Genomic DNA, 137707 nt, shown 5'->3' on the forward strand with positions numbered 1-137707 from the left:
CTTTGTTATGCTCACTTCCGTGAGTCTATAACAGTGTCTGGGAAATAGCAAGTGCTCAGTAACTAAGTCAATGACTGAATCTTTGCAGCAAGCCAGTTATGTAAGCATTGTTCCCATTTCCCAGTTGGGATCACTGAGGCCCAGAAGTGGGCTCTGCTCTTCCTGACCTAAAGCCTATACCCTTAAACCACTTGGAAAGGGGCTTCCCTGAGCCTCTCCCTGTGCTGTCACTTTAGGAACAGGAGGCAGCTCCTCCAGGCCCTTCTCTGTGCACCTCCCTCACGTGCAACTGCAACACCAGCTCCACTGTTCTCCAGGTATCCTGCTTTCCTTCTACCCAGGCAGCAGTGTGACCTTCTCCCAGCACCTAGGAAACCGAGCTCCCAAAGCCACAGACAAGTACAGGAGACAGCAGGAAGAAGGAGTGGGGTGGCAAGGTGAAGGAACCGGTGCTATGTGTAGGCAGGGAGGGTGGCTGAGACAAGCGCTCACTCCCACTGAGGAAGAGGCACGGATTTTTCCTAGGCTTTTATTTATGAAACGCTTATTGAACTGATACAAAGTTAGTGTCTGGCAGCAGGATGCTGGAGGGAGTCAGTGTGCAATTCCCACCCCGCCCCACTGTGGGGGCTGAAGCCAGGAGCGGCTTCATCCTTCTCTCCACATTGGCAGCAATGGGCTGGGAGAGGCCCTGGGGCAGAGGAAGGGAGAGATGGGAAGGCTTGCCCCAGGAATCTTGGCAGGAGTTTTGCTTCTCCTCTGTAGCAGTGGTTTGAATTGGGCCGGAGGGAAGGTGAACTTTTCTGGGACCCTCTCCTGCCTCCCAAGCCCAGGGCTGGGAATGCCCTCTTTGGCTCATTCTCAAGAAAGGGTCCTCTGTGCATTCTCTCATCCCCTTCAGAGATGCTGCCTCCCACAGGTCTCAAAGGGCATTGCCCTCAGTCCTCAGGGGCAGGGAGCCAGACTTGGAGGAGCTGGTGACCTCTTCTGGCTGGAGCCCCAGCTACGTCCACACTTCTAGGGGCATCACACCTTCCTTGCTACTCAGTGGGGGCAACAAAGACTCATCCTCCAGGAACTTGAGGGGAAAGTGGACCAGATGGCCCTGGACCTGGGTGAGCTCAGACCGGGCCAAGGGAGGGCTGACCATGGCTAGGGGCTCCACAGCCACGTACTCCCGGAGTGCCCGCAGTGAACGAGTGGCATTGGATGGCAGGCAGCGGAAGATCTGGGAGGGAGGGGGGACAGAGAAACCAATGAGGCTTGGGGAGACTTGGCCAAGAGCCCAAGCCCAACTAAGCTAGAAGCCCCCACCCCCATACCAACCCTGAGCCACTGAATCCCATGATATGCCCCCAGAGTCTCATGCACCTTCTGAGTATGGCTGGGTGGTGGGGCTTCTCTCCATCCCACTCTGAACAGGATAATCCATGAATCCCCCACCCCACCCCCACACACACCCCAGTTCACTCCCTAAAGCTCCCACCTGTTCATAGATATTGGCATTGTTCTCAGCTGTGTCTTGCCACAACTGGAAGAAGTCGTCACAGACAGGGTCTCGGAGATCCAAGTCTGGCCGGGCATTTGCCCCGAGAACCACGCTACATGAGAAAGGGGTCCCAGCAGGACCAGATTAAGATCCTCAGAGAGCCTGAATACCAGGGAAGTTATGCTGTGCCTACCCAGGTCATTCAAAGTGGATGCAATGCTAAACGGTAAAATAGTAACAACGAGCCTTTATGTGTCTCCACTTTGGTGACTACGATGTTTTGAAAAACATAACAAATTAGTTTTAAAGTATTTTTTCTCATTTTTTTGGTGCCCCTACTTTGCTGGTAACCCAAACATGATTACATTGCCTATTGGGAAACCCAGTAGTATGTCTAAGCAATCCTCCCACCTCCTCAAAAGGTAGATCCCCCTCCCCCTCCTGCCACACCCTGTAGAGCCCACCCAGGCTCTACCTGAAGCAGTGCTTCCGTAAGCTCAAGGCAAACCTGCCCGCCTGGTACTCCACACCATCCATGAGGGATGGCTCCATCTCCGTGTCCTCAATCAGCACGGCCAGCTCACTGTCCCGCTTCCCCATCAGGCTCCGGTCATTGATGTTCGCAGAGCCTGGGGTGGGTGCAGGACACATTGTGTCTGTCTGAACCCAGGGTGACCCCCTTCACCCCATCCCCTCTACCAGAGCACATGCCTGTGTGCAACACGTCTTCTTTGGCCTCCATTCCCAACTGGGCCTCAGCGGCAGTCACCTCCCTTCACCCCGTTGCCCTGGCTGGGTTCTGCTCCACCTCTCCCACCCCGCTCTTGCTGCCAGGGACTCAGATCCAGCACTGACCGATGATGACTGTACGATCATCAGCAATGAGCATCTTGCTGTGGATATAGATGAGCTCTGAGACTGGGTGCCCACCCAGCTCTCCGTGTGTGCGGAGCCCACAGATAGATATATAGTCCCGCCACGCTGTCCCCACTGAAAGTAAGAGAGATCGGGGAAGGGGAGTGAGATGCCAGGTGCCCTCCATGTGCATATGGAGCCTGGCCCATTCACCTCCTCACGTCAGAGCCCAGTCTATATACTTCTCCCTCCAGGGAAAGACCACCTGTGGTCTCAGGGCAGTAGCCCCGGAAGCACACAGGAATAATAGACTCCTTCCTCCACCTGGGTCTCCAGGTCCCCCATCTCCCCCTCCAAAGGGGTCCAGGGCTTGAACCTCCAGCCCCCAGAACTCACTGGCTGCTTTGAGGCGATGTAGGATTGAATATTCCCCACGACACAGGGTCCTGAGGGAAAAGAGTGGGTGAGAGAAATAAAGGCTGGAGGAGGGGATGGGGATATCTGGAGAGAGGAAGACCTCAAAAGTCTAGTGGAAAGGGATCAGGATAGAATCAGGATGGGGCAGGGTGAATGGGGCCATGGAGACCCCATAGAAGGTACCTGTAAGTGAAGTGCAGAATGGCTTGGATGGAGTTGCCACCACCTGTGGAGATGTCACCCTCAAAACCGGGAAGCAGGGGCAGCAGCACGTAGACTCGGAAGCATTGCCCTTGCCTAGGAAGGGGGGAGAATCAGAGATGTAATTTCTCCCCAAAGCCCCAAAGCCTCCTGTTGGGCTTAAACCATGCCCTCAATTCCCCCCACCTGCCAGTCCACCTTACTTGTGGGCCTTCAGGATTCTGTCCACAATCTCATCGCCCACCTTGTTCAGAACCGTCCGTCCATCTGAGCAGCTAATGAAGAACTGATTCTGGGGCAGGGACCAAAGAGACATCAGCAGCTGAGCCCCTGCCCTGCCCTCAGCTCCTGGCTGCCATCCCCACCTCCAGGCTCCAGGCCTCAGCCCTAGGCTCCCGTTTTCCTCCAGGCCCAGCTACACTGGCCGGCCCACATCCTATCTCTCTCCTGGGACATCCCCTCCACTCTCTCTCCTCCCACCCTCCACCCCCCCGCCAGTCAGACCTCAATGTAGAGGAAGTGCTGGCTTTCCCTGATGGTGTGCAGGTAGGCATTGAGGATGGAGTTCTCCAAAGTCCCCGCTGACCAGCGGTCCACTGACCTCAAGACCTGGGGGAATGGCAAATATGATGTGGCCTGATCCCAGGAGGGGCGGAGTCTGGAGGGCACTCAGGTCAAGGAGAGTGGGCTGAAGGGAGGGGGTTGGGGGCAGGTTGAAGTCAGTCCAGCCTCACCTGCACAGTGGCGCACTGCCCCCCTGACAGTGTGAAGGGGAGCTGGTGTGCAGTGCTGGTGGACTTGGGCAGCAGGTAGGGGTACATGGGTGTCTTGTACTTGGCCTTGGTAGTCTGAGGAAGAGGGATGGCAGAGTCAGTGGGAGGTGGCAAGCTGCCCCTGGCTCCCTCCCAACCTCCAACATCCACAGGAGGGAGTGAGCACCTTGGTGAAGTTCCAACGCTGGATGAAGTGCCGGGCCAGGTCTCGGGCAGGTGGGCCATGGACAACCACTCCAACATCCCGCCATGGCATCCGGGTTGTGGTTGCCCTGTCAATGAAATCTGGGGATCCCAGAAGAGTCAGAAGAGAGGTCAGGGATGGTTTCTTGGGGACACTTGAGGCAGGGAGGAGGAGCAGCTGACCAGAGGAAAGGCTGCATTATCCTTGACCCAGCTTGTCCCATTCTCAGTCACAGCCCAGACTTTTGCCCCTGCTCCCAGCTCTCGGGGACTTTGGGGGAGGGGACCCTCACCTTCAAAAGGCCGGTCCAGCTGTACCCAGTCCTTAATGATAAGGTTGCTGTAGTCCTTGCCCAGCCAGAAGAGTTGGTTGTGAGAGAAATCTGGGGTGGCTGTAGAGTCTGAGCACGGGGTGGGAGGCTGTGAGGGGAACACACCCAAGCCATGGGCAAGGAGAGGTCATGGGGCCATACAGAGCCAGGGCTAAAGAGAAGAGAGGAACACTGAAAGAGTCTGAGACAGAGACAGAGACACAGAGTAAGAATGAAACAGACAGTCTGACTTCCCAGCCCTCCCCTTCAGCTGCACTTCCTAGAGGAATGGGGTGGGGCGGGGGGGAGTGGTTAGTGGAAATGAGGGAAAAGATTGGAGCTGGGAAAGGGTATAGATTCAGGTTAGCTGAGTTTGGGGGTGTTCAGGAAGACCATGGAGGATTACCTGTGGGGCAGCTGATTCAGAGGGGTCTCCAAGGTCAGTCAGTCGGTAGTGCAGGTCATCCCAGCGGCCATAGGCGAGATCCAGCCCTCCCAAGAAGGCCACAACTTGGTCCACCACCAGTAGCTTCTCATGATGGGCCCACAGTGTCACATGGTCTGGGTGGCGCATCACCTGGAGCAGGTATGGAGGAGTTCATGAGGGTGGGCTTAGGTGAGAGAAAGACAAGAGGTAATGTTGGGAGGGAAGTGGAAAGAGAAGGATATGATGCTTAAGGAAAGGGAGGGTTGAGAGGATGGGAAGAATGGTGAGGAGGACTGTATGTGGGAAGGGTCTCTGAGGTGTGAGTCACCTTTATGTTGGGGTGCAGCAGCATCAGAGCCCTCTTGCTATAGCCACTGTTGATGCTCAAGGCCAGCTCCACTTCCTTAAACAGTAGTACGGACACACGGACACCCTCTTCCTGGTGGTGCAAAGGGTATCATATCCTAATGCCTCTCTCGAAATGGCCCCTTTCCACCTTCCCAAACCCTTCCCCTGGCTCAGGATTCCTGAATGTCCCCGACCCAGCCTGGAGATCCTCGATGCTCTGCTGCTTACCCTGCTTTGATGCTTGCAAAGCACTTAGCAATGGGTGAGCAATGCACTCACTCACTCATCCATCTATATATCTACCCACCTATCTATCACTATCCATCCATCCTCCCAACCATTTGTTCATCCCCTTATCTACTATCATTCATCCAACTACTCACCCACCTTCCTATTGATCCACCTTTCCAAACTCTTATCCTTCTATCTCCCTTTCCATCATTTACCTATCTGCCCACCCACTTTCCATCATCCATGTAGCTTTCCTCCTGTCCATCAACATCTATGGATGCCTCCAACATGGTAGACACTGTGCCTTGTACTGGAACTAGTGATATTAATCAGTCTAATGGGAGATAGACATGTACACCCCCAGGTAACACAATAAAGTGCAATGGGCACTGGGAGGGCAGTCTATACCAGGTAGAGGAGGAGCATGAAGAGGGAGGCATCAGTTCTTCTTAGGGAAGAGACGGTGATGTTTGCCGGACACTGAGCCAAGATGGGCATGTTTCCTCCCCTTGAAGCCTCGGATTCCTATGTTCCTTCATGCTTCTGTCCCTTCTAACCAACCCCACCACACCTCCCCTCCAGCCTGACCACTCTCCTCACCGCCTTCTTCTTGAGCATAACGTCCAGTCTCCAGTCATCTGAATGGGCTGGACGCTTCAGGTAAATCTCAGGACTCAACCTAGGATTCAGGGAAGGGGTTGAGGAGGGTAAGCTAAGCCCCAGACAACCAGCCACTCCTCCCTTTCCACTCCCTCCTGGGATCCATCGTTGATCTGACATAGGCCCTATCCCACCCCTTCTTGTTTGGGCTTTTCCCCCACGTACCACCAGTCTGTGATGAAAATCTCCTCTTGAGCTCGCAGGATGGCATCTGCCACAGCGGCAAAGTAACCTGCCCCATTCACAAACCTGGGGGGAGGCCAAGCCAAGGAGGTCAGGGGAGTCAGAAAGCTCTGGAGAGTGAAGACCAGAGGATAGTCATGGGTCAGAGGTGACAGCAGAGTCAAAGATCAATAGTGATCAGAAAGGTCAGATGTATCAGATATATGAAAGTGGGATAAATTTGCCAGTATGAGCTAAATAAAATTAAAAATTAGAAAAGACAATAAACTAAAGAAAATGACTAAAGATTGTGAAGATGAATACATCACACATAAAGACTTCCAACAAAGGATATCAGCCAACTGAAAAGTGAACAAAGAATAAGAACTGACAGTTCACAGAGGAAATTACAATAAGAAAAGATGTTCAACTTCACTAGGAAACAAAAAAACTGATATAAAGTAAAATAACATTTTTTAATTCACTAGACTGGCAAAAATTAAAATCACTGGTAACATTCAATGTTAGCATATGGGGAAGTGAGTATTCTCATAGACTATGGATACATTGGTTATAACCTTTTCAGATGACAACTTGGCAGTATCTACAGAATGTTAGATGTACATACCCATTAAAACCATTAAATTCACATAGTAATTCTATTTCTAGGAATATATCCTATTAAATGCTTGTGCAAAGATTATGTTCATTGCGGCATTACTTATAAGAATGAAAAATGGGGAAAATGTAAAAAATGGGGCCTAGCCAGTATGGCTCAGAGGTTGAGCATTGACCTATGAACCGGGAGGTCATGGTTTGATTCCCGGTCAGGGCACATGCCCAGGTTGTGGGCTCAATCCCTGATAAAGGGCATGATCAATGACTCTTTCTCATCATTGATGTTTCTATCTCTCTCTCTCCCTCTCCCTTCCACTCTCTGATATGAATAAAAACATATTTAAAAAAGAAAGTAAAAAATGGGAAAAAATCTAAACACCTAATCTCTGATACATGTATTAAGTGAAAAAATGTCACAGAAGAGAGTATATGATCTCATTTACATTAAAACAAAAAGTAACATATATGAATAAGAATATGAAAATATGCAGAAAAAAATCTGGGAGGATAAATTTCAAACTGTTGCCAGGGTTACTTCTGAGGTGAGAAAAGGGATTGTTGGGAGGGTGTATAGGGAAGAAGTAAGGGCTGAGGGGAAAAAGGGATAAAGGATTATGCGATGAGTGGGAACTTTAATTTTGTTAACGTGTTTGACTTTTATTATTATTTTTTTTAATTCTCACCCGAAGATTTTTTTTCCTTTTTTTTTTTCTTTTAAAAAATATATTTTATTGATTTCAGAGAGGAAGGGAGAGGGAGAGAGAGATAGAAACATCAGTGATGAGAGAGAATCATTAATGGGCTGTCTCCTGCATGCCCCACACTGGGGATCGAGCCCACAACCTGGGCATGTACCCTTGACTGGAATTGAGCCAGGGACTCTTCAGTCTGCAATCCGGCGCTCTCTCCACTGAGCCAAACTGGCTAGGGCTGCATTGATTTTTAGAGAGAGTGGAAGGGAGGGGGAGAGACAGAGTGAGAGAAACATTGATGTGAGAGAGAACCAAGGTACATGGCCTTGACCAGAATCGAACCTGGTACCCTTCAGTCCATGGCCAACGCTCTATCCTCTGAGCCAAACTGGCTAGGGCAACGTGTTTGATTTTTTAATAACATTCTAGTATGATGATTAAGAGGAGGGTCTTAACCCAGCCTGCCTGGATTTGAATCCTGGTTCCACTGCTTACAAGGTGTGTGACCCTGGGCCAGTTACCTAACTTCTCCTTGCCTCGCTTTTCTCATATGTAAAATGGAGATAACTATACCTGCCTTGTAGGGTTGTTGTGGAGATTCAGTAAACTAATGCATATAAAACACTTAAAACAGTTCCTGGCACATAGTAAGTGCTACATAAGTACTAGCTTTTATTATTCTCATGTTAAAAACAAATTTCAACACCCCTTCCATGACTGCCCCCCTGCCTATCATAAAAGTCAACCTCCTCAGCTTAGTATTTGGGGACAGGTCAGGGGCTGCCGACTCCCAGACTCTTCTCTGGCCACTGCTTCTCACTCTGCAACAACAGTCAGACCAGTGGTTCACAAACACACCAGGCTATTTCTAGCTTCTCTGCATGGACAGCCCTTCTTTATTTTCTTTATCTTGCTATGGCAAACCTCAGGGTTACTGCCTTCTACAAGCACAGTCCTGGCATTCCCACACTGGGGAGACACTGCTCTGTGCTCATATCCTGTATCTACCACTAGCATGGTGAGCTCCCATTGTTTCGTGATTGAATCACCTACTGAACTCTTATTCCTGGCACTGGACACAGCATATAGTAGTGCTTAGGAAATGTTTATAAATAAAATTAATGAATCAGAGAGATTTGAGGAGATCATAGAAAACAGAAAGTCTGGTCAGTGTGGTAAAAGGGGGTTTATAAGATCACAGGAGGTCAGATTGTTCAGGGATCAGAAGAGATGACCAAGTTTGAGGGTGAGAAATATCAGAGGAGTCCTAGCCGGTTTGGCTCAGTGGATAGAGCATTGGCCTGTGGACTGAAGGGTTCCGGGTTTGATTCCAGTCAAGGGCATGTACCTCTCGGTTGCAGGCTCCTCCCCAGTCCAGGCCCTGGTCGGGGTATGTGCAGGAGGCAACCAATTGATATGTTTCTCTCACATCAATATTTCTCTGTCTTTCCCTCTCTCTAAAAATCAATGGAAAAATATCCTCGGGTGAGGATTAAACAAAAAAAGGAAATATCAGAGGAGAATCAGAGAGATCAGTGTGTTTAAAGAGGTCAGGGGGTTGGAGAGATTCAAGAAGTCAAAGAAGGAGGTTATTGAGGTTAGAAGGGGTTAATGGAGATAAAAGAGAATCAAGGACTCGACACCAAGGGGGTCCAGAGGGCCACAGAAGGCACAGAGCTCAGCAGGCGCATGAGTGTCTTACCACCGTGCCAAAGTCCCAGGCCGGGGTGGAGCATAGCTTTCATGCCGGTGCAGCTGCAGGAAGTCTCTGCCCGGGCCCTGGGCCAGCTCAGTGATTTCCTGGCCCCACCACCGGGCCTGCCGGTAGCTGCTACACTTGAGAATCAGGGACCTGGACAGGAACAATGAGATGGGCCACAATCCTCACCCTCGGTACCTCTAGTCTGGCCACTTTAGCTATCATACTTGCCCTACTTTCTCCCTTAGTCCCTAAATCACTACTCCATACCAGGGGTGGGCAAACTTTTTGACTCGAGGGCCACAATGGGTTCTTAAACTGGACCGGAGGGCCGGAACAAAAGCATGGATGGAGTGTTTGTGTGAACTAATATAAATTCAAAGTAAAGGAGCGGAGGGGAGAGCAAGAGAACCGGATAGAACAGCTGGATCTGGCCCGCGGGCCGTAGTTTGCCCAAGGCTGGCCTAGATGCTAAGAGCAATCCCAAGCATCTGGCTAGAACAGTTCCCTGGTTCCAAATCCAGGCCAGCACCAGGGGCATGGCAATGCCTTCCCTTCTTCCATGGGCTCTTCCACAAAACTCCCCTCAGGGCCCTAGGCTGGCTATTTACCCACCAGGTGTCTGTCCACACCAGAGAGGTCTTACCTGTGGGAGGTGTCGATCCGGACTCCATACCGTGTCTCTGTGCTCCTTTTCCCCACCTGCACGCCGAAGCCAGGGTCGAAGAGCTGAACAAATGAGATGGTGCCTGTCTCGAGGCACATGTATAGCAGGAAGGAGTCCTTCACCACCAGCCACCTGGAGCAGAAGGGCTCTGTCTGTTCCTCCCTGCCCTTGGGATCTCCTTCCTCATCCCGACCCAAGGCCCAGCTGCTCCACCCCAGGCCTCACCTCTTGGACCAGCGATAGCAAACTTGGTCTCGGCCACAGCAGGTAAAGCCAGGAACACGGTGGCCACCAGAGCGCTTCCGGATCACCCCTTCTCTGTGGGAAAAATCAGGAAGAGATGCTGAATGTGGAGTCCAGACCCCCAGCCCATCCTTCACTTCATCCCCCATTCCCAGGCAGTGATTCTGACACAGACATTTTACAGGTGGCTGGGTGAGGGGTGTCAGACACTTACAGTCCTTTGGATCCAAGCTCTGGGATAAAGGACAGCTGACTGACTTCCAGGAACTCCGTCTGCAGAAGAAACAGGCTCAGAGGACAGACTCTAGTTTTCAGGCCCTACTGACCACAATCCTCTGCCCCTTGGGGCTCTGATTATCCTGCTCCTCCTAAGAAGACCCAGACAGCCAGCCCTTGAACCTTACCATGGCATGGTAGTTGCGGTAGAAAGACATGGTCAGGAGGCGGTTGAGGTAATTCTCCAAGTATTTCTGAAGTAGAAATGGGAGACAGAGACAGATGAGACCAGAGCCGTTTGCACACCAACGCCTTCCCCGAGGGCCTGGTGTGTGGTCGCACCTGCTTGCTGGATGCATGTCTGGCGGAGCCCTCAGGACCTGCTCGGGGTAGAGAGGGCATCTCTCTGTCGGCTGCCTCTCGGGCTGGAGGATAGGGAATAGCAAAGCTGTGGAAGGGATGGGGTAAGGGTCAAGTGAGAGCTGGGAGGCTGAGCACCCGGGTTCCTGGAGCGCTAGAAATGGGGCCTTGGAGAAAGGAAGGAGACCTAGAGTCTGGCAGAAGGAAGGCCCCCTATGCTGAGAATGGAGATAAGAAATGGAGGAGCCTCCAGCTGGTGTGGCTCAATGGTTGAGCATCGACCTATGAACCAGGAGGTCATGCTTCCATTCTGGGTCATGGCACATGCCCAGGTTGTGGGCTTGATCCCCAGTAGGGGGCGTACAGGAGGCAACCGATCAATGATTCTCTCTCATCATTGATGTTTCTATCTCCCTCTCCCTTTCTCTCTGAAATCAATAAAAATATATTTTTAATAAAAATATCAATAGGAATTGAACCTGGGACCCTTCAGTCCACAGGTTGACGCTCTATACACTGAGCCAAACTGGCTAGGGCAAAAATATTTTTTATTTTTTAAAAAGAAAGAAACGGAGGAGGCTGCCAAGGGCATTTTGGGCATCCAGCCCGGCTAAGATACTGGCACAGAACCATGAACAGAGAGAGCTGAGCAGGGAAGGTTTCCTGGGAGAAGGGGAGAAGGCTCAGTGGCCAGTTGGGGGAGGAAAGTTCTTGAGGGAGAAGTTGGGGTCTGGGGGTGAGACTAGGCAGAAGAACTGATAGGGGTTGGGGCAGTGACAGCAACCACAGGGTGAGGAGCGTCTGCCCTTCACAGGAAGCAGTCTGGTCCTCCCTCACCGAGCCAGAGGGAGCAGACTCATCAAGACTTTGTGTCTCAGGAGGTCCCGATGTAGCTCCTGGAAATGACGAAACTTCTTCTTGGTTGTCCAGGTAAAGTCTCCATGAGTCAAGCGGACAGAATACAGAGTGCAGGTTCCCACCTGGGGGTGTGAGGAACTGAATGGCTATTCCCTTGTTGGGTCGCAACCCCCAACTCCGGCCAGTGCCCCCTTAACCCTCCCTCCCCCACATCCTTTGGTCCCAGCCCAGCTACCTTGGATCCACTGGTATATCTTTCAGTGCCCACCACTTGGGCTGTGACAGGAACCCCAGGGGCAAACACCAAGGGGTGCATTTTCAGAGGCTGAAGGTCATAGATGGCCAGAAAGGGGTGCATCCGATCAGCTAGGAGGAAAAAAAGTGGAAGAGTGTAGACCCTGGGAGGTCTCAGCCCCCTCCCCCTCCTCTCCCTGAGCACCATACTCCCTGTGTACCTGGGTCCTCTCCCTCCCTCAGAGTGTCCACCTCATCGGGCTCCATCTGTAACTGGCTGGAGTCCAGGTCGCCCCCGGAAGGGAAGAGGCTCTCTGGGCTAGCCGCCATCCTAGGAATAGGGGGAAACCTCAGAGAAATGATCTGCCCTGCAGAACTACCCCCAAGGTTCTCCACTTCCCACAGGTCCCCCTCTTCTTACCCACCCGCCTAGCTTCCCATAACTCCAATCTCCCTGATTGTGGCCTCATCATCTGCAAAACCCCTCCAACCCGCCACTAACATCCATCCCCGACCCCAGTCGTTCATCCAGAACCCCTGGATCCCGCCTCCTGTTCTGGAAGCAGGGCGTGCAGCCAGGAACACCCATCAGGCCCCGATATCGCTGAACTGGGGCAGAGCAGAAGCCAGGGAGAGGGGCCCCGGGGGCGCCAGGGGCCGGGAGCCGCGGGGACTCAAGTTAGGCCAGCCCGGCTGGGAGAGGGGAATCCCTGCGGGAAAGAGGAAGTTACGCGCTCTCCGCCTGGCAGGGAAACCCCAAAATCTGAGAATGCGTCTGAGTCAGGAGGCTCCGCAGCCCGGGCTCATGCCGGACCCCGCCCGACTTCCTGGGCCCCGGTCCTCCGCGCTCCCCACCCCGGACCCCTTACCCAGGCAGCCCGAGCCAGCGCCGCCGCGGGGTCGCGAGCAGACGGAGCAGAGCTGAGCCGGAGCGGGAACCCACACCCCAGCGATCCCGGGCCGGGCGGCGCTCGGGGCCGGCCCTCGGGGGCAGGATGGCCCCCGCCTCACCTCCGCGCGATTCTAGTCGGGTCCGTCCCCCTCCCCGCCGTCCTGCGCCCCGCCCTGGGCCGGGGGCGGGGATCTTCCTCTGTTCTTCGGGGCTCCGCGCCGGCTTGTGCCACCAGCGGGCGCCGTCAGCCGGTCTGTCCGTCTGTCCCGCGCCGTCGGTCCGGGTGTGCCCTGCTGCCGCCCTGTGGGCGCTCGACGCGGCGCACCGCACCTCCCCTTGGCGCGGCCCCCGGGCGCTTTCCGGCCCCAACGGAGACTCGCCTCTCGGTGGGGACCTGCGGGTGTTCCTTCCCGGGCGGGCAGTGAGCCACACCGGATACCTCTCGGCCAGCGTTTGTAGATGGAAGGGATGATAAAAGGTCCGAGGGATGGTGGCCATAAAATCAATGTACGCAAGCTTGCATTCTTTCATTCATTCAACAGTATTTGCGCACTTGCTCCGTGCCAGACGTGAAGCTTACAGAAGTGAACAAGACAGTGGCGGGAGCTGCTGCCCTGGAACTTACAGCGTAGGAGGAAACAGGAACATGTTCAGGTTCTAAAGGACAATCTATTTCAAAACATTTTAAAGCAGATTTCTTTATCTCTTCTTTGGATGGAGATTTGGGTTGTTTCTAGTTTTTATCTATTGTGAATAAAGCTCCTATAACATTCCTGTGTAAGTCTGTGTAGATACATGTTTTCCTTTCTCTTGGGTAAATAGCTAGGAGTGGAGTTGCTGGGTCATATAATAACTGTGCTTTAACTTTGTAAGAAACTGCCAAACTGTTTTCCAAAACAGTTGTTTCATCTTACATTTTCAGTTGCTCCACACGTGGCCAACATTTGATACTGCCAATCTTCGCAGGGCTAGCCATTCTAATATGTAAAGTCATACATCGCTGTAGTTTTATTTGTATTTCTCTGCTTATTGATGATGTTGACCATATTTCATGTGCTTATTGGCCATTTGTAGATCTTTTGTAAAGTGTCTGTTAAGTCTTCACTAAATCTTTTTAAAATCACATTATTTGTCTTATTATTGAATTGTAGGAGTTCTAGATATATATTTGGATACAAATCCTCTATCAGATATATGTATTGCAAATATTTTTCCCCAGAATGTGGCTTGTCCTTTTAAAATAATGGTGCCTTTTAAGGTTGTGGGTTCCATTCCCCGGTCTGGGCACAGAATCAACCAATGAATGCATAAATAAGTGGGACAACAAATCAATGTTTTTCTCCCTTCCACTCTCTAAAAATAAAAAATAAATCAGTAAATTTAAAAAATTTTAAATAAAATAATGGTTCCTTTTAAAGAGCAGAAGTTTTTTTATTTTGATTAATTGGTGATATATAGGCTATATTATTTAGCAATAAAAGAGAATAAAATATAAAATAGTGCAGTCACCTTGGAAAAGTTCCTCAAACTGTTAAGCATAGAGTTATCATATGGCCCAGCAATGCCACTCCTAGATATATACCCAAGAGAACTGAAAACATGTCCACACAAAAACTTGTATATGAATATACATGGTAGTATTACTCAAATAACCCAAAACTAGAAACAACCCAAATGTCCATCAACTAATCAACAGATACACAAAATGTGGTTTCATCTCTACCGTAGGATATTATTCAGCCATAAAAAAGAATGGTGTCCTGATACGCTACAACATGGATGAACCTTTTTTTTATATATTTTATTGATATTTTACAGAGAGGAAGGGAGAGGGACAGAGAGTTAGAAACATCAATGAGAGAGAAACATCGATCAGCTGCCTCCTGCACAACCCCCACTGGGGATTTGCCTGCAACCAAGGTACATGCCCTTGACCGGAATCGAACCTGGGACCTTTCAGTCCGCAGGCTGACGCTCTATCCACTGAGCCAAACCGGTTTCAGCATGGATGAACTTTGAAAACATGCTAAGTGAAATAAAGGAGACACAAAAGAACCACATTTTGTATGATTCTTTTGTATGAAATGTCCAGAATAATAAACCCATAGAGATAGAAAGTAAATTAGTGGTTGCCAGTAGCTGGGGAGAAGGACAGGGGAATGACTGCTAATGGGTACAGACTTTCTTTTGAGGGTATGAAAATGTTATAAAATTGGTTGTGACTACACTAAAAACCACTGGATTGTACACTTTAAAAGGGTGATTTTTTTATTTAATAAAGTTTTATTTTTCAAAATGTACAGCTGGTGGGACCTGTTGTTCATGCACCTTCACCAGCAGCTGGGATGTCCCCACCCTTGGCGTTTCTGGTGTACATTACTTGAGCTTTGTGCTTCGAAACTAATTTAATAAGTCCTTTACTAAGGAGCTCCTAGGGCTGTCCTGACAACAGTCAAGGTTATAAGCTTATAGTTGGAAACTTCCTTACAGAGTTTGTCATATGTTGCTTTGTCAAATGAAGCTAGGCTATTGAGCTTGTCCCAAACTTTCTCTTTGGGTCACTTCTTTTTGGCCTTGCCCCCAGATTTGTTCACTGGGTCTTTGTCTTTCTTGGATGACTTTCTGGCATTTTTCTTCTTCTTGTCCTCTTTGGCAGCATAGGGAAGCTCAAAGAGCAGCTGCTACCACTGCAGCCTTGCTAAGATGTTGGACAAAAGGTTAAAAAGGGTGAATTTTATGATGTGTGAATTATCTTTTTTTTTTTTAATATATTTTATTGATTTTTTACAGAGAGGAAGGGAGAGGGATAGAGAGCTAGAAACATCGATGAGACAGAAACATCGATCAGCTGCCTCCTGCACACCTCCCACTGGGGATGTGCCCGCAACCAAGGTACATGCCCTTGACCGGAATCGAACCCGGGACCCTTCAGTCTGCAGGCCGACGCTCTATCCACTGAGCCAAACCAGCTAGGGTGAATTATCTCTTAATAAAGCCACTGATACAAAAAAAATAAACTTTTAATGCATGAAACATGAGTGAATTTCAAAACCATTATGCTGAAAGAAGTCAGACACAAAGGAGTAATACTATATGCTGCCATTTATATAAAGTTCTGAAACAGGCCAAACCAATATACAGTGGTGGAAATCAGATCAGTAGCTGCCTATGGCAGGGGATGGGGAAAAGACTGACTGTGAAGGGACATGTAAGGGAACTCTGGAATGCAAATGTCCTGGATCTTGATTGGGGTGGTGATTACATGGGTGTATATACTTGTCAAAACTCATAGAACTGTACAATAGGATGTGTGTATTAAATTATGTGTAAATTTTTGCTTCAATAAGTAAAGTTAATTTAAAAACAAAAAACAGATTTCTGTCTAAGTCAGGTAATATAATCAGCAGTGCCTCCCAACCTTTCTCACCCACATCCTTGCACCTTAGGGAATAATCTAGTGCAGCTTTACTGAAGGGCATTTAGAGTCCTTGTCTAGGGTGGACCTGAGGCTCCAAGCCCAGGCTCTGGTCACCTTCCCTGCCTGCCTGAGGGCATCAAAGCCTGCCAGGGACATGCTTGGGAAGCTCAGTGTGGTGGCAAGTAGAGTGGACTGTGGAGTCAGACTGATGGGAGTGGGGGTGAGTTCCTGCCCTGCTGGTAACTGCCTGTGTGCCTTGGGCAAGTTACCTAGTCTCTCAGTGCCTCTGATTCCTCACCTTTAAAATCAGATAGTAATAACACTTGCCTCAAAGGAACACTGACAGGATAAAAATGAGATAACATGTGCAAGTCCCTAGAATCTACCTGGCACAGCATGATTAATCAATTACAACTAATTATCTTCATAAAAGGGGACAAGAGCTACTGTATCATTTAATGAGAATATAATATTTCCCTGACTGGTAAAGTTTCCTGTTCTAAAAAATTTTTTAAAAATATATTTTATTGATTTTTTTACAGAGAGGAAGGGAGAGGGATAGAGAGTTAGAAACATCGATGAGAGAGAAACATCGATCAGCTGCCTCCTGCACACCCCCTACTGGGGATGTGCCTGCAACCAAGGTACATGCCCTTGACCAGAATCAAACCTGGGACCTTTCAGTCCGCAGGCTGACGCTCTATCCACTGAGCCAAACTGTTTAGGGCTCTAAAAAAAATTTTTTTTAAAAGGACTATTCTTTAAAATTTTACATCTTGGAAATTCTCACTTGAAAATACAAATGAGTCCTCAGCAGTGTACAGGCTGGCACCAAGAGGTCCAGCATTGCTGTAGTGACTTTTCACTGCACCTGTATGTCCCAGCCCCTCTGCGTGTCTCTGCCATGCCACCCGTCTTTCTTCTGCTGCTGGTTCCAGAGAGCCCCCAAATTAAGAGGGCACTAAAGGACAGGTGTTTGAGTGGGGTATCCCTCCATCCCTTCCCTCCACCCTTTTCTCCCCCTTCTATCTCCTGGCGCCTCTAATCACCAGGCGGTCTGAGGCTAAGTGGTAGTTTTGCCCACAGTGGGGCTTGGAAACCACACCCCTTCTCCTGGGGCCCTCATGGCCATTCCCAGCACCCTGGTCTCCTCCATTGTTGAGATGGGTCTCAAGGGGGCATGGTGTTTCCCATGGTGTGTGTGCCGGAGACAGCGAGGGACTGAAAGAGGAGCAGGTATGAGGAGACTGAGGGAAAAGGGTGGGGGCGGGCATCAGGAAGATATAAATTGCACTGGGAGAAAGGTAAATGCTTAACCCGGTGAAGGGAAAAGGATAGTCTGTTTCCCTGGATGAGAGGTGGGTCTATGACTTCACAGAGCTGGCTAAATACTTTGTAGGGCCCAATGCAAAATGCAGAAGTGGGACCCTATATTAAAAAATGATTAAGAATTTCAAGATGATGAGAGCAGAGCAGTACACCTAGCATGGGGGCCCTTCTGAGTGTGAGGTCCTTTGCAACTGCACAGGCCTGCTCTCTCAAGGACTCCTCTCCCTCTCCCTCTCCCTCTCCCTCTCCCTCTCCCTCTCCCTCTCCCTCTCCCTCTCCCTCTCCCTCTCACTCTCTCCCTCTCCCTCTCCCTGCTGATGCCACCAACATTCACCCAGGACCCTCAAGATGTCTTCCATGGCCTTTTTCCTCCTCACTGAGCGTGGTGGTGTGGGGGTAAAAGGGGATCCAGACTTACAATTCCCTTCTTCTTTCAACCTCCCTTTTAGGTCTGGATCCAGCTGCCCCTCCAGATCCAGATCCCAGCCCAGTGATAGCCCCCATCATGACTGAGGGAGGGATGCCCTCCCTAGGGTCTAGTGCCTACTTCAGCAGGAAAGCTCGACTCTCCTTCCGCCACCAGCTGCATGACATAGCATCAGCCAATGACTCTACCATTTGAAGGGGACAAGTAGGGGCTGAACTTCTAGGAAGCCTTGGCAATCTTCCTTCCTCCCACTTCTCAGTGATTCCAGTTTCTGGCTCCCCCAAGTCCCTCATGATCTTCTCATTAAATATATTCAGAGTTGCCAAGTGTTCTGTGTATGTGCATGTATGTTGGGGTGGAAGAGTAGATGGGGAGTAGACTTGGTTAGGGGGCTGAGGTGGGAAGTACAGAATTGGGTGGGAGTGGGGACATAGGAGTGGTGAACATGATGTAGCTGATCTAATGAAGAGCCCTGCTGTGGCTAGCTAGAAGTTTGCTGAAATCAAACTACAGAGTTGAGTGTGGTGAGAGCCTTTGGAGAGGTTGGGGGCTAGGCAGGACAGCAGACAGGGTTGTCATGTTCATTCAGTGACTATCAGGTGTCCACTCTCTACTAGGCACTGAGGATATACCAGCAAACAAGCAGAAACAATTCTCTCTTCTCACTGTCCTTACTTTCTACTAGAGGAGGTAGACAATAAGTAAACAAGGAAACATGATAATGAGATAGCAATAACTGCTGCTATGAAGAAAATTAAACAGGGTAATATGAAAGTGTGTGTGTGTGTGTGTGTGTGTGCGGGGGTGCTGTTTCTTAAATTTCAGGTGGTTAGGGAAGGGCTTTCTGATAAGGTGCCATTCAGAGCTGAGACCTGAATGATGTGTCAATGTAGGCTCATCAACTGTAAAAAGCATACCACTCAGTGCAGGATGCTGATAGTGGGAGATGCTATGCATATGTCGGGGGCAGGAAGGTGTATGGGAAGTCTCTGTATCTTCTGGTCAATTTTGTTGTGGACCTAAAACTGCTCTAAAAAATAATATATATTTTTAAATCAGCAGAGTAGTCCCAGGCAAAAAAATCCAGTAACTATTAAGTGTAAAACCTCTTAGGTTCTAGGGAAAAAAGCCAGTGACTGGAGTGGCAAGATTGAGGGGGACTGCTGAGTCTTCTAGGCCATGGTAAGGTGTTAAAATCGTATTCTAGATGGAATGGTAAGCCACTGAAGAATGGTAAGCAGGGAAACAACGTGATTTCACTTAAATTGAATGATTACTTTGGTTGCTGTATGTGGAAAAGATTGGAGAAGATCAAGTATGGAAGCAGTAAGGCCATGTAGGAGAGGGTGTTGCCATCCTCCAGGCAAGAAGGTGGCTTGGCTCAAGACAGCGCAGTGAGAGGTAGACAGATTCCAGACGTACTTTTGGAGAGTTTTAGGACTTACTGTTTGGCTGAATGTGGAATACAAGGGAAAGATTGGATCAAAGATGCCCTAAGGCAGGGAGGACCAGAACAGGTTTTGCAGGAAAATCAGAAGTGCTCTATTGGTTATTTTAAATTTGATGTACACAAGTTTGAGGACAGAGATCCTTTTCTGCTCTTTTTCACTTAATCAGATACTATCCCCTCTACAGAGCAGGATTATATTCTAGAGTAAAGTTTTCAAATGTAGCTTATACAGTTCCCTGACCCATAGTAGAGAGAAAAGAAGATTGGGGCAGGATTAAGAATGTTGGTCACTGTCAATGAACACCATTTTGCTCATTTAGGGCCCTGGCTTGAGTGAAGACAGCCATGGAAGGGCCAGAGTCCACTCTCTGCCTCCCATCTAAGGAGCTGAAGGCTGACTTATCACTACATTCCCCATGGGAATGGTGGCTTCTAGAACTGGCCCACCGCACTCTCTGTGGCTGCCCTCTCCCACCCAATATCCATCTGAAGCTCCAATTGCAAACACCTTTCTCCCAAAAGCCAAGGAAGTCACGCTGCTGCTCCTGACAAGATGAGGTGACAGAGGTGAGTTTGGAGAGAGGGGACCATGAGCCTGAGTCAGAGGAGATCTGGAGTCCTTCTGGCCTTAGAGCCAGTAGCCTCCCATGATGACAGGCAGGAGGCAAGCTAAGGGGAGGAGACCTCAGTCTCAGTCAGAATAACTGAGTTCTACCTCGGGCTTGAACAGGGGTGGGGAACAGGGGTGGGCAAACTTTTTGACTCGAGGGCCACAATGGGTTCTTAAACTGGACCGGAGGGCCAGAACAAAAGCATGGATGGAGTGTTTGTGTGAACTAATATAAATTCAAAGTAAAGGAGCGGAGGGGAGAGCAAGAGAACCGGATAGAACAGCCGGTTCCGGCCCGCGGGCTGTAGTTTGCCCACGGCTGGGATAGGATCATTTGTTGGTAGTTCCACATAAACTAGTCTGGTGTCACAAGGACCTGGATCTAGTAGAGGAAAGGAAATGTGGGGGAAGGTGGTCGGAAGAAAGAGTTTGAAAACCACCCCTGTGAAGGCTCCTCTTCAATGCCCCCAGAGCTCAGAGTGGTGGTCTGTACAAACTGTAGTGGACCAGACAAGTTTGGGCTTGAAGTAAAAAAAAGAACCCCAAAGCACACAGACTCTCTTTGACAAACTGTTTATTGAATTTTGGGTCAGTATGGGATGTCTCTTATTGTATCCTAGAATCCCAGGACTCAGGGAGGTGGTAAAGTGGCAATGGAGAATTTGGGGATCTGGTCTCCCAAGAGTACCTGCCGCTCTACCCCTGATTCTGATATGGATGCCAGACGGATCACCCCACCACTGGAGCCATCCCTCTCCATGGCCAAAGCAAGAGCTGTGGATAAAAAAAAGTTGGGGGTCAGAGTTGGATGCTGGGATCACTGCAAGGAATGATGAAAATTGGACTGGCTTGGGTATGGGGGTTGAAGCTCACAGGCCCAGAATCCCAAGTTCTCACCATTAGCAGTGAATTGTAGACATTCTTCCTTGGTCATACCTTCCCGGTATGTAGCATCGACATAGCCATAAATATAGGAGCTTCCAGAGCCTCCAATGGCAAAGGACTGTCTTACCATCATCCCCCCCATGGGCACTGAGTACACCTGCCAGGTGGAGGGAGGAAAAGAGTCATCGGTTGTACCCTCCTCACAACACATGTACATTCACCTGTCCATTGTGGGATTGATCTGGGAAGAGTTAATAGTGAGTTAATAGAGGCTAGAAACAGAAAATGGCTGGGGTGGGGAGAAGATCAAAGGCATAGATCAAAGGGGTGGGGAGTATCTGACCTGCCCTCCTTCTTGGGAGTCCCAGCCTGCAACGATGATTCCTGCCATCAGGTCTTCCCGGTATCGGTAACACATTTCCTTAAAGAGGCTGGCTGCAGTGTGTACCAGAGGAGGCTCATTCAGCTCAATGCTAGAAGACGAGAGGAGTCATAGGGAAGGCATCATCAGGACCTCGAAGTCAGACCATCCCAGCTCCCTTCATATACTTGTTTCTTCCCAGCCCACAAGCACCTGTGGAAACCAAGCTGATAGGTAACAGCATCAGCTACAGCCTGGGTATCCGCTGCAGAGCCTGAGCGGCAGCAGAAGATAAGCTCGTGAATAGGGGTTAGCTTGTCAGTCACTCGATTGGCGATGTAGGACCTGCAGAATGACAGGATAGTGAGGGAAAGGACCCCACTTGTCTCACAGCTCCATCCCATTATTATCTATTCATTCTGGCCTCAGGAATAGGACTTCCTCTATTTCCTATTCTCATCCAAACTGAAGCAGTCTGGATAACAGACTTTTGCAAGAATTTCACCTACGGGTGAGTTGTAGAAGCTGGAACAAATCTTTATCTCCAGGTTTCTCCCCTCCCTCCCACAGCTGTCTGTGGAGGGTAAGGATGGGCTGGCAGGCATGGAAGGAAGAGAAAGATAGGAAGACCTTTCACACGTCTGTCGTGAGCTCACCCAGTGGTTGTTCGGGAATCGGCCCCCAGAACCACGCCCCCGTCAAATTGAACGGCCATGATAGTGGTCTGGGAAAAAAGAGAAAGGGGTGAGTCTGGGCCTGTTCACATTCTCCAGCACAAACAAACAATGATCCCTCTATCCAGCCCTAGAGTACTAGGGACCCGTTGTCAAATCTCAGAAGGGACTCAACAACCCGCAAAATACCAAAATTCCAATCCTCAAATCCCCACAGGCTCATCCCAGCCTTAAGCCTGAGTCACGCAAAATTCCAGAATTCCACACTTCTGCCTGCCTTCCACATCCTACCACAACGCATCCTCGGGATACCTCTCCCTCGGCCTGCAGCACATCACAGACCACCTCCCACCCCCGCCCCCCAGTTCTCCCAGCGCTCTCAGGCCTATCCTTCCATCGCATTAAGACTTGCGCACATCTCCTGAACCCCGAGTCCCTCCTCACCCCTGTGGAGACTTCCCGGTTTTCCCAGTCGGGGGTAATGGCCTCCGGCCCCCAGGCGGGTGCTGGACCCACTCCTCTAGCTACTAAGGTGGCCGCCATCTTTCTCCTCTGGTGCTGCCACAAAGCAACTGTCGTAAAGCGCTCTGTCACTCTCTTTAGTCGTGCTCTGAGGCCTTCTGGGAGCGAAGCTGGGCCACGGTTGACGGCAGAAGGGAAAAGAAATGTATAAAGACGTTTCTTTTGCGACAGTGAATGCTTGATGGCAGCGTGGCAAAGTAAGCAAACAAAAATACCGCCCCCCCCCCCCAAAAAAAAACACCCCTGTCTGCAAGGCTATGCTTCCGATTGGATTGTGCAGTACTGATATATCTGATTGGAGTTGCAATTCAAAAAGTCTTCAAGACAGACTTGAGCCTCTGACTTACAGACAGCACACTATGTTTTCATTTATTTTATGTATGTATATACCTAGTAGTATATACAGTACCAGGCGTGGAATTGCTGGGTCATATACTAACTGTTTAACATTCTGAGGAACTGACAATTGTTTTTCACAATAGCTGTCCCATTTTATTTTTTTAAATATATTTTATTGATTTTTACAGAGAGGAAGGGAGAGGGATTGAGTTAGAAACATGGATGAGAGTGAAACATGGATCAGCTGCCTCCTGCACACTCCCTACTGGGGATGTGCCCACAACCAAGGTACATGCCCTTGACTGGAATCGAACCTGGGACCCTTCAGTCCACAGGCCGAGGCTTTATCCACTGAGCCAAACTGGTTATGGCAGCTGTCCCATTTTACATCCCCACTAGCCACTTAACAGGATTCCAATTTCTCTACATCCTCACTAATTGTTATTGTGTGTTTTTACTTTAGCCATCCTGGATGGTGTGAATTGGTATCTTGTGGGTTGTTGTTTTTGTATTTCCTTAATGATTAGTGATGTTGAGCCTATTTTCATATGCTAATTGTCCGTTTATTTATCTTCTTTGGAGGAATGTCTATTGAAGAAGTCCTTTGCCCATTTTAAAATTGGGTTATCTTTTTTTTTAAATAATATATTTTATTGATTTTTTTACAGAGAGGAAGGGAGAGGGAGATAGAGAGTTAGGAACATCGTTGAGAGAGAAACATCAATCAGCTGCCTCCTGCACACTCCCCACTGGGTATGTGCCCACAACCAAGGTACGTGCCCTTGACCAGAATCGAACCCGGGACCCTTGAGTCTGCAGGCCGATGCTCTATCCACTAAGCCAAACTGGTCAGGGCTAAAATTGAGTTATCTTTTGTTGAGTTTGTAAGAGTGTTTTTGACATTGTAGATGCTAGACCTGTATCAGATACATGATCTGCAAATATTTTCTCCCGTTCTATGGATTATCTTTTCACTTTCTTTTTTTTTTTTTTTTTTTACTATTTCTTTATTGATTTCAGAGAGGAAGGAAGAGGGAGAGATAGAAACATCAATGATAAGGGAGAATCATTGACCGGCTGCCTCCTGCACACCTCGCACTGGGGATTGAGCCCGCAACCCGGGCATGTGCCCTTGGCTGGAATCTAACAATCTGACCCTTCAGTCCACAGGCTGATGCTCTCTATCCACTGAGCAAAACTGGCTAAGGCTCTTTTCACTTTCTTCATTGGTATCATTTGAAGCACGAAATTTTAAATTTTGGTTAAGTCCAATTTGTCTGTTTTTCCTTTAGTTGCTTATGCTTTTGATATCTGAGAAACTGTTGCCTAACCCAAGGCTACAAAGATTTACAGCCATGTTTTCACCTAACAGTGTTATAATTTTAATTCTTATATTTTAGGTCTATGATTAATTTTGAGTTAATTTTGTATATAATGTGTAGGGGCTCAATATTCATTATACATATATAATTGATTTCAGAGAGGAAGGGAGAGGGAGAGAGAGATAGAAACATCAATGAGAGAGAATCATTGATCTGCTGCCTCCTACACGCCCCAAACTGGGGATGGAGCCCTCAGTGCAACCCGGGCATGTGCCCTTGACCAGAATTGAAACTAGGACCCTACAGTCCACAGGCCGACGTTCTATACATTGAGCCAAACCGGCTAAGATCCAATATTTATTCTTTTGTACATGGATATTCATTTGTTCCAGCACTATTTGTTGAAAAGACTATTCTGTTCCCTTTGAATGGTCTTGACACCTTTGTTGAAAATCAGTTGACCATGGGTGTAATACTTTTTTTGTTAATCCTCACCTGAGGATATTTTTTCCATTGATTTTTAGAGAGTGGAAGGGAGAGAGGGGAGGAGGGAGGGAGGTGGAGAGAGTAGGAGGAGGAGGAGAGAGAGAGAAACATTGATTTGAGAGAGACACATAGATTGCTTACCTCCCACAGCACCCCAACCAGGGCCGGGTATCGCACAAACTTGCAACCCAGGTACGTGCCCTTGACTGGGAATCAAACCTGTGACCCATTCGTGCGTGGGCCAATGCTCTAACCACTGAAAAACATTGGCCAGGGCTAATACTTTTAATATATGGTTTGCTAGTATTTTGTTGAAGATTTTTTACATCTCTACTCATACAATATATCAATATATTGGTCTGTAATTGCTTTTTTATATATATCTTTGGTATCAGGGCAATATAGGCCTCTTAGAATAAGTAGGAAGACTTCCCTCCTTTTCTATTTTTGTAATAGTTTGAGAAGGATTGCCATTAATTTTTTTAAAATATATTTTTATTGATTTCAGAGAGGAAGGGAGAGGGAGAGATAGAAGCATCAATGATAAGAGAGATCCACTGATCAGCTGCCTCCTGCATGGTCCCCACTGGGGATCAAGCCCACAACCCAGTCACCTGCCCCCGACCAGAATGGAACCCGGGACCCTTCAGTCCACAGGCTGATGCTCTACCCACTGAGCCAGAGCTAGGGCTAATTTTTTTTTTTTTAACATTCAGTAGAGTTTATCAGTGAAAATGTCTGGTGCTGGGCTTTTCTTTGTGGGAAGTTTTTATTACTAACTCAATCTCTTCGTTATAGGACTAGTCAGAGTTTCTATTTACTTTTTTATTAAAGCATTCTCACTCTTTTTAAAAAATATATATTTTATTGATTTTTACAGAGAGGAAGGGAGAGGGATAGAGAGTTAGAAACATCGATGAGAGAGAAACATCGATCAGCTGCCTCCTGCACACTCCCTACTGGGGATGTGCCCGCAACCAAGGTACATGCCCTTGACTGGAATCGAACCTGGGACCCTTTAGTCCGCAGGCCGATCCTCTATCCACTGAGCCAAACCGGTTAGGGCTATTCTCACTCTTTATTAAAATTTTTTTTTTATTGATTTCAGATAGGAAGGAAGAGGGAGAGAGAGAGAGAAATATCAATGATGAGAGAGAATCATTGATCAACTGCCTCCAGCACGCACCCCACTGGGGATCAAGTTCGCAACCCAGGCATGTGCCCTTGACCAGAATAGAACCTGGGACCCTTCAGTCCGCAGGCTGACACCCTACCCACTGAGTCAAACTGGCTAGGGCTATATTTACCTTTCAGTCCATTTTGGTACTTTATGTCTTTCTATGAATTTGTCCATTTCTGTTAGGTTATCTAATTTGTTAGTCTACAATGGTTTATAGTATTCCCTTATAATCCCTTTTATTTCTGTAAAATTTGTAGTAATGTCCCCTTTCATTAGTGATTTTAATAATTTGTCTTTCCTCTTTTTTTATTGGTCAGTCTAGCTAAAGTTTTGTTAATTTTCTTGATCTTTTCAAAGAACTTTTTTTCTTTTAATTTTTATTTATTGATTTGAGAGAGAGAGAGGAAGGGAAAGAGAGTGGGAGGCAGGAGGGAGAGAGAGATGGTCAATTTGTTCTACTTATCTATGCATTCATTGGTCAATTCTTTTTTATATACTTTTTAAAATATGTTTTTATTAATTTCAGAGAGAGGAAGGGAGAAGGAGAGATAGAAACATCAGTGATGAGAGAGAATCATTGATTGGCTGTCTCCTGCACACCCCACACTGAGGATCAAGCCTGAAACCCAGGCATGTGCCCCGACCAGAATTGAACCATGACCTCCTGGTTCATAGGTCAACACTCAACCACTGAGCCACACCAGCCAGGCTACTTTTAAATTTTTTATTGTAGTAAAATATAAATAACAACATAAAAGGTAGCATTTTAACCATTTTTGGTGTACAATCTAGTAATACCAAGTACATTCACATTGTTGTGCAACCCCCTTCTTTTTTTTTTTTTTGACTCTCTTGGCTCCAGCCATCTGAACTATTTTTAGTGCTCATACATTCATTCAACAAGAAACCATGGTGTTTACTAGGTACCAGGCACTGTGTGAAGCACTGAAGGTACATCAGGGAACAAAATAGACAGAAATTTCTAGCCCCATGGAGCTTATATACATTGGGGGGGACAACAAAAAATACTTACAATATACAGTATGTTAGAGAGTGAATTGAATAAGAAGAAAAATAAAGCAAGGAAGGAAGTTAGGAAGTGTGTATGTGTTGACATTTTAGAATAATCAGGAAGATCTCACTGAGGAGACATTTGAATAAAGACCAGAAGGAAGTAAGGAGGGAAGACATTTGTCTATTTGGGGGAAAAACAGTATGGACAGAGGGGAGAGCAAGTGCAAAGGTTCTGAGGCAGGATCAAATCTGACATGTCCAGTGAATATTGAGGAGGTCAAGTTGGCTAATGCAAAGTCAGATCAGGTAGGATCTTTACAAAGCTTTTCATCATTCTCAACTGAAAACATGATACAGAAAATTTCCTGATTAATTAAAAAAATTTTTTTAAATTAATTTCAGAGAGGAAGGGAGAGGGAAAGAAACATCAATGATGAGAATCATTGATCAGCTGCCTCTTGCACGCCCCCTACCGGAGGTTGAGCGGGCAACCTCGGCATGTGCTCTTGACCTAAATCAAATCTGAGACCCTTCAGGCCCCAGGCTGACACTCTATCCACTGAGCCAGACCAACTAGGACTAAATTAATTTTTTTCAGTCGGAGTGCAATAGGAAGCCATTGGAAGGTTTTGAGCAGAGAAGTGACATGATGTGAACTACATTTTAAATAATCATTTTGGTTGCTCTATTGAACATATATTATAGGGAGGTAAAGTATGGAACAGAGAGACAAGTAGGAGACAATTGCAACAATATAGGTAATAAAATTGGCTTGACAAGTGTGGTAGCAGTGGAGATAGTGGGAAGTAGTCAGGTTCTGACAAATTGAATGTGGGTACAATGAACGAGAAACAGAACAGTCAGGATGACTACAAGGTTTTTGGTTTAAGGACCTAGAAGAATGGAATTGAGATAGCAAAGGCTATAAAGAGGGTACTTTGGGAGGAGAGGGAATTAGAAGCATAGTTTTAGGCATTTAAGTTTGCTATGTGTAGTTGAAATCCAAATGGAGATGTCGAATAAGGAGGTGTATAGATAGGATTCTGGAATCCAGGGTAAACTGGATTGGAGTTGTAATTTGGGAGTTATCAGTGTATGAAATGCTAAGCTCTTTCATGTTCACTCTCGTTGTGGGAGCAGCCAAAGTCATTTAATAAAGATGTATGTTGCGCTGAGCTTCTGCCTGGTGTGAGGTTTTAGGCTTGGGTGGTTGACAGAAAAGGGTGCCATTTCTTCATAGAGACAAGGAACACAAGAGGTGAAGTTCTGGGAGGAGGCGATTGGATCCCAGTCGGACGTGTTGCATTTGCCGGTCTGTGGAGGTATCTAGGAAATATTTGGCTTTATGGGGGCTGGAGACTTGGCAATCAGTTGGCAAGGGCAGCCATAGGAGTGGCTGAGATAGCGACGGGGAGGAGATAAAAAATCCCACCCCACCCGGGGCGCGCCTGCAAGGGAGTGACGACACCGAAGAGGCAGGATATCAGGCGCCCCGCCTCTGTAGCCGGGCTCCAGAGGCCTGGACCCTGAGCCTAGTGCTGCGCGGGTCCCGCCCCGGGCCGCTCTCTTCCTAGTGGGTCCCTTAGGCCAAATGGAGCAGGCCGCGCTCGGCCAGCAAGCCCTGCGTCCGGTTGTAGACATCCTCCAGGGTGGCCGCCGCGCGAGTCAACGCGGCCCGCGCCTCCGCCTCGCTGGTTCCCGGACAGGCCAGCTCCAGCAAGCGGCCGCGACCCGGGAAGGAGAGGAATGCGAGGCGGGCGGCCTGCCGAATCAGCCAAGCGTGGTGCGGGCCCAGGACTGTGCTGTAGGCGTCGCTGCACTGCTCGCCGGCGCTCGGGCCTCTGTGCGTCCCGGTGGCCACCCGCTGGAGGCAGAGCTGGGACCAGCGTAGCGCACGGTGCAGCAAGAGAGTCGTTCGTGAGCCCGAGGACTTGGCCGAGTCCGGAGGGGCGATCCCAGGCCTCTCCAGCCGTCCCGCCCGCCGCTCCCACGCAGCCATGGTCGCCAGCGATTTGTAGTGCGCGGCATCTGGGCCGTGCACCCGAGCCTCGAGGGCTGTCACTTTGGTGAAGGCCTCGCTTGTGGCGAAGGTGAAGATGGAGCCGAAGGGAGTTAGGAATCTGTGTGTTTGGTGGTGGGAAGAGTGGGCTGGTTAGAGAGAGGGCGACGGAGCCACTGGAGGCGGGGACTGGATTAGGGGAGGGAGACCACTCACTTGATTAGCTCCCTCCATCCCGCCAGGTACTGCGACAACTCCACATCCCCTTCCAGGCTCAGACTAGCGCGGAACGGCCTCACCAAGCGGCCCAGCATCCCCTGGGGGCCCAGACACTGAGGCTCTTCCCGCTCCGGGGCCTCCAGGGATCCCAACTGTTGCCGGATCTGGGGGAGTAAATATGGGGAGGGGGGACGGGAGCAGAACCCCTAGCCTGTTAGGCCTACTTCGCCAAACAGCCCAGTCGGGCTCTGAAGAAGTTATTCCTACGGTCTAGCTGGTGTCCCCCCTGCTGTGCTCTCAGCTTCTGTCAGGGGAGGGGGTAAAGGAAGGAAGACCCGCCCTTCAGCAGGGAGTCAGTCAGCCTGGCTCCATCTTCCCCCTGTTCAGGGACCTACTTGGAGTTCCCGATTCCCAGCTCTGTCCCGAGCGTACCTGTGAAGGCCGAGGTCTCTCCGTAACGCAGGGCTGGGCCCCGGATTCGCAGCCTGAGAGGTCGCCTGGGGAGAGACAAGGCGGGGGCGGTGAGAACTCGAAGAGGGGCCTTAGGTCCCCAGGACCTGGATTCCTGGGTTCCTGCCAGAGAAGGTGGGGGAAGAGGCCACTCACGTAGGCTCCGAGTACAGAGATACAAAAGTAGCAGCGCGAAAATGGCAAGAGGAATTGTATGGCGGAGCCAGCGCCTGGAGACCTGTGGAAGCAGCACGACCCCCATGGATGCTGCTGGGACCACCACCCCTCACCAGCTCCTACCTAGTCCTTATCCCTCCGCCTCCCAGAAGGAAGAGAAGCCCGCGGTGCACTGAGGTGCAAGGGTTAATAATTAACCTAAGGCCCCTTACCCTGTGTCCTTTGCCCCAGAGGGCAGCACCTCAGGGGTGAGAAACCAGATTAAGAGGATTTGGGAAGTTCCATGGCCATGACAGGTCTCTGTATTTCCCTTCCTTATAGGATCAGGTTGTAGGAAGAGGCAGCCTGGGTATCCAGAAGGGAAGCTGGGGTCAGAACCAGCTCCCACGCTGAGCAATGACGTGGGTCCTAAGATAACTCTGGGATTGAGTTCCTTCCACTGTAAATTGAGGATAATAATAGGTACTTTGCCAGGATTAAATGATAATGTACATGTAAACACTGTAAATGGAAAAGCTTACCACAATTGCTCCATAAATCTTACCTATAAAGTTCAAGCACAGGGCACCCACTTCTAAATTATCTAGCCTATCCCCAGGGGACCTTGTCTTGATCTAGACGCTTGATCTCCTGATTGTTTACTTTAGGCTTTATCCACCATGCCCTCACCAGCTCCTACCCAGTCCATGTCCCAACTCCAGGTTAGTTCCTCTATTATTTATCAAACAAACCTTTATTAAGTACTTCCACATGCCAGACCCTGATTAGGCCTCAAGAAGACAAATAAACCGAGCCTTCATAGAGCTCAAGGTCCATTGGAGACTTTATAATCTGTTTCCCCCACTGGAATGTGAGCTCTGGTGAATCTTGTTTTACTTGGTTGCAGCTCTATTTACAGAATTTAGAATATTACCTGGGCCAAAGTACATTATTGCGACATACCTTTCCTATATAATAAAAGCATAGTATGCAAATTGTCCCCTCAACTGGGAGTTGGTAGGGAGTTCAGTCAGGTGATGGGGCCAGCGAGGGGAAGGGAGGGAGGACCCCCCCACATCAGCCGGCAGCCACTAGGGACCCTAACAGTGCACGAATTTTGTGCACTAGGCCTCTAGTATGTTAATAAACAAAGAAATGTGTATTAGGGGCAGGCAAATCAAGGGTAGTACCCCAGATGACAAATTTGTGTGTTTTTTTTTGCGGGGGGCAGGGGGGGAAGAGGGCCTTGGTTTTGATTTTTGCAAATTAGGAGTCCACCTAGTGGCCATGGAAGGGGTATATTCAGAGAAAGGATACAGGATGCAATCAAATAAACAATATCTCCTGTTCATAGCCCGCAGTCCATAAACTTCTTAGAATTGTCCCTGTCTCTCTGTATATTTTCTTCTTGGGATGAGGGAGAGTACCCCAGATTCTCAAGAAGTCAGGACCCCAATCTCTACGAAGACTCTTCCTAGCTCCCACAGTTCATGGATTCTTTCCCTATCTCTCACTCCGATGCTCCCTTGAATCTGAGAGGTCCCTGAGTTTGCTACTGACCAATCCTGTCTGGTGGGATTCAGGAGCCTTCACTTCCATCCCTAGCCTTGGGCTTCCCATTTCCCAGTGTTGAAGTGTTTCTCAGATTGGCTGACAGTGACCTTAGGCAAGTTGCTTGCCATTTCTAAGCCCCTGTTCCCTAATCTACATAATAGGAAGGCTTATTCCCACCTCCTAAAACTGTGAGGGTTAAATAGAACACGCCTGCAAGATGCTAACTACAGTTCGTGGCCTGTAGTAAAAGTTCAGTAGATGGTGGTGATTTCAACTTGTCTGCTCCTGATGCCCCTCCTCCTCTGGCGCTGGAAGCATGGGTCTGCAGGGTTCTGGGAGCGGATTACTTTTTGGTGTCACTTCCGCAATCGGATCCCTCATGGGGCAGAGGTGGTATAAACCTGTTTAAGGGGCCCTGGCTCACAGAGGCTGCAGAATGGAGCGGGGCGCGGGAGCCAAGCTGCTGCTGCTGTGGGCGATGTGCTGCGGGCACGCCCGAGGGGTTGGTTCCAGCGGCTACACCATCGAGGTGACCAACGGGGGCCCCTGGGGCGACTGGGCCTGGCCCGAGATGTGTCCTGACGGATTATTCACCATCGGGTTCTCCATCAAGGTGAGGGCTCAGATCTAGGTCTCAAAGGTTTGGCTCAGTGGATAGAACTTTAGCCTGCGGACTGACGGGTCCCGGTTAGATTCCTCGGATCAAGGGCACATGCTGGGGTTGCGGGCTCCATCCCCAGTAGGGGGCATGCAGGAGGCAGCCAATCAATGATTCTCTTTCATCATTGATGTTTCTGTCTCTCCCTTCCTCTCTGAAATCAATAAAAATGTGTTTTTTTTTTAAATAAAAGATACCAACCAATTCCAGTAATAAAAATGAAAAAGAATGCATTCAACGTTTATTTGTAAAAAAATAAAATAGTGAACGGTAGTCTGACTTATCTTTACCCCTCTTCTCCGCGCCAGGTGGAGCCCCCGCAAGGCATTCCTGGAGACGACACGGCAATGAACGGGATTCGGCTGCACTGCTCCCGTGGGCACATAGTGGAGTCCGAGTCTGGAAGGTGAGGGGCAGGGGCCAATGACGCCCTAGGGTGGGGTATGCCCCTTATCCGCTGTTACCCCCCACCTCCCAGCCGGCAGGTAACTCCACAGCTGCCACACTTTAGACCTGGGGAGTAGTTGTAGACCTCCCCTCTGCACCTCGGTGGATGTCAGGTAGTTAGACCTGACCCTCCGAGGACAGGTAGCCCCTGGCTTAGGAAGTCCCCGGGGCTGGGTCGGGCTGGAGGTGAGTGGGGGTTGCCCCCACAGCCAGTGAGTCTTCCCTTCCCTCGCAGGTGGGGCGCATGGAGCGAGCCGCAGTGGTGTCCCCATGGCGGCTTCCTCGTGGCTTTCTCACTCCGAGTGGAGGCACCCACGACCCTTGGGGACAACACGGGCGCGAACAACGTGCGCTTCCGCTGCTCCGACGGCACGGAGCTGGAGGGGCCTGGCCTGGCCTGGGGAGACTTTGGAAACTGGAGTGAGCCGTGTCCTAAAGGCATATGTGGTTTGCAGACCAAGATCCAGCGGCCTAGAGGCCTCCCCGATGACACCGCGATTAATGACGTGCGTTTTTCCTGCTGCAGCAGCTGATCCCTTTGCGGTCCTCTCTCGGCCCCACCTCCGGCTGTCCCACCTTCCGTATTCAAGCTTCCCTGTCTTGGCTTTGGTGTCATTTGTCTTAGGCATAGGAAACTGCATCTCCCTGTCTCCTAGCCTAGCATTGGGCCAGGCTGAAACTCAGGTTTGGCTCAGCAGTCCATGGCTGGCTACTCAAAGTTATGGACCTATAGTCCAGAAAAAGGCACTTAAATACAATTTTGCATACAAGTGAAGGAAGCTCCTGGCTTTCTGAGAGCGTCTGCATACACATCATGCCCATTAAACGCCCAGGTTATTTCTTTACTGAGCCACCAGTTATCTCAGATTAAGAAACTTCTACCAAACTAGGAGGTGACCTGTTCCCACACCTTCAGGCTTCATTTTCTAGAGCTTAATTGGTTAATGTGTCTTTTCCATAGTTGTCCCCTGCCCCCCTCCTGCCCCCCCAAACTCCAGCGGTGGCTTTTCTGTATACTGATTCCCATTTTGGATCTTTGCCCTTGATCTCTCTGCCTGGAATCCCTCAGCTATCCAGGTGGTTAGCCCGTAAGCGGATTTCAGCTCCAATTTCACTTTCTCAGAGTGTATATCTATCCCATTGTCAACATGTTATTTTTTAATCTTCACCTGAGGATATGTTTTACTGATTTTAGAGAAGGGGCGGGGAGGGGGGGAGAGAGAGAGATAGATTGGTTACCTGCCTCTAGTATGAGTCCCCACCTGGATCGAGCCCAAAACCTAGGTATGTGCCCTGACCCAGAATCAAATTAGCAGGCAACCTCTGGGTGTACAGGACTACAGTCCAACCAACTGAGCCACACTGGCCAGTTCTCAACGAGTTTTGTAAAAGTGCTTATCATCAGCTGATCTTTTGCTTCTTTTAAAAACTGCCAATTTTCCACCCTGGAATGTTAAATTAAGAGCGCAGAACTTGTCTTAACTACGGTATTTGCCGGGAACCAATTTAGCATGTAATAATTACAAGAGTTTCACCAAAAGGTTGGTGAAGCTTGGGTGGCTCAACAAGAGTGAGCCACATATGTAGTTTACCTGTTGGAAACGGCTAAATGGCACTTCCCCCAAACCTGAATAGGATTGTTAACTGCCAGACAGCTCAGGGCATTTTATTGCCTCCTGTTGGCCAAATACCTGAACAGCTGTAGGCTATTCCCCAAATTCACAATGCTTTTGTAAACCCTTTGAAACCTTACCCTTTGAATTGTATTATTTCCACCTTGCCTTAGGACAAATTGTGTTGAATAAAAGCACAGGTCATTGGTCAAGGTAGGAGTCTTTAGTTCCTTCAGCTGAAGCTCCTCTGACCCCCAATGCCTTTCAAAATTATCTTTCGTCTTTGGACTTTTTAATCATCTACATGCAGCCCCTTTCTCCAGAATGCTGAACCCTTTGTAAGGCTGGGAAAAGAACCCCGGCAGGTATTTCCGGTGCACACTAACAGCTCAATAACTATTTGCTGCCCTGGCCAGCCTGGCTCAGTTGGTTGGAGCCTGATAGGTACACTAAGAGATGGTTCATTCCCGGTTGGGGCACATACCCAGATTGCAGATGGATCTTGGTTGGGATGTGTGGGTGAGGCAACCAATTGATGTTTTCTCTGGCATCAATCTTTCTCTTTCTCTTCCCCTTCCTCTCTCTAAAATCAATTAAAAATGATAAATAAATAATAAATTTAAACTCATGCTTTAAAAAATAACTGTTTGCTAAGAAAATAAGCGGGGTGCACGTGCCCTACACAGGAGAGCCACAAGCCCGGCGTATCTGGAGGCTCACATAGGGCACAATCTGAGATGTGCAAGAGAGCTCAAAACGGTTTATTTCAGGGAGGGGTGGGTCGGGTGGGCGTCCAGCGGCGAGCAGAGTGGTCAGTGGAGCCTCATTGAGGGGTGCCCTGCGGAAAAGAGAACGTGAGAACGCAGCTGGGGAGCAAGTAGGTTCCCTCTAAAGCTCCTGGGCACGGGGTCCCACCTTCTTCCTGCAATCGCCACAGAGGACACCAATGGCCGCGTTCACCACCTGCACCCCACACAGCACAAGCTCCAGGCACGAGGCAGCCACCAGCAGCGAGAAGAGCGTCACATGCCAGGTGACCACGTTAGGTGGCTCCTCGCACACATCCCACTGGGTGCAGTTGAGCAAGTAAGAGCCTCTGTGGATCCGACAAGGTCACGTGAGAGACGGAGGTCACCGCGGAGAGCCCCTCTCCCGGTTCCCCGTCCTGAGCACGTGCCAAGGGGGCTTTGCAAAGGCCTCATTAGGCCCACGTGGAGGAAGCGCTCTCCAAGGCAGGTCCGGCCCTCGTGGGGAGAGACACAGAATGGGGTAGTGAGTGCGCAGAAACCGGCTAAGCCTTACTCGGTCTCTTTGAAATGGTAGCCCCAACTGCTGTCCTTCCTACATATGGGTCCATTTCGGAGCCCGGTTCCGGATACTGAGAGGCAATAGATGGCTCCAAGCACCCCTAACGCCGAGCAGAAGACCGATCGCAGCATCTGGACGTGGAGTGAGTGGAAGGAGAGGTGAGTCGGCCCCGCCTAGCTCCTCCCTCCTCCCCCTATACATTTTCCTTCAAACCCCATTGCTAGGAGTTAGGTTAACCCTAAGAGCCAGCGGCTGCGGAGGTTCATGGGGTTGTAGTCCCCTCTGATCAGGCCCATTGAGGTCTAAGATTTGGCGGGGGTGGGGGGGGGGTGGGAGGTGGAGTGTGGTGCGCGCTGGGGTAATGGGGTTGGGGTAGGGCGGGGAAGAGGTGGATCCTGGGTCTGCAGAGCAGGTGGTGCAGCTAGGAAGAGGGGGCGTGGCTTTAGGTTGGCTCTTTCTAGACCTGTTCAAAGACGATCCTGGATCCCCTCTGAATTTGGATCTTACCCTGCAGCGATTCCCACAGCAGCCTGCACCGCAACAGCCCTTGCCCCCTGCCCGGACGGCTGCAATTCCCGGACACAGTACCTATGGAACAAAAGTGCGTGTAACAGCCAGTCCCTCCAGATCCGCAAGGCTAGTGGCATCAGTGCTTTCCTCCTCCCGGAACCTGCCTGCGATGTCTTCGATGTCCTCAGCCCTTTGGATTGTAGGAAGAACTTATCTGATCTGTACTTCTCCTGATTGTAGCCTCCAGGAGGGTAGGGCCTAATAATATATTCCCAATAAATCTTGACACATGTTCGGTGCTCAATTGAATGGGAGCCAGGAGGCCTGGGTTTAATGCTAACCCCAATGCACTGCACACTCCACAAATAGATTCATCTCTCAGGGTCTCTGTTTTGTTCTCTGTAAAATGGGTCTGCTATACCTACCTCACAGGGCTGATCCCATGATTTTTTTAAATGAAGTAACAAGTTGACTGGATGTCAAGACTAGCTCAGAGTAAATGCTCAATAACTGTAACGTCCCTCAACAGCAGGAAGGAATGGTGGTGCTGGAGTGTCCGGGATCATGATGGTGGAGGGTGGAGGAGAATGTTAGTGGAGGCTCTGATGGGAAGTATAAGAATCCCCAAGAGCCCTGACCGGTTTGGCTCAGTGGATAGAGCGTGCGTCGGCCTGCGGACTGAAGGGTCCCGGGTTCGATTCCAGTCAAGGGCATGTACCTTGGTTGTGGGCACATCCCCAGTGGCGGGTGTGCAGGAGGCAGCTGATCGATGTTTCTCTCTCATCAATATTTCTAACTCTCTATCCCTCTCCCTTCCTCTCTGTAAAAAAATCAATAAAATATATTTTTAAAAAATCCCCAAGATACAGCCCTGGTCCTATTTGTCTTTCTTTCTCCCTGTGGCCTTCCTCATGGAGCCCATCTCCTCCAGGGCATCAGCTTCTTCCTCTGCCAATAGTCACCTCCTAAATCATGCCTCCAGATTCAAATCTAACTGCCTAAGGATATATGTTCACTTGAATGACTTGGTTTTAGCTCAAATTCAGCCAGCCTCATACTGACCTCACAATTTATTCCCCAAATTCATCTCCCATCAACTTCCTTTTTTTTAAAAAAACATAATTTTATCGATTACAGAGAGGAAGGGAGGGAAGAAAGACAGAAACATCAATGATGAGAGAGAATCATTGATCAGCTGCCTCCTGCACACTTCACACTGGGGATGGAGCCTGCAATCTGGGCATGTGCCCTGACAGGGAATCGAAACCATGACCCCCTGGTTCATAGGTCAATGCTCAACCACTGAGCTACGCTGGCTGGGCTCCCATTGACTTTCTTGTCTCCATCACTAGAGCTATCCTCCAGATTACCCAGGTTGGAAAACTTGAATCTTTTTTTTTTTTTTTTTAAGGCCAACCAAAAATTTTGGTTGCCTCCCCCACCAAAAAAATTGGGAGAGATGAAAAAACTTGAATCCTTTACACCCAGCCAGACTTCAAATCCTCTTGACTTTTCCTTCAACAGCTTTTGAATTTGTTAGTTCTTTCTTTTTCTTCAAAGAAAATCCCTAATCATCTCCCACGAAGATGATGTTTTTAGCCCGCCTACTAGATTGCCTATCTCTTTTTAAAATATATATATTTTATTGATTTTTTACAGAGAGGAAGTGAGAGGGATAGAGAGTTAGAAACATCGATCAGCTGCCTCCTGCACACTCCCTACTGGGGATGTGCCCGAAACCAAGGTACATGCCCTTGACCTGAGATCCTTCAGTCCGCAGGCCAATGCTCTATCCACTGAGCCAAACGGGTCAGGGCGAGATTCCCTATCTCTTGCTTCAGGCCACCCCACACTCCATCCTACATGCTACCATTAAGCTTAAGGTTTTTTTTAAATTATTTTTTAAGTTTTATTAGTCTTGTATGCTCACATCCTTTAGAGTCTCCTCAAAGAGTAGCTCATCAAAACGCAACTCTGGAAAGGCATTCCAGGCTCCTTGATTTGGCTCCAGCCTTATCTTTGTTGCACCATGCCAGGTTCTTTGCCTATCTCTCATTTCTGGAATCCCACAACTGTCTTGATCTCTGCCTCCCTGTGAACCTTGTCTGGCCCACATCACACAAAGCAGCATTTTGTTCTTCTCCAGGGGAGGGGCTGAGAGTTTTAGTTCTGTTATGTGACCTACTGCAACCTCACAGAAACACCTGCAGAGTTGAATAAACTTTTCACCAGACACTCTCCCCTCCTCTATGTTTATGGTAGGTCTAGGGCCAGGGCCAGTGTTTTTTTTTTTTTTTTTTAATCCTCACCTGATAGAGAGAGTGGAAGGGAGAGAAGGAGAAGGAGAGAGAGACATCAATGTGAGAGAGATGCATCAATTGGTTGCTTCCCACATACACCCTGACCAGAGCCAGGGATTGAACCTGCAACCCAGGTACATGCCCTTGACTGGGAATCGAGCCCTTGACCCTTTGGTGCATGGGCCGAAGCTCTAACCACTGAGAAACACTGGCCAGGGCTCTAGGGCCAGTTTTGGCCCTCTGGCTTAGCCTCTCTGGTTAGGTCACTTACTGGGAAGCTCCTGGATCCAGACACCTAGAATTGCCTTTGGGTTTATAAATTTTGAATGACCTATCTATTTGATATTCTTACTTTTTCAGTCAAAGTGTTTCTTTTTGTTATCTGAATTTCTCTGTCTCATTCTCTACTCATCTTAATAAAAAGAGATGAGTAATTGTAAACACGGGAGGAAACACTGAGTGTATTGCTCTAATCTGCTTACTTTTCTCCAACTCCATGGCCACTGGCCTCGTTCAAGCCACTATCATCTCTCCTGGGCAACTGCAGTGACCTTCATCCCTCCATCTGGTTTTTCAGCATCCACTATTGACTTCCCACTCTCCATTCTCCACATAGCTGCAAGAGGGATTTTCTTTAAAAGAATAGTTTATTTATAAATAAAAAAAGTATAGTTTACTGATTTAAAAAATTTTTTTTTTAGAGAGAGTGGAGTGTGCAGAAGGGAAGGGGGAGAAACATCGATTTGAAAGTGCAACATCGATTGGCTGCCTCCTGCATGCCCCCTAGTGGAGACTGAGCCCAAAACCCAGGCATATGCCCTTGATGGGGAAATTGAACCATCAACCTCCTGGTGCACTGGACAACACCCAACCAATTGAGCTACATCGCCAGGGCTAGAGGGATATTCTTAAGCCCAATAGGGTATGGAGCAACTAGAACTCTAATACTTTGCTAATGGAAATGGACTTAGTATAAGAGCTTCAGAAAACTCTTTGATAATATCTAGTTGCACTGAATACTAGTATTTGCACACTTAAGAACCAGCAGATTTACTCCTAGGTATACATCCAACAGTAATGCAAACATTTATTCACCTAAAGACATTTTCAGGTATCTTTATGGTAGCATTATTTGTAATAAACCCAAGTTGGAAACTATTCAAATGTCCATCAACAGTAGAATGCTTAAATAAATTGTGGTATATTCACACAATGGAATGCATAAGAAATAATAAACTACAAATACATGTAATAATGTGGATGACCCTCACACACATAATGTTGAGCTCAAGAAGCCAGACACCAGACACAGGTGTCCACACTGTATGAGTCCATTTATATAAAGTGCCAAATGGGCAAAACTAATCTATGGGATAGAAGCCAAGAGATTTGGGACTCTTGTCAGTGGAGGTAGTGTCTGGTGGGAGACACACCTGGGATTCTGGTAATGACCTGTATTTTGAGTGCTGAGTGTATTCACTTTGTAAAAATTCACTGAGCTGTATACTGAGGATCTGGGCAATTGTCTGTATAACTTAAAGAAAAGTTCAAAAAACAAGTTTAAAAAGTTCAAAAAAAAAATAACATGTCCTTCAATCATTTTCTGTTGTACTTAGAGAGCAAAATTCAAATTTCTCCTGTGGCTTTCAAGAGTATATATATTTTCTCTGGCCTCTGCCTACCCAAGATCTCATCTCATTTAACCTCAGCTGCACTGGCTACCTATCCGGTCCTCAGATATGTGAGCCTGTTCCTGCCTGGGGCTTTGTACTGTCAGTCACGCTGTCTGCCATGCTGATTCTTTTTTTGGGGGGAAGGTGTGTGTCTCAGTTCAGACATCACCTCTTTGAGGCCTTCCTTGAAAACACTATAAGAAGTGGCCCTCGATCTTGCTCTACGAGTTCTCTATTGACAGCACTGGATGACACCCAACCAATTGTTTTCTTTTTTTAATATATTTTATTGATTTTTTTACGGAGAGGAAGGGAGAGGGATAGAGAGTTAGAAACATTGATGAGAGAGAAACATCAATTAGCTGCCTCCTGCACACTCCCCACCGGGTATGTGCCCGCAACCAAGGTACATGCCCTTGGCCAGAATCGAACCTGGGACCCTTGAGTCCGCAGGCCGACGCTCTATCCACTGAGCCAAACCGGTTAGGGCTGCTTTGTTTTCTTGGTAATACCTACTCCTATCTGAAATCATCTTGCTCATTTATTTACTTTTTTTCAAGTGCCTCTTAAGTGCATGGCTCTGGTCTAGGCACCTGGCACACAGCAGCCGGGGTAATGTAATGTACCTGATGTAATGAGGCTTACGTTCTTGCTTCTGTGATACCGTGTGTCTCCCCGGTGGGAATGCCAGCTTCAGGGAGAGCAGGGACCTCGCCTGTGTCCTCATGGCAGAGCACGGACCAGGTGAATAGATTTGAAAAAGCCTTCTCAAGAGTGGCTCCAGGCATGAAGGGGGGAGGAAGACAGCTGGGAATGAGCACGTTGAGAGGGCATCCTCAGGGATCTCCCCTGACGCAGGCTGGTTAGATTGTGTGGTTTAAGCTGGAGAAGAGCATGATGTGTTGGCAATCTGAGGTGACATCTCAGAGAGAGTTGAGGTCAGAGGGATGGAGTAGAGTCCAACAGCCATGAATCCATGTGGGATAGGGAGTAGGAGCAAAGACCCCAGAGGGTAAGAGGAGATTGGTGGATAAAGAAGAAGAGGTGGACCTATGAAAGAGATAAAGAGGAGACGTCTCCCAGAAAATTTTATCTGTCAGCTATCCTGAGAAGTGGAACTGTGCTGGGTGGGTCTTTCGTCTTCATCCCATGAAGATATTAAACTAGCTTGATCTTCCAAAGTTCCTCTAAATGGGGAGGGAGTTGCAGGGTGGGAAGTAGGAAGTCCAGGGAATCTGTGTCTCCCACTTTTCCTGAGAGATTCTAGTCTCCAGGAAGATGTGGGGGCACCTTCTTCATCACCCTGACCTAGGTTTGAGTTTATCCTTAGCTCTGAGCACAGAGGGGGCATTCAGAAATGTGGGGTGAGGCCTAACTTGTTTGGCTCAGTGGATAAAGCATCGGCCTGTGGACTGAAGGGTCCCAGGTTCGATTCTGGTCAAGGGTATGTACCTTGGTTGCGGGCACATCCCCAATAGGGGGTGTGCAGGAGGCAGCTGATCGATGTTTCTAACTCTATCCATATATATATATATATATATATATATATTTTTTTTTTTTTTTCAAATTTCCGTTTAAAAAAAAAAGTGGGGTAAGAGTGAAGAGACATGGAGACTGGGGAGGATGACACCAAGATGAGAAATAGAATGACTAATCCGTGACACTGCTTCCTGGCTCCAGACTTTATCAAAGCACCCCCCCCCCCCACACACACACCCATTATTATCTTGCCCTGATAACCTCCCACACAACCAGCTGCTCCTTCTGCCTCAACCTTTGTGGCCTCCAGCATCAGCTCAGTGGTGGGATGAGGAGGGGCAGGTAGGACATACTCCCTTCCCAGAAGGGAAGCTGCTTAGAGCAGTGAGGCTCCTTTCCTTCTTGTTCCCCTCAGACATTCAGCTCAGGACCCTGGGGCTCCTCCAGCACCTCTCCCCAGTGCTCAGTGTTTGGGACCAGATCCAGGTCTCACCGTACCACTGCCATCCCTTCCCAGGCAGCTGCCCGTTTCCCTCTCTCCCTCTCCCTCCTGTTCAGAACCCCTTAGAGGGGCACCCAGGCCCCTGCCTCTCTAGCCTTCTCACCAGCAGGCCCCCGCCGAAGAAGCCAGCCATTAACCAGACTTGCAAGCTGAGGTTCTCGGTGTTGGTCCAAGTGGTCTTCCCATTAGGCACCAGCAGGAGGGCGTTGGCCACGATGCAGACAAGGGAGAGGGTGATGAGGGAGAGCCCCACGAAGCGGGCACACTTTCCCGTGCACATGGTGCGGTGGTTGGACAGGCAGTGAGTGAAAGTGAGCCCGGAGGCCGGAGGGGAGGAAAACAAGCCTGGAGCAGGGAGCAAAGGTCAGGAAAGAGGTGTGGCAGAAACTAGACAGGCAAGATAAGGGAGAGAAGCAGGAGATACAGGCAAAGAGGAGGTAGAGGTGGTGGTAATGGGGGTGGGGGAGATGTTGGGGGAGGGGACTGCTGTCTGTGAGGTGAAGGGGAGGATGTGGTGGAGACGGTGGGGGAGCTTGATACAGAGGAAGTTGCCTGGGGTCAGTGTGTTCTTCCTCTTTTCCCTGCACGCACCTCTCCTCAGCCCCTCTGTTGGCTACTTACCTGCTTTGTGATTTAGTCAAGCCCCTTAATTTATCTAAGCCTTAGTTGCCTTATCTGTGTAGTGGCACTTGGCTCACAGGCTGGCTGTAAGGATTAAATGAGACAATGTAAGCAGTACTTTGTAAACTAGGATACACCAAGCAGCTGTATGGTGGCCTCATCATTCCCATCAGTCCTGCAGGGAGGTTTCCGTCTGGAAAGAAACTAAGAAGATAGTAGTGGATATTCGTTGTTCTTTCATTTCTTCTTCTCCATATTTGTTTATCAAACCCTCTTCCTGTTGGGCTCTCAATGGAAGCCTGAGTGGTTAGAGCATTCCATTCCTGGCCTCAGCGTTTGACTCAGCGATGGCCACGTGATCCAAGCCAGTCCCCTGAGAATTATTTTCTGTTTTTGTTGTTGTTGGCAATCTGAGGTCCAAGAAGTTCTGTTTTTGTTGGGGAGCTGAAATTGCTGATGGCACATTGGGTGTTAGAAAGTGAAGTCAATCCAGAGGAAAGAACATTCAAAGGATGGAAAGACACTAGGTCTGTTGATTATATCTTTGAACATGCAGATTCAGCTATGCCAGAAGCCCCATCATCCCTTGGAAAGTTTTGATTATGTGCAGCAGTTTGAATTGTATTTCTGCCGACTACTACAAAGAGTCTTTATATATATATATATATATATATATATATATATATATATATATATATATATATATATATATATATATATAAATAATTTTTATTGATTTCAGAGAGGTAGGGAGAGGGAGAGATAGAAACATCAATGATGAGAGAGAATCATTTATTGGCTACCTCCTACACGCCCCCTACTGGAGATAGAGCCTGCAACCCGGACAGATGCCTTTGACTGGAATCAATCTGGGACCCCTTAGTCTGCAAGCCGATGCTCTCTCTATCCACTGAGCCAAACTGGCCAGGGCTACATAGAGTCTTTTTTATAGAGAGCCCATGCTGTGGACAGGGCCTTGTTCTGGAGACTGCGGGGATTCAAAATTGCATGCATGAGACTCAGATATGGGCCTTGCGAGCGAAAAAAGAAGAGTGAAGGCCCAAGTAGGATGTGGTAGTGCCATGGAAGAGACCAGGGCGGCAGGAAGTGCTGCAGGACTTCAGAAGGCAAGTGATGAGAATGTCACACAGAAAGTGGTATCCAGCCAGTGGCCTCTGCTGTCGCTTGTCCTGGCCATCCACTCAAACTACAGAGACATGAAAAATGGAGAAAACTTACCCCTCAAAATGAATGCCAGAATGTTAGAGAAATTTTTACTATTTCTGAGACAGAGGAGCTACTATTTATGAATCAGAGGATACCTGAAAAAAGAAAGTGCTTTGAAGCTCTCCCCACTATCTGCCTCTGATTCATAGACAGCTATTGTAATACTGATATTTTGTTTGGCTTTTGTTGTATTGTTTAATGCTTAAAAATTTCTATGTTGTTTTTGGATGTTCTTTTCATTAACTTTTCTGTGTCTTATCATGAGTTGTTATTTTATTTATTCATTTATTTATTTACTATTCTCTTGTGTTTTAGAAGGCATCTCTAAAATCCTGATAGTGGTTACCTGTAAGTGTTGCAAAGCGTCCTTTAACTTGTTACCCTGCCTCTCTCTGAGAAGACCCAGACTGTCATTATCCCAGCAACTTCCTTTGAGGGGGTCTGTACAGATGATTTTCCATGCTTATTAGCTTTATAGCTTATGGCTATATAACCAGGTGATCCTGTGGTAAAAATGGAATTCTTTGCTCCAGTTCCTCAATCCTCCATGCTTTTTGCTATGACAGTTGTTGTCCCACCCACCAGAGATAGCCTGTACCTCCCGCCATATGGGCACAGTGGAATGTGGGCAGAAGTGACGATATCCCAGTTCTGAGCCTAGGCCTTGTGCCCCGTCACTGCCATGGGAATAACATGCCCAAGTTAACCCACTGGTAAAAGGAAGGTGTAAGATACAAGGAAAAGACCCAGATCAGATCCCAGCCTATATCAGCTGACCTCCAACCAACCCATGCATGTATGAGTGAAATAAATGCTCATATTTGTATGCCACTAAGACTTTGTGGGTGTTTTTTTTTTTTTTTGTTCCACAGCAATAGCTGACGGATACAGACCCCATTGTCTAGGCCACAGCTGACTGATCCAGGTATGAGTAGCTGACCCATAGCCAGAGACCTATGAGGTAGCTTGAGGCAAGAGCTCTGCCCAGCAGAGGTACCTCACTTAATGATGATTTATCAACAAATGGGATCTTTATTCTTGGGAAACTTGAATGTGAGACAACCTGAGAGAGTCATCAGAGGGAAGGGTGGCCCCAAGTTAAAATAAATATGAAAGCAGGGAGGGAGCAAAAGTCACGAGGAAGTTAAAACCATAAATAAACAGAAGCCATAAGGAAGAGAACTGTGAATTAAAGGTACATCTCAGCAGAACTGAAAAGCTACCTGGAAAGGAACCCGAGCTGGTCTGGCCTGAGATTTCTCTGCAATGGCAGAAGACAAAGGAGCAACACACATAGTAACGACAGTAAAAGAAGAAACAACAACAACAAAACCCAAAAGCTATCATTCAGTTGTTGTATATATATTTAAGTTGCTTTTTGTGTGTGAAGGGCAACAGAATTGCATTTCTGAGAATGCTTGGGTTTGGAAATATCACTGTTTTCTCTTCCTCCCCCTCCTCCACTTTCTCCTCCTTCTTCTCCTTTTAAAAGTATTTTAACTTACCAAACAATGAAGTAAAATAGAAAACTCCAAAATGTGAAAGTCTTGGCATAATTGTAAATAAGTTTCATAAATCTAGTTATGAACTGAATGTGCCATGTCCAGGGGCCATTTTAAAGAACTATATCAGGAAAAACCAAGTTTACCAGAACAAAAAGGATATTTCTTGGTTTAGGTCATCAAAACTTCCAAAGGTAGAACTAACTTTCAGGTATGATTCATGAAAGAAATAACTGATAAGTTGGACTTCATTAAAATTAAAAACTTCTGCTCTGAGGGGACTCTTTCCCCCTCCCCACATGGGAGTCTGTGTTTGTTCTTCAATAAATTTCCACCTTTGTTAATAAATAAATAAGTAAATAAATAAATAAATAAAAAACTTCTGTTCTGAGAAAGGCACTGTCAAGAGAATGAGAAGATAAGTCACAGAATGGGAGAACATATTTGCAAAAGACACACCTGATAAAGAATTGTTATCTAAAATATACAAAGAGAGCTGCAGGCGGAGCTGGAACCCCCTGCTTTAGCTAGATCGCGTTTCTCCAGTATCACCTCAATGAACAGGGAGACCGGTCTATACCCTGAAGAAGTTTGATCCTATGGGACAACAGACCTGCTCGGCCCATCCTGCTCGGTTCTCCCCAGATGACACATACTCTTGACAATCACCATCAAGAAATGTTTCAAGGTTCTGATGACCCAGCAACCTCGCCCTGTAATCCGAGGGTTCCTTAAATGTCATGTCTCTCCTGCCACTTGCCACCCCTCGGAGACTTTCCGAAACCAAGCTGTCCACTCTGTGGGCCTTGAAGCCTTCTTACCCCCCTTGCTCTTTGGAATCCAGTGTCATCATGACCTTTGATCATGCTTGTGCGAAGCAATCGTGGCAGCACCCCCCTTAAAGGGAACAAGTTTGAGTCTTCTTTTCCTATTTTGAGTCACTGCCAGGTTATTAAAATGATTTGAAAGAAAAAAAACATACAAAGAACTCTTAAAACTCAACAACAATAATAAAAAAACCCCCTGATTAAAACATTGGGCAAAAGACCTGAATATATACCTCACCAAAGAAGATATAAAGATGCTGGGGGTTGGGGGCGGCCAGGGAGAGGTCAATGGGGGAAAAAGGAGACATGTGTAATACATGAAACAATAAAGAATTTAAATTAAAAAAGAAAAGAAGATATAAAGATGACAAATAAGCATCTCAAAAGATGCTTACAATCATGTCACTAGAGAAATGCAGATTTCCCTGCACACCTATTAGAAAGGCCAAAATCCAAAACACGGACAACATTGAATGCTGCATCACCAGCGCCTTTGATGGCACAGAGGACAGTATGGTGTGGAAAAACACAGACACTGATAACATTCAGAAAGTGATTCAGAAGAGTCAGACCCTAAGAAATTTTTGGAATATTTTAACCAATTTATTTTACTTACAGTTTTTTTTCATGTATGTATCAGGATAATTTTTTAAAGGTTCTAAAAGAGCTTTAATTAACAAAAAATAAAAAATTTGAGTGTTAAGCCCTAGCTAGTTTAGCTCAGTGGCTAGAGTGTTGGCCTGTGGACTGGAGGGTGCCGGGTTCGATTCCGGTTAAGGGCACATGCCCAGGTTGTGCGCTCGATCCCCAGTGGGGGGTGTGCAGGAGGCAGCCGATCATTGCTGTTTCTATCTCTCTCTCCTCTTCCTTCCTCTCTGAAATCAATAAAAATATATTTTAAAAATTTTGAGTGTTAAGAAAGCATTGTGTTGGCTCTGGCCGGGTAGTTGAGTTGGTTAGAGTGTTGTCCCGATACACCAAGGTTGTGTGTCAGGGTTGGGGGTAGGGGGTGTCATCAACCACATGGGAATCTGCGCAGCATCTGCTCACCCTGCCCCAGCTGTTCTGGGCCAACCTTTAGGTTTGCAGGTGGCAGCTCTGGTCCAGGGAAGACTTCGGGTCCCGTAGCCTCTGGATTGTAAGGAGGTAAACAGGTTAAGGGTACAAATGTGGGCCAGGCCTTGTGTATAGCTTGATTTATACATTAAAACACTTAGACGTAAGATATGTGGGTCTTCATTTGTACTACTGTCCTGGGCCTTACAAATGTTAGCAGTGGGCCTGTAGGATATACTACTAATAATAACTAACATGATAATAATGGCTATCCTGTATGCCAGGCTCTGTTCTAAGTATTTAATATATATTAACTCCCATAATTCTCATAACAAACCTACAATTGGAATGATAATCATTAGCCTTGGTTTGCAGATGAGGAAACTGAAAGTGTCTGGATGGGAATCCAGGCAGTTTGGCTCCAGAGTCTGTGCTGTTGACCGTAATGGTTTGTTGTCTCCACTCAGAGAGGGGAGCCTCTTGGAAGAGGCCTGAAGGACAGGACAAGACAGCCTCGTATTGAACTGGAGGCAGAGCATGTTCTGGGTTGAGGGACAGAGCATGTTCTGGGTTGAGGCTCTGGCAGAGAAGAATTGCATTAAGGGACCAAAAGGCCCTAGCCGGTGGCTCAGTGGTTAGAGCATCGGCCCACACACCACAGGGTTGCGGGTTTGATTCCTAGTCAAGGGCACATACCTGGGTTGCAGATTTTTTTTTTAAATTTTTTTATTAATTCCAGAGACGAAGGGAGAGGGAGAGAGAGATAGAAACTTCAATGATGGGAGAGAATAATTGACCAGCTGCCTCCCGCACACCACCCCCATTGGGGATTGAGCCTGCAACCCAGGCATGTGCCCTGACTGGGAATTGAACTGTGACCTCCTGGTTCATGGGTGGTTGACATTCAACCACTGAGCCACACTGGTCAGGCTGGGTTGCAGGTTTCATCCCCAGCCTTGGTCCAGGTATGTGCGGGAGGCAACCAATCAATGTTTCTCCCTCACATCGATGTTCCCTCTCTCTCTCTCTCTCTCTCTCTCTCCCTCCCCCCCCCCACCTCCTTCCCTCCCATCCACTGTCTCTAAAAATAATGGGGGAGAGGGATCCAAGATGAGGGCAGAGGGGTAGGCAGGGGTTAGATCATGTAGGGCCTTGTGAGGCCTTTAGAAGCCTTGGGGCGGGGTGGGGGGCGTTTAAGCAAGGGAGTGATATGATTTTATTTTAGTTTTTAGAAGACTGTTTTGGTCGTGTCCAGGGAATGGACTGTAGAGGGGAAGGGTGGAAGCAGGGGTTGGGAACTATCACAGTGGTGCAGGTGAGAAATGATATAGATGTGGAGCGTGGGGATGTGTATGGGGGGCAGTGGGCTACTGATGGATTCAATGTGGAGGTAATGGAAAAAAAGAAGGAAACCAAAGATGAAACAAAACTAAATTTCAGGCTTGGGCAAACAAATGAATAGTGGCTTTGTTTCCTGAAGTGGGGACATAAAACCATGGAGGTGAAAGGTATGAAGGAATAGCTGAGAATAAGAGCGATGCTTTTCAGAGGACTCCACTGAGGATGTCTCATAATGTAATCTGGGGAGGGGGTGGGGGTTGAATGATCTCTTAGCATGGTAAGGCCAGAGTTATCAGGTCCTGAGAATTAAGGTCCAAATGAGGACCACATGGAGTCTTTAGGAGAGAAATAGTCCCCAGATGGTGGCGAGTGTTTGAATTCAGATTTTTCTGTAGAAAGGTTGTGAATATAGCCCCTCTCCTCTCCCCTCTCACTGCTGAGACACCTGGAGACCAGGGTACCAGAGCTCACTGTCTATTCTCACCCTCCACTGCATGTTTGTGGTGAATAGACACTGAGGCCCACTGGGAGAAATGCATTTGACTGCAATATTTGCAAGACCCAAGAAGGTATTGGATAGATTCTTTCCATAGGCAAGAAGGGGTTGGTTTCCTGAGAAAAGGGCACCAACTCAGCAGAAATTAGGAGAGAATTGTAGAAAGAGGCAGAGTATTAAGAATGAGGAGCCATCTGTGAGTATGGGGCAAAGAACCAAGTTGCTAGAGTAGTAGCTCCATGCCCAGTGTCTCTCTCCTCATTATCCCCAGGATGAGATATCAAAACATTGCAGTCAAGACTGCTTAATTTCTGCCCTGGCCAGCGTGACTCAGTTGGTTGGGCGTTGTCCCATGCACTGAATGGTTGCCGGTTTGATTCCTGGTCAAGGGCACATGCTGGAGTTTTGGGCTAGATACCTGGTAGGGGTCATGCAGGAGGCAGCCCATGATGTTTTGCTCTCACATCAACGTTTTTCTCTTTCTCTCCCTTTCTCTTCCTTTCTCTCTAAAAAACACAATAAAATGTTTTCTTAAAAAAAAGAAGACTGCTTAACTCCTTATTAATGTAGTGTATACTCACTTCAGGGGTGCTAGCAAGGAGGACTCCTGAGCAGGGGAAGACAAATGTCATCTAAGAGGTGTCAGTCACCATATCCTCATTAGGGACAGTGAATGGCAGGAAAGAACTGCCAGCAGATGGCAGCCCAGCACGGAACACAGGATGCTCTGTCTTCTATTGGTTCCTCTTGGGAGGGTCATTAGAGACACTGTGGGAAGATGAGAGGGGGCTTGCCACATGGTCCCCTTTTCTTTGAGTTATTTTGGGTAATGTATTAGTTTGCTAGGGCTGCTGTAACAAAGTACCACAGACTGGGTGACTTAAACAACAGAAATTGATTCTCAAAGTTCTGGGGGCCAGAAGGCGGAGATCAGTCAGGATGTCAGCAGGGTTGGTTAATTTAGCTTGTAGATAGCATTCTCCTTCCTGTATCCTCATGTGATCTTCCCTCTGACATGTCAGTGTCCAAATTTCCTTTTTTTATAAGGATACCAGTCATTTTGGATGAGGGCCCATTGTAATGACCTCACTTTAACTTATTTAAAGAACCTACCTCTAAATAGTCACATTGGGGGTTAGGACCTCAAATTATAAATTTTGGGGAGCCACATGAACGATAATGGGCAAATTTTTCTTACAACCACAGGGCCAGATTAGAACTATCTATATAGTATATAAAAGCCTAAGCGACTGTCCAACTGTCCAACCATCTGACCATCCAACCAGTAGCTATGACTCATACTGACCACCAGGGGACAGATGCTCAACACAAGAGCTGCCGAGCGTCTTGGCAGCTGCGGTTCTTGAGTGATGCAACCAGAACCAGAGAGGAGGGAGCCCGATTCTGGGGTGCATACCCGAGAACTGCCCTCTCATAATCCGGGACCCCTAGGGAAATGTCGGAGAGCCTGTTTCGGCCTGATCCCACAGGCCAGGCCGAGGGACTCCACTGGTGCACGAATCTGTGCACTGGGCCTCTAGTGATAATATATATTTGTAACCTTGATTTAATCAACATTATCTGAGGAGAGAAGGAAAGAGATATGCTTAACTTCTTAGAGTAATTGGGGAGTATTAGCATGTTATTTCACTCTTGACCCCCAAGTCAAGAAATACAAGTTAAGGATACTTTTGAAAATCTTAAAGGGAACATTAGAGCAATAAAAAATAGGTTATATGCCTTCCAAAGCACCAGAAAAGATAAAATAGAAGAAAACTTAACCCACATAACAGAAGATAAAGCATCAAGGAATCATAAAATAAGATGACTATACCAAATATATAGGTCAAAACAATTCATGTGAATATTTTAAACTCTTCTATGAGAAAATTATTGTTTTCAAATTGAGCTAATAAGTAAAATTCTTTCAACAGTGGTTGCTTCAGAGGAGGGAAATAGGGTAATGGGAGACAAGAGAGGAAGGGAAATTACTTTTCACTTTTGTGAAAAAGTATTTTTGTACCTTTTGAGTTTTATTATTAATGTGTTGCTTATCCAAAAAAAGCATAATAAAATTAAACTGTATTGTATAGATAGTGTTTTGTTCAATGGTCACTTTATATTGATATGGGTATTTTTATAATGGTTATAGACTAGCCATAAAACCTTCAGGCACTAACTCATAGTGTATTGAAATATATAAAGCCAAAATAGTTAGAAACACATTGGGTAACTTTCAGAAATATAATAATAGTGGGAAATTGCAACATAACTCACCAGACTCTGGCAGATGAAGTAAGAAAAAATATACAAAAGTATTAAGAATCCAAAATAAGCCCTAGCCTCAGTGGATAGAGCATCGGCTTATGACCAAAGGGACCTGGGTTCGATTTCAATCAAGGGCACGTACCTTGGTTGCAGGCTCCTCTTCGGCCTGGGCCCTGGTCAGGGCTCATGCAGGAGGCAACCAATCGATGTGTTTCTCTCACATTGATGTTTCTCTCTGTCTTTCCCTCTCTCTTCCATTCCTCCTAAAAATCAATGGAAAAATATCCTCTGGTGAGAATTAATCAAAAACAAACAAATAAAAAAATCAAAATAATAATAATTATAAGGTTTATTGGTTAATTAGCCACTCATTCAACAAATATTATTGAACGTCTGCAATACCAGGCCCCTTGCCGGATACCAGGAATACAACAGTGAACATAGATATTCTCCATCCTAAAGCTTGCATTCAAATTATATGTACTGAAGTTTGTATCTCATAGATGGAGAACACACCTTTTTAAATGCCAATAAAAATTTACAAATATTGACCCATTAAGCTCTGAAAGAAATACCAAATTCCCCAAACCTGAAATTATCTTGGCCACATTCTCTCACCACAATACAATAAACTAGCAACCTCTTAAAAACCCCAAAACTGTCCTAAATAATTCTTTGATAAATGCGAACATCCAAATTACAAAGATTATTATAAACAATGAGAATGTATCTTGGCAAAACTTGAAGAATGGGCATAAATAACACCAGATGATTATTATTTTTTTTAAAGGCCCTTCTTTTTAAAAAATATATGTTTTTATTGATTTCAGAAAGGAAGGGAGAGGGAGAGAGAGATAGAAACATCAATGATGAGAGAGTCATTGATTGGCTGCCTCCTGCACACCTGGCACTGGGGCTTGAGCCTGCAACCTGGGCATGTGCCCTGACCGGGAATTGAACCCTGACCTCCTGGTTTTTATGTCAATGCTCAACCACTGAGACAGGCCGGCCGGGCAACACCAGATTATTAAGTATATATGATTAGCCAGCCTTGTTGCTAGAGAGTTATCATATATTGCCTTATATAATTTTCACAACAGCCCAGCATAGTGCCCCTGTTGTATCTGCTGAATGTGTGTATGAGGCCCAGAAAGATTAAGTAACGTGCCTAAGACCACCCAGCTGAAACTAGTCAAGCTGGGACTTGGACTCCAGCCTGTCAGACTCTAATTCTTGTGGTTGTAACTGCTGTGCTGTGTGATCAACACAATTGATGAAAATATGAAGCGGGGAAAAGCTAATGATTTAAGCCAGCTTTAGACAAAACCAGTTTCCCAAGATTTTTTGCATATCTGCTTGTTATATCTCTCTTTCTTCCCACTCTCCTTTTCTTTCTTTCATGCAGCAGAGATTTATTGAGTTATACTGGGCATTGTTCAACATGCTGGGGAGTCAGTCGGAGAGGGAGACAATAAATAAACAAATAAATATATAATTTTAGGTAGTGAACAGTGTTATGAGGAAAAACATAACAAGTTAAGGAGACAGACTAACAGGTAATGAGGACTATTTTAGTTAGGGAGGTTAGGAAAGGTTTCTCTGAGGCAGTGATATTTAGGAAAAAGGAAAATTTGGGAGATGTCTGTGAGGAAATGAACTGGGCCTGCTGTAGACACATCAAGAATTGCTGACTGGCCCTAGCTGGTTTGGCTCAGTGGATAGAGCGTCGGCCTGCGGACTGAAGGGTCCCAGGTTCGATTCCGGTCAAGGGCATGTACCTTGGTTGCGGGCACATCCCCAGTGGGGAGTGTGCAGGAGGCAGCTGATCGATGTTTCTCTCTCATGGATGTTTCTAACTCTCGATCTCTCTCCCTTCCTCTCTGTAAAAAATCAATAAAATATATTAAATAAATAAATAAAAAGAACAGTCAGTACTTTACTTTAAAAAAAAAAAATGCTGAGTGGGAGCTTGGTGAGTGACAGAAGAGCTGGAGAGGTAATGCAGGGCTCTAACCCTTGCTGGTCATGTTCATAATAGTAATGAACAATCAGATCTAAACAGAGAGAGGCAGAATATGAAGTGCTATCATAGATGACATGGGGAAGTCACTGGAGTCTGGAACAGTGGCAGACATGATCTGCTTTAGGTTGTACTGTTACCCTTTGTTATGAGGAGAATGGACTGTGGACCGGTAAGACTGGGGTTGGGCAATCATTAAGGAGGTTCTTATAGCAGCCCAGGTGAGGAATAGAGGTAGCCTGGACCCATGTGATAATGGCAGAGATGGTGAAAAGTGACAAGATTTGGGAAATGGTTTGAAGATACAGCCATTGGGACCTGCTGAGGGTTTGCATGCATGGATAAACCCTAAGATTTGGACCCAATTATGGGATGGTTGGTGCTATTAATAAACATGAGGAAGTATGGGAAAGATAGGTGTGTGGGGCAGTGGTAGGGAAGTGAGTGTAGTAAGAGAACAGAGGGTAGAGGAAGAGAAACTTGTAAGAGGAGGCGGCACTAGCAAAAGGATCCCCTGGCATGGTGGGAGGAAAACAAGGAAGTGAGATGTCCTGGAGGCCAAGATAGAGTTTCAAGGAGGGAGTGACAACTCCATTAAATGCTGCCAAGAGGGTGAGTACTGTCCATGGATTTGGCATTACCTCAACAGGGGTGCTTTCGTTGGAGTGGTGGGGATAGGAATGGGGAAGAAAAAATGTCTAGACATTTGAGGAACACATTCAACATGAAAGACCCACAAAAAAATAGAAAAAAGGGAATTTGCAGGGACTAGACATCATAAGAAGCACTGGTGGGAAAATGAGTAAGTTCTAGTTGCTTCCCTTTTCTCTATAAAATAAAAATTAAGCTCTAGCTGGTTTGGCTCAGTGGATAGAGTGTCGGCCTGCGGACTGAAGGGTCCCAGGTTCGATTCCAGTTAAGGGCATGTACCTTGGTTGCGGGCACATCCCCAGTAGGGGGTGTGCAGGAGGCAGCTGATCAATGTTTCTCTCTCATCGATGTTTCTAACTTTCTATCCCTCTCCCTTCCTGTCTGTAAAAATCAATAAAATGTATTAAAAAAATAAATAAAAATTAAGATCACAGCTTGGACTAGTAGCTCAGTTGGTTAGAGCATTGTCCTGATATGTCAAGGTTGTGGATTTGATCCCTGATCAGGGCACATAAAAAAAGTATCAACCAATAAATGCATAAATAAGTGGAACAACAAATCAATGTTTCTCTCTCTCCTTTCTCCTCCCTCTCCCTCTCTAAAAATCAACTAAAAAATTTTAAGATCACTAGCTGAGGATGGTGTTGGGGGGGGGGTGCCATTTGAGGAGAGAAGGAATATGTAGTCATCATTTCAGAGAATAGGAGAGAGAATAGGAAACAATAAGATTGTTGGGCAGTACTAAGAGCCTACTTGTGACTTGCCATTATAAATTCAAAGTGAGATCTGTTAGCACAGTTGTTTATCTCCATCTACGCTTAGTAGCTCAGGGAAAGTCTCATTGCTGATGAGTGTGGTTTAATCACACTTACAGTCTTGCAAGTAAGATGGAGGGAGAAGGACAAGAGAATTAGAAGTGTATGCAAAAGAATGATAATAGTAATGGCCAGTCAGATCTAAACTGAGTGAGGTGGAATGTAAAGACATGAAGAGGGTGGTGGACAGTGAAAATGTGGACTGGTCAACAGACTAAAGAGCCCCAAGCACGTAAGGATTGTTGAACTGAGGGTGCCAGATGGGGACTGAAAAGATGGAGGCTTGAAATCAGCAGATTGGTGGTGGTGCAGTTACTGATAATGACAGAATTCTAGGGTTTGGCCATTGGAGTGTGTTGTTGAGGTGGGATGAAGGAGAAGATTGTATTAGGTTGCAGAGGACAAGGAACTGAGAGGTTGGGGTGTTGGATGGGTTGTCTAGGTGGTTGCCTTAGTCTACATTAATAAAATCATGATTAATGGTAAGTAACATAAGCCAAATGCTTAAGCCTTCAATGAAGGTAGATAGAAAGTGATTGCAACAAGAATGGATAATGAGCCCTGGCTGGGTAGCTCAGTTGGTTAGAGCATTGTCCTGCTACACCAAGGTTGTGGGTTCAATCCTGGGAAATGAGTGATATAGTCTGTTGGCATATGCTTCAAAGAGTCAGGGTTAGAGGCCATGCGAAAACAAGTGTTGGGTTGAATTTGGCCAGAGGCCTAGTTACTGTCCCCTGCCAAAAGCTGAAGTTTTTGGAAGGGGAGTAAGAAAGACACCTGCCTCACCTTGGGGCATGTGGCGAAAAAAACAAATACCTCCTCCAAGGGTTGCTAGAGAACAGTGGCTTTGGAGTAAAGGCATAGTCTGTGAGAGCAAGACGGGTTGATAATTAGAGGACTTGTTTGAGCTTAAGTTCTAGAGCAGTGGTTCTCAACCTTTCTAATGCCGCAACCCTTTAATACAGTTCCTCATGTTGTGGTGACCACCAACCATAAAATTATTTTCGTTGCTATTTCATAACTGTAATTTTGCTACTGTTATGAATCGTAATGTAAATATCTGTGTTTTCCGATGGTCTTAGTCTCTACAGCAGCGATTCTTAACCTGTGGGTTGAGAACCGCTAGCAGGGTCACCTAAGACCATCAGAAAACACAGATATTTACATTACGATTCATAACAGTAGCAAAATTACAGTTATGAAGTAGCAACGAAAATAATTTTATGGTTGAGGGTCACCACAACATGAGGAACTGTATTAAAGGGGTGTGGCATTAGAAAGGTTGAGAACCACTGTTCTAGAGGGTCCAGTGAAAGGTTTTGGGGCTGGTAGGAGGAGGGAGGAGATTGAACCCAAGAGTGGGTAAACAGAGTCGTTAAGGGCTAAGTCAAGGTGACAATGAATACCCTGGCAAGTGTAGGCATGTGGCATACCTGCAATCAACGGGGATGTAAGGCATGATCTTTTCTTTGTGAAAGGCAGGAAGTTAGTGTCAGTTGTAGTCTCTGTTTTGAGATTGTTCTCTTAAGCAGTTTGCAATAATAATAATAACAACATACAACATCTATTGAACTCTGCTGAGAACTATTCTACACATTTACATTGGTTCATTTCCTTCATCCTCATGACAACCCTGTTACTATCTGACACCATTTATAGGTGGGGAACAGACACAGAGGTTGGATAACTTTCCCCAGGTCATAAAGCTAGTTCGTAGGCATCCTGGATTTAAGCCCAGGCTGTCTGACCCCGAAGCCTTATCTTTTAAAAAAATTTTTAAGAGTATATTTCTTTAACCTAATATATAAAAATGTAATCATTTCAACACATAATCAATAAAAAAGTTATTAGTGATACATTTTACATTCTTTTCTCCATACTGAGTCTTCGAAATCCAGTTTGCATTTTACACTTAAGGCACAGCTCAAATGAGACTTGCCACATTTCTTTTTTTTTTTTAATATATTTTATTGATTTTTTACAGAGAGGAAAGGAGAGGGGTAGAGAGTTAGAAACATCGATGAGAGAGAAACATCGATCAGCTGCCTCCTGCACACCTCCCACTGGGGATGTGCCCGCAACCAAGGTACATGCCCTTGACCGGAATCGAACCCGGGACCCTTCAGTCCGCAGGCTGACGCTCTATCCACTGAGCCAAACCGGCCAGGGCATGAGACTTGCCACATTTCTTGTGTCTAGTCGCCACAAGTGGTGAGTGACACCGTATTCATTCATAAGCCTTGATTTTCATTCTATTTTATTCCACCTCACATTGTAGTGGTGAGGTGAACAATGTTGGAATGGGGAAATAGTGATCATACCAGAAGCTCATGAATCTATCTTTGTGGGCCTCCCTTAAATCCTTCCATGTATTTCAAAGAAAACTTAATGGAAGTGTTTTTGATTCTTTGCCTGGCTAATCATCAAGGAATAAAGGGCTTTCACAGAAAGCCTTTCTTATCTGTCCTGGGAAATCGTGTCATTTTTTAAGGAGCAGTATAGTGTAGAGGTCAAAAGCTCATATTCAGGAGCCAGATTGCCTGGGTTTGTTTCCAGGCTACTCTACTTGACCTTGGTTAGGTTACTCAACCTCCCTGTGCCTCAGTTTCCCATCTGTAAAGTAATAATGATGATGATGACGATACTTGTAAGTTTGTTGTGAGCATTAGAGGGACATATATACATATCTTAGGACAATGTGTGCATATTTGCTCTTTGTACTTTCCATGCTAGGCCAATAGAGTGAATCTCAGAAGAGCTTCTCCAGGGTTCTGGATCTGAATTGGCCTGCACTCAAACCAGCCCTAGTTGGTTTGGCTCAGTGGGGAGAGCATTGGCCTGCAGACCAAAGGGTCCTGGGTTTGATTCCGGACAAGGGCACATACCTTGGTTGCAGGCTTCTCCCTGGCCTGGGCCCTGGTTAGGGCATGTGTAGGAGGCAACCAAAAGATGTATTTCTCTCACATCGATATTTCTTTCTGTTTTTCCCTCTCTCTTCCACTCTCTCTAAAAATCAATGGAAAAATATCCTTGGGTGAGGATTAAAAAATATCCAATAACCCATGGCCTACCTCTTAGCAACCAATTAAACAATTAGACAGGAAATTGCAAGCATACCGAAGAACTCAACACCACCACCAACCAACAGGATGTACGCCATACTTTAGATCACTCCACCCAACAACACCAGAATATCAGTTCTTTTTAAGCACTCATGGGACATGTACCAAAATAGACCATATTCTGGGCTATAAAACAAACCTCGATACATTTAAAAGAACTGAAATCATACAGAGTGTGTTTCTGACCACAATGGACCCAAACTAGAAATCAGTAGCAGAAAGTTAACAGGAAAATCTCCAAACACTTGGAAACCAAACAAAACCCATGGCCTCACTAGCATGTGGGTACTGGGGCCATTAAAGGTAACCACCTGCAGCTTTCTGGCTCTTTTTTTAAAATTTAATAAATCTTTATTGTTCAGATTATTACAATTGTTCCTCTTTTTCCCCCCATAGCTCCCCTCCACCTGGTTCCCACCCCACCCTCTGCCCCCCCGCACTGTCCTCATCCATAGGTGTACGCTTTTTGTCCATTCTCTTCCGCACCCCCCACACCCCTTTCCCCCCGAGAATTGTCAGTCCACTCCCTTTCTATGCCCCTGGTTCTATTATATTCACCAGTTTATTCTGTTTATCAGATTTTTTATTCACTTGATTTTTAGATTCACTTGTTGATAGATATGTATTTGTAGTTCATAATTTTTATCTTTACCTTTTTCTTCTTCTTCCTCTTCTTAAAGAATACCTTTCAGCATTTCGTACAATACTGGTTTGGTGTTGATGAACTCCTTTAGCTTTTTCTTATCTGTGAAGCTCTTTATCTGACCTTCAATTCTGAATGATAGCTTTGCTGGGTAGAGTAATCTTGGTTGTAGGTTTTTGCTATTCATCACTTTGAATATTTCTTGCCACTCCCTTCTGGCCTGCATAATTTCTCTTGAGAAATCAGCTGACAGTCGTATGGGTACTCCCTTGTAGGTAACTAACTGTTTTTCTCTTGCTGCTTTCAAGATTCTCTCTTTGTCTTTTGCCCTTGGCATTTTAATTATGATGTGTCTTGGTGTGGTCCTCTTTGGATTCCATTTGTTTGGGGTTCTGTGCGCTTCCTGAACTTGTAAGTCTATTTCTTTCACCAGGTGAGGGAAGTTTTCTGTCATTATTTCTTCTAATAGGTTTTCAGTATCTTGCTCTCTCTCTTCTTCTGGCACCCCCATAATTCGGATGTTGGTAAGCTAGAGGTTGTCCCAGAGGCTCCTTACACTATCTTCAACTTTTTGGATTCTTTTTTCTTTTTGCTTTTCCGGTTGAGTGTTCTTTGCTTCTTTGTATTTCAAATATTTGACTGGATTCTTGCGGTCCTCTAGTCTGCTGTTAGGTCTCTGTATAATATTTTTTATTTCAGTCAGTGTATGTTTAATTTCTAGTTGGTCCTTTTTCATATCCTCAAGGGTCTCGCTAAATTTATCGGCCTTTTCTAGGAAATTCTTGAAAAACCTTATAACTGTGGTTTTTAACTCTATATCCAGTTGTTTGCTTTCCTCCATTTCTTTAATTTGTGATCTGTTTCTTTGTCTCTGCATTTTCGCTGCTTCCCTGAGTTGGTAGAGTAGCTTTGTGTGCTAGGTGTCCTATAGGGCCCAGTGGCTCAGCCTCCCCAGTTACCTGAGGTGGACACTCTTGGTGCACCCCTTTGTGGACTGTGTGCTCAGCCTTGTTGTAGTTAAGTCTTGATTGTTGTTGGTATCACTGGGAGGAATTGACCTCCAGGCCAATTGGCTGTGAGGATCAGCTGTGTCTATGCAGGGAGAACTTCTGTGCTGGAGACACTCTTGTGAGACAAGACTTGCAAAATTGCAAAAGCCTCTGTGCTCAGCTTGGATGGGGTGGAGTTTCAGGGCGGAGCATACAACCTTGGTTTCCTGTCAGCCCTGCCCTATGAGGCCCCTGGGTCTCAGTGTCCCTCGGTAATCACTGCCAGTACCTCTGAGAGAGAGCCACCCTCGAGTTTCGCCCACTGCCAGACAGTCCAGTTTCTCCCCAAATGAGTCTGGGTCCCCAGAGTCTCACCCAGCACTGGAGTTCAGTGCAGTTGGGAGCTTCCATCTCCCTCCTGCTTTAGAAAGCCAGCCGCGCACTCAGCCGCCCGTGCATTCAGCAGTCAGTCCTCTCTGTGCGCACGCGCCTCTGGACCTCTGCCTTTCGCAGCTCCCAAGTCTCAGTGTGCTTTCTCTTTTCCTGATTGTCCAGATTCCCCCCGAATGAGTCTGGTTTCCCAGCGTTTCGCCCGGGACTGGAGTTCAGTGCAGTCAGGAGCTTCCGTCTCCCTCCTGCTTTAGAAAGCCAGCAGCACACTCAGCAGCCCGTGCACATAGCCGCCCATCCTCTCCATGTGCAAGTCTCCATACCTCAGCCTTTTGCAGCTCCTCTGAGTCTCAATGTGCTTTCCTCTTTTCTTCTAGTTGTAGAATTTCCACTCAGCCAGCTTTCCTGTGGTTCTGGATGGTGTCCATTTTGTCTTTTAGTTGTAGTTTTGATATTGTTGTGCAAGGTAGCAGTTTAGGTGTTTACCTTTGCCGCCATCTTGGTTTCTCCCCAGCTTGCTGGCTCTTGTCTCACCTGTGTAATGCTTCCATAGAAAAGTGACAGCTTCCAAACCTGCCAGTCATCCATGTGCCAGAGTCATGTTTTGGGTTCTTTGAAGTTCTCAGGGCTCCCCAAGTTCCCGATTATTGCCTCCAATTTACTTTCCTCTCACTTTTTACCCTCCCAGGAAGTAGAAGAAGCCGCTTCTGTGTGTGATTTTGTTTCCTGGGATCCAGGTGTTGTGCTCATTATGTCCTGTGGCTTTACAGTTGTCTCCTTTGGTCTCTGCCTGTGTCCATAAAGCTGGGTTGGGACTAGCCCGCCACACAGACCAATGTTGTCCTTCTCATTCCATGCTTCAACCCAGATACCTACAAATTGCCTTTCTCCTTCCCGGAACTTCATGCAAAGCATCTGAGGCAAATCAATTCCCACCTACTAGGCAGGCCCAGACTATCTTGGGGTCCCAGTTTGGTTCCAAGTGCGATAACTTCTACTTCCTCCTTCATTTATAATTGAGAAAAATTGGGTACTGTCTAAATGTCCCACTAGGTTATGTTACATTCATAACATAAACTAATATACAGTCATCCATGAAAAGAGACTGCCTAACCCTGACTGGTTTGGCTCAATAGATAGAGCATTGGCCTGAGGACTGAAGGGTCCCAGGTTTGATTCCAGTCAAGGGTGCATCCCCATTGGGGGGTGTGCAGGAGGCAGCCGATCGATGTTTCTCTCTCATCAATGTTTCTGACTCTCTGTCCCTCTCCCTTCCTCTCTGTAGAGAATCAATGGAATATATTTTAGAGAGAGAGAGAGAGAGAGAGAGAGAGAGAGAGAGAGACTGCCTAATGACATGAAAAGCTGTTCATAACATAGCTTTATTTTAAAAATGAACTAGTTACCATTATGTACAGTATGATTAAAGTTCTATAAAAATATGTATAGTCTTACAAAAGGGACTGTAAACACACCAAAGTGGTGGTTATGGTTATCTCTGTGTATTGGGATTAAGAGTCATTTGAATTTTTAATTAGTGTTCTCTGTATTTTCTACATTGCCTCATGACTGCCTCCTTCTCACTGATGCACTCTGTCAAGTCTGCTACAACTACTCTATTGAATACTCTTGTGTCCTTATTGCGAAGTACAGGGGACCACCCTTTCTTTGTTTCTCAACTCTCCTGCGTTTTCCTGCTGTACTCAGGACTTCTCCTTCTCTTTGCTGACTCCTCTTCCTCCGACCCTCCTGACATTTTGATTTTCACCAGAATTCTTTCTCTTTTTTTAAAAAAAAATATTTTTATTGATTTCAGAGAGGAAGGGAGAGACAGTTAGAAACATCAATGATGAGAGAGAATCATTGATCAGCTGCCTCCTGCATACCCACCACTGGGGATGGAGCCCACAACCCAGGCATGTGCCCTTGACCAGAATCAAGGAAGCCCTCGTTGACATTGTGAGGCTGTCTTAAGTGCCTCCTCTATGTGTGCGAGAGCATGTAACTCTTTCATCATTACACCAATCACATTGTACTGTCATTTTTCTGTTATTTTGCTGTTGTTTTTTTTTTTCCAGGCTTCCCTCCAAGCTAGTGACTTTTAGATGTTTGGAACACATTCTACAGTAAGAAATATGTGCTGCGCCAGCACAGCCAAGGGTTCGGCGAGCCTGAGGGAGGGCCGGAGAAGGATGAAGAAAAGACAGACCAAGAGAATAAGCTGGGTCTAGGTCAGCCATGGGCAAACTACAGCCCGCGGGCCGGATCCGGCCCATTCGGCTGTTCTATCCGGCCCGCGGAGCCGAAAGAGCGGAGGGTTCTCTTGCTCTCCCCTCCGCTCCTTTACTTTGAATTTATATTAGTTCACACAAACACTCCATCCATGCTTTTGTCCCGGCCCTCCGGTCCAGTTTAAGAACCCATTGTGGCCCTCGAGTCAAAAAGTTTGCCCACCCCTGGTCTAGGTGGATCTTCTGTGCGTGACTGAGACCACAGAACAGATCCAGACTGCAGGCTGATGCTTTATTTTATAGTCAGAGGTAAACAAGGTATTTACAATGTTCTTGTAAGTTTCACTTGTTTTGGCAGCACTTGCTGCACCTCCCACAGCCCATTAGCTACCCAGGAAAGATCTAGGGAGCAGTCACAAGATCAAGATTAATTATGCTAAGAGGGCTGTGTCCTCTAAGCTGGGACTTGTTTGCGGCTTTGCCAGCAGGTCAGTCCGAGGCTTAACCCTATAACCGCTCCCTACAGAAATATATTTTATATCATGATGCAGCACAGACACATACACATAAGCATATGTTGTATATGTAAGTGACAAATATGTCACAAAACAATATTCACTCTTACTACATGTGCTACAACTAATATTTTATTCTATGCTATTTCATTTTTTAAAAAAGGAATGCTGCCCTAGCTGGTTTGGCTCAGTGGATAGAGCATTGACTTGTGGACTGAAGGATCCTGGGTTCGATTCCGGTCAAGGGCACATGCCCGGGTTGCAGGCTTCATCCCCAGTGTGGGGCATGCAGGAGGCAGCTGATCAATGATTCTCTCTCATCATTGATGTTTCTATCTCTCTCTCCCTCTCCCTTCCTCTCTGAAATCAATTATATATATATACTAGAGGCCAGGTGCACGAAATTTGTGCACGGGGGTGTGTGTCCCTCAGCCCAGCCTGCACCCTCTCCAATCTGGGATCCCTCTCACAATCCAGGACTGCTGGTTCCCAACTGCTCGCCTGACTGCCTTCCTGATTGCCCCTAACCACTTCTGCCTGCCAGCCTGATCACCCCCTAACCACTCCTCTGCCAGCCTGATTGATGCATAACTGCTCCCCTGCCAGCCTGGTCACCACTAACTGCCCTCCCCTGCAGGCTTGGTCACCTCTAACTGCCCTCCCTTGCAGGCCTGGTCACCCCTAACTGCCCTCCCCTGCAGGCCTGGTCCCCCCCAACTTCCCTCCTCTGCCAGCCTGGTCACTCCTAACTGCTCTCCCCTGCAGGCTTGATCGCTCCCAACTGCCCTCCCCTGCTGGCCATCTTATGGTGGCCATCTTGTGTCCACCTGGGGGCAGCCATCTTGTGTGTTGGGAGTGATGGTCAATTTGCATATTATTCTTTTATTATATAGGATAGAGGCCTGGTGCATAGGTGGGGGCCAGCTGGTTTGCCTTGAAGGGTGTTCTGGATCAGGGTGGGGGTTCCCTTGGGGTATGAGGTGGCTTGGGCAAGGGGCCTGTGGTGGTTTGCAGGCTGGCCACACCCCCCGGTGACCCAAGCGGAGGCCCTGGGATCTGGGATTTATTTATCTTCTATAATTGAAACTTTGTAGCCTTCAGCAGAGGCCTGGGCTGGCCAGGGCAGGCAGAAAGCTTGGCTTCCTCCATTGCTGGGGCAACTCAAGCCTCCTGCTCTCCAGCTCCATGGCTGCAGCCATTTTTGTTGGGATTTATTTATCTTCTATAATTGAAACTTTGTAGCCTTGAGTGAAGGGAGGCCTGGGCCGGCCAGGGTGTGCTTCCTCCATTGCCAGGGAAACCCAAACCTCCTGCTCACTCTGTGGCCGCAGCCATCTTGGTTGGGTTAATTTGCATACTAGCTCCTGATTGGCTGGTGGGCATGGCTTGTGGGTATAGCGGAGGTACAGTCAATTTGCATATTACTCTTTTATTAGATAGGATATATATGAATGCTATTTCAGGCCCACTACATTGACTTTATGATCCACACTAAATCTCATAAAGCTGCATTTTGAAAGTCTTGCCCTAAACCTGTTAGAAAATATGTTTTTTCTTTCATCATTGAATAAGGTATTACATATGTGTCCTTATTCCCCCATTGCCCCTCCCCCCACCTTTAGAAAATATTTTAGGCTTTGAAGGCCATACAGTTTCTGTCACAGGCACAGTACTCATGCCCTGTTGCTTGTGTCATGAAAGTAGCTACAGGTAATACTTAAAGAAATGCTTGTGGGTCTATTTCAATATACATTAGAAGTATGGTAGCAACCATACTTGGGTAAAAATTGCTGTTTAATATTTTAACCTTGCTGTTTTGGGTTCTGTACTCATTTAAAAGTTATTTTGATTTTCTGAACTTATGTATGATTGAAAACTCCATTGATGGTGGTCTGACTATCCCATTGATTGTGATCTCACTGGTCATCGAAGCACCTTCCTCTGGGACCCAGGACAGACAGTGATCCTAAATTGTCTCAGTAGCTACAGATAACTGAGTTTTGGTTGATTCAGTGGTCCCAGAATCTGGACAGCACAATTATTCTAAATCGTCCAGGTGGTCCCAGATAATGCGTTTCTGTTGATTCAGTGGTTCGTAGATACTTTAGATAACTAAGTTGCTCAAATTCTGCTTCTGTAAAAATGCTTTTCCTCATTCCAGACCCAAAGATGTAATCAATACTTTTGTGATATTCTGCATATAAGCCAGAAGTGGCAAGCTGTTTGGGGCTGCGAGGTCTAGAGTGCTTTTGCTCCCTCGTATGCCGCCGGCTTTTAATAAATGACTCTATAATTCAACCTTTTTTTGAAGTGTCCTTTGTAATATGGGGGTTACACTACAACATTTGGAGGCTTCAGTGAGATCTGCCACTTGGGGCCGCTGGTCCAGACGCCAAGGGAGGCCAATCTCCCCTGGGCCAGACGTGGAGACTGAGGGGTCTCTAGGGAGTGCGCAACCTGAGACGTCCCAGGGCCCCGGAGAACTTCCCTTCGGATCCAGCGAGCTGACAGGGAACGTTGGCACATCCCTAAAAAATTTGTCTCGGAGTCCTGGAAACCCTCCTGGAGGTGAGTCCTGGTTTACTGGGGGACCGGTCATCTGGGGATGGCAGAAAGGGCTGGACGCAGCCGGGACTTCCCCATCCTAGAAGTGCCCTGAGACGTCAGAGGCCACTCCTGGTTTCTGGATTGTTGTTTTGTCTTTTTGTCTCCTGTTTGTCTCGTACTTGGGCCCTATGTGTATTACTTGTTGAGTTTTGATTTGTCAAAGTTTTGTCAGTTTGTTGAAATCCTCTTGGGGGACATTGAGTGGTTCTTCCCCTCCTGTTTAACCTTTGACTGTGTGACTGGATAACTGATCTTTTTATCAAGGTTCCTTGCAGGATTTTACCTCTCCTGAAATAACCCTCTGTGTAACCTGCTCCTCCCAACTAAGCATTCTTTTTCCCAGGTCAACACCGGAGTGCAGGATGACTTTCCCCTCACAGTCCCTGGCAGACTCCAGGAGTGGTTTTAACCTCTTTTTTCCTTCACACACACCGGTCCGCCCAATGGCCTGTGGCGGTGGCAGTGGAGCCAGAAAAAGCGGTGGCGTGGCGTTTGCATGCCCTCCCCTCCCTCAGGGTGTTCGCTTCCTGAGCCCTCAGTCTCCCAGAGCCGCCCCTCCCTCCTGGTCCCACCCTCATTATGGGAGGCAGACTGAGCTCCTGAGAAACACCCTAGGTTGTAGGATGGGGCTTTTATCTGTTTGTTGGGTCTATTAGTCTTGTTTCCTTTGTCCAACATGAGTGCCATTTCTGTTTTGCTGAAACATGGGTCGAGAATCCTGTCCTGGGATGTGGGAAAGGGAGGCCCCCACGTCTGTTCTTGTTAGGCCCCCATCAGGGGACTTGGGCAGTGTTCCTGTTATCTGCTCAGATCCCAAGACTGTAAGAGTACTTGTTCACTGAAAGAGTGTAAGTACAGATGTTTGTTTGATATATTTTTTTTAAATATATTTTATTGATATTTTACAGAGAGGAAGAGAGAGGGATAGACAGTTAGAAACATCGATGAGAGAGAACATCGACCAGCTGCCTCCTGCACACCTCCCACTGGGGATGTGCCCACAACCAAGATACATGCCCTTGACCGGAATTGAACCCGGGACCTTTCAGTCCACAGGCCGATGCTCTATCCACTGAGCCAAACCGGTTTTGGCTGTTTGATATTTTGTTTGTCTGTCTGGGTATAATTATTTGTTCATGTAAGTGTGGAAGTCTGTGAGAAAAAAAGAAAGAAACATTTAATTTATTTAAGGCTGAGTGCTCTGACACATAGCAAACTGCCCCGAGTGGCTGCTGGGATTCCTTTTTTCCCAGGGGTGCTTGCTCTCTGTCAGAGGGGGAATCGGCCCACCCAACTAATAATATTTCTGTCTATGTTTATTAATTTGAAGGTATGAAGTTGTAACGGTTGTGGTCCGAAGAGGTTTAAAGCAGGGACCAAATTCTAAAGTTAACTATTTATAAGAAGAAAGCCAGAACTGGCAAAGTCACCAAGTCTGCCCAGAAAGCTCAAAAACTAAATGAATCTTATTTCTGAGACCTGCCGCCACCCATTCTTAATCAGTGGTAGAGGAATGGTCTCAGAACTGTTTGTCTCAATTGGCCATTTGAGTTTAATATGGTTAATGATTACAATACATTGTAAAACCTTCAGAAGGAAAGGAAAATATTTTGTGGGCCACTTGGTCCTTTTTTGTGTGTGTGTGTGGCAGCTCTTAAGTTATTAGTTTTTAAAATCAGTACTTTTTAATGGAAATACACTCAAGCAGAGGGGCTTTTCAGAGAGGTCAGGGAGTCTGATTGCAATGTAAGGGTCACTGGTTCCCCCCATGCCACCTTCGTTGGCAGGAGGCAAGCGCTTTTCCCAGTGGGAACAGAGAGAGGACTGCCAGATGAAAATGCCTTCTCCCTCGGTGGGAGCACCTCCATTCGCCACCTGGGACCCGTGCCGCGCTCCCTGCCTCTGCCCACCCGGCACCCATCCCCTCCAGCTGGAGGCAGCTGCAAGGAGGGAAATTCCCTTGTGACTCCCTGCGCCCCAATGAGACCCAAGAACCCTCGGCGACTCCTTGGTCCCTTTTCACCGTGTTCTGTTAGGGGGCTTAAAGGCGGCAGCTAGAAATTCCCTCATTCCCCTTTTCAGGCTTATCAGAAACTGAGATCTTTATCTCTAGGAAAAATTCTAGTGGCTAGAGGCCTGGGAACATGCTGCTGGGCCTGCTCCCTCCTCCCTCCTGCCTTTTCTTTGCTAGACATGTTTAGAAATACTTAATGGAAGGTTTGAGGCATGGTTATGCATTTTTGAAGGACATAGAAAGAAGGTTTGAAGGCTAATTTGAAATTGTGAGAGTTGTGTATGTGAGGAGAAGAAAAAGATAAATATTGCAAATAGGAAGGAATTAGTATGTCTATTGCAGGAAGCTGGGGCACTGAAAGAGAGAATGTCCTGGCAGGTTAGCTAGGGAAGCAAAAGGGGAGACTCAGACTCCAAGGATCTTTAACTTAGAGGAAGAGGACTGTCGGGGCTGGGGCTCCTTTCCATTAAAACCCCAGGAGCCCAGGGTAACCTTACAAGTTGGGGGCAAACCTGTTAGTTTCCTGGTGGACACTGGGGCAGTCTATTCAGTCTTGACAGAGCCAATGGGACCCGTAACCTCTAAGAAGACATCAGTTCAGGGATCCACCGGACAAATTGCCTGTTTTCCTTGGATATCAAAGAGGACTGTGGACCTCGGAAGGAACACAGTAATGCATTCATTTCTGGTCATGCCAGAATGCCCATACCCCCTGCTTGGACATGACCTCCTACAGAAGCTACAAGCCACCATATCCTTTGAGGGGGATGGAGCACACCTCACCGTGGATCCAAGGAACCCAGCTCTGGTTGCATCCTCTCCTGCCCTTTATTCTTTTTTTTTTTTTTTTTAATATATTTTATTGATATTTCACAGAGAGGAAGGGAGAGGGATAAAGAGCTAGAAACATCCATGAGAGAGAAACATCGATCAGCTGCCTCCTGCACACCTTCCACTGAGGATGTGCCTGCAACCAAGGTACATGCCCTTGACCGGAATCGAACCCGGGACCTTTCAGTCCGCAGGCCAACGCTCTATCCACTGAGCCAAACCGGTTTCGGCTGCCCTTTATTCTTTTAACCTGTCCTCTCTCAGAGGAATATCTCTTGCAGGAAATGGAAAAAGCGGTGCCAGGGGAAGAGCATAAGCCCTCCACCTACTTGGAGGAGTTACAGCGTCTCTATCCCATGGTCTGGGCAGAAAACAACCCCCCGGAGTTGGCAAGTCATCAAGTTCCTGTGGTAGTCCAATTGCAAGCCACCGCCACTCCAGCTCGGCCGCTGAACTAGACCGAAGTGGAACAACGGGCTTTGAGGAGTTAAAGAAGGCTCTTGTCTCAGCACCTGCCCTAGCCTTGCCAGACATCATGAAGCCCTTCCACCCCTACGTGAGTGAGGTAAGGGGCATTGCCAAAGGGGTTCTCATTCAGACTCTAGGTCCCTGGAAGAGACCTGTAGCCTATCTAAGAGACTAGACCCCGTGGCAGCAGGGTGGCCAGCATGCCTCCAGGCAGTGGCCGCCACAGCATTGCTGGTAAAGGAGGCAGATAAGCTGACTCTGAGCCAGGAACTAGCCCTGACGACACCCCATGCTGTGGAGGCCCTCCTTCGAGCTGCTCCGGAGAGATGGATGTCAAACACCAGGTTCACCCAGTGCCAAGCTCTTCTCCTGGACCAGCCCTGCATCCGGTTCCGTAAGACACTGGTCATCAACCCTGCCAGCCTGCTTCCAGATGATGATCCGGAGGAACCCATTCATGACTGCATAGAGGTAACAGACACAGTACAAACAGCTCTCCCAGACCTGACAGATGTCCCGCTATCATCACCAGACAAGGTACTGTTCACGGATGGGAGCAGTTATGTTCAGGATGGGATCCGATATGCAGGGGCAGCGGTAGTCACCCTGGACCACACCATTTGGGCACAGTCCCTGAACAAGGGGACATCAGTACAAAGAGCTGAACTTTTGGCCTTAATCCAGGCCCTCCGATGGGGACACAGTGCCATCCCCCCGGGAAAGAGGGTTACCAACTTCATCCAGAAGGACATTAAAAATAAGGAAGAGATTTTAGCCTTATTAGAGGCCATCTGGCTCCCAAGGGCAGTTGCAATAGTGCACTGCAAAGGACATCAGAAAGGGGAGACAATTGAAGCCAGAGGAAATAGAGCCGCAGACCAAACTGCCAAGGAAGCCGCCCTAAAACCAGTGGGGCCTTTACAAGTCTTAGTAACCCTGCCAGACCCCGACCTACGGCAGACCCCTCCTACACCAAACAAGAGGAGGAATTGGCAGAACAGAAGCAAGCTATCAGAGGACCCAATGGTTGGTGGACCCTACCAGATGACAGACTGTTGGTCCCAGAGGCTCTAGGTCAGACGTTAGTTGCCCAGTTACACCAGGCTACCCACCTAGGCGTTGCCAAGACTTCTGAACTTCTGTGAGGCAGGTACTATATACCAAGCTTAGATAAGATAATTAAAAGCATAGTCACTAGAAGTACTGTCTGTGCACTGCTAAGCAAGGTAAGAGGGTCCCCCTGGGAATTCGGGCCCTGGGGAAATTCCCCAGGAGAGCATTGGGAGGTGAATTTCACAGAGATTAAGCCACCAGTGTCAGGGTACAAGTACCTGCTAGTTCTTATAGACACCTTCTCAGGTTGGGTTGAAGCATACCCCACTAAGACAGAAACTGCCTCTATAGTAGTATAGCTCAAGCCTTAGGCATACAGGCATGAGCAGGACTCTAAAAAAGGAGTTTAACTAAATTTGTCTTAGAAACCGGTGAAAACTGGACCAATCTCCTGCCCTTCGCCCTCTTATGGGCCAGGTGTACCCCCTACCGGGAGGGGTTCCCCCCCACTTTTTTGAGATCATGTATGGTAGACCTTCCCCCATCCTTCCCAGGGTCAGGGAGAAACTGAAAGCTGGAATTCATAACCATTGCTTGCTCAAGTCCTTACAGGCTCTGCAGTATACCCAGAGAGCCACCCATAAGCTTGTTCGAAATGCTCTGCCAGTGCCCACCACGGGCCCTGTACATCCCTTCCAGCCCGGGGACTCGGTGTGGGTAAAGAAGTTCACTGCCCAAGGACTCACCCCAACCTGAAAGGGACGCTACACTGTTATCCTGAGCAGGCCCATGGCTGTTAAAGTAGATGGCATCCAGACCTGGCTACACCTCTTCCATCTCCTGCACCAGGAAACGGCCTGGATCTTGGCAACCAGCAGCCTCACCCGTGAGATCCCTAGCCTGGGCTCCACACAGGCCAGGAGGAGACTCAACGGCTGCAGGAGGGGAACTGGGCTTCAGTGAGGACAGTACTGACAGGGACCATGGAACTAGGGGCCTTGGTAACTGTAAGAACATTTTTGCTAGCCAGTGAGAAAGTCCAGGGCCAAGTAGGGCTAGATGTGCTAGGGGACAGGAGAGCAGGAACAGAACAGAGAATGCCCTTAAAGGAGGTGGGGTGAGTAAATAGAAAACTAATTGTGCCAAGAAGGCAGTTTAGAAAAATTAATGCAGTCAAACTACTTGAAGTTAGGGGGCAGTACAATCCCCTAACTAATAAGGATGAGTCCATGATTTGACTCATGTACATAAAACCAGTGGGGAATGAAGTATGGTAGCAACCATACTTGGGTAAAAATTGCTGTTTAATATTTTAACCTTGCTGTTTTGGGTTCTGTACTCATTTAAAAGTTATTTTGATTTTCTGAACTTATGTATGATTGAAAACTCCATTGATGATGGTTTGAATATCCCATTGATTGTTATCTCACTGGTCATCGAAGCACATTCCTCTGGGACCCAGGACAGACAGTGATCCTAAGTCTCAGTAGCTACAGATAACTGAGTTTTGGTTGACTCAGTGGTCCCAGAATCTGGACAGCACAATTATTCTAAATCGTCCAGGTGGTCCCAGATAATGCGTTTCTGTTGATTCAGTGGTTCATAGATACTTTAGATAACTAAGTTGCTCAAATTCTGCTTCTGTAAAAATGCTTTTTCGCGAAACAGGTTCCTCATTCCAGACCCAAAGATGTAATCAATACTTTTGTGATATTCTGCATATAAGCCAGAAGTGGCAAGCTGTTAGGGGCTGCGATGTCTGAAGCGCTTTTGCTCCCTCGTATGCCGCCGGCTTTTAATAAATGACTCCATAATTCGACCTTTTTTTGAGGTGTCCTTTGTAAGATGGGGGTTACACTACAACACATTTATGGACACTGCAACCTGAATCTCATGTTATTTTCACTTCATGAAATAGTTTTCTTCTTTTGATTTCTTAGCTTGCAGGCCATGGGAAAACAAGTGTGGGTTGAATTTGGCCAGAGGCCGTAGTTACTGTCCCCTGCCATAGACTGGAAGTTTCACGGAGGCAGGGACCATTATCTGTCTTTTCCCCCCATTGCATCTCTAAGGTCCAACACAAAGCCTTGTGTGCATTTGATCAATGTTTAGTAAGTGAATTATTAAAGAGGACAAGTTGTAAGTTAAACATTTTTACAAACATACTGTGTGTTCATAGAGGAAAAATGAGCAGCACAGTTAAGCAAAATGAATAAACAAATCCTTAGTAATTCCACCGCTCGGAGAGAACCAGATCCTTTCATACTTTTATTTAGTAGATGGCAGGAATTTAGAGGAAGGTTATTTTCTTGCCAAGGGAGTGGTGAAAAGCTCTGTTTCCCCTTAGTCCACCAGGGACCTAAGCTTCCCTTTTATGTCTTTAGGGGACATACAAGGCTATGCGAGGTCTTGGCAGGGGACTCTACCCTCATCTGGAGGTCAAGAAGGTCATCCCTCCCTAAGGAAGCGACATTTAAGCTGAGACCGAATTAGTTGAGCAAGAAAATGGGAAGTTCCACCATGAGGCATCTGGCTGGAGGGCAGAGAGGGGGCGGAAGGGAAGTGGCATGAGCTCATCCTGGCGAGGTTGGCAGGGACTACATTAAAAGGGCCTTGTCATCTAGATCTCACTACCAGTTTACGGGAACTAAAGAAGATAAATGAACAAATGATAAAAACACCCGGAAGAATTAACCAGCCAGATCCAGAATGAGGAACATTCTACAAGACGAATGATTCCGTTTCTTCCAGATCAGTGGCATGAAAATTAAAAAGAAAGAAAAAGGAGGTTGGTTAGGACAGAATGGCAACTCTCAAGCTCCTTACATGCGGAACCAGAAACTGTATGTCCCCCATTTCAATGTTTAATACATTTTTGCCATTGCAAAAAAAAAAAAAAAAAAAAAATCACCACAACAACAAAACCACAAAAAGGAAAAGGGAGGTTGGTCTGTTACAGAATAAAAGAGACTTAAGAGACATAACAAAAAGTCATATGTGGATCTTTATTTATTTGATTGGAACAAACCAACTGTAAAAGGCATCTTTGAGATAATTGAAGAAACTTGAATATGAACTGGGTATTAATTATACTAAATACTTATTAATTTTATTGGGTATGATAATGGCATGGTGGTTACATTTTTAAAGAGCCCTTATTAGTTTTAGATGCATATAAGTGAGATGACTGATGTCTTGGATGTGCTTTGAAAAAATAGAGGGTGTGTGATATTGTGATTAAATAATAAATACACATTTATTTATATTTATCTTTGTACCAAGATCTTGGCCCTAGTACTTGTAAAACCCTTGGAATTTCCTGAGTGATAGAGGTGAGAGGAGCATCTTTTTTTTTTTTTTAAACATGTTTTTATTGATTTCAGAGAGGAAGGGAGAGGGAGAGAGAGATGGAAACATCAATAATGAGAAAGAATCATTGATTGGCTGCCTCCTGCCCCCTACTGGAGCCTGAAACCCAAAACCCGGGCATTTGCTCTGACCCTCTGACCGGAATGGAACCTTGACCTCCAGATTCATGGGTCAACCACTGGTTCACAACTCCTGGTTCACTATAATCAACCATTGAGCCACTCGGCTGGGCAAGGAGCATCTTTTGTTATTCATAATAAGCCCCTTTCAACCTTATCTGCCTTTATGCTAATGAGGTGACTCTCTGTGGACCCCTAGATAGCTTCAGGATTACTTCTCAGGAATCACCTCCTGTGTGTCTGAATTGTGTACAGCCATCTGTGATTGTTTAACAGGGAGCTAGGGGTCCTGTATCAACCCAAACATGCTCTTCTACCCTGTAGCATTTAATCCCAAAGATATTGCTCCTAAATTAGTCACTCTCATGATCCATTTTAGTAAAGGTTCTTCAGGAAGCTGATGATACCGAGCTACAAAATGAAACAACTCCTTCACACACTATATCCCCTGGTTTCAACATATTCTTGGTTTTGCCCTCCCGCAATATTGACTACCTTCTTGGTGACTAGAGGCCTTAGAGGTACTTTCTGTTGTCCCAACATAATTTTTCACTTTGTGGACAGCCATGAGGCTAGGGGGCTAAAGCTTACTTAGACTGACCAAAATTTGAACTTAATCTAGCATCAAAGTCCAAACCAGAACTCTTTTTTAAAATTTCATGTTAGCCATTATAGATAGCCACGGGATTGTATTTTCATTTTTTTCCTTCTTAGTTTGCATTTCCTTATGCATCCAGTGAGCCAAATCCTGGGAGTTGGACCCAATTCTAAATTCCATTTGTAACTTTTTCCTTCAGTAAATGATTGCTGCACAGCTGCTGCTCCATAGCAGTGGTGACCATGTGACCACCCAGGATTCAAAGGTTCCTCATTCCCTACCCTTTCATTCTTTCTTTTCCTAAACTAATATAGGGGAGGGGCATGAGAACTACATACATTTAAATCAGGGGCCTGCTCCATGCTGCCTGACATGGAACTCAGCTGACCACAAATTCCTGCAAAGATTGATTAACAGCTATTCACCCATACCTTACCAGTTATCTATACTAATAAAAAGGTAATATGCTAATTAGACCATGTTGACTGGCCATCTTCCGGATGTCAGACTTTCTTCTGGACAAAGCCATGGTGGTGGGGGCCGAGGCAGAGGTAGTTAGGGGTGATCAGGCCAGCAGGGGAGAGCAGTTGGGGGTGACCAGGCTGGCAGGGGAGGGCAGTTGGGGGCATTAGGCAGGCAGGCAGGTGAGTGGTTAGGAGCCAGTGGTCCTGGATTGCGAGAGGGATGTCTGACTGCTGGTTTAGGCCCGATCCTGTAGGATTGGGCCTAAACCAGCAGTCAGACATCCCCTGAGGGGTCCCAGATTGGAGAGGGTGCAGGCCGGGTTGAGGGACACCCCCACAAATTTCGTGCACTGGGCCTCTAGTACATACCATAAAGGGAAAACAGAATATTACAAAATATACCTTGTAAAGGTTAAAGTTAATCCTAAAGATTTTCCACTCTGTATTTCCTCATACCAGCAATTTTCCATAGAAACTATTATCATCATAATTAGCTAGTTATTAATATTAATAATAGGAAGAGAGCAAAGGGGAGGCCAGGTATGTCCTCATAAGCATGGTCATCTGTGCAGCTTCACCAGGAAACTACAATTTCTTTTTTTTTTTTTAATATATTTTATTGATATTTTACAGAGAGGAAGGGAGAGGGATAGAGAGCTAGAAACATCGATGAGAGAGAAACATCGATCAGCTGCCTCCTGCACACCTCCCACTGGGGATGTGCCCGCAACCAAGGTACATGCCCTTGACCGGAATCGAACCCGGGACCCCTCAGTCCGCAGGCCGACGCTCTATCCACCGAGCCAAACCGGTTTCGGCAGGAAACTACAATTTCACTCTCCCCTGGGAAACACTGGTCCGTTCCCTGCAAGTCACTGAGGGAAGGGATTGAACAAACAGGGAGATGGACACGTGCAATGAAGTTGGGGTGACACAGGGAAGGTGCTTCTCTGTCAGTCTAACCTGGGAAAAAGATATTTGGCTAAGGTGGCAAAGCCACTGCAAGTGCGAGAAATCCTGAAGGGTTAATTGGTTAAGTTCTAGTTATCATCCTTAGACATCGAGTTCTCTCTCTGTGTCTCTCGCTCTCGCTCCTGCTTCCTGTTCGCTGTTGCACTCTCTTGCTCTCTGAGCCACATTTGCCCCCTGCACTCACCCGCCATGTGGTCTTAAGCAGTCTGCATGGGCCATGTAGACTCCACACTCAGGATGCTGGACTGGGCTGGGCTTTTAAATGGAGCAGAAACTCTGGACACCGGTTTTTATTTTTGCCCTGCTGCAGACAAGATTGGACTTCTTCCATGGCAGGATGGAGGGAAATGGGACATTGAAAACCCAGGGGGTTAATTCCATGGAAATAAAGATCACTCATCCTCTCATAAGAGTCTCAGGGAATTCCTTTCCTTGAGAAATCGTAAAACCTCCACTTCCACCAGTAATAAGGGGGATGCAGAGGGCACCCCACCAATAACAAAACTGTAAACAGATGTAAGTTCAACTTCTAGAGATGGTTGAGATCTCTCTTCTTTCTCTCATGAGGAGAGTCCGCTACTCTGTTTATGGAGTGGCTTTTTTTGCTTGTCCTCTCTGCCCAATTAAACCTATTTTTCCACTTATCCTTTTATCTGGCTCACATCTTGAATTCTTTCCTTCGAGAAGCCAAGAACCAACCCTCTTGGCTTGGAGCTTGAGTCTCGCCTGGGGACTGGCCGCTCAGGCATCAAAACTATATATTTCTGGCCCTGGTCAATGTGGCTCAGTTGGTTGGAGCATCGTCCCATGCACTGGAGGATCTTGGGTTTGATTCCCAGTTAGGGCACATACCTAGGTTGGGGTTTGATCCCTCACTGGGGTGTAAACAGGAGGCACCAATCGATGTATCTCTCTCACATTGATGTTTCTCTCTCTCTCTCTCTCTCCCTTTCTAAAATCAATTAAAAAACAAACAAACAAACAAACAAACAAACAACCCCAGCACATATTTCTGTGAGCCAGGGCCAATCTAGAAAATCTCACTCTGAAACCAACTACTAGCTGTTTTTACTACCAGCACTTCTTACAACAAATTTGTGTGTTATTTCCCCCCTCACTAACCAATTCTCCAACTACCCAGACACCAACTGGGTGTCCTACAATTCAATCAGTTCTGACACTACAAACCCAGAGAAAGCTTAATCCCACAAGACTAATCCCCACTTCAGATGCCAATCGTAAGTTCTGATCTCCTGTACTTCTTCTGACTGACTATAAATCGGGGGTTCCCATGACCACTCCCCTCAGGTTCACTAATTACGAAAATGGCTCACAGAACTCAGGAAAACAGTTTACTTATTACTGGTTGATTATAAAGGGAGAGCCAAATGAAAGATGCATAGGACAAGTTATAGGAGTGTGGTGTGAGCTTCCATGCCCTCTCTAGAGTTGCCGTTCTCAGCACCTCAGTGTGTGTTCACCAACCCTGAAGCTCTTTGAACCCCAGCAGGAAGGGGTGTTTATGAAGATTCTATTATGGAGGCATGATTGATTAACTGTTGGTGATTAACTCAATCTCCAATTCCCCTCACATGTCCTTGGGGGTTTAGGGGTGGGGCTGTAAGTTCCAGACCTCTAATCACATGGTTAGTTCCTCTAGCAACTGGCCCCATCCTGAAGTTAAATAGGGGCTCACCTAGGGTCACCTAATTAGCATAAACACAAGTACGGTTAAAAGGAGTTTATTAATAATAAAAGACACCCCTATAATACTGGAAATTCCAAGATTTTTAAGCCAGAAACCCCTGGAAAGACCCAATATATATTTTTTACTACATCATAGTATCACAGGAGTAATAATAAAATGGGAGAAATGCTGATAATTGTTGAAGTTGGGTGATGGCTATATAGAGACTGGTTATACTAAATTTCTGGGCTTTTGTTAATGTTTAAAAACTTAGGTAATAAAATACTTATAATAAAAGAGAATGACAGAAAGAGAAAGAGGCACCTTATAAGCCATATAGTGAGGAGTCAGAACTTGATTTTTAACTTTTTTATTTTGAAACTAGAGGCCCGGTGCATGAAAATTTGTGCACTGGGGGGAGGTGTTCCTCAGCCTGGCCTGCGCCCTCTCACAGTCTGGGACCCCACAGGGGATGTCTGACTGATGGCTTAGGCCCACTCCCTGGGGATCAGGCCTAAGTTGGCAGTCAGATATCCCTCTGGCAGCCTGAGAGCACTGCTGCGGAGGTGGGAGAGGCTCCCACCACTGCCGCTGCGCTGCCCCCCCTGCTGGCCTGCTCGCCCCCAACTGCCCCCCTGCTGGCCTACTTGCCCCCATCTTCCCTCCCCTGCTGTCCTGATCACCTCCAACTGACCCCCACTGATGGCCTGCTCACTCCCAACTGGCCCCCTTGCTGGTCTGCTCACCCCCAATGGCCCCTGCCGTCCCATCCTGGCCTGATCACCCCCTGGCGACCCAAGATCCCAGCCCCTCCTTTTTTCTTTTTCTTTTTTTTCCCCAGTGCCTCCTTGAGTGGAGGCCAGGGCCGGCTGATAGCAAGTATCTAGGATTTATTTATCTTCTATAATTGAAACTTTGTAGCCTTGAGTGGAGGCCAGGGCTGGCCAGGGCGGGTGGGAAGCTTGGCTTCCTCCATCGCCAGGGGCAACCCAAGCCTCCTGCTGGCTCCAGCTCTGTGGCCGGCTGCCATTTTGGTTGGATTTATTTGCATACTCACTCCTGATTGGCTGGTGGGCGTGGCTTGTCGTAGCAGAGTGATGGTTAATTTGCATGTTTCTCTTTTATTAGTATACATAATTTTAGATTTATAGATGAGTTGCAAAATAGTAGAGCATTCCCATACACCCTCCACCCATCTTTCTTTAATGTTACATCTTATATAACCATGGCATATTTATGAAAACTAAGAAATTAACATTGATACAATACCATTAGTGAAACTACAGACTTTATTCAGATTTCTCCAGTATTTCCACACTAATGTTCTTTTTTTTTTGTTTTAGGATCCAATTCAGGATACTGCATATTTTGTAGTCATGACTCCTTAGTCTCTTCCAATCTGTCAGTTACTTGGTCTTTCCTTGCCTCTGATGACTTTGACATTTTTGAAGAATAGTGGCCAGGTATTTTGGAGACTGTTTTACAATGTGGATTTGTCTGATGTTTTCTCATTATTAGACTGAGGTTATGGAGTTTTTACAAATATATTTTTATTGATTTTTAGAAAGAGAGGAAGGGAGAGGAGAGAGAGAGAAACATCAATGTGAGAGCAAAACATTGATTGACTGCCTCCTGCATGCCCTCTACCAGAGACCGGACCTGAAACCCAGGCATGTCCAACTGGGAATCGAACTGGCAACCTTTTGGTGCATGAGATGATGACCAACCAACTGAGCCACATGGGCCAGGGCTGAGGTTATAGATTTTTGCAAAGAATACTACAGTTGTGATGTGGCCTTCTCTTTGCATCATGTCAGGAAACATATGATGTTAACATGACATTTCTTTAACTTTAATCACTTGGTTAAGGTGGTACCTGCCAGTTACTCCACTATTTTTCCTTTCCTATATTCATAAGAGTCAGTAAGTCCAGCCAACACTCAAAAAAAGCAGAGTGAAGCCTGGCCGGTGTGGCTCAGTGGTTGAGAGTTGACCTATGAACCAGGAGGTCACCATTTCATTCCCAGTCCAGGAGGCAGGTGTTCAATGACTCTCATCACTGATGCTTCCATCTCCCTTTCTCTCTGAAATCAATAAAAATATATATATTTTAAAAAGGCAGAGTGAAGTCACTGAAGGGATTTGTGAATGGGGGTAATGTGTTTTAATGTCTGTTTTAGAAGAAGCACACTGGCTAAAATGTGGAGCTGACTTTGTGGTGGGATTGGACATAAACTGGTGGATTTGACTGACTAGCAGTCTGACTCAGCAGGTGTTGGCTCTTGATTGGTTACATGTGATGAGAGAAGATGAAGTCGAGGATGGCCTCCAGGTTTCTAATTTGGACAGTTGAGTGGCTGGGACCTTTCACTGAATATAAACCAAAGGGTGTGTGTTCCCATGGGAGGTTGTGAGCTCCCCCTGACCCCCAGTGAGAAGCCACTTTCTGCTTCTTGGTTTTGCCCTGAGGCAGGGGGAATGACTTACCCACATATACACTAGAAGTCTGGGATTAACAAGGAGGGTCAGAGTCTCAAGTAAGAGAGGGACAGCCACGGAGGGACTGAAAGAAGCTGGAGGAAATTAAGTCATCCCTAAATCCTTTCCTCCCCTCCCCGTTTGGTGACCCAATTATGAGCGTTTGACTCCGTGGTTTCAAACAAGCAATTTTATTTACCTTTTCCGTGTTCGGCCAAGCGGCCTGCCCCTCGGCCTCATGTGTTTTATGTCCCTTTCCAAGGCCTGGTCGGGGAGGCGCGGACTGCTACCTCTCAGCCCTCACCTCCGCCGGCGGGGCCCCCGCCCAGGTTTCTTCTCTCCGCGGCGCCTTCGGGCGGGGGCTGCGGGAGCGGCAGGGGTTGGGGCTGGGGGCCCGGGCCCAGGCGCCGCGCGGGCCCCGCTGCCTTGCGAAGGCTTGTAGACCAGGTGGAAGATGAAGGCGTTGCAATACCTGCGAGGGGCGTGGCTCCATCAGGGCGGGTTCCCGCCAGCCAGAGGGTACAGGGTCTTGGAGGTGGGCGCGGAGTTGGAGGGATTTTGTGAGTTGGATCTGAAGTGGGGTGTGTGGGGTTGTGGGGACCCGCCCAGAGGGTTGTGAGTAGTCGGGGCAGAAAAGGCAGGTTGTAGGGCTGGGCAAGGAGGGTCGCAGGAGAGCAGAGACGATGGTAGGGCTGGGCTTTGGGATGCGCAGCCAGAGAGGAAGAAGCTAAGGAGCGGGGAGGAAGGGGAGGAAGGGGAGGAAGGGGAGGAAGGGGAGGAAGGGGAGGAAGGGGAGGAAGGGAAGGAAAGGGAGGAAGGGGAGGGGGAGGGTCCTTACCAGGGCATGCAGTTGTCGGCCGCTCTGAGACGAAAAGGGGAGCGGAAGGGGTTGGGCTGTGGGGGGCTGGTGCCCCCTCCGGCGGCCACTGCCATGGTCTGTTCGTCCATCACACAGCTGTACTCGCTGCTCTCGGTGAAGAAGGCGGGCACTCGGAGGGACTGGGGTGGGGCCGGGTCTCAGACACTCAGAGAGGCTCCTGCCCCCAGGGACCTCCCCAGCAGCAAGGGTAGTAGACTGGGTTGCACACTGAGGCCCCAGAAAGGCCGGAATGGAGAGAGGTGCGGGGCCAGACACAGGGAGGGGCAAGAGGCAGCCCCCAGGTCAGTGGAACAGATGCTGGAGAAGCAGAGACTTTCAGGGAAGGAGCAGGGACTGGGCAGGAGGTGAGAGAAGTTCCCTTTTGCCCCTTTGCCCACCTGTAACCGGGGCAGCGAGCTCAGCCAAGTATCTTTGAGACCAAAGCCAGAGTTAAATCCTGTGGACCAAGGGAGAGCAGGGAGAAGCAGGCTGCCATGTCTCCCCCTTCCCTCCTACGCACACTCCTATGCCAGGTTCTTACCAATAACCAAGTCGGGCTTGGGCCCCTGGAGCAGGTGGTAGGGCCGAGCAGACACTTTGATCTGCAGATCCCTCCGGCCCCCCTTCTCCTTAGTTCCAGAGCTGAGCCGAGCTGACACCCCCGAACCAGGACGGACAGAGACTTCAGGGCCATCCTGGGGAGCCAGGAGTGGGGTGCAGAAACCACTGGAAGTTAGGGTGCTGGAGGGTGCATCAGGCAAGACCAAGGAGAGGGGAGGAGGGAGCAGAAGGGGGAGGCCGAATGAGGAGGACAGTAGGAGGACCAGGGATGAAGATCAGGGGACCCTCAGCTCTCACCCTCTGCAGGGTAAAATGCTGCTGGTCACTCTCGGGGGGCAGGCCATCACCCACAAACTGTAGTTCCAGGGCCACGTGGGGGAGCAAGACCAAGAGCTCCTAAGGACAGAGAGGCAGATCTGGGTCCCACCCTGAATCCACTTTGCCACCCAAATGCCCAACCTTCAGGCCTGGAGGGACTTACCCAAAACACCATGACAAGGTCAAACTCCTTCCCAGCCTCCACCACGTGGATTTTCAGAGATTGTTTGTTCTGGATGTTGAGCTCGGGGACTGTGTGAGAAGCTGGCCATTTAAGGGTCTGGTCTCCCTCCTCTTCCCTCCTGCCCCCTACCAGCTCCCTGCTGCCCCTCTTGAAGCACTCCTCCCCCTGCATCCACTCTCCTTACAGGACTGGGGCACCAGGTGGGTGATGACGTAGTACACAGTCAGCGGGTAGGTGAGAAGCACAGCCATGGGGGAGTCCAAGCTGAGGCCCCGCCATGTGTAGTAATCCTGCCACGAGCCTGGGGAGAGTGGGTTATTGGGGGACCTGGCCCTAGGTCTGGACCCCAATGCCTCCAATCTAACAGTCTCCCTTATCTCAGCCACCCAGACTGCTGCTCTCCAGTCACTACCCCTATCCCTAGTTCCTATACGGTTCCTCCAGCTCACCAAAGAGGCCCCTGGGTGGATCTGGGGGCACAGGAGGCATCAGGACAGGCCCATCCCCCTGAAGAAGCTGGTAGGGATCTCCTGAGAGGAGGAAAGAAAGAGGAGGAGCCCAGTGTCAGGGAGACCCCCACCTGGCATGCCTACCTCTCTCTTCCAAAGGAGCTGTATTACCTGAGAGAAGACCTGGAGAAATGGGGGGAGAGGGTTGCCTAGGGATAGTTTTTGGATGGGGAGGGCAGCAGTGACTTAGAGGGTTGAGGAAGGGACTGAAATGGCTCTGGTAGTAGTGGTAGGGTTTGGTGTGTATATGGAGGGGTTATCTGGGACCCAGACAACTTTCTTCTCTCCCACCCTTTCCCCTTGAGAGGCCCATGCCTGAGGAGAGGTCCCACGCACCATTGAGAGGAAGGCTGAGGGATGGTGTGCTGCCCCGGGGGTGCCTGGGGGTGCCTGGGCCTGGGATCAGCATGCTGATCTGGGTCCAGTAGCCACGAGTGAGGCCTCGTGAGGCCAGGAAGGCCTCCTTGTTGAAGGTTTCACTGGTCACCTCTGGAGAAGGGGGAGGAGACGGTTGAGGGGCTGGTGGCTAGGATCCTCCAGACTTTAGCTCTCCTCAGCCTCTCCCAAGGACTCTGGGTCTGAGTCTGGTGCTAGTCAGGGAGAGAACTGACATTTCTGAGTGCCTACAGTGTAGTAGGCATCCAGCCGACAGAATTCTTATAACAATTCCTGGGAGCATTTGTTAGTATCCCTATTTTACAGATGAGGAAACTAAGGCACCAAGACATAGAATGATTTGCTTAAGGTCACCAGTTAGTGGTGGAGCTGGGAAGCAAGTGTTTGAATCGCCAGTTCTAAGTCCCCTAAACTATCTCAGGGCCCTGAGTCCTTAGCTCCAGAAACTGTCTCCAGCCTCAAGGTCTAGTCCTCTGCCCCAAATGCCCAGCATCCGGCCCTCATTCCAGGGATCCAGACTTAACCTCCAGGACCCTGTTCCCAGACATCCAGGCCCCAGACACAAAGGCCCGGTCCCAGTTCCCTCTCCCCATCCTGACCTCCCTATGGTACCTGCAGTGTAGGTGAAAGGCAGAGTTGCCAGTTCCCCTGTCCGCTCCATGAAGGCTGCAAGCCTCGGGCACCAAAATCTGTGGCTCACATCATCTGGGCATCGCCGCCAGTCGGCCCGGAGACAGGCCTCTCCACAGTACAAGACAGCACTACACTGGGGGCTGGGGTCACAGGGAGTGGTGAGCACCCAGTGTTAATCTCTGTAAGTCCTTTGTCTGTCATCTGTCTGCCCTGCAGCTGTCCAAACCCAATCTGTTTGTCTGTATTCTCTCTGCCAGTAACAGCTTGTTTATTTTTTCCTGTTTTTTTAATCCTCATCTGAGGATATTTTTCCATTGATTTTTAGAGAGTGAAAGGGAGGGGGAGAGATAGAGAGAGAGAGAAACAATGATGTGAGAGACACACCACCAGGGCCAGGGATCGAGCCTGCAACTGAGGTACATGCCCTTGACCGGGAATCAAACCCGGGACCCTTCAGTCTATCAGCCGACGCTCTATCCACTGAGCCAAAGCAGGGGTGGGCAAACTTTTTGACTCGAGGGCCACAATGGGTTCTTAAACTGGACCGGAGGGCCAGAACAAAAGCATGGATGGAGTGTTTGTGTGAACTAATATAAATTCAAAGTAAAGGAGCGGAGGGGAGAGCAAGAGTACTGGATAGAACAGCCGATCCGGCCCGCGGGCCGTAGTTTGCCCACGTCTGGTAGGGCAACAACTCATTTTCTTCATCTAATTTCCTTGTTCCTCACTCTGTCTGTAGGGTCCCCCACCGGCCTCTCTACCTGACTGTTGGGGTCTTCCTTCCTCTCATTCCATCTTTGCAGGCTGCTCACCAGGGTGTCAGCTTCACTTCAAAGCTGTGCTTGTGACAAACGTGGCAGGTTCGAGCCCGAAGGGAGGCAAAGGTGAAGCCTGGCTGGGGACCCCATGTCCGCATTGGGGTCTTGGCTAACTTCACTCCCAGCCTTGGGACCAGACTCTCCAGCTCTCTGAATGGGGGTGAATAGGGCATCAGGCTGCATGGTCCAGAAGTCTGGGCCCCTTAGGCCTCCCCACCCTCAGACACCAGATTTCTGTACCGGTGCAGCTGGGCATCTCCCACAGTAAGCTGTCGGGGCTTTCGGGGGTCTCCAGAGCCCATGGGGCAGGCCATGCTGTGGCAAAGGAGAGCATAGGCCCGAGGAGCCAGGTTCTCTGTCCATGAGTCCTTGCCTGCATTCTTCTGGGCTCCATCCATTAGCAGGTCAATGCCCAAGATGGTGCCATGTTCATCCGTCACCAGTAAGAGGCAGGCAAGGTGCAGGGGGGCAGCCTCTGGAGAAGAAAAGTCGGAGGTGGGGGGTAGCAGAGATGATCAGGATCAGGGATATTAAACTCAAATGCCTACAGGGGGTAGGCAAGTAAACTAAGTGAGTAAAGGAAACTAGGTAGAGAGGATATGCCTTATCTTAAAGGGGCAGCAGATACACGGTACCAGCATTTGCTGTGGTTCTTTACTTTTTCTTAAGAAAGTGTAACTCCACACTTCAGGAGGTTTTTGTTTTTTTTTAAACAATATTTAATTATTGGCTCAAATTAAAAAACAATGTGGGACGATAAAAACACCTTTTCAGGCCAGATTGGCTTGAAGCCATCCTTTTGTTTGTGACTCCTAGCTAGCTGGGTTCCGAGTGCTAAGAGGGCTTCAGAGGGGGAGTATGTCTGAGCAGGGGGTAGGGCAGGGCCAGCCCTGGCTTCTTACCACTTCTTCGCCCCTTCCTCCTCTTAGGCCCAGTTTTGTCTTCTGCCCTCTCGTCTTGACAGCCATTCTCACCACCTCCTTCCTTCTGCTCAGCCTCCTCTGGCTGCCCTGGAAGATTTGCTTCCTGGGGGGACTCCCTGCTCAAATGGACTGGCTCCCCATCCTCCTCTGGTTCTACCTTCTCAGTGCCTGTACCCTCTTCCTCTCCATTTTCTTCCTCTTCCTCCTCTTCTTCTTCCTCCTCGCCTTCCTGGCCTTCCTCCAAACTGACAAAGCTGACATAGGGGCTTAGTTCTTGAAGGTGGAGTGGGGGCTGATCTCCCAGCAGCCAGCTGGCCCCCAGGCCTGGTCCAGGGCCTGGCTCTGCCCCTTGCCCCACGCTGATGCCCACACTACGGTTGGGCAAGACATGGAGCACCCAAAGGGCAGGGTCCTGGGGCAGCCTTCTGATCTGTGCCTCCAACTGTCGCCAGCGGCCCTCGAGGCTGGTCTCCACAGCCCCACGCTCTGCCACGAATTTTCGGAACCAGCCAAAGAGGAGGGCAGTGAGATCAAGGAACTCATCTCGATATCCAGACACAAACTCCATGTCTTCAGTCAGGGGCACAGGGCCTGGGCTCAGATTAAGCCGAGGAAGGGGTTATATGGTGAGGGAGAGGACGATGCTGGGAATTGGGGGTTGGGTCACACAATGGGAGGGTGGGTTTAAGAGTCAGGTAGGGTGAGATCTATAGGTGAGTGTTAGGATCTGAGAATAAGGCTTTCAAGGTTGAAGATGGGAATCCCCGGATGAGAATGGGAGCTAGACTAGAAAGTAGACCCTTAGGGTTAAAGATGTATTCGGGAGTGAGATGGTATTTGGGGCTGATAATTTGAGGCTCCACTCAAAGGCAGGGTTTGAGTTAGGACAGAGGTGAGGGAGGGCTTATCCTATGGGGAAGGGTTTGGCAAGGAGGGAAGAATTTTGGATCCGTCTGTGGGGTGTGGGAGGAGGGAGCAGGAGCAGCAGCATCCCTTCAGTTTGGATCGGTTTGCGGTGAGCCCCCGTAGACCTAGCCTCTCCTGGCCGTTCCACTCCTCCGGTACCTGCAGCCGCCACCACTTTTCGAAGGTAAATACCTCGGGGTGGGGGTGGGGTGACGTCAGGGTTGCGGAGCCCGTGGCCCCCTCCTCGCGTCTTGGCGCTGTGTGTTCCGGGAGGCCCGCGGACTTTCCTGTCCTCATCACCCCGGACATGTGACTAGATCCAGCGGAGCCAAGGAAGTGAAAGCATCTTGGAGGAGGTGGCCGGTGAATCTCTCACTAATGTCACAGGTCCCGAGGGCCGGCCTGGGTAGGTGAGCGGCGGGCGCGGCTGGCATCCCTACACCGCATCGAAGTCTGCCCGTTGACACGCAGCCTCCTGCCCGCCTCGCTCCGCAGCCCAAGTTTTCTGTCTCTTTTTTTCAGACATTCCCTGCCAACCCGTCCACGAAGGCTCTCGCCTAGTGCGTGGGCACGGGTGAAGGAGCTCCGCCTCCGGGAATTTCCCACCCGCGGGAGTCCGGGTCGCACGGGGTGGACGGTACCGACCGCGCTGTCGGTTCGAGACGCCACGGGCTGCGAGCGCGGGAGGGAGGGTGGGCGCTGCCACCTCGCGCCGCCCCGCCGTCTAGGCCGTGGTCGCGCGCCCACGGCCTCTGTCTCCCCTAGAACCTCAGGTGCAGCCGGTGAAGGAAGTGAAAGCCTCCGCGAAACCAGCCGAACGAGCGTCACTCTCCGAAGCCTGTCGGGGAGCCAGACTGGGCCCGGCGGCCCCGAGATGAGGTGGGGCTGGGGACCCCGGTCCCTCGCGCTCCTCCTCCTGCTAGCGCAGCTGCCTGTGCCAGGTTCGTCGGGGCCGGGCTGGGACCCAGATCCCCGAATCCGGGGAAGGGGATGGCTGTGTGTGAGTATGTATGTGTGTGTTGTGTGTGTAGGGGGAGACACTAGGGCCTCGGGATTGAGTTGAATAAGTAGGGAACCAGGCGCGTCCGGAGATCCCCAGGGCAGCCAGGGCAGGGGGAGGGCCAGCTGCCTGAAGTTGGGGTCAGGCTGCGGGACACCTGGATACAGGTGATATTATGTACATCTTTTAAAAAATATATTTTTGATTTCAAAGAGGGAGAGGAAGAGAGATAGAAACACCAATGATGAGAGAGAATGGATTGGCTGCCTCCTGCACACCCCCTACTGGGGATCGAGGAGCAACCGGGGTGTGTGCCCTTGACCGGAATGGAACCCGGGACTCATCAGTCCAAGGCCGAGGAAACCGGCTAGGGCACGAACAGTCTTTAGGGGTGTGATGTGTGGGTTGAGCATGGCGATCAGGCCCGGGCCTAGGGGAGAGGCTGCAATGGGGCAGTGGGTTGGAGGATGAGTGACAAGCTGGTGGCGCACCTTGCCTGGGAACCTGTGCTTGACCTCCTCTGTCCCACTCAGGCGATGGCAACGAGGGCAGCAGAGCTGGAAGTTGTTATTGTGATAGAAACTTTCTTCCTGAGTCTCCTCCAACGATTAAAGCCATGGAACGTTTCCGAGAACACCTGACAGCCTACAATTCCTGTATTAGCTTTGTCAGGTAATCTCACCCACCCCTGAGAAGGCAGCGCCTGCGCAATCCCTCCTTGCCAGGTGCCTCCAGGACTCTCTCTGGTCAAACTTGAACTCCTGGGAACACCTAACCCTTCTCCGGGTTGTTTGCCTTAATTCTTCACGCCTTCACTTTCTTGTTCCACCTTCCTGGGAAATTCCCAGTTCAGCAGAAACAGGTTGCTCTTGGAGGTGACCTCATGTCTTTGGAATGAGGGAAGAGGTGGGAAAGGGGGGAGGGGGACCCTCTTGAAGCTAAAACCAGGTTGTTCCTCCGAAGGTTCCAAGTAAAGTTCCCACTACGTTTCTGGAGTGTATGTGGGGGCAGCAAAGACCCGTGGGTGACTGAATTGAAGAACTGCTTTGATCAGAGAGGTGAGTGCTTTCCCCCTCCTCTCCAGGCTCTGTCTCCAGGGTTCAATGCCTCCACCTTATAATTTTCTTAGCTTCAGACTTTTCCCTGTGAGTCCTCACATTGCTATTCTGATACTGGCCAAAGTACTTTCACTTAAGTCCCTGTTCACCAAACATTATTCACTACCACTTTCATGATTTTTTTGCTAGTTCACCCTGTGCTATTATTTACTTAATATTTTCCTTGAAATCAGGACACTATTCTTGTTTTCCATTCTTTTATGTAAATTTAAAGACATACAGTATACAAAAGTTGAAATAATTGTAAACATCCATATACCCACCACCTAGATTCTACAATACTTAGTTTTTATGTTTATATTTTACATATTTTATATATGTACATAATAAAGCAAATATATTTTATAATATTGAGTTTACAGCATTTTAACTGTATTTGCTTTATTGCACATCCATCTGTCTATCCATCCTCTATCATCAATCCACCTTATTTTTTTGATGCATTTCCAGGTAAGTTGCAGGCATGACTATACTTCACCCACAAACATTTCAGCATGCATATAGAATTCAGTATTTTATTGTTCCTTTTTCTTTTGAGGTAGAATTTACACACAATGAAATGCATCTTTTTTTTTGAAATGAATAAATCTTAAGTGTACACAAGGCACTTTAAAAATGTTTTTTTTTTTTTAAATTTTAGAGTGAGGGAGATAGAAACATCCTCGATTGGCTGCCTCCTGAACACCCACTAGTGGGGACTGAGCCCACAAGCTGGGCATGTGCCCTGATCAGGGATAGAACCAGCAACCTCCTGGTTCATGGGATGAAGCTCAACCAACTGAGCCACAATGGCTGGGCCACAAGCTACTTTTGAAAACTTAAGTAGCAACTTGCCCTAGGCAATAATATCTGTGAAGTCATAAATTTAATGCACTGGTTGTATTTTCTCCTAAAAGAAACACACAACCATTAAAATACAAAGTGTTTTTCATATCCTGCCTAAAGTCGTCTTGGTAGCATACGTGGTAAGCTTCCTGCCCTTTGAGCTCTATAGGCCTACATTATTTCATGTAATGCTCCCAACTATTATGGCCCTTGGTACTGAAATTATCCCCACTTTACAGCTGAAACAAATGAGTCCCTGAGAGGTTAAGAGACAAGGGCAAGGTCACACAGCTACTTCATAGCAGAATGCAACCCAAGCCTCTCTCTCTCTCTCTCGTTTAAAAAATATTTTTTATTGATTTTTAGAGAGAGGAAGGGAGAGAGAGATAGAAACATCAATCGGCTGCCTCCAGGGATTGAGCCCATAACCTGGGCATGTGCTCTGACCGGGAATTGAACCAGCAACCTCCTGATGCATGCGTCGACACCTAACCACTGAGCAACACTGGCCGGGCCCAACCCAGGTCAGAACACATCTCTGTCCCAGTGGTTTCATGTTGCAGTTGGTTCACTTCCTTCTCCCCCACCTTTCTCTCCTGGTCTTCAGCTGTTCCCCTGATATTCCCTTAACCCACTACCCTTGCCTCTGCTTCTTCACCTGGTCTCCTCATAACCATGATTCCTCACTTCTTGCCTTTCCAGAATGTGGACATGCTTATTCTGGGAGAGTGGTCCAGCAGGAGCATTCACCTCCCCCCAGCATCCAGATTCCCGAGTCCACTGAAGGGGCACCTGCAGTCACCGACATCCCTGCTCAGACGTACCTGCCACTCACCCTGCAGTCTACCCAGCAGCCTACCCTTCCTGTAGGAACACTGTCCTTGGATAAAAAGCTCATCCACTCCCATGAAACCACTACTTCCTCTGTGGGCCACAGTCTAGAGACTGGGCCTGAAGCTGGGGCGAACCAGAAACAGTTGGAAGAAAATGTGGGTCCTACAGCTGGGATACGTATCATGGTGTCAGTGCCGGTTCTCTTGGGCATCATCTTCATCCTCATTGGAGTCCTTCTCTATGTGCTGTGTAAGAGGAGAAGTAAGCAGTCACCGCAGTACTCTCCAGGTAAAATGGATCTCTGAAGCCCTCCATGGGGGATCAGTCTCCCTGGCAGGGATCCTGATCCCAGTAGCTTCCAGATAGCTGGAAATACACCCCAGGCAGACAAATATGAAGGCTATCTGCACCGTGGACCATAAGTCACGAGAGAAGAGTCAACCAGAATACAGAATGGGGAGGGAGGGAGGGAAGCCACCATGGGCCCTGGGACCAGTGCTTGGCCTTCAAAGCCAGGCAGTGCTTGAAGAAACATCAAGAAGATGGCAGCCAGAGCAGACTAGTGGGAGATGAAGGGGTAGGAAGTAGGAGCCATCCATTTAATTCACAAGTCTTTATTGAGTACCTACTGTGTACCAGATTTTCTGATTAAATGTTTTGGAGTCTGATTCTCTAATTCAAGCTATCACTTCCTCACCCCAACTTCCCTTGATCTCAGAGCTCATCTCTCAATTTCTTTTCCAAATTTGCAGCTTCAATATATTCCTGTGGGACCATATTCCAACACTTGGGCTAAGAATGGGAGCTTGTGAGGGTAGAAAATGTGATTTATTCACTACCATAAATATTTAATAAACTGGAACATTCCCTCCGGCACATAGTAGGCATTCTGTATATATCTGTTACTGTTTAACCAGCCACTGCCCTGTTAGAACTTTTTGTCTTTACATTGTGTAAAATTCTGAATGTATATTGTTTTTACTAAAAATTATTTTTCTAATTATTGACTCTTCTTTCTGTATACATTGGCCTCATGCCCTTGCCCCTTTACCATGATTCCTGGCTTCAGCTTCTCTGCTGATGGTGCTCCCCTCCCCAAAGTCTCTCTCTATACTACACCAACTTAACCTTCACTTGCTTCCTCCCCTGACTCCACTCTTAAGGCCTGGGTTTTCCCACCCTCCCTCAGCAGCCACCAGCTGCCATCCAGGCTGGATTTACTTCCTCAATCCCTTGTGTCACTCATATATGCCCCAGTGATAGTCTCTATTGTTGTTGTTTTTTATTATTAAAACCCTTAGTTCCTGTTTTATCTCTTCCAATGAAGAAAAATGTGTCTTCATTGGTTCAAGGACATGAAGTATCTGAGGAAGTGGGTTGGGTGACTGACTCTTCATCTCCTGTCTGAGCTTGTCAGCACTTTGGTGAAGTCAGAGCAGGAGCACTGCTGGAGGAGCCAGCACAGAGTCGTGGGCAGGCATGGGCTTTAAGTTTCTCCATTCCCACCTTTTGCCTCTTTGTCCTCATATATGACCAGTAGGGCATGCATGGCAGCCTGTGCTCCTCATCCTACAGGTCTCCAGGTTCTGTCCCGGGTGGAGGTGGTGATCTCCCTCCACGATGTCTCTCTGCCTACTTGGCTTAGTTTTCCAGCATCTGCTCACAGGTTCGGGCCACATCACTGAGCTTGAGGCGAGCATAGTCCACTCGCTTTAGTGCCATCTGACAGTCCTTCCTTGAAGAGTAGCTGGAGCCCTCATGGGGCTGCCCTGTGGCCACCTAGAGGACATTTCAACGGGTCAACGAAGCACCCCCTCCCTTATCCATCTCCCCAACAAGGCATCAGGTCTCTTGTCTCATTTCTTCCCAGAGTTTGAATCCATACCACATGGTAGCTGGATGACTTAGGGCAGTGGTCGGCAAACCGCGGCTCGCGAGCCACATGCGGCTCTTTGGCCCCTTGAGTGTGGCTCTTCCACAAAATACCATGGCCTGGGCGAGTCTATTTTGAAGAAGTGGCATTAGAAGAAGTTTAAGTTTTAAAAATTTGACTCTCAAAAGAAATTTCAATCGTTGTACTGTTGATATTTGGCTCTGTTGACTAATGAGTTTGCCGACCACTGACTTAGGGCAAACCACTTAACTTCTGATCACCTCACCTGGAAAATGGGGGTGACAACAACTAATTCCTAGAGTTGTACTATTAAATAAGATCACGCAGAGTGTCTGGTACATTGTAAAAGTTTGGTAAATAGTGGTTGCTATTGTAATGACTTCAGAACCCTCTCAATCCCGTCTCTTTTCTCAGGAAGTAGCTATCTGGGGTTTCAGGCTCCTGAAGTCAGTTTCTAGGGACAAAGTCCTGTGGTTCTAGGGTTGTTTACAAGCCCTCTCCCAGAACTTCCTTATCTAGTTGTTCATGTGATGAAACCCGTGAATAGGCAGGGCCGCCTTTCCTTTTAGAGGAAGAAACCAGCCCTGGAACGGAGGAGTCCTGCCAGGGTCATTCATCCGGCTTGGTGCCGGCTTGGGCGTCCCGGTCCTGCCTGGCTCCCGAGGTCAAGGCTCCGCCTGGGCCCTCTGAAGGCTAAGGCTAAGGCTAAGGCTAAGGTTAAGGCTAAGGCTAAGGCAGAGAGCTGGGTTGGGCACGCTGCACCTCCCACCACCCACCCACCTGGGTTAGGTAACGGATCTGAGCCGACAGCTCCGCTTCTACGTGTTGCACCGACGCCGTGAAAGCCGCCGCTTGTCGGTCTAGCAGCCGCTCATTGGTTTTTTCCTTGGAAAGTTCCAGGATTACGGTACCTGCAGGGGCAGAGAGAGGGCAGGGCTACTCAGAGACCCGCAGTCCAGCCCCGCCTAAGGGCCAGCCCCTCTACCCCTCACCCCCCACCCTCCCTCGCAGCGCAAGCACTTAGGATCCTTCCCCGTCCCCGCTCCTAATCTCGGGTTGGCGCACGTGCACGGGGCTCGGGCTCGCTCTCTGCCTTCCGGTCCTCGTTTCCCGAACCTGCATTCTGAAGGATGGCGCCGATTTCCCGTTCGATGTCTTCCAAGGCGCGTAGTCGCTCGTCTGCCAGACTGTAGGTAGCCATTGTCCCACTCCGGGAATCCACAGGATTTTCCCCTTTTGCGAAGCGCGACGTTTGAGCCCGGAAGGGAATGTCGGTTTGCGCCGGCGCCGAGAGCGATCTCTAGCCGACACTACAATTCCCAGGATGCTCAGCGAAGCCTCTCCTTTCTCGGCTCACCTGGTGAACTACAACTCCCAGGGAGTTCTGCGCATGCCCAGACCTGCGCCACCGCCACAGGACTACCAGCGCAAGAGACAGTAGCGGAACGTTCTGTAACCAGGGGCGGTTCTGACCAGTCAAACCTTCACGACATTATCTTGTGGTCTATAGTTAATGTATTCTGTAAGAATTAATTGAGCGTCTGCTGGTGGTAGGTGATGATGGTGGGAGTTCTGGGGCATTCTTCCAGATTACACAGCCGTGGAACCTCTCTGTGTGCCCACCCGGCTCCGCCATCTGTTGGGGCCTGGGGAAAGCTTGACTTGGTGAGTGTTACATTCTTCGACCTAACGCTTCCTCCGGGACGGGAGTCCAACTGAAACACCGACTATCAGTATATTCTTAGAAGCTGGCTTATTTCAGCTTTTTCACCTTTCCCTTTCTGGTTTTCCATTATGTGGTGGTCTCTGGTTTACAAAGATGAATGAGATGGACTCTCCCGCGATAGTGGCACAGGCGTTTTGTTAGAGATATGCCCCGGGTGTATCACCAGGAGCACAGAGAGAGGATTCTGGGAGGAGGTGCTGCTTGAACGGAATCTCCAGGTATCTACCTGTTTGAAGAGCAAAAAGGAACTGGCACAGGCAAGCGCATGGTGCTTGAAGGGGTCCAGCACATTTGAAGGTACAGCAAGGGATTCAGTTTGAGTGAAGGGAATGTGGTGGTGGTTAGGTGTGGCTGGTGAGACTGGAGTGAGGAGACAGATCTGGAAAAGGTTTGCAAGCTAAGTAATTTGGACTTTGTTCTGAAGGCATTTGGGACCTTTGAATGATTTTAAAGAGGTGTGTTATGACAGATTTACCCATTTGGAAAGATCAATGTTGACAGATTATGGAAGATTGAGAATGAAACCAGTTTGCACAGGGTTAGCGAGTGAATGGAGACTTTCAGTTAAACTTGAGGGAATCTAGCCCTAGCTGGTTTGGCTCAGTGGATAGAGTGTTGTAAGAAAGGTCCTGGGTTAGGTTTCGATCAAGGGCATGTACCTCCGTTGCCGGCTAAATCCCTGGCCTTGGTTGGCAACCAATCGATGTGTCTCTTTCACATGGATGTTTCTCTTTCTCTGTTTCTCCCCCTCCCTTCCACTCTCTCTAAAAAGCAATAGAAAAATATCAAAATTAACAACAGGGGACTCTCTTTCCCCCGTCTCTCTCCCTTCCACTATGTCTAGAAGTCAATGGAAAAAAATATCCTCGAGTGAGGATTAAGAATAATAATAATAAAATAACAATAGGAGATTTCATAAAGGGCCCAAAAAGAAAGAGGAGTTAATAGCTACGTTTTAGATAGAAACTGAAACAACAGAAGGATAAGTGGCAACTGATGTTATTAAAAACTTTTCTAAAACTTTTTTTTTTTATTGATTTCAGAGAGAGAAAGGGAGAGAGAGATATAGAAACATCAACGATGAGAGAGAATCACTGATCGGCTGCCTCCTGCACGCCCTCTGCTGGGGATAGAGCCCAAAAGCCAAGCTTGTGCCCTCATCAGGAATCAAACCAGGAATCAAAATTGGTTCACGGGTCCATCCTCAACCACTGAGCCACACCGGGTGGGCAGTGGCAACTAATTTAGCAGTGAAGTGGTAACTAAACCAGCAGTGAAGAAAGTTTAGAAGCAACTTGATATATCCTTGAATTACTAGCATCATGTACAACTGGGGTGTAGGTGGTACTAACATTAGGTGGATTCTTTGAAGTATTTAGACCCCTCCCATCTCCTTCTTTACTCCATATATCTGGGCAATTACTCCCTCCAACCCATAATATTACTGGAGACTTTTTTGTTGGAGATGGAAAACAGGGTCTTCAGCATGAAGGATATTTGGGAACAGTTGCATTGAAAATAGAAAAGTGAAAATTTATTTACTGAGAGGTGGTTTCTTGAACTCTGCCATCCAGATCAGAGACTGGAAGGCTCTTATCTGGGGAATCTGACTAGTGAGAGAAAACACTTTACAGTATTAACACCGGGAGTCCCCCAACAAAGCAGTTAGCCAGATTACCCCATGGTGAAACCCACAGTTGGCAGGTCCCAACTTTGTCCATAGACAATGTAAAGTAAAACTTAAGGAAAAAGAAAACTATTGATACTTTTACATAAGAGATACTATAATAAAGAATTGCATCTAAGAAAACACACTTGAAAAGTAAAACCCCAAGGGAAGGAATGAAAAATCTAACAAAAGGGTTTAAAGAGAAATCGAGGAACTCTCCCAGCAAGTAAAACAAAAGAAAGGAGATGGCATATAGGAAAAAAAAAGGGGGGGAGGTGGATTAGAGAATCAGACCCGGGGGCTTAGAGATCAGAGAAAATGAAGAGTAAGAAAGGAAGGGCTGCCCAGCCTGTGTGGCTCAGTGGTTGAGTGTCGACCTATGAACCAAGAGGTTGCTGGTTTGATTCCTGGTCTGGGCGCATGCCCAGGTTGCGGGCTAGATCCCTGGTAGGGTGCGTGCAGGAGGCAGCCAATCAGTGATGTTTCTCTTTCATCAATGTTTCTATCACTCTTTCCCTCTCCCTTCCTCTCTCTAAAAATCAATAAAAACATATTTAAAAAAAATTAAAGAAAGGAAGGGCTTGTGCTTCCAGATGAAAAGGTCCCATCCATTGCCCAGCATCAAGGCACATCATGAAATATCAGATGCAAAACAGACCACATGTGAAGGGTCAGCGATTAGAATGGCACTGAGCCTCTTAATAGTAACACTCCAGACTAGAAGACAGTGGATCATGCCTTCAGCATTTGGGGGGAAAGTGATTTCTAATCTGGAATTCTGTACTCCAGCTCTGCTAGGGTGAAGGCTAAAAATGCAATGACTCAACAAAATAGAACTTATTTTTTTCTTAAAAAAAAAAAGTGGGTAGTTCAGTGTGCTCCACAAATCATATAGAGACCAAGGCCTGCAATACACTCTGTCATCCTTTAGGGTCTTATACTGAAAAGTGTGGTCTGTGGGCCAGCAGCATTAGCAATACCTAGAAGCTTGTTAGAAATGGAGTATCTCAGGCCCCACCACAGACCTACTGAATCAGCATCTGTGCTTGAAGATCCCCAGGTGATGGGTATGCGTAGTAAAATCTGAGAAACACTTTAGGGCAGTGGTTCTCAACCTTTCTAATGCCGCGACCCTTTAATACAGTTCCTCATGTTGTGGTGACCCCCAACCATAAAATTTTTTTCGTTGCTACTTCATAACTGTAATTTTGCTACTGTTATGAATCTTAATGTAAATATCTGTGTTTTCTGATGGTCTTAGGCTCTACAGGTTGTATTGAAAACAGTTTGTATTGGGAACAGTTGTATTGAAAATAGAGAAGTGAGAACCTTGCGACCCACAGGTTGAGAACCGCTGCTGTAGAGCCTAAGACCACAGATATTTATATTACGATTCATTAACAGTAGCAAAATTACAGTTATGAAGTAGCAACGAAAATAATTTTATGGTTGGGGGTCACCACAACATGAGGAACTGTATTAAAGGGTCGCGGCATTAGAAAGGTTGAGAACCACTGCTTTAGGGCATTGCTGTCCCCAATGTCAAAACTGGGTGGCTGCCATCCATGGGTAGAAGCTGGCAGGGAGGGGGAAGAAAAATGTAGAGTTATACCAATCTCAGGTCTGGCTAGGAAGTGGCCCATATAATTTCTACTCATATTCCATTGAAAAAAACTTAGTCATATGGTCTCAACTAACTCTAGGATTAGGGAAATCCAGTCTTTACCTAGGTGGCCAGCTATTGTTCTAGCACCGTGTAAGAATAGATTTTAAGTGATATCTAGACTCACAGCAGTCAAACTATCAATAATGAAGACAGAATAAAGACATTTTGATATAGGGTTTCAAATTTTTCTCCCACGTACCCTTTCTCAGGAGGTTATTAGAGTTAGACCCAGATTGGAAGGCTCCTAGAGAATTTTTTTCAAGGAGATAAGAGGTGAACATCTGTTTTGTTTTGAATGAATTGAGAGGATATATAAACTTTTGGATAAGTATAGGGCAGAATTAGTGATAAATTCAGAGAATAATCAAATTTTTAAATGAGATTCAGGGAAAATAAAGTTATGGAAGAGGTGAAAGGCATTAGGTCGATATCACATGACAGCTATGAAAAACATTACATAAGCTAATAATGAATATTGATCTAACCCTAACTGATATAATTCTCTTGGGAGTATAGCATGTAGGGGCAGGATGGAAAGTGATCCATGGTGGGGCAGAGGAAAGAATGGGAGCTCAGTTTTCACTTTACATGGAGGGAAGCCAGTAGATGGTGCTTAAAAACAAAAATTAATGCCCTGGCTGGTTTGGCTCAGTGGATAGAGCGTTGGCCTGCAGACTGAAGGGTCCCAGGTTCGATTCCAGTCAAGGGCATGTACCTTGGTTTCGGGGACATCCCCAGTAGGGGGTGTGCAGGAGGCAGCTGATCGATGGTTCTAACTCTATATCCATCTCCCTGCCTCTCTGTAAAAAATCAATAAAATATATTTGAAAAAAAATTAATGAAAATGTTGTTTAGAGATATGGAGGGAAATACTAAAAGAAAAATCTCAGAGGTGATTCTGAGAAGGAAATCGGAGGGGGAAAGAGTCTATTTTTTATTGTAATAGACCTTGTAGTCCTATCTGGAGCCTCAAACTATGTGCATATATAACTTTGAAAATAAAAACAATAAAAATGAAAAGAGAGGAAATAGAGATACATTTTACTGTGAAAGAGAATTAAGTGTGGAGAAGTGTTTTTTCTTTAGTTTTCTTTCTTTCTCCCACCTTTCCTCATCCCTCCCTCCCTTTCTTTAGTAGAAGAGACTTGCATGGATTTATTTACCAAGGAGGAAGAACCAGTAGGGAGAGGCAGGGGTTGAAGAGAGAGGAATGGGAAGGGAGCAGTCTGAGCACAGGTGGAGGGATTAGCTTTGAACTGGAGAAGGCATCTTAACCTTGGTTGTCTAGGAGAATTGGTTTAGATGTCAGTGTTTGTTGGCAGGAAGTAGGGAGTTGAAATCATTCACCCCTTATAGTTTAATGTCTGTGAAAAGCAGAAGGGGAAGTCACTATGAACATGTGGAAGGTTTGGAAAATTAGTAAGGTGGGAGCAGGAGAGGGAGGTGACCAAGGACATGGAGTGAGACAAAGGGTTGTCAGATATTGAGGGCCCAGCTGGGGCCAGAGAGCATAAGTTTGTCCTGGCCCCAAATTTGTACCCAGCACCGTGCTGGTGCACCTAGGACATGTTAAAAAAAATATTTGCTTAATGAATGAATAAATATGGCTGTGTGAGTTTTCTCTGGTAGTGCTCAGCAGCCCAGTGCTGGAGTGGAGAAGGGCAGGGTGGTGGTCAACAGAGCCGAGGGCGGGGTTTGAGAGCGTGTATTGTGAAAGGAGCAAGAGTTGAAGGTGCTGATGAGATAGTGGTGGATATGATGATCTTGAACTTAGTGTGGAAAGAAAAGGAAGTGTCAAATTGTGAGGAAACAAAGGGTGAAGAGCTTCTGACAAAAAAACAAAAAAAAAGGAAGCCATAAAAAAACATGATTATAATATGCTACATTAAAATTAAAAACTTATGAATCATTAAAAATACCAGAAATAAAATTGAAACTACAAGTGATGGCACACAACATTGTGAATATACTAAATGCCACTGAATTGTACACTTTAAAATGATTAACTTTATGTTATATGAATTTGACTTCAGTAAAAAGAAAAAAAGAACTAGAAGCATAAAAAGATAACAGCCCTAACCGGTTTGGCTCAGTGGATAGAGTGTCGGCCTGTGGACTGAAAGGTCCCAGGTTTGATTCTGGTCAAGGGCATGTACCTTGGTTGTGGGCACATTCCCAGTAGGAGGTGTGCAGGAGGCAGCTGATTGATGTTTCTCATCGATGTTTCTAACTCTTTATCCCTCTCCCTTCCTCTCTGTAAAAAATCAATAAAATATCTTTTAAAAAAAGATAAAGTGTGAAAAATATTTGCAAAATTTATGACAAAGGGCTAATTTCTTTACTACATAAAGAGCTCTTAGGGCCTGGCCAACGTGGCTCAGTGGTTCAGCATCGACCTATGAACCAGGGGGTCATGGTTCAATTCTAGTCAGGGCACATGCCTAGGTTGGGTTGCAGGCTCAATTCTGTGTGGGTGTGCAGGAGGCAGCTGATCAATGATTCTCATCATTAATGTTTCTCCCTCTTTGAAATCAATAAAAATATTTTTTTAAAAAAAGAGCTCTTAGAGTACATTAAGAAGATAACATTGTGGATCACGAGAAAGAAAATATCTACTAAGATGGGCTCCTGGTGGCTAATTGGGCTCAAATTAAAACAAAAACAATCCTGCACTGTTTCTGCCATCTGAGCCAGCCCTTATAAAGGAGTTCCTGGAATCCTATTTCAACCAATAGAACTGAGGCTTTCCCCATCCAATTGGAGCTGCACAGCTATTACCGCCCCCCTCCCCCTCCCCATCAGCTTCACCAACCATTTAGAGCATCTTCATTCTGACCAATAAAGACTATTTTTGGGACCAATCAAATTGTGAGAATTTGGAGTCCTCATTTGCATGAGGATAGACCAATCAGGGGCCATGGCCAGGACTTCCATCTATGTAAGTTAGGTCCCCTCCGGCTGCACTGAGAGTACACTTTCCTTTCCACTGAAGACTGTGTTTCTCTGGCTGGAGCTGAAACACTGAAGATGTCTCCTTGGAGCAGACCAGCACAAAGCAGATCAGTGAGGCCCCAGGGCCACTTCATAGTCATGCTGTTTTCACAGCCCAGCTGTATCACAATTGAGCTGTTTTGCACTGAATAAGATTTCCTTTTTCACCGCACCCCAGATTGGGGGTTCCTGTTGGCATTGAATTGGCGCCAATGACTATGGGTTGACATGAACCCAGTAACCAGTAAATCCTGTTCATCCTCACTCCTAAACAAAAAAATGCAAATTGAAACTAGGGAGATGTCACATGTCACCTGTTTGATCGGCAGTGATAAAAAAGATGCTCACCGTCTTTAACCCACCAACTCTGCTTTATGAATTTGTTCTACAGATATACTTTACATGGGCAAAGGACATATCTTCAAGGACATTTACTGTAATATTGTTTGAATTAGCAAGAGTGGACCTCCTTCATGTCTATTGATAGGAAACTGGTAAAAATAAATGACATCTAGGCAATGGGAAGCTGTGCAGCTTTTTAAAAGAATGAGGTAGATCTCTGTATTATTAAGGGAATGCTCTCCTAGTTGCATTACTAAAGGAAAAAAGCAAGGTGTAGAAGAGTGTTCATAGTATGCTACTATCTGTATTTAAAATAAGGAGGAGCCCTAACTGGCTTGGCTCAGTGGGTAGAGTGTCGGCCTGCGGACTCAAGGGTCCCGGGTTCGATTCTGGTCAAGGGCATGTACCTTGGTTGCGGGCACATCCCCAGTGGGGAGTGTGCAGGAGGCAGCTGATTGATGTTTCTCTCTCATCGATGTTTCTAACTTTCTCTCCCTCTCCCTTCCTCTCTGTAAAATATCAATAAAATATATATATATATAAAAAGGGGGAAATATATAGTCATGTATGTATGACTGAGTTTGAATAATAACTTTGGAAGAGTAATCAAAGAACTGGGATAGTGGTTACCTCTGGGAATGAGAAATGGGAGGCTGGAATCAGAGGCAGGAGGATGCCTTCTTTGCACTGTTTACTGTTTGAAATTTTTAAAAAGCCACCCACGTTTTTATCTTCTTAAAAACATACAAAGCTAAAAGAAAAATGGCATTGTTTTTCAAAACGTGTGCTAATTCAAAATCCCGATTTCATGGATTCTTCCTGGGACTACTGAATTGGAATCTGGGAAGGGAGAGCCTAGGACTCTGTTTTCCTTTTGCATTCCAGAGGATTCTGATTCACCCGAAGTTTGAGATCCATGGGCCAAGAGCTCAGAGGTCAAAGAGCAGGTTCATGGGAGTCAGGGATGTGACAAAGACCAGGGTGTGCTACTGTGGAGAGGTAAGCAAGGTCATTGGCATTTTGGCAGCGCTTGAAACCTGTGGGTAAATAATGACTTAAGTAGATGTTATGAGCTGTAATAGGCTTGATCTGCCTTACCAGCCGCATCTGGAGCTACTTTGCTCGTGGCTCTTTGTCGTTGTCCCTCTGGCCGAATAAGCTGTTCCTTTCTGCCTTCACTCGTGGTGTTGCCATTGCCTGGAATGTGGACCTCCCCCTGATGTTTCAGTTCTCTGCTCAAAGGTCACTTCCTCCAGGAAACTCTTCCCCAAACCCCAGTCTAGGTCAGAGCTCCCTGTCCCGTGTTCTTATAGCTGCTGTACTTCTCCTTTGGAGCACAGATATTGTAATTAAATAATTAGGGAATGCTTTAATGTTTGGTTAGGTCACTGCTATGTCCCTATGATATGCCTGGCACATAATCGGGACTAAAAATCAAGATTGCTCATGGGATGAATGAGCCTTAAAGAGGAAAAGGAGAGAAAGTCTGTGCTACAGGAGTGGCAGTGGGTGGTGGGGGTGAGGAATGTCAGTGGAGTGTTACTCTCTCCAGCTCAGCCTCGGGTTTTGGCCAAGCCTCAGGGAGTCTCTGATGAACATCAGAGTTGGATGTTGCTGCTTGGACTTGCCCACGGCAGCACGACTCTCTGGCCACCTAAAGCCTTGGCTTCCATGTCCGAATGTAAGTACCAGGCTCCACAGAGAGTGTGACTTCTGTCTGGCGAGGCTGCCGCTGAGCCCCAGGAAGGGACTGCTTGAGTAACCTAAGGAGCAGTGGCAACGAATACACTAGGTCAGAACAGGTCACCATGCGGTCATGTGTGTGGGCCGCAACAAGGAAGAGTCTGAACTTTGTGGCTTTTTCCAAACTGTGCCCTTGAATTTGGACGGCCCAAATTAAGTTTCGATGTTTACCTTGGAACATAGCTACAGCCCAGTCACTCAATAAACATTACTTGACAGCCTGCGGACCAGGTGCCATGTGGGTACAGGGGAGAGATTAGGTTCTCACCCACAAGCTAACAGACTCATGGATGAGCACATTCCTCCAACGCTGCATAGAAAACACATACTCGCATGCCTATTAAAAGGTTTATTCTTTATGCTCAGAAACAAAGAAGTGGCTTTGCCCCTGCAAAGGGTCTTAGCTTGAAGGAATGGGAGGCAGATAGTGACAAGAGGGAATGAGGTTGAGTGTGCAGTTCTGTCTCCCCCCTTTTCCTACTATCACTCCTCTTTTCAGCATCCCCCTCCAAAAATTTTAGGTATGAACACAGCTTGTCACCCACTGGGGGGTTGGGGCAGTACAGCTGTAGTAAAAAAATTAATGCCCATGTTCAACAGGAGATGGGTCCAGTGCATATGGGGGGGGCGGGCGGGGATAGGAGAGAGAGAGAGGGGAGGGAAGGGGTTGGTTGAGGAAGCTGCTAGAAGGAAGGGAAGGGAAAAGGGGCTGGGACCCACCCCAATGACCTGGGGGTCTTGGTCCTGCCCCTACCTCTCCCAGCACCATCCACTCCCTTCTTCCAGCCCCCCTTCCTAGCAGAACTGGTCATCGTAGTCCTCATCCTTCATCCCCTTCAGCCGAAGCCGGGCAAAGTCCTCAAATACGATGTCATCATCTGTGGCATAGCTTGGTGGTGGAAAGTAGGGGTTGAGGCGAGGGCTTCAGACCCTCTTCTCAACTTCCCACTCTCTGCCCACAGACCGAGGTGTTAGAGCGGCAATGGGACTGGAGATATTTGCAGGAAGGGACAGTTGATTTGATGACTCAACCATCCCTCCCCACAAAGAGGAAAAAATGGCGGGGGAGGGGTACAAGGTAGATTTGAACGTTATGGGAATCTTTGTGCAAGAGTCAAAGGTAGGGAGGGAGGGGATGAGGGTCTTACTTGGTATCAAATTCAATGAGGTTGGTGTCCACAGGGGCGTCTGTTTCAGGAGTAGCTGAGGGGAGGAGGCAAGTGGATGGGTGGGTGGGTGGGTAGGACCAGCTTTCTCCACTGGCCTGGTTTTGGGTCCTCCCTTTGGGGCTTGGGGTGACATGCTTACCTGACTGGGGTCTGGGGGCGGTGACGTGGTCATGGGGCTTGGGGTGCATAAGAACAAAAGGCAGCTCCACTGAGACATCCCTGGGCAGGGAGAGAGGCAGCATGAAGAGATGATGACAACGCAGAGCTGGAGGAAACCACTGCAAGCCCCACCTCAGGCTGCCCAGCACACTCACCCACCGCGGGCCACCACCAGCTTCACCTTGACCCTGTACGACACCAGGATCCCCAGCACCTCCTTGTTGGCACCCTCTTTCACGCTGCAATTGGGGGGAGGAGCTGGATTATGGCCCATGGCCCTGCACCTTAGCCCACCCTTAGGGCTCCCATCGGACCCTGAGCAGGACCACAAACTCACACCAGCCGCAAGGCTCCAGCAGCATAGGCTGTGCTGTCATAGTAAAGGCCTGCACGCCATTCCTCTGCACAGAACCCTCCCGTGGCTCCTCATCTCTCTCCCAATAAAAGCTAAAATCCTTGTGACCTAACAGCCTTGCGCTGTCTTGCTCTCCATTAGCCCTCCAACCCCAGCTGCTACTCTTGTCCTTGTAGTTCTTTTTCACTGTGCTGGCCTCTAGGCCTGCTCTCTGTGGCCGTGCAGTGTGTTCCCCGCACAAAGGCACCAGGAGTGAAGTTCGCCCTTACTGTGTGAAGCCCTTACTCCGGGCTGCTCCTGCCTAAAGGCACAACGAATGGCACATAGAGGCCAGCAGCGGATTTCCTCAGACACACCGGCCTGAGTCTGTGTTTGCAGCTCCTGCCTGGAACACTCCCCCTGCATGTCCATATCGCCTACTTCCTTTGGGCTCTTACTCAAAATTCACCCGTGGATTATGTCTTCCCTAGCCACACTATTCAAAGTTCACACACCCTGCCCCTTTCTCTACTCTCTCTGCCTTGCTTTTTCTCCTGAACACTGGTCACTAAACATGCTATATATCTGCTTTGTCTATCCTCCCTCCCCTAGAATGTAAGAGGCCTTTTGTCTCTTGTTCACTGATAGAGCCTGGCACCTAGAGCAGAACCTGGCACACGGCTGGTACTGAATGAATGTCTGTCTCCTGAGCTGCAGGAGAACCCTCCCCCGCACATGCAGCCCCCCTCACATGGTGCTGGAAGCCAGGTTGGTGTCCTCGTGCTTGAGCTTCCCATCCAGGGCAAGGCCACGCTTCTCCCGGTTGTCACTGAGCAGCGGGGTTACGGTGTACACCTTGCAGAACGTGGAACTGGGAGATACCTGGTCACTGGACAAGAGAACAAGACAATTGGAGCGGCCGGGTTGGGTGAGGGGCAACTCCTACCGCCATCGCTAGCCCTTTCTCTCTCTGGGCACAAGTCACAAAGGAGTAGGTTTTGGCTCAAGCTGTTCAAGAGAATTAACAGCTCAGAGCCACCTGATGAGAGAATGGCCTTGAAAGTGGAGATTGTTCGGGAAGAATTCCATCCCCACCTCACATTCTCCCGGGTCTACTCTTCTCCCTTGAGGTTGGGACCCAGGGCTGTTCTGATACTCACTCTTGTTCGATCTGAGCCACGGGACACTTGTACTGGGCAGTGCTGAAGAGGCAGATGTCAGCATACTGTCTCACTGTGGGGCAGGCAGGGTCAAGCAGCTCTGCATGGAGCCAAGACTAGCGCCCCACTCCAGACCACAAGGCAAGGGCCCCGGCCCACACCACTCCCATCCCCACCCCCTGGTCCTCCCTGTAGTAGTGAACACCTGCTCTGTATCTCACTCTGGGACAGCCTAAATTTTTTTTTAAATACATTTTTTATTTCAGAGAGGAAGGGAGAGATAGAAACATCAATGATGAGAGAGAATCATTGATTGGCTGCCTCCTGCACATCCCCTACCCATAACCCAGGCATGTGCTTAGACTGGGAATCAAACCCTGAACTCCTGGTTCATAGGTCGATGCTGGCCGGGCATAGCCTAAACTCTTTTTTTTTTTTTTTTTAATATATTTTATTGATATTTTACAGAGAGGAAGGGAGAGGGATAGAGAGCCAGAAACATCGATGAGAGAGAAACATCGATCAGCTGCCTCCTGCACACCTCCCACTGGGGACGTGCCCACAACCAAGGCACATGCCCTTGACCGGAATCGAACCCGGGACCCTTCAGTCCGCAGGCCGACGCTCTATCCACTGAGCCAAACCGGTCCCGGCTAGCCTAAACTCTTTGAGCCAAGCTGGGGAGAGGCCCCAGGAGGAGGCAGAGGGGAAAGGGCCCTTGAGCTGAGATGATGCCAGATCATGTGTGCAACTCCCTCCCCCAAGACCACATTCCAACCCCCACCTCCTACCAGAGACTTTGATCTTCTTGATAGTCTTGGTGGAGTTGTTGGTGACGTGAACATTAACGCTGAGGGGCTCCCCGTGGTAGTACAGCTTTTGAGGGGAGGAGGGAGGTCAAATTAATTGGTTGTTTTCACTGGTCCCATTATCAGTGTGCCCAGACACAAACACATTACTTGGCCTCTTCCCTCTAAACCCAAGCCCACAGCAACTCTCCACAGCTAGCTCAGGCAGCCGCCTCTAAAAAACGCCACCTTGGCACGTGGCTTCACCCCTCCCCCAGGGTCTGGCTTCACTGTGGCGCCTACATCACTCACACCCCACCTCCTTGTCCAGGGAAGCCTCAAGGTGCAGGGACCGGTCAGACATGAGGAAGTGGCGTGTGGTTTCAGCTGAAGGCTGGGGGCCGGGTTTCTCTGGGGCAAACTGCACCTTTCGGATCACCAGCCGCACAGAGTTCCTGGGGGTGAGGGTTTATCCCTTAGATACCCAAACAGCCACTCCCACCTCCCACAAGGGTCTGGGGCTCCTGGGAGCTGGGGTGGAATGGGCAAACCACAGAGGAGGTGGCTTCCCTCACCTTTTATGGCTTTTCTCTTCTAGTGATTTGGCACAGAAGGCTCGGATCTCAAAGTCTACGCCACAGGCCTAGAGGGGGAGAAAAAGTCAGGTCTTGCACAAGGCCCCTGCCATCACCACCACCACCGCTTCCTTCCTTCCCTCCTCCCTCAGTCTTGGGCAGGAACTCTTGCCCCATCCTGGTCAGAGGAGCATAGGGCCTGGCCCTCCCTCATCCTCTGCTTGCTCAAGGCCTGGCACCTGGCAGAGGCTTCACCCTGGCTGTGCAAGGTGAGCCCTTATATCCAGGTACATGCAGGTCAAGAGCAAGAAGCAGGGTCACACATGAGCAGTGACCACCCCAAACACAACCATGTCCACTGGGAACAATACTCTACCCTTCATCCCATCCTGGCTTCTCGATAGCCCACCCCCATCTCATGTGCCTGCTGGGCCCTACTCTGCCCCACCTCAGAACCATTTCTCCCGTACCTTCCCTGTGTCCTCTGGGCCTGGCTGCAGGGTGACGGAGCAGGGCAGATTCTGGGGTATCTGTGGCAGAGGGAAGGGGAGACTTCAGTTCCTCTGGAAGCCCCCAAGTCTTCCTCCCAATCTCCATTTAAGAGGCTGGAGAAGAAGTCCTGGGGACGAGAAGGAAAAAGGAGAGGCCCCAGGAAGAGGCAGAGAGGAAAGGGCCCTGAAGGGAGGTGGGTCTAGGGTCCCTCCTTACTGTTTCTTCCAGATCTGCCCATAACTGGTGCTTCACACCCCAAACACAGCCCCAGACCCCTTGCCCTGCAAAAGGTGGGGGGCATCCTCACTGTGAAAAAAAAGGGGTGGGCATGCTGGCCCAGCTTCCTCAGCAGCCGGTCCTGTAGGCGGGTGGGGGGCCTGGGCGGGTTGGACGTTGGGGGGAAGGCCTGGTAGGTGGCGATGAACAGGTCTTTGCGGAAGGACAAGCCCAGCACATCCAGGTCTTCACGGCCATAGCGAAAGGCGCAGGTGAGGGTCACAAACACTGGCAAGGGAGGGCAAGGTGGAGGTCAGGAACTCCCCTTCGCCAGTCCTCCCAGGACCTAGCAGCAGCTGCTTCTCGGCGGCATAAGACTTGCCTGAATCCTACACCTGGCCTGTGGCTCAGCCCTCCATCTCTCTTGGGCCCCTCTCAATGCCAGCCCACTTCACATTCTCTCCCACCTCCCCTTGAGCCCCTAGAGTTGGGGGCCAGTACCTTTGCGGTCCTTCAAGTAGTCAGGGTCCACAAGCACCACGCCATCTAGGAAAGGGACATGTGAGCTGATTTCCCGGCAGGACCTCTTCTCTGTTCCTGGGCTCAGGACCTTCTCCTCTTGGGGGACAAGATGCCCCTTTCTGGGCACACTTACCTACAGGATCCACTTTGTCTAGGTGATCTACAAAGTCCCGCTTGCCCAAGTACACAGTGAGCTGAGGATGGAGAGGGGTCACAGGGAAGATTGGGTAGGAGGGTGGTAGGGCATCAGAACCTCACATGGGCTGTCCTGCCCCTGGTCTTCCCAGGCTGGGATGTCCAGGAGTCCTGGTTTCCCCCAGTAAGCTGGAAGGGGAGGAGGAGGGGCCTCGAAGACCACCCCATTTTGAGGCTTTTTAGCTTCTCCCTAATACCTTTTCGCACCTCTGCACAGCAATCGGATGTGTGTGTGTGCGCACGCGTGTGTGGGTTTGTGGGTCACAGCCAGAGAAGGGCTCTGGGGTAAATAGGCCATGGCCTGAGAGCTGTAGGCATGGGTTTCTGGCTCCTCCCCCTTGGTCTTGCTTAGGGACCGAGGCCTGTCCCCACCCAGCCTTGTGGCTGGCTCAGGCGGAGCAGCCTTTGTGGCAAGGGGCTTCTGGAGGGAAGGAAGTTGGCTTTTAGCTGTCACAGGAAGTGGGCAGATAGGGGTTGGGGATCATCTAGGGGCAGGCTGGGCCTTGTTAAGGGCCCAGGGAGGGTCAGGAAGAGAAGCACTGTGGGAGACTCACCTTGCAGTTAGGGCTCGACTTCTTGAAGACCCTAACAAAACAGAAAGGGAAACCCCACTGCCTCCCTCAGACTCAGCAGGGACCCGGATGCCAGGACCTTATCCCTCCCCATCCTGAGAAGCAGAGCTCACCCAGGATTCCTGCCTAGCGGCTTTGTCCAGCCCTACCCCCTCCCACTTTTTCCCAGAAAGGTAACCAGAGTTCCTTAACATTCCCATCTTGGCAGCCCCTCAAAGCTGGTTGTCATGGCAACCCCCCCTCCACCCGCACTTGTTCCCCTAGTTCCCCTCCTCCACGGCAATAGCCACTGGTTGCCACAGGAACCACCCTGGCTCTTCCCAGAGGACCTCCCCCAGGGGGACCTGAATGGGCAGGTTGCAGTATTGTCTGCAAGAGACCTAACCCTCTTTCTATCTTCTCTGGTCTCCAGCTTCAAAGACAGCTGGAGTACTTGAAAGAGTAATGGCTTCGGCCTTAGCCTTAAAATGGTTTCTACTCTAGGCACTATCTAAGTGTGACCTACTCCATTAACCTCTAATTCTCCCCATCTCTAATCTCAGCATCTTAAAAGCCTGTTTATCTTTCAAGGTCCAGCTCAGGTATCACCTCCTTTAAAAAGGGGATCAAGCCCAGACACTGGTCACTCCTTTTTTTGGGTTCATGTCATACCTTGTTTATGTTTTATTTGTGGCATGATACTATGCAAGGGCAATTAGCTGTGTACTGTCTGCTACACTAGATAGACTGTGAGCATCAGAGGCCTTATTCATTTAGGTATCCCCAACACAATGCCAGACATACGAAAATGCTGCTGCTGCTAACATTTACTGGGTGAATACTGTACACCCATCACTATTTAAAGCATTTCATGTGTGTTATCTCATTTAATACTCTTAATAACCCAATGATGGAGGTCCCAATATTCCTATTTTATAGGTGAGGAAACTGAGGCACAAGCGCAGTCAAGTATTTTGCCTAAGGTCACGGTATAAATGGTAGACAAACAGGCAGTCTGGCTCTGAGTCCATGCTCTTAGTCGCTGAACTATTATACTCCCCTGCCTCTGTAATTGGCATTAAGTGTGTTGGGTTGAAAGGGATTCACTTCCTAACTGCTAAAACAATCCAGGCCTGGACTCCACCCACTGCTGGAAGAGTGGGGAAGTAGCTGGCAACTCCAATGCTCCGGCCACCTGTGGGCTTGTTCTTTGCTGCACCACCTCCCAATCCACTCTGCCTCCGTGGGGACCTCTGGGAAGGGTCCCCAGATAGGAGAAGCTGAAATCCTGCCAGCTGGCCTCTCCTTCCTCCAGCCCCACCACCCATTTCTGCTGTAATCACTTTACTTGCCCCTTCTTCCAAGAAGGCCAAGCTATGCAAAGGCCATAAGGCAGAGGTTATGGAGGTCCCCCGGGTATCCCCATCCAATAAAGGAGAGTCAACATTGATATGATGGCCAGCTAGAATGAGCACCCCTCCTCTTGTCCCCACTTGGTCTGATTGCTATGGCATCATCCAGCTCTTCCTCGCCTTTGCTTCTGGTTTTCCTTTGTCCCAGTGTTTCTTCCTATTAGGAGCCCTGGCAGAGGACTGTGACATCCACAATCCCTTGGCCAAGTGGAGTGTCAGTTTGTGGTAATTGCCCTGGAGCAGCTGCAGGGCACCTGCCTTCTGGATCCTAACCCAGCTAACCTCCTGCCAGGCTAGGGAGAAGCAGCGTGTGTATACTGAAGCTGGCCAAGGAGGCGGAGTGTGGGGGTGACCAGAAAGGGGGGGCACACAAGCAGATGCCCCCTCACACTTCCTGCTATTATCTACATTTCCTGTGGCCCAGAATTTGATGGGAGGAATTATGCCAAGTCAGCAGTCCCCCTTTGGTCCATCCTTCTCTCTCCCCGAACCACGTAACGGAAATCGGGGGCCTCCTTCCTCAGTGACTTCCCCTTTCTCTGGTTTGTTTAACCCCAAATCCAGGACACCAATCCTTTCTCGAATTATCTCTCTCCAATACTGATTCAACTTGGTGCTCAGAAACCTGGGTTCTCCTACTCTATAGCTGGGGAGTGGTGGGGCTGATATGGTAATGTTTTGCAGAACAAGGGGCAGCTCAGGACCAGGCCCCTATTCCTGATCCCCTCTGGATAGAGCTATACAACCCCAATCTTTTCCTCTTGTGCCTGCTCCCCAGGGACTCAGGCATTCACCCACTGCCCCCTTGGGGGTGTTGGGTCACAACAGGAAGTGGATTGTGCTAGAGACCAAAAACCAGAACTCGGGGTGCCAGTGTAAGGAAGGACTCTCGATTGCACATAAAACATCCGGGGAGTGGATGGGGTGCCCAGGGCAGATACCTCCTCCCCTCACCCGCGGGAAGAGGGGTAAGGCCCAGACTTGGGGAGGATCGCCAAGCACTCAGCTCTCTTAAAATGAGGCTGTTGCTCCTAGCAACCCTGGGGAGGGCAGAAGTTTGGAAGCTGAGCTACCCGGCCCTCGAGACAGGTGGGGGCAGCCCCACTGCCTGTGGGGTACTGAATAGAAGGCATTCTAGTGGCTAAGCACGAGTCTATGGGGATCCCCCTTCCGGCATCCAGCCTGCCCATATCCGACCCCTTGGGACCGGCCACCTGCTCTTCCTTCCTCCGCCCGGGCATCGCAGCCTGCAAAGGAGAACCGAATCGCCGGTCCCCACAACCCTGCCTGAACCCAGACGCCAGTTTCCTGATTCCCTTCAGCACTTGCTTTCTGCAGGGACTCTGGCATGCGTGTCCCCCCTCACTACTCCTGAGGACCTAGGCGTGCGGCCCCAGATGGCTACCCCCCAGGCTCCCGATTCTCTCCCCAGGGTCCCTGTCTGTAGACAGTCCCAGCACCCGCCCGGAGCCGCCGCCCACGTCCCGCCGAGTGGCCCCACCTCCCTTACCTAGTACCGGGTTTCTCCCCCATGGTGCGCGCTCCCGCCGCCCGCCCGGTTCACGGCTAGCTCGCAGCCTCCCAGTCCGCTGCCAGGTCCCTGCTCCTCCCTGCTCCGCCCCACGCCGCTGCGCACGCGCGCCCCAGACTCTTTCTCTGCTTCCCCCGCCCCTCTATGCCCCCCTTACCCCGCCCCCCATCCCGCCCCCGGATCCTGGGGAACCAGGGCCAGATGCGTCAGCCTGGATCGCGCGCGCTGCCACGCAGCCCGCCCTCTCCTCTGAGACACTCACACTGATTGGCTCCGCCTCTCGGGGGATCCCTCCTAACTCCCTGCTCTTCCCGCCCATTCTCCCCCATCCTTACCCTCCCTTAGGAACTGATTGGGTTCCCTTAAACGAAGGCGCCCGCCTTCCGGGAGACTAGAGCCCTCTGATTGGCTCCCTGCATCCAGAACCCTGCAGGAGTCTCCTCCTCTTTGTTTGCTTTCTCAGTGGCGGTGGAGCCCACGGGGGTTAGTGGGGGTGGTGGAGGCGGTGGGGGTTGTAGAATGAACACATGCTTGGTCTGGGCGGAGGGTGAGGGGATGCACACGTGGCTGAGCGGTTCTAGTTGGGGGATGCGTGCTTTTGGTGCGCACCGCTTTCTCCAGTGCTTGCAGCTTTCTTGGCCAGCCCTCCCACTTTATTGTGGTGTGTCAGCTCCCCCTGGTGTCTGTCTTTGATCTTTGCAGGATTACTTTGCCTTCTTTCTCGGACTACTCATCTCCTCCATCCACTCGTAACAGCTAACATTCTTCCATCTATCCATGCCTATTTTGTTCCAGTCACTATGCTAGGGCCATGGGGACACAGACATGAATGAACATGACTCCTGCCTTCCTAGCATACTTGTGGAAACACATAAATAAGTATGATCCCAGGAATGCTATAATAGAGTTATGACTCAGAAGACAAAGCAACTACTAGAAGGGTTTTGCTGGGGTGGGGGTGGAGGAGTGCAGGCTGTCCAGAGGAGGGGACATTTGAGGACAATCTTTGTGAATGGTGGGCAGAAGTTGAGAAAGGGCGTTCCAAGTACAGGGAAAGGCAAGGCACATCCAGTTCTGAAGTGTTTGTGGGGGTAAGACAGCAGGAGAGAGAAGGCTGAGAAGGAAGCGTGGAACAGTGTGAAGGATTTTGTATAACAGGTAAAAAGGAATGAGACTGAGGCGCTTCTCTGGAAGAGGACACATGGATCCAGTCGTGTTATTTATTTATTTATTTTAAAAAAGCATTTAGTCACATTTACTTATTTATTTATTTATTTATTTATTTATTTATTTTTTGTTTGTTTTTGTTAATCCTCACCTGAGGATATTTTTCCATTAATTTTAGAAAGAATGGAAGAGAGAGGGGGAGACAGAGAGGAACATCGATGTGAGAGTAACATGTCAATTGTTTGTCTCCTGCAGGAGCCCTGACCAGGGCCCCAGGCTGGGGAGGAGCCTGCAACCAAGGTACATGCCCTTGACCGGAATCAAACCTGGGACCCTTTGGTCTGTAGGCTGATGCTCTATCCACTGAACCAAATCGGCTAGGGCCAGTAGTGTTTTTTATTTTATTTTATTTTTTTAATTTAATAAATCTTTATTGTTCAGATTATTACAATTGTTCCTCTTTCCCCCCCCCCTCCATAGCTCCCCTCCACCAGGTTCCTACCCCACCCTCTGCCCTTACCTCCCCCTCACTGTCCTCATCCATAGGTGTACGCTTTTTGTCCAGTCTCTTCCCGCACCCCCCATTCCCCTTTTCCCCCAAGAATTGTCAGTCCACTCCCTTTCTATGCCCCTGATTCTATTATATTCACCAGTCCATTCTGTTCTTCAGATTTTTTATTCCCTTGGTTTTTAGATTCACTTGTTGATAGATACGTATTTGTTGTTCATAATTTTTATCTTTATCTTTTTCTTCTTCCTCTTCTTAAAGAATACCTTTCAGCATTTCATATAATTCTGGTTTGGTGGTGATGAACTCATTTAGCTTTTTCTTATCTGTGAAGCTCTTTATCTGACCTTCAATTCTGAATGATAGCTTTGCTGGGTAGAGTAATCTTGGTTGTAGTATCTTGCTATTCATCACTTTGAATATTTCTTGCCATTCCCATCTGGCCTGCATAGTTTCTGCTGAGAAATCAGCTGACAGTCATATGGGTACTCCCTTGCAGGTAACTAACCGTTTTTCTCTTGCTGCTTTCAAGATTCTCTCTTTGTCTTTTGCTTTTGGCATTTTAATTATGATGTGTCTTGGTGTGGTCCTCTTTGGATTCCACTTGTTTGGGGTTCTGTGCGCTTCCTGGACTTGTAAGTCTATTTCTTTCACCAGGTGGGGGAAGTTTTCTGTCCTTATTTCTTCTAATAGGTTTTCAATATCTTGCTCTCTCTCTTCTTCTGGCACCCTCATAATTCTGATGTTGGTACGTTTGAAGCTGTCCCAGAGGCTTTTTACACTATCTTCAACTTTTTGGATTCTTTTTTCTTTTTGCTTTTCCGGTTGGGTGTTTTTTGCTTCTTTGTATTTCAAATCTTTGACTTGGTTCTTGTAATCCTCTAGTCTGCTTTTAGGTCTCTGTATAATATTTTTTATTTCAGTCAGTGTATGCTTAATTTCTAGTTGATCTTTTTTCATATCCTAGAGGGTCTCGTTAAATTTATCGGCCTTTTTTAGGAAATTCTTGAAAAACCTTATAACCGTGGTTTTGAACTCTATATCCAGTCGTTTATTTTCCTCCATTTCTTTCATTTGTGACCTGCCTCTTTGTCTCCACATTTTGGCTGCTTCCCTGAGTTGATGGAGTGGCTTTGTGTGCTAGGTGTCCTATAGGGCCCAGTGACTCAGCCTCCCCAGTTACCTGAGGTGGACACTCTTGGTGGGCCCCTTTGTGGGCTGTGTGTGCAGTCTTGTTGTAGTTAAGCCTAGATTGTTAGTATCACTGGGGGGAGTTGACCTCCAGGCCAATTGGCTGTGAGGATCAGCTGTGTCTCCGCTCTGAGAGCTTTCTGTGCTCAGCTTGGATGGGGCGGAGTCTCAGGGTGGAGCAGACAGCCTTGGTTTCCCCGTCAGCCCCGCCCTACGAGGCCCCTGTGTCTCAGTGTCCCACATCGATGGCTGCGCGCACCTCTGAGAGAAGGCTGCCCTCGAGTTTTGCCCACTGCCAGACAGTCCAGTTTCTCCCCGAATGAGTCTGGGTTCCCAAAGTCTCACCCGGAACTGGATTTAAGTGCAGTCGGGAGGTTTTGTTTCCTTCCTAAACGAGAAAGCTAGCCGGTGCTTGCTGCCTGCCCTCTGCGCGCTGCGTGTAAGCCAGCTGCGTATTCAGCCGCCCACCTTTACCACGCACAGGTCTCCACACCTCTGTTCTCCACAGCTCCTCTGGGTCTAAGTGTCCTTTTATCTTTCCTTCTAGTTGTAGAATTTCCACTCAGCCAGCTTTCCGGTGGTTCTGGACGATGTCCGCTCTGTCTTCCAGTTGCAGTTTTGAAATTGTTGTGCGAGGCAGCAGTATAGGTGTTTACCTATGCCGCCATCTTGGTTTCTCTAGGGCCAGTAGTGTTTTTTAAAGCAAAGGAGTGGCACGATGAGATTTCTCTTTTAGGAAGATAATTCTGGGCAATGTGGAGGGTCGAGGGAGTGTAGCAAGGCTGTTGTAGTCTAAACTAATCTAGGGGAGATAATGAGCCACAGAGTAGAAGGAAGAAGAGAGGCCAGGCTGAAGAGTTATTTCTAGGGCAAATTGACTGGATTTTGGGAGGATGATGGATGACTGACATTTTGGATTTAAGGAGCTACAGTATTTCTTCTTCCACCTCGTTTTCCATACTCTCACTATCTTCCCCAAATGAACCAACTTCACACTCCCCCCTCCACTTTTGTATGCAACAAAAAGTAACATACACAAGACTGTTTCTGTAGCTTTTTTTTTTTTTGGTTTTGTTTTTATATTTTTATTTATTTCAGAGGAAGAGAGAGGGAGAGAGAGATAGACACATCAATGATAAGAGAGAATTATAGATCGGCTGCCTCCTGCATGCCCCCTACTGGGGATTGAGTCCCCAATGTAGACATGTACCCTGACCAGGAATTAAACTGTGACCTCCTGGTTCATAGGTCGATGCTCAACCACTGAGCCACACAGCATGGTCTGAGATCATCTTTAAGGTTTAAACACCAGGCCTTGCCCAACAGCTGCCACTTCCCCACCTTCAGTTCTATCACCAACTTCTAAGGTCACTGTTCACCTATTTCAATATTTAAACACTAGAGGCCCGGTGCACGAAATTCGTGCACGGGGGTGTGTGTCCCTCAGCCCAGCCTGTACCCTCTCCAATCTGGGACCCCTCAAGTGATGTCCGACTGCACGTTTAGGCCCGATCCCACTGGGATCGGGCCTAAGCAGGCAGTCAGACATCCCTCTCACAATCCAGGACTGCTGGCTCCCAACTGCTTGCCTGCCTGCCTTCCTGATTGCTCCCAACTGCTTCTGCCTGCCAGCCTGATCACCCCCTAACCACTCCCCTTCCAGCCTGATGCCTAACTGCTCCCCTGCCAGCCTGTTTTCCCCTAACTTCCCTCCCCTGCAGGCTTGGTCACCCCTAACTGCCCTCCCCTGCAGGCCTTGTCACCCCTAACTGCCCTTCCCTGCAGGCCTGGTCCCCCCAACTGCTCTCCCCTGCAGGCCTGGGTCCCTCCCAACCGCCCTCCCTTGCAGGCCTGGTCACCCCTAACTGCCCTCCCCTGTTGGCCTGATTGCCCACAACTGCCCTCCCTTGCAGGCCTGGTTCCTCCCAACTGCCCTTCCCTGCTGGCCATCTTGTGTTCACATGGGGGCAGGATCTTTGACCACATGGGGGCAGCCATCTTGTGTGTTGGAGTGATGGTCAATCTGCATATTACTCTTTTATTAGATAGGATAGAGGCCTGGTGCATGGGTGGGGGCCAGCTGGTTTGCCCTGAAGGGTGTCCCAGATCAGGGTGGGGGTTCCCTTGGGGCGTGGGGCAGCCTGGGCGAGGGGCCTGTGGTGGTTTGCAGGCCAGCCATGCCCCCCGGCGACCCAAGTGGAGGCCCTGGTATCTGGGGTTTATTTATCTTCTACAATTGAAACTTTGTAGCCTGGAGTGGAGCCAAGCCTTCTGCTTGCTCTGTGGCGGCAGTCATTTCTCTTGGGATTTATGTATCTTCTATAATTGAAACTTTGTAGCCTTAAGTGAGGCCTGGGCTGGCCAGGGTGTGTCTTCCTCCATCACCGGGGGCAACCCTAGCCTCCTGCTCTTTCCAGCTCTGTGGCTGCCGCAGTTTCTGTTTGGGTTTATTTATCTTCTATAATTGAAACTTTGTAGCCTTGAGTGGAGGCCTAGGCCGGCAAGGGCAGGCGGAAAGCTTGGCTTCCTCCATTGCCGGGGAAACCCAAGACTCCCTTCTGCTGTCTGTGGCCGTAGCCATCTTGGTTGGGTTTATTTGCATATTCGCTCCTGAGTGGCTTGTGGGCGTGGCTTGTGGGCGTAGCAGAGTGATGGTTAATTTGCATATTACTCTTTTATTAGATAGGATTTCTTGTAGACTCGTCAAGCACTTTTGTCAAAGGGTCATGACCAGAAGGTAATGAGATCTTTATTGCTATATATCTAAAGTGCTTTTGGAACTGAAAGGTGGGTGGTCTGCATGGAATGAAAACTATTGTATTAAAAGATACTAATAGAAAGACAACTTTAGAAAGATAATAAAGGCCAGGAAGAATGGAAGAGATATACCCTATTCTAGGTGAGAAAGACCATTACTATAAAGATGTCATTTCTTTCCCTGGCTGGTGTGGCTCAATTGGTTGGAATGTTGTCCCATAAACCAAAAGCTCATTGGTTTGATTCCCAGTCAAGGCACATGCCTGGGTTGCAGCTTCCATCCCTGGTCAAGGCATCCAGTCGATGTTACCCACACTGATGTTTCTCTCTCTCAAATCAATAAACACTTCAAAAATCCTTTAAAAATGTCATTTCTCAGAAAATTGTCTATAAATGTAATGCTACATCAAAATAACAATGGAACTTTATTGTGCACAAAGATAATCTAATAATCTATAATAATAAAAGCATAATATGCTAATTAGACTGGATGACCTTCCGGACAAAGCCGGGGCTGCGAGGGAAGCCTGGGTCCTGGTGCCAGAGGGAAGCCAGTGCCGGCTGTCAGGGGAAGGAAGGCCTACTCTTGCACCAATTTTGTGCATTGGGCCTCTAGTCTGCTATAATAACAATCTATAATAATAAAAGTGTAATATGCTAATTATACCGGACAGCTGAACGACCTAGACATCTTTTCCAGACGACCTTCTGGACGAAGCTGGGGCTGCGATGGCTGAGGCAGTGGCAGAGGCAAGCTGGGACAGCTGTGAGGGCTGAGCCCCTTCACGAATTACGTGCATTGGGCCTCTAGTTTGAATATAATAAAAGTCAAATCCAAGGCTGACGTGCAAGGATCTTCTTTTTTCTTCTTGTACTACCTTCTATCTAATCCTTCTTCAAGACCTGGCATTCTGCCTCCAAAATACAGTAACCCATTGGGATATTTTTTTCTTTCTTCCTCTATTTCTCTATCTCCAGTGCCATTCTGGTCCCAGTCACCATCTTTATTTCCCCCCCCTACCATCCTCTTTTACCTGGCCTGTTATGATAGCTTCTTTTTTTTTTTTTTTTTTTTTTTTAATATATTTTATTGATTTTTTACAGAGAGGAAGGGAGAGGGATAGAGAGTTAGAAACATCAATGAGAGAGAAACATCGATCAGCTTGCTCCTGCACACCCCACACTGGGGATGTGCCCGCAACCAAGGTACGCGCCCTTGACCGGAATCGAACCTGGGACCTTTCAGTCCGCAGGCTGACGCTCTATCCACTGAGCCAAACCGGTTTCGGCGATAGCTTCTTTTTTTTTTAAGAAGGGAGGACCTTTTTCTTTTTTCTTTTTTTTAATATATTTTATTGATATTTCACAGAGAGGAAGGGAGAGGGATAGAGAGCTAGAAACATCGATGAGAGAGAAACATCGATCAGCTGCCTCCTGCACACCTCCCACTGGGGATGTGCCTGCAACCAAGGTACATGCCCTTGACCGGAATCGAACCCGGGACCTTTCAGTCCGCAGGCCGACGCTCTATCCACTGAGCCAAACCGGTTTTGGCAATATGATAGCTTCTTACAACGTCTTCTTCTTCTTCTTCTAAATCCTCACCAGAGGATATGTTTTTTTAAAATTGATTTTAGAGAGAGAGGAAGGGAGAGAGAGAAATATTGATCAGTTGCTTGCCCTGATACCCTGACCAGGGATCGAACCTGAAACCTAGGTATATGCTCTAACTGGGAAGCAAAGCTGATAGGTGTACAGGGTGATGCTCCAACCAACTGAGCCACCTGGCCAGGTCACTATGGCTTCTTTATTGCTCTCCTCGATTCCCTCTTAGCCCTCTAAGTCCCTTCTCCACACAGCAACTGGAGTGGTCTTCTCAAATATAAGTCAGTTCTTTTATTTCCTTAAATATATTTTTATTGATTTCAGAGAAGAAGGGAGAGGGAGAAAGATAGAAACATCAATGATGAGAGAGAATCGTTGATCAGCTGCCTCCTGCACACCCACCACTGGGGATGGAGCCCACAACCCAGGCATGTGCCCTTGACCGGAATCAAACACGGGACCCCTCAGCCTGCAGGCTGATGCTCTATCCACTGAGCCAAAGCTGCTAGGGCTGTAAATCAGTTCTTGTCACTCCCTGAGTAAAGCCCTTCAGTAGCTTCCAAATATGATATGAATGAAATGAAATCCCATTTTTGCACCTCAGTCTAGTAGAATCTCCATATTCACCTCTCTAAGTATAACACATACCACATGTATCAATTACTCTGCCTCTCTTTCTCTATCCTTGAGCCAAACTAGCCCTCGTTCTATCTTCCAGCAAGCCCATTTCTACCTCAGAGCTGTTGCATATGTTGCTGCTTCAGCTTAGAGAAACTTTCCTTTGATTCTGTATGAATGACATCATCTTGCCATCCTCAGAGAGGACTTAAAAAAATTTTTTTTTAATTGATTTTAGAGAGGAAGGGAGAGAGAGAGAGAGAGATAGAAACATCAACGATGAGACAGAATCATTGATTTGCTGAGAGAGGGCTTTCTTTTTAAGAAGTCCCCACTGCAATCCATGTCACCCTCTAGCAAATTACCATGCTTATTTTTAATTTTTAAAAATATATTTTTATTGATTTCAGAGAAGAAAGGGGTGGGGGAGAGATTGAAACATCAATGGTGAGGCTGCCTTCCACAAGCCCCCTACTGGGGATCGAGCACACAACCCGGGCATGTGCCCTTGACCGGAATCGAACCCAGGACCCTTCAGGCCTCAGGACATGCTCTATCTGCAGAGCCAAACAGGCAGGGCCATGCTTATTTTTAAAATAACACATAGCACTATACAAAATTTATTTATTTTCTTATTTATTGACTATCTCTTCTGTCTAGAGGGTATTGTCTTCATTATTTTATTCTCATCACTTAGAATGGCGCCTGGCACCTTAAAAGGTGCTCAATAAATATTTGTTGAATGAATAAATATGGGATTAAAGAGACTGCTTCGGGAACTAGCAAGATGCCATCAAGAAAGGTTGCATAGCCCTAACTGGTTTGGCTCAGTGGAGAGCGTCAGCCTGCAGACTGAAGGGTCCCAGGTTCGATTCCGGTCAAGGGCATGTACCTTGGTTGCGGGCACATCCCCAGTGGGAGGTGTGCAGGAGGCAGCTGATCGATGTTTCTTTCTCATGGATGTTTCTAACTCTCTATCCCTCTACCTTCCTCTCTGTAAAAAATCAATAAAATATATTAAAAAAAGAAAAAAAAAAAGGTTGCATCAATTTACTTCCTCGCCAACCATGTAGAATAGTGTTCTATGCCTTGTACATCATTCCAATATTAGATTTATTTTACCTTTTTAAATTTGCAAGCAGTTGTTGTGTCAGTTCTGTGGTTGTGAATGTAATTTAAAATGTCTATGGTTTCAAACAAGAGGTCAGTTCCTTAGACATCAGTGCTGCCTAGAACGAAAGTGTCTGGACTCTGTTGTTTTAAAGGATCCCTATCGGGACTCTGGTGCCTTTTGTCCTGGCCACGTGTGTTCTTTAGGAGCCCCTGGCCCGCCCCCGGCCCACCCGCCAGCCCTTTACAATCCAGGAACTAAACCCCCGCGCCCCTGCACACCGGCCACCCCGCGTATGCTCCCTCCCACCCAGAGCCGGGAGCCCAATCTCCGTGCACGCGAGGCGCAGGATCACAACCCCCTTCTTCCCCTCCCCACAGGCGTGCGTCGCGGTGTGTTTGCGTCATCGCGCCACGCCACCACTAGAGCCCGGGTGAAGATGGCCGCAGCTGTTCTCAGTGGGCCCTCTGCGGGCTCCGCGGCTGGGGTTCCCGGCGGAGCCGGGGGCCTTTCGGCGGTGGGCTCGGGCCCGCGCCTCCGCATGCTGCTGCTGGAGAGCGTGTCCGGGCTGCTGCAGCCGCGAGCGGGGTCCACCATTCCTCCCGTGCATCCCCCAGCCCGTTCGGCCCCACATTTGCCCGGGCTCATGTGCCTATTGCGGCTGCATGGGACGGTGGGCGGGGCCCAGGTGAGTCTGTGATCGGCGTGTGGGCGGCCCTGGTGGGAGGTTGGAGCAGCATCTGTGCGCCAGGTTCGCCGCAGCTGCAGTTGTCAGGTGGAGGGAAGGAGAGCTGGGTGCAGAAAGCGAATCGGGGTATCAGTCTGCACGAAATTCACGCATTTCGCCTTTTTCAGCCACGAGGAGAAACTCTGGAAAATATGGGCCTCGTTTCTCTATTGCTAGGCTATTGGTAGTCACACACTAATGGATTCCATTCCAGGCCCCGTCACTCACTAGATCTATGATCTTTAGCTTCTTTTTCCTCGGTTGAGTATCTGTTTTTGCGATTTTTTTCTGCTGAGTGGATGTGTATTTAACAAATAAATATTTACTGAACTCATACTGAGGGCCAAGTACTGGATGCTTCAGGTGTAGACGTGCTAGTGATGAACAAAATGTTATAAAACACTGAGCATTGTATAGCAGGGACCTCTAACCCTAATCTGGAGAATTAGGTTAGAGGTACTGGAGTTTAAGCTGAGACCCCCAAGGATGAGTAGGAGTTGGTAGGGAAAGAAAATGGGAAGAGTGGTTCAGTCAGGGGAAAGTTCATGTGGGAAGGCCCTGTGGTAGGAAGGGGCAGAAAAGAAGGGCATTGTGCCCGGGCTCGCTCAGGTGGAGGGGAAGAGAGTGGGCGATACGAGGCTGGTGAGGTGGGTGGGTAGTGGACAGATCATGTAGAGCTTTTTAGACGGGTTTAGTAGGGTTTTTTGGATTATACTAAGAGTAGAATCTAATATCCATTCAGTTCTGCAAGGTAGAAACCCAAATGTCATCCATCCTAAACACTTTTTTTCTTGCTCACACACCTCCGTATGCACTCTAATTAGGTCCTGTTGATTTTATCCTGAGTAGTTTTTAGATCTGTCCACTCCTTTCCGTATCTTTGTCATTGCTTCCATTCTAGCTTGAACCCCCATCTTGTTCAGGTGAAGCCACTGATTCTAAGAAGATATAACATGTCTAACTTATGGAAGGTGTTCCTTTAATATCTCTTGCCCCCATCCTTTCCCCCAGTCTTCCTCCAAATTATACCCATGCTTCAAGACTGATGTACGTGAGGCCTTTCTTGTCCAGCCTTTGTTATGGGACCTTCCAAGCTCTATGCTTCCTTCCAGAAAGAGGGTTGTCACAATCTGCTGGGTGGTCCAATTATCTTAGCCCCAAATTTATGAGGGATGACCTCATTTATTACTTGTATTACCGTTACTCCTCATTGTTGAGAGTAACGAAACTGTGCCTCTGCTATCTCAGCCCAGTTTCAGAAGCAGGAGCTGATTACATATTTTCTCTTCCTTCTAAATCAGTGGTTCTCAACCTTTCTAATGCCACGACCCTTTAATACAGTTCCTCATGTTGTGGTGACCCCCAACCATAAAATTATTTTCGTTGCTACTTCATAACTGTAATTTTGCTACTGTTATGAATTGTAATGTAAATATCTGTGTTTTCCGATGGTCTTAGGCTCTACAGCAGCGGTTCTCAACCTGTGGGTCGGAACCCACAGGTTGAGAACCGCTAGCAGAACCTAAATCCTCCTCTGATTCATGTTCCTAAGTATTTCTGAAATGTTAAATATTCTGCCTATATATGTGTGATTTCTTTCATCATCTTTTTCAAGTTTTCCCCTCCTCCCTCAAGGCGAGCTACATGAATTTATTAATGTCTTGTTTATTTTCTCTAAATGTCTAAAAGTCTAGTAGAATTTTGAGTAAAGAAGCTAAAGGTGATGTGGGAAGCTAGACTCCTTCCTTTAATATTGCATGTATCACATTTTCTTGAGTATATCCTGCCTTGAGTTTTTTCTACTTGTGTCTCTGATATTGGGTCCTCAGTACATGAAACTGTATGGTTTCCCTTGCTTCCCCATAGATTTTCATTCGGTAAACATTTATTGATTATCTGTTATGTGTTAGCTACTATTCCTCATTTTTAGGTTAGATAAGCAAGACAAATTTATTTTTTTTTAAATTTCTTTATTGATTAAGATATTACATATGTGTCCTTATTCCCCCGTTACCCCCCATCTCCCATTCATGCCCCCACCCCCCTGTTGTCTGTGTCCATTGATTAGGCTTATATGCATGCATATAAGTCCTTTGGTTGATCTCTCCCCGAGACAAATTTCTTGAGAGAAATTCTAGTCTAGTGGAGAAGAGTAATGAAGGTAAGTGAATAGGCTTGGTGCTTGAGAGAAAAAGAGATCTGTTGATTGGTCCATCCACCTAGGCTTAATTACCAACATTGCTTTCCCATAGGTTCTGACATGGGAATTGAATCACTGATTTGATTCTTTCCTTCATGTAACCTGTTGATTCCCTCTAATGTATTCTTTGTTTCAGTTACTGTATTCTTAATTTCAGACTGGTTCTTTTTTATGTCTTCTATATTCATTTTATGTTTTCTATATTTATTTTCTATAATCTCTTTGTTGAAATTCTCACTGAGATCATTAAGCATCCTTTTTTTTAAAATAAATCTTTATTGTTCATATTATTACAGATGTTCCTCTTTTTCCCTCCATAGCTCCCCTCCACCTGATTTCCCACCCCACCCCATGCCCTTACCCCCCGCCACTGTCTTCATCCATAGGTGTAAGCTTTTTGTCCAGTCTCTTCCCACACCCCTCACACTCCCTTCCCCCCTGAGAATTGTCAGTCCACTCCCTTTCTATGCCCCTGACTCTATTATACTCATCAGTTTATTCTGTTCATCAGATTTTTTATTCACTTGATTTTTAGATTCACTTGTTGATAGATATGTATTTGTTGTCATTTTGTTGTTCATAATTTTTATCTTTACCTTTTTCTTCTTCTTCCTCTTCTTAAAGAATACCCTTCAGCATTTCATGTAATCCTGGTTTGGTGGTGATGAACTCCTTTAGCTTTTTCTTGTCTGTGAAGCTCTTTATCTGACCTTCAACTCTGAATGATAGCTTTGCTGGGTAGAGTAATCTTGGTTGTAGGTTCTTGCTGTTCATCACTTTGAATATTTCTTGCCACTCCCTTCTGGCCTGCATAGTTTCTGCTGAGAAATCAGCTGACAGTCGTATGGGTGCTCCCTTGTAGGTAACTAACTGTTTTTCTCTTGCTGCTTTCAAGATTCTCTCTTTGTCTTTTGCCCTTGGCATTTTAATTATGATGTGTCTTGGTGTGGTCCTCTTGTATGGGGTTCTGTGCGCTTCCTGAACTTGTAAGTCTATTTCTTTCACCAGGTAGGGAAAGTTTTCTGTCATTATTTCTTCTAATAGGTTTTCAATATTTTGCTCTCTGTCTTCTTCTGGCACCCCAAAAATTCGGATGTTGGTACGCTTAAAGTTGTCCCAGAGGCTCCTTACACTATCTTCATATTTTTGGATTATTTTTTCTTTCTGGTTGGGTGTTTTTTGTTTCCTCATATTTCAGATCTTTGGTTTGATTCTTGGGGTACTTTGATCTACAGTTGAGTTTCTGTATATTCTTTATTTTAGACAGTGTATGCTTAATTTCTGACTGGTCCTTTTCCATTTTTTTGGTGTTCTCATTAAGATCCTTAAAGGTCTCACTAAGTTCCTCAGAGGTTTTTAGAAGATTCTTGAGTAACCTTATAAATGTGGTTCTGAACTCTATTGTCCAGTAGTTTGCTTTCCTCCATTTCTTTCATTTGTGACATATTTCTTTATCTCCGCATTTTGGTTGATTCCCTGTGTTGATGGGGTGGTTTTCTGTGGTAGGTGACCTATAGGTGACCTATAGGGCCCAGTGGTTCAGCCTCCCCAATCACCTGAGGTGGACACTCTTGGTGCACCCCTTTGTGGGCTGAGTGCAAAGTCTTGGTGTAGTTAAGCCTTGATTGCTGTTGGTACACTGGGAGGAACTGACCTCCAGGCCAATTGGCTGTGAGGACCCGCTGTGTCTATAATGGAAGAACTGCTGTGCTGGAGACACGCTTATGGTTCAGGACTTGTTTCAGTGGGGCTTTGGTGCTCACTGAGTCTGCCTCTTGAATGTGTCACTTATGGATGTGAGGAGTTGAAATCTGGTGTCGTCTCACACTGACCACTAGGTACACTGGCTTCTGGATCTCCAATGGGGTGCAGGTCAGCTACTGTCTGAGGCCACCCAGCAGGAGCTACAGCAAGATCTGCAGATTTCTCCTCTTTGCCTAGGGTTTGGAGGTTTTGGAACTGTCTGACCAGAGATGCAGTTTGTTGGGTTAAGGTGCGATAGGGCAGGCCATTTATATGCAAAAGCCACTGTGCAGAGCTTGGGTGGGTTTGTAAATTGTGTGGGGCGGGGCCTCAGGGAATCACTAGGCTAGGGCGTGGCAAACAGCGATGGCCCTGCGTTCCAGCACAGTAAACAATGATTCCTGCGTGCACCTCTGCAAGAAAGCCACCCTCACTTTCCGACCCGATGGCAGACAGTCCAGCTTCTCCCCGTAGGAGTCTGGGTCCCCAGAGTCTTGCCAGAAACTGGAGTTCAGAGTAATCGGGAGCTTGTGTCTCCCTTCGGGTTGAAAAAAACAGCACACCCAGTCGCCAGCCGCCAGCCGGATTCGCGCGCTTGCATACCTCAGCTTTTCCGCGCTTGTGCACGTCTCAATGCTCTTTTCTCTTTCCTTCTAGTTGTAGAACTTCTACTCATCCAGCTTTCCTGTGGTTTTGGGTGATAGATGTTTTGTCTTTTAGTTGTTTTGGTGTGGTTGTGAGAGGCAGCACGTACAGATGTATACCTTATGCCGCCTCTTGGTTTCTCCCATTAAGCATCCTTATAACCAGTGTTTTGAACTCTGCATCTGGTAGATTGCTTGTCTCCATTTTGTTCTTTTTCTGGTATTTCTTTGTTCTGTTCTTTCATTTGGGACATGCTTCTTTATCTCCTCATTTTGGCAGCTTCCCTCTTTGTTTCTATGTATTAGGTAGAGCTACCATGTCTCCTGGTCTTGGTAGAGTGTCTGTGGGGCCCAGTGGTACAGTCTCCCTGGTCACCTGAGCTGAACGCTCCAGGTGTGTCCCTTGTGTGGGTTGTGTGTGCCCTTTTATTGTAGTTCAGTCTTGATTGCTGTTGGTACATCCATGAGATGGATTAATCCTCAGGCTGATTGATTATGAGGACTGGCTGTGACTACAGTGGAGGAGCTGTTGTGCAGGGGTTAACCCTATGCAGCAGGATTTGCTTTATCTGGGTACTGGTGCCTGTTGAGTGTGTCCTTTGAGTATGTCATTTCTAGAGGTGGTTGGGTGGTGCTCTGACGTGGCCTGAAGCTGGCCACTGGATGTATTGTTTTGGGGTCTCTTGGGAGGTGCAGGCCAAGGTTAGCTGCTGCTTGTGCTCTGCTCAGAGCCACGATGTGCAGATGGTTGTCATTTGTGCTGGGCTTGGAGGTGCCTGGGAGAGGCTAAGCTATGAGCTGAGGTTAGGTGCTGCTAGTGCTGTGTTTGGGGCTGCTTAGCTAGTTGGGGCATGGTGAAGCCAGCTTCTGCTTGTTTGGGGTTTGTGAACCTTTGTGAGATTTTAGGAAACTCTGAAGCATGAGCCGAGATAGACTGGTTATCTTATTTATTTATATTTTATTTTATTTATACTTTTATTGATTTCAGAGAGGAAGGAGGAGAGAGAGGGAAAGAGAGAGAGCGAGAGAGAGACAGAGAGAGAGAGGGAGAGAAACATCAATGATGAGATAGAATCATTGATCGGCTACCTGGGAATTGAGCCTGCAACCTGGGCATGTGCCTTTGACTGGAATTGAATCCTGGACCCTTCAGTCCGCAGGCCGACACTCTATCCACTGAGCCAAACCAGCTAGGGCAAGACAGACTGTTTATATGGAAAAGCTACTGGAAGCCACTTGGGTGGGTTGGCAAGTTGGGTGGGTCAAGGTAAGGAAATTACTATGTTGGGGTGAACAGTGTTAGCCAGGTTGATTGAGACTCAGATGTGGTGCCTGCCTGCACCTGTTGGGGAAGAGCCCAGCAAAGGAACAATGGCTTCTGCCAGTATTTCTTTTTTTTTTTTTTCCTTTTTAATTTGTCTGTATTTGCCATAACCTTTTAAAGCAGAATGTGACGAGAGCACTGCACTTCTATTCACAAAACTTGCTCTGAGTTACTTTCAAACGGCGTTACAACATGCCTAGGTAGCTTATATTTCTGCTATGCTACACAGTCGTTTTCTTTGGAGTCAAACCCTGTGGACAGTTACTACCATCGTATTGGTCAGCTTAGCACAGTGGTCGGCAAATTGCGGCTCGTGAGCCGCAGTTTGCCGCTCTGTTGACTAATGAGTTTGCCGACCACTGGCTTAGCATACTAACTTCTAGAGGCCATACATGCAGTTGATAACTACAAGGGATGTTAAGCTTAAAAAGTGGATCTTAGGGGATGAAGGTTATTTTAACCACGCATCTCAGAGCACTTTAGCAACAAAGATTTGGTCTCCTTAGGAATCTGCTTGAGAGAGAAACACTTCAGACCACAAAGCTGACAAACATTAGGCTACACGTATCTTACAACAAAGATAGCCCCGTTCTGTTAAAACAGGCCAACATAGAACTAGGAAAGAAAAACGAGCCCGGCTTCTGTGCCTGAAGTATCACAGTCTCATACACACTGAGGGGGAAAGAAACCCGGTCTTCCCTTTAAGTAGTTGCCATGCCATACATATTTTTAAAATGTTAACAAAAGTAAAGGAAAAAGTCCTTGAAAATATATTATCCAACTTCTGCCAGTATTTCTGTCTGGGAGAAAGCTACCTCTCCAGCCCTTGCCCCAAAGCCAGATGATTTAGTTGTTCCCTGTATGTCCCTGCTGCCTTTTGAGCTGCTGCCCCAGTGCTGGAGTTCTGAGGAAGCCAGTCCGAATATGTAAGTCTGTGCATGGGATTCCACAGCCCTCCGTCTCACTGCTGGTTTTCACAGCCGAAAGTTATGGGAACTTCTCTTCTTGGCCTGGGGAGTCCTGTGTGGGGCTTAGACCCCTCACTCCCCAGCGGGGACCTCTGGAGCTGAGATATCCCTTCAGATTTTTTATTGCCACACGTGGGTGTGGGACCAGCCTGTTCCACATCTCTGTCCCTCCTACCAGTTTCTGTCTGGCTTCTTCTGTATGTCCTTAGTTACAGGACTTCTGTTCAGTTAGATTTCAGGCTGTTCTCAATGATGGGTGTTCTGTAGTTTAGTTGTAATTTTGATGTGGTCATGGGAGGAGGTGAGTACAGCATTTACTTACTTGTACACCATCTTGACCAGAAGTCTACCTTGGCATTCTTAACAGGTCTAAGGAAGCCAGGGACAGGAGGAGGGGGATTTGTTTGGGGGTGAAGGAGGAAGGGAAACAGGTGAGTTCAGTGTCCATTCAGCAAGCATTTATGAATGTCTCCTCTGCTAGGTGCTGCTCAGGGATACACAGGTGAAGCAGACCTGTCTTTGAGGTCTGGTAGCTGGGATGAGTGAGGCTGTCCTTTGTAGAGCACTAATTTGTTGGGTGGACAGTAAAAGAAGGGGTCAAGCAAGACGTGACTTTGAGGAAAGTCTGCAGGACAGGCTGTTATGTGTATCACCTACTGAAAATAGGACAAAGGCTGAGGCCTCTAGAGGAATGGTCTTTTATCCTCAAAGGAGGTGGGACTTCAGAAAAGGCTTCATAGATACTGGGACACGGCAGGGCTTGGAGAAATTCTGCACCTTTAGCATCCTATTCCTGACTCACTTCCCTGTTTTCTTCTAGAACCTTTCAGCTGTTGGGGCATTGGTGGGTCTCAGTAATGCACGTCTCAGTTCTATCAAAACTCGGTAAGTCTTTAACCTTTTTTTTCTTCCCTCTAGAAGGATGTTTCCTTAGGCAGTGAGCTATACATCTGTCCATTACTGTCCACCATGGCGTCAAGAGGTTCGCTCCCAGGAGGCTGGGGAGTGTCATTCTTTCATGAACTCACTTGAGCTGAATCTTATCGGATTCCAGCCCCACCTGGGATTATGATGATCTCTGTTCCCTTTCCTTGCTGCCTGTACCTCACTCCAAGTCTTCTGAGTATTTCAGGATTTAGAAACCACAGTGATTGGAGGTGAAGTCTTGCTGTAGGTCTAGTCCATTGAGTGTGAAAGAGCAATAAATAGCTTTCTCTGAAGTCTAGCCTCCACCTTGTTATCACTCACTTCTTTCTTACAAGGTTTGAGGGCCTCTGTCTGCTGTCTTTGCTGGTTGGGGAGAGCTCTACAGAGATGTTCCAGCAGCACTGTGTCTCTTGGCTTCGGAGCATTCAGCAGGTCTTGCAGGTAAGGATTCAGCTGCTGCCCCGACTCTACCCCCTCCCCCCACCATCCCTTATTCTCCATTCTGGATGTGGTGTATTCTTTGTGGCTTGGACATTTAGTTCTGAGGACAGAATAATTAGCAGTTTTCTGATAGTAGGGAGGATAAGCTTCAAATGGAAGTCCTTTTAAGCTTTTTGATATTTTCATCTACTGAATTATTTTAATTCATCTGACCTTTCACACACTGTAATCTCTGACTGTTTCACTTCATTAGCTTGTCTAATGAGTGACATCTCTAAAGCTACTTTTTCCAGGTGTTTGATTTCTTTTTTCTTTTCTTTCTTTTTAAAATATATTTTATTGATTTTTTTACAGAGAGGAAGGGAGAGGGAGAGAGAGTTAGAAACATCAATCAGCTGCCTCCTGCACACTCCCTACTGGGGATGTGCCCGCAACCAAGGTACATGCCCTTGACCGGAATTGAACCTGGGATCCTTCAGTCCGCAGGCCGACACTCTATCCATTGACCCAAACCGGCTAGGGCTGATTTCTTTTTTCTTGCTCACTCCTTTCTTTCTCTTTCAACATTTTAATTTTTTTCTACTTTTACATCTTTGATGACATCTCCATTTACTTCTTCAACAGTCATTCTGAGCACATGTGGCAGGCTGTGTGCTAAGCTCTGGGAGACAGTGGTAAGATGGACGTGGACCCTGCTTCATGGTGCTTAGTCTTGCTCAGGGGCTGGGAAACTTTCTATGAAGTAAATGTTTATAGAGAGTAAATCTTTTATGTTTTGCGAACCACATATGGTTTCTGTTGCCTGTTGTTTTTTTCTTTGTTAGTTTGCCAACCCTTTAAAAATATAAAAATAATTTTTAGCTTGTGGACCATCAATCAGCTGCCTCCCACATGCCTCCCACTGGGGATTGAGCCTGCAACCTGGGCATGTGCCCTGACCCGGAATTGAACCTCGACCTCTTAGTTCATAGGTCGACACTCAACCACTGGGCTATGTTGGCTGGGTGGGCACATTTTTTTTATGCATTCCAGAGAGAGAGGAAGGGAAAGGGAGAAAGAAACACTGATATGAGAAACATTGATTAGTTGCCTCATGCATGCACCCACAGCCTGGGTATGTGTCCTGACTAGGAATGGAACCCACAACCCTTCAGTGTGTGGGACAGTGCTCTAACCACTGCACACACTGGCCAGGCCCAAGCCGTTTTTTCTTTCTTTTTTAAAAAAAAATATATTTTATTGATTTTTTACAGAGAGGAAGGGAGAAGGATAGAGAGTTAGAAACATCGATGAGAGAGAAACATTGATCAGCTGCCTCCTGCACACCCCCACTGGGGATGTGCCCACAACCAAGGTACATGCCCTTGACCGGAATCGAACCTGGGACCCTTGAGTCCGCAGGCTGATGCTCTATCCACTGAGCCAAACCGGTTAGGACCCAAACCGTTTTTTCTTCATGAGTTTAGGGTAGATTTGAACCAGCTTAGAGATGCAGTGATTTTGTTGGGGCTGAGATGTTTTTTTTAGGCTGAGAGTGCTCTTCCACTGAAGGGAGGTAGAATATGGGAGAATCAAGCTCTTGAACTCTTCTGGTTAGATCTTTCAGTTGTGGATTTGTTACTCTCCCCATCCCCCAAACAAATTCTTAGGACCCCAGATACCCCTAATACGAAAATGTAAACACATTCTTTCTATAGACAAATATGTTACTTTTGAATACTCCATGTCTCTAATGCACTCTATTCCTAGTGGATCTGATGGTAATGTTGACATTAACTGTGGTGTTTCTCAAAAGCCCCATGTTGTCATACCTTTCATTCCCCCTCCTCTTGGTGACCATGAAGGTGAGGTTGGAAGCATGGTGTGTTGTTGCTTTTTAGTCCCAGGACCCACCTGCCACGATGGATTTGGCTGTGGTTGTTCTGAGGGACCTGCTCCGATATGCAGCCCAGCTTCCTACACTCTTCCGGGACATCTCCATAAACCATCTCCCTGGCCTTCTCACTTCCCTGCTGGGCCTCAGACCAGAGGTGAGACACCTGCCCAGTCCCTCTGCCCTTTGGCCCCCTTTAATGCCTGCCTTACTCAGACCGCTTGGATTAAGGAATGTGATGGGAAGTGATTGGGGAATAGGATCAAAGAAGTGAGAAGAAGGAAGGGCCAAGAAAAAGTGTATGAGGAGGGACCTTGAGAGGTTGTGGGGTGGAGATGGGGGTCTATAGGGGCATTGGACTCTCATCTCTTCCTTACTTTTTTCCCCACAGTGTGAGCTCTCAGCACTGGAGGGAATGAAGGCATGTATGACCTATTTTCCTCGGGCTTGTGGGTCTCTCAAAGTAAGTATTCATGGAAATTCCTCTTCCCACCAACTTCAGCCTTGTAGCTCTCTTACCTCAGATGCTATTGCTGAGACTTCTAAGCACCTGTCTTCTGATTTTTCTATCATTGATCGCCATAGCTATAATTATACCACCTCTTAGCACTTCACATGCATTATCTCATTTAATCATCACAGATGAAGAAATTGAAATTAACTTGCCTAAGATCAATAGAGTTAGGAAACTAGATCTGATGCTAAAGCCCAGGCTCTTAGCCATGGGCTCCTTCCTCTTTCTGCCCTCCTCCTTTGAACCTCTAGAGTGCCCTGCCTTTTTTTCCTACCATTTGCTCTTACTTTGTTCCTAAAACTCTTGTAATTTCCTCCAGGAAGCCTTCCTGATTTATTACTTCCTTGTAACAACGTCGCCAACACGTTGTCTTATATTCCTGACTAAATTCCCTTAGTCACTTCCCTACTCTTTCCCCCATGACCCATACAAGATGTTGTACTGCTGAACCTTAGTAGGTCATACAGGTAGGAGGTATGTGGGTCAGGTGAGAGAGGAGGTCAGTGAAAAAGTTATCTTTGTTTTCAACGCTAACTTGAATGAATGAATGAATAAATTCTGCCAAAGCAGTAACAATTAAAGGCCCTTTGTAATTGACACATCTGTTGTTTGCAGTATAATTGGATGTCAACTAGTACCTAAGAACAAATAGGTGTTCTCCTGTACATTAAATGTTCTCTGTTTTATACTCATAGCTTGATAAACTATTGGGCATCTGACTCAGATGGAAGCACAAATTTATATAGAGAACTGGAATTAGCATCAGGTTTATAATTGTTTTGTATAACTGATGTGGTTAACTGTATCAGCCATCAGTACTATCAATTAAGGGGGAGTTTGCCATTCAAATTATCTTGAAAGTAAATTCACATGGTTCTATGACCAAATCAAGAAAGTAAAAGAAAGGGTAAGGAAACTGGTATTTATTAGGTACCCACAATGTGCCAGGCTCTCTGTCGAGTGTCTGAGATGTGTCGTCTCATTTTATTATTATAGTCATTGTGTGGAGTTGGTGTCACCAAACTAACCAAGAAACAGGCCCACAGGTGTTTAACTAACTTAACTCAAGGTTGGTATCAGATCTCTTTGCCTTTAAAGTGTGTTCTCCTCCCCGCCCCCCCACACACATACACACTTAAACTCCCTAGAAGCTTTTAAGAACATAGACAGGATTGGCAGGTAGGCTTCAACACTAACACCAGCTCTGATCAATTGTTAGTGGCTTAGAAGGATTGTGAGCCAGATGGGGAGCTCTGTGCACGCATGCTGTGATCTGGGGGTGGTGTCTGCAGTGGCTTTAGTAACTGGTTAGTAGTCCCCGAGCAGATGATGCTCCTCAGAGAACATGGAGTCCTGTCCTTGTTGATTCTTTATTTTCATGTGAATGCCACTAATGACAGGCAATAGACTCTTTGGGTAGGCAGGGCAAGACTTTTGTCAAGAAGGTATTTGGAGTAACTCATGGGTTTTACTAAAGCTTAGAAAAGTTTTGTGGTTTTTATTTTTATTTTTTACTAAAGTGTTATCAAGTTTAGTAAAAACTGCCTGCCTTCTGAAATGGTCTATAAATTATCAAATTACATGGGCTAGACAGATCTTTGTCCCTGACCCCTCACTGGTCAAAGTTTGTAAGGTGTTACTGCAAATATCTGCTTTGATTCAGCTCAGTTTGGGGTTGTCTGTATCTGCCTGCATTCCCCATGAAAGTGGGAGTATTGTTAACTTCAGGGTCAAGATTTGAATAGTCAGGGAGACTAGAATGCCAAGTGTTTTTCTCTGTTTGTGCCTCTTAATTTTCATTGTGAGTGGTCAGGAGCATTCATTTATAATTTATGATCTTTTGTCAGACACGTAGTTTTATTTATTTTTATTCTTTATTTAAAGTATTACATATGTATCTTTTCCCCCAATTGACCTTTCCCCGGCCACCCCAAACCCCCAGCACATGCCCTCACCCCCCTAGTGTCTGTATCCATTGGTTATGCTTATATGCATGCATATAAGTCCTTTGGTTGATCTCTTACAACTCCTCCCCCTCCCCTTCACCCGCCTCAACCCTGCCCTGCCTTCCCTCTGAAGTTTCAGAGGGGAAGGAAGAGGGAGAAAGAGATAGAAATATCAATGATCAGAGAGAATCATTGATTGGCTGCCTCTTGCACACCCCCTACTGAGGATCGAGCCTGCAACCTGGGCATGTGCCCTTGACCATAATAAAGCCCGTGACCTTTCAGTCCACAGGCTGACGCTATATCCACTCAGCCCAACCAGCTAGGGCCAGACACGTAGTTTTTCAAGTTATGGCCTGCATTTTGAGTATCCTTTCCAAACTAACAACACTTTCATATGTTGTTAACAGGATATGTATGCCTTTATGTCTTTAAGAATGACATGTCATCTGAAGAACTTCTCACTGTTGAGGATGTTGAGGATTTTGTCTTTGTTGCCAGCATGTCCGATAAGAATCTGTTTTGTACAGAGGCCCTAGGGGCAGTTTGTACTGAGAAAATCTTAGGAACGTACTTGCCATTTTGGAAAGTTTATCTGTTATCTGTCCCATCTTCCAGAAGCTCCCAGGGCAGTTGAAGTCTCCAAGCTCAGGGTTACTCCTCCTGAATGGTATATCTCAAGCATTCTGAGTCCATGAGGTTACTTCTGTAGAGGCTTTACCTCTTCTCGCCAAATCTGATAGTTATTCTTTGGAATCAGTGGGAGGCCTAACCCCACTCTTGAGAGATACCCTGGGCGTGCTTGCGCGCTTGCATGTCAAGTGAAATGTTTCAAGTGAGCCATTGCACAGGCCACCTGTGGTCAGAGCCCTGTCCTTGTACTCTGGCTTATTGCAGTCATATAAGCAGACTTTTGTTGGCCTCAGCCCAGCTTTTGGAGCCAGAGTCTCAGAAAAGTGTGAGCAGTAAGTTGGCCAGAAGGGCTGAGTGCCACTATAGTTGGGGCCCTGGCAGGTCTCTAAGAAATCTTATCCTGGGAGAAGCCGGTGAGTCAGGAGACCTGTGGATGGTTACTGTGTTTGGGTTGAAGTGCTCTGAGTCCTACCACATCTGAGATGAAAGTGCTGTCCAGGTCCCAACGGCAGTGGTTCCTGGTCTTTATCCTGGCGTCAGCTGTGACAGTGCTTGTCTCGTGGTCAGTGAGAATCATGAAGTGTAATGTGGGCAACTCAGTGGTTGCTGCCACAGGTCGGTGGGAGGGAGTCCTTGGAGGGCTGGTTTCCTAACCACACACTAACAGGCTTCTGCTCCTACTTTGCTCCCGTAAGTCCCCTGCCATGTGTCTGGTGCCCCTGCTGATTTGTCTTGAGATTTGTGTGTGTGATGTCCCATCCTCCCTTCCCCAAAGTCCATGCTTTCTAGGCTGGGACTTAAGGCCTCAGCCTCTTCTCCTTGGCATCTTCTGGGTCTGTAGCTCTCAGCAGTGTTTCCCCTCTCTGGTCTCCTGGGGATTCTCCCCTTTCTTTTAAACGCAGCTCAGCCCTGCCCTCCCTAGTCCTGCCTCCTAGGATCGGTCCCTCTGGATCCTCCCTCTGTCCCCCTCTCGATAGAGTGAATGCAATGCTACTGTGGGTTCAGGTGGTTGTTTTCCATATACTGGTCTTCCTGACTCACTCACATCCCATCTCATTTCTTTCTATAGGTCTCATTCAGTGTTCTTATCCCTTTTTATGCCGTGGACCCCTTCTTAAATTCATAAAATAAAATACATAGAATTTTAAGAGAAACCTATTCTGTTGAAATATATATTTAAAAAAAGTGTGATAGAGTAGTATGTGCTTCTTCATGAATATGTCAAACAACAAGATCTATCAGCAGGGCTAATATCTACTGAATTTCAAATTAGTGATACATGTGAATGGTATCTCAAGATACCCTGCTACAATTATAATGTGAAATGAAATGAGAGATTTTATTGGTGACAGCCAGAGGTACTGCTAATACTACTGTGGCTTTTTGTTTACATTTAAAGTGGAAATAAATATTACCTTTTACTTACATGTTAGTGAAAATGATACAATTCCCCCTGCCCCCATCAATTTCATAGGCCCCTTTGATTCTACCCCCAAGTAAATTGTGACCCAGGTAGAACACTTCTGTGCCAGCACCTTCACATAGCAGGCAGAGTAAATGTTTGCCAAGTGACAGGTTCCTGCTCTGAGATGTGCTGCCTCAGTTCTTCTTCAGAGGCCTCCCCTCCCTCTGACCTTGACCTCCCCTCATACCTCTAATTAGTGCCTTAACTCCCAGCTTGGACCACCGCTTCTTGTTTAAGCTGGTAGGGAGTTGGGTGTGGGGCTTGCTGCTTTTCAGCACTCTGTGACCTTTTGGCTTGAGGGAAAATTGGCAGAAGGGAGTACAATGTCTGTGGGGCACAGGCCAGACCCTTTACCCACCAGACAGGGAGGCTGAGGTTGAGAGTTGACTTTCAGGATGCCTTTCTACCATAAGAGCATGTCTGCTTCCAGGCATGATACCCTGTAGAATGCTTTGCTTCCTGTGTCTGCAGGAAAGAGAGAAGGCGAGGGCTTAGATTCTGCTGCTGGGAATGGACAGGGTGGATGTCTCTGGCCCTTGGAGCTGACTCACCAGCCTTTTCCTCTTTTCCACAACCCAGGGCAAGCTGGCCTCATTTTTCCTGTCTCGGGTGGATGCCTTGAGCCCTCAGCTGCAGCAGGTAAAGGAAAAGGAGGCAGATGAAAAGCGTGGGCATGAGTTGGAACTTCTCTTCTCATTCTTACATTTCTCTCTCTCTTTAAAAACATTTTTTTTATTCATTTCAGAGAGGAAGGGAGAGAGAGATAGAAACATCAGTGATGAGAGAGAATCATTGATTGACTGCCTCCTGCACCCCACTACTGGGTACTGAGCTGGGTCCCGGGCATGTGCCCTGACCGGGAATCGAACTATGACCTCATGGTTCATAGGTTGATGCTCAACCACTCAGCCATGCCAGCCGGGCAGCAACTCTCTTGGTACTGCTTGGACCATGTTCCCAATTCCCTCCCTCTCGGCATACTCGAGAGGCACAACATCTGTGTCCTTCTGCCCCATCGTCCCTTTTCTGTGTTCCCTAAGAGCTGTCTGTGATCTCCTTTTCTTGGCATTGGTGGCGCTGGGGGTGTCTGGCTGGGCTGGATCCCCATCTGACCAAGCTTCTGACCTTTCTTCTGCAGTTGGCGTGTGAGTGTTATTCCCGGCTGCCCTCTCTAGGGGCTGGCTTTTCCCAGGGCTTGAAGCACACTGAGAGCTGGGAGCAGGAGCTACACAGTCTGCTGGCCTCATTGCACAGTCTGCTAGGGGCTCTCTACGAGGGAGCAGAACCAGGTAGGGACCATGGCTAGTAGTCAGGGGCAGAGTGGTTGGGGAGCGTGGCAGCAGGGAACCAGGAGGGTGGCCCAGAGAGTGGGACCGTTGATTTCTAGGCAGAATGGTGGGTCATCCACCAGAAACGAAAAGGGAGGGGGTGGAAAGCCCTGGAGTGTGAAGCTGCTGTGTTTACGTCCAGCTCCTGTGCAGTATGAAGGCCCTGGGGTGGAGATGCTGTTTTCCCCCCCAGAAGATGCTGATGCGCATAACCTTTTCCGGCTTCGGCAAAGGTTTTCCGGTCTGGCCTGCTGCCTGGGGCTCATGCTCAGGTGAGTGAGTGCTGGAGGGGACATGGGCCTGGAGGGGGAGGGATTGATCTGGGGTGTCTTCTGCATCATGAGGAAGCAGCTTGAGGTGGGCCAGTCATGCTGGGGAACCTGTGCTGAGGATCTCCCTCTCTGATTCTCTCCAGCTCTGAGTTCGGGGCCCCCGTGTCCATCCCTGTGCAGGAAATCCTGGATTTCATCTGCCGAACCCTCAGCATCAGTGCCAAGAATATTGTAAGTGATGCTTGTCCTCCGTTCACAGTCCTTAGGACCCAGGGCAACCAGGAAAGTAGTGTGGGGTCTGAAGCTCCCCAAATGATATATCATCCCTGAGGTGGTCTGGCCAGCGCCTTAATTCTGTCCGAATGCCATTATTCCCTGTGCTTTTCCCAACACATGCACAGAATTGTTTCTCTGCCCTCGTGCGAGGACACCTGTAGCACATGCTTCGAGGGGAGGGCAAGCAAGGGGGCCAGCCAGACATTGCTGAGAGGGCAGACCTCCTCCCCTCATCCTTCCAGGCTCTGTTTTATAGGATGGGGGTTTGATCTTGTTGGGAGAGGCGGGCCGGGGTGGGTTCCTTACATGTGTGTCCATATGTATTTAGTCACACACATCTCCGTCTCCCTTTTCCCTGTCTCACTTTCCTGCTTCTTTTGCCAATTTCATTCTGCAGAGCTTGCTTGGAGATGGTCCCCTGCGGTTGTTGCTGCTGCCTTCTATCCACCTGGAAGCCTTGGACCTGCTCTCTGCGCTCATCCTTGCGTGAGTGGGACTAGGCAGAGTGTGAGGAAGGGACTGGGGACATACTGGGAATGGAGGTCACTGTTGTGTCTTCGCCCCCAGGTGTGGAGGTCGACTCTTGCGCTTTGGAGCCCTGATCAGCCGCCTGCTTCCCCAGGTCCTCAATGCCTGGAGCATTGGTAGGGATACTGTCTCTCTGGGCCAGGAGAAGCCTTACAGGTGACCATCAAGGATGGGGATCAAGAGGAGAGGGTGGTGAGGCCATGCAGGTGGGCTGGGAGCTGGTGGAGGAGAGGCGTTCATAAGCTGCCCTGCTCACTCCACAGTGCCATGCGGACCAAGGTGTACGCTGTGTTAGAGCTGTGGGTGCAGGTGTGTGGTGCCTCGGCAGGAGTGCTTCAGGCAGGAGCCTCAGGAGAGGCCCTGCTCACCCACCTGCTCAGTGACATCTCCCCGCCAGCTGATGCCCTGAAGGTGAGTGAGGCTCTGCCCACACTCTCCTGTGCCAGGGCTTTCATCCTGCACACCTGGTCCATGTGAGCCTCCTCATTCAACACCGTCTCCTCACTCTGTCCTGCCTTCCTGTGTGCCTGTGAGTGTGATTTATGTTCCCCTCCACCACCAGCTGCGCAGTCCCCGGGGGAGCCCTGACGGCGGTTTGCAGACGGGGAAGCCCAGTGCCCCCAAGAAGCTAAAGCTGGACATGGGGGAGGCTGCGGCCCCTCCCAGCCACCGAAAAGGGGATAGCAATGCCAACAGCGATGTGTGTGCAGCTGCGCTGAGAGGTGGGTGAGGCCTGTGCCCTGCACCTTCAGAGTGCTGGGATGGCTGGGGCCATAGCCCCAAACCAGGTGTTGGAGTAGAGGGTGTGGATAAATGCAGAACCAGCTAAAAAGCTTCAAGAGAGGCCAAAAGGAGCAGAAGCAGCCATGCAGCTCACAGGGCTGCGGCAAAATCTTGGATCTGTGAGGGGGGGTGGGGCAGGGGAGCATGTGAGTGTTGGGTCACTTATATTGTCCCCAGGGTCTCATTTATCTTGTTGCATATCCTCTGCACGTGCCAGGACAGCTGTAGCAAAGGGTGAATCCCTGCCTGTGGAGCTTACATTCCCTTCAGGCAGGCTGCTCAGCGGGGTTTCCTCCCAACACAAGGCTAATCTGGAAGCAGAAGTGTAGTCAATCACTGTGCAG

The 137707-nt window shown here is 47.8% G+C and overlaps 11 protein-coding genes and 2 pseudogenes across 21 annotated transcripts in view; 5 read left to right on the plus strand and 8 right to left on the minus strand.

Annotated features, from left to right (window-relative positions):
* Positions 1-520: 520 nt before the first annotated feature.
* Positions 521-12869, minus strand: PLD2 (phospholipase D2). 4 transcript variants are annotated; one of them, XM_080679485.1, is made up of 25 exons: positions 12656-12869; positions 11866-11975; positions 11646-11776; positions 11390-11532; positions 10535-10640; positions 10381-10446; positions 10191-10249; positions 9959-10051; positions 9713-9865; positions 9070-9219; positions 6061-6144; positions 5836-5914; positions 4985-5095; positions 4636-4806; positions 4212-4338; positions 3902-4020; positions 3697-3810; positions 3467-3571; positions 3166-3254; positions 2945-3058; positions 2741-2790; positions 2345-2479; positions 1965-2118; positions 1487-1601; positions 521-1228 (listed from the first exon to the last, which is right to left on the minus strand). In XM_080679485.1, exons 2-25 carry the CDS (start codon positions 11972-11974, stop codon positions 1004-1006), a joined length of 2802 nt encoding a protein of 933 aa, XP_080535611.1. In that variant the 5' UTR covers position 11975; positions 12656-12869; the 3' UTR covers positions 521-1003. The 4 variants fall into 4 exon arrangements, with proteins under 4 accessions (XP_080535611.1, XP_080535612.1, XP_080535614.1 ...); XM_080679486.1 differs by having other exon boundaries at positions 12514-12790; XM_080679488.1 differs by having other exon boundaries at positions 10535-10617; positions 12514-12679.
* A 1987-nt stretch (positions 12870-14856) lies between these two features.
* Positions 14857-15969, minus strand: LOC308252583 (small ribosomal subunit protein eS25-like; annotated as a pseudogene). Its single transcript has 2 exons — positions 15964-15969; positions 14857-15181 (listed from the first exon to the last, which is right to left on the minus strand). The product of its transcript is annotated as a small ribosomal subunit protein eS25-like (transcript).
* A 1148-nt stretch (positions 15970-17117) lies between these two features.
* Positions 17118-17905, plus strand: LOC308253759 (uncharacterized protein C17orf114; the record flags this gene model as incomplete). The annotated part of the gene is made up of 2 exons (XM_080679489.1): positions 17118-17190; positions 17733-17905. 2 exons carry the CDS (start codon positions 17118-17120, stop codon positions 17903-17905), a joined length of 246 nt encoding a protein of 81 aa, XP_080535615.1.
* Positions 17906-20327: 2422 nt separating this feature from the next.
* Positions 20328-22272, minus strand: PSMB6 (proteasome 20S subunit beta 6). Its single transcript, XM_080680898.1, has 6 exons — positions 22135-22272; positions 21673-21740; positions 21230-21361; positions 20999-21128; positions 20668-20812; positions 20328-20544 (listed from the first exon to the last, which is right to left on the minus strand). The coding sequence occupies exons 1-6, from the start codon at positions 22231-22233 to the stop codon at positions 20402-20404; spliced, it is 717 nt and encodes a 238-aa protein (XP_080537024.1). The 5' UTR covers positions 22234-22272; the 3' UTR covers positions 20328-20401.
* Positions 22273-26268: 3996 nt separating this feature from the next.
* GLTPD2 (glycolipid transfer protein domain containing 2) lies at positions 26269-29483 on the minus strand (the record flags this gene model as incomplete). The annotated part of the gene is given in 4 exon segments (XM_080678039.1): positions 26269-28673; positions 28769-28935; positions 29204-29287; positions 29289-29483. Coding segments are annotated over 4 exon segments (984 nt in total). The 3' UTR covers positions 26269-28135.
* A 1872-nt stretch (positions 29484-31355) lies between these two features.
* Positions 31356-32569, plus strand: VMO1 (vitelline membrane outer layer 1 homolog; the record flags this gene model as incomplete). The annotated part of the gene is made up of 3 exons (XM_080678042.1): positions 31356-31544; positions 31898-31995; positions 32272-32569. Exons 1-3 carry the CDS (start codon positions 31368-31370, stop codon positions 32567-32569), a joined length of 573 nt encoding a protein of 190 aa, XP_080534168.1. The 5' UTR covers positions 31356-31367.
* Positions 32570-34383: 1814 nt separating this feature from the next.
* Positions 34384-41733, minus strand: TM4SF5 (transmembrane 4 L six family member 5; the record flags this gene model as incomplete). 2 transcript variants are annotated; one of them, XM_080679680.1, is made up of 5 exons in its annotated part: positions 34384-34487; positions 34565-34745; positions 34952-35088; positions 35465-35545; positions 41525-41733. In XM_080679680.1, the coding sequence occupies 5 exons, from the start codon at positions 41699-41701 to the stop codon at positions 34473-34475; spliced, it is 591 nt and encodes a 196-aa protein (XP_080535806.1). The 2 variants fall into 2 exon arrangements, with proteins under 2 accessions (XP_080535806.1, XP_080535805.1); XM_080679679.1 differs by lacking the exon at positions 34384-34487 and having other exon boundaries at positions 34538-34745; positions 41525-41701.
* Positions 41734-43124: 1391 nt separating this feature from the next.
* On the plus strand, positions 43125-45633 carry LOC308252584 (H/ACA ribonucleoprotein complex subunit 3-like; annotated as a pseudogene). The gene is made up of 3 exons: positions 43125-43199; positions 45303-45486; positions 45616-45633. The product of its transcript is annotated as an H/ACA ribonucleoprotein complex subunit 3-like (transcript).
* A 33462-nt stretch (positions 45634-79095) lies between these two features.
* Positions 79096-84586, minus strand: ZMYND15 (zinc finger MYND-type containing 15; the record flags this gene model as incomplete). The annotated part of the gene is made up of 13 exons (XM_080677977.1): positions 83976-84586; positions 83314-83548; positions 83068-83223; positions 82235-82395; positions 81563-81715; positions 81167-81247; positions 80902-81018; positions 80697-80785; positions 80513-80611; positions 80196-80349; positions 80053-80111; positions 79634-79794; positions 79096-79267 (listed from the first exon to the last, which is right to left on the minus strand). Exons 1-13 carry the CDS (start codon positions 84562-84564, stop codon positions 79096-79098), a joined length of 2226 nt encoding a protein of 741 aa, XP_080534103.1. The 5' UTR covers positions 84565-84586.
* Positions 84587-85223: 637 nt separating this feature from the next.
* On the plus strand, positions 85224-89353 carry CXCL16 (C-X-C motif chemokine ligand 16). 2 transcript variants are annotated; one of them, XM_080677978.1, is made up of 6 exons: positions 85245-85308; positions 85425-85557; positions 85668-85843; positions 86436-86574; positions 86866-86960; positions 88548-89353. In XM_080677978.1, the coding sequence occupies exons 3-6, from the start codon at positions 85777-85779 to the stop codon at positions 88982-88984; spliced, it is 738 nt and encodes a 245-aa protein (XP_080534104.1). In that variant the 5' UTR covers positions 85245-85308; positions 85425-85557; positions 85668-85776; the 3' UTR covers positions 88985-89353. The 2 variants fall into 2 exon arrangements, with proteins under 2 accessions (XP_080534105.1, XP_080534104.1); XM_080677979.1 differs by lacking the exon at positions 85425-85557 and having other exon boundaries at positions 85224-85308.
* On the minus strand, positions 87413-91959 carry MED11 (mediator complex subunit 11). Its single transcript, XM_080677980.1, has 3 exons — positions 91690-91959; positions 91354-91484; positions 87413-90458 (listed from the first exon to the last, which is right to left on the minus strand). The coding sequence occupies exons 1-3, from the start codon at positions 91772-91774 to the stop codon at positions 90321-90323; spliced, it is 354 nt and encodes a 117-aa protein (XP_080534106.1). The 5' UTR covers positions 91775-91959; the 3' UTR covers positions 87413-90320.
* A 9085-nt stretch (positions 91960-101044) lies between these two features.
* ARRB2 (arrestin beta 2) lies at positions 101045-109915 on the minus strand. 4 transcript variants are annotated; one of them, XM_080681890.1, is made up of 15 exons: positions 109794-109915; positions 106875-106905; positions 106259-106319; positions 106105-106149; positions 105695-105891; positions 105366-105425; positions 104896-104963; positions 104640-104775; positions 104324-104408; positions 103533-103605; positions 103124-103261; positions 102194-102277; positions 102019-102098; positions 101859-101913; positions 101045-101599 (listed from the first exon to the last, which is right to left on the minus strand). In XM_080681890.1, the coding sequence occupies exons 1-15, from the start codon at positions 109814-109816 to the stop codon at positions 101506-101508; spliced, it is 1230 nt and encodes a 409-aa protein (XP_080538016.1). In that variant the 5' UTR covers positions 109817-109915; the 3' UTR covers positions 101045-101505. The 4 variants fall into 4 exon arrangements, with proteins under 4 accessions (XP_080538016.1, XP_080538017.1, XP_080538019.1 ...); XM_080681891.1 differs by lacking the exon at positions 106875-106905 and having other exon boundaries at positions 109794-109913; XM_080681893.1 differs by lacking the exon at positions 106259-106319 and having other exon boundaries at positions 109794-109905.
* Positions 109916-119193: 9278 nt separating this feature from the next.
* The window catches only part of PELP1 (proline, glutamate and leucine rich protein 1), a 21093-nt gene continuing 2579 nt past the window's right edge, over positions 119194-137707 (plus strand). The window contains exons 1-13 of the mRNA XM_080681889.1: positions 119194-119459; positions 127198-127262; positions 127640-127745; positions 129626-129775; positions 130010-130081; positions 134756-134815; positions 135315-135465; positions 135647-135776; positions 135920-136007; positions 136450-136538; positions 136620-136736; positions 136844-136991; positions 137143-137302. Of these exons, the coding sequence (XP_080538015.1) occupies positions 119211-119459; positions 127198-127262; positions 127640-127745; positions 129626-129775; positions 130010-130081; positions 134756-134815; positions 135315-135465; positions 135647-135776; positions 135920-136007; positions 136450-136538; positions 136620-136736; positions 136844-136991; positions 137143-137302 (1585 nt within the window). The 5' untranslated portion in view covers positions 119194-119210. The remainder of the gene's footprint in view (positions 119460-127197; positions 127263-127639; positions 127746-129625; positions 129776-130009; positions 130082-134755; positions 134816-135314; positions 135466-135646; positions 135777-135919; positions 136008-136449; positions 136539-136619; positions 136737-136843; positions 136992-137142; positions 137303-137707) is intronic.

Source organism: Plecotus auritus (genome assembly GCF_963455305.1).
Source record: "Plecotus auritus genome assembly, chromosome: 7".
Taxonomy (NCBI): Eukaryota; Metazoa; Chordata; class Mammalia; order Chiroptera; family Vespertilionidae; genus Plecotus; species Plecotus auritus.

Bases quoted from the DNA above. Each gene is read 5' to 3' on its own strand.
- PLD2 (XM_080679485.1), bottom strand. From the start codon at position 11,974: ATGGCGGCTAGCCCAGAGAGCCTCTTCCCTTCCGGGGGCGACCTGGAC. The intron at 5,096-5,835 runs GTGAGGAGAGTG...TTGCACCACCAG, and splicing joins TTATGCTCAAGAAGAAGGCG to GAAGAGGGTGTCCGTGTGTC. The intron at 3,059-3,165 runs GTAAGGTGGACT...CCCCCTTCCTAG, and splicing joins AGAATCCTGAAGGCCCACAA to GCAAGGGCAATGCTTCCGAG.
- PSMB6 (XM_080680898.1), bottom strand. From the start codon at position 22,233: ATGGCGGCCACCTTAGTAGCTAGAGGAGTGGGTCCAGCACCCGCCTGG. The intron at 21,362-21,672 runs GTGAGCTCACGA...GTCATTCTGCAG, and splicing joins GATTCCCGAACAACCACTGG to GTCCTACATCGCCAATCGAG. The intron at 20,545-20,667 runs GTGAGAACTTGG...TTTTATCCACAG, and splicing joins TCTACAATTCACTGCTAATG to CTCTTGCTTTGGCCATGGAG.
- CXCL16 (XM_080677979.1), top strand. From the start codon at position 85,777: ATGAGGTGGGGCTGGGGACCCCGGTCCCTCGCGCTCCTCCTCCTGCTA. The intron at 85,844-86,435 runs GTTCGTCGGGGC...TGTCCCACTCAG, and splicing joins AGCGCAGCTGCCTGTGCCAG to GCGATGGCAACGAGGGCAGC. The intron at 86,961-88,547 runs GTGAGTGCTTTC...TTGCCTTTCCAG, and splicing joins GAACTGCTTTGATCAGAGAG to AATGTGGACATGCTTATTCT.
- MED11 (XM_080677980.1), bottom strand. From the start codon at position 91,774: ATGGCTACCTACAGTCTGGCAGACGAGCGACTACGCGCCTTGGAAGAC. The intron at 91,485-91,689 runs GTTCGGGAAACG...CTGCCCCTGCAG, and splicing joins CGCCATCCTTCAGAATGCAG to GTACCGTAATCCTGGAACTT. The intron at 90,459-91,353 runs GTGGGTGGGTGG...AATGTCCTCTAG, and splicing joins AGATCCGTTACCTAACCCAG to GTGGCCACAGGGCAGCCCCA.
- ARRB2 (XM_080681890.1), bottom strand. From the start codon at position 109,816: ATGGGGGAGAAACCCGGTACTAG. The intron at 106,906-109,793 runs GTAAGGGAGGTG...CTGTTTTGTTAG, and splicing joins GGGGAGAAACCCGGTACTAG to GGTCTTCAAGAAGTCGAGCC. The intron at 105,892-106,104 runs GTACTGGCCCCC...CTCCCTTGCCAG, and splicing joins CTACTTGAAGGACCGCAAAG to TGTTTGTGACCCTCACCTGC.